This window comes from Sebastes fasciatus, chromosome 14 (genome assembly GCF_043250625.1).
Source record: "Sebastes fasciatus isolate fSebFas1 chromosome 14, fSebFas1.pri, whole genome shotgun sequence".
Lineage (NCBI taxonomy): Eukaryota > Metazoa > Chordata > Actinopteri > Perciformes > Sebastidae > Sebastes > Sebastes fasciatus.
Genome location: NC_133808.1, coordinates 13209850 through 13331270, shown reverse-complemented (window position 1 = coordinate 13331270; position 121421 = coordinate 13209850). Strand labels below are relative to the sequence as shown.

Here is a 121421-nt window from a genome sequence, read left to right as displayed (position 1 = left end):
ATTATGCCTGAAAAATTAATTATTCTTGCATTATTCTTGCCTGTCACATGTGTTTACAAGGTGGGCAAACTAATGACCTCCATCCCAACTCAAGTTTGCCAATATAGGGAAAAACGTGCAGCTTACCAACATACATGTATGTTTTTATTTTTATTTTTTTAATTTATTTGCACATATATAAAACTGCACAAAATCCAGTCAATGAAAAAAAAAAAAAAAGAAATGTGTCAGTAGAGGTCAAGAGGCATTAATTAAATGTGATGATAATTTCCTTTTAAAATGTTCTAAGGATAACGAGCTCTCGATAATTAAAGTATTTCTGGTGTTCCATATTTGTACACCACGATATCTGAGGGAGCACTGGCCATGTTTTGTTTTGTAAAAAGGCAGGTGAAGATGATTAACCTGTGTAGTATTAAGTGAATGAATTTGAGAATTAGATTTAAAGAAGTTGCTAAACGATGATGGTAGAGAAGAAGGCAAGAACATATATTTATATATAAACACACATATCTGATGAATATTTATGTCATAAACTGAAAGAATGTTCAGTTTCCTGAACAGTGGAGCAGAGGCCTCCTTAGAGTTTGACAAAGTTGCCAATCTTACAAATCGTTTTTGCAACAAATAAAGTTTATGAAGATTGGAGGGGGATATGTATTTGCCCAAACAATATTACCATAAATCAGATCAGAAGAGACCTACTCAAGAAGTTGAAGGTTTCAGTGGAAGAAGTGCTATTTGGTGTAATGAATTTATGCCGAATTTGAAAGTGATGTATACAGATACAGAAACTGTTTTAATTAATTTATTATTCATTATATATATTCATCTATAAGCAGGGACACTCTTAACTGATACAATTTCCTATGGAGTTTGGAGTGAAGCCAATACATTAAATTCAAACCCAGTACCACTCCGAAATCCCACCCAAAAAAAAGAAAATGCAGATATCACAGTCATAAAAGAAATGGTACACATATCAGTACTCTAATGCCAAGTTTTCACAGACAAATCTTGATTTTCTAATGTGGGACAGTCATGTCTGAAATGTGGGACACCGAAAATCTGTTAAAAGACACACTGTTAAAAGGCCTGAAATCACCTTAAAGGGCCCATATTATAAAAAAGGGAGATTTTCATGTTGTCTTTTTATTATAAAGCAGGCTTAAAGGGACTATTTGTAAGATTCAGAAATGCTTGTTAACAGCGACACCTGTGGCCGTTAAGTCAACGAAAGTCAGCGTCTGGCTCGCGCTTGTGCTCGCTCTACATAGACATGAACGAGCATCGCTCAAAACAGTGAGGCGACACACGTCAGCTAAAACCACAATATCACTCTATATTTCACCTGCTTGGCAGTAATGTTAGCTGACATGATGAAGGTCTCTCCATGAATCAATGCTGATCCTAGTGTTGGCTTTTCCTGCTTCAGCCTCCCGACCGCGGCCAGAGGGAGACACCGGCACCCGGTCACAGACGATAACGTTTCTCGCTGCGGAGCCTCGTCACTTCACAAGACACGGAAAACCTCTGTTGGTCTGGAGGAGCTGCAGCAGTTATTTCTGCACAAACGTCCACTGTACATTCACTAGATTTTCTCAGAGCTAAACTAACTCTTCTGCAGTGTGTAGTGTGCGCGCATGCACGTGAGGTGGAGCGAGCTGAATGAAGGCAGGCATGCAGCGGAACATAGGAGCAGAGGAGCAGAGTACAGCAGAGACTCCGGCCCTGGAGACCAAAGCTACGGTCTCTCCCGCGTCCTCTTACCGCGGCCAACACTGTTTTGCAAGACGGGCTTCAATAGATATAATTTTGCGGTTTTGGTGCTTCTGTGTAGTTTGTGTTGGAGTTTGAACAGCATAGCCACACGCGAGCGTGCATATGCGAGCGCGCATGGGACACCGACCCGGGTGATTTATACGTGTAAGAAGTTACAAACAGTCCCTTTAAGTCCTATATAAATACTGTGAAAGTATTGAAACGCTCAATCCACAGGGAAATACACACAGCCCGTATTCAGAAACTCTGCATTTGAAACAAGCTGTCAGGATTTTCTGTCCATTTATGATGTCACAAATATACAATATTTAGACCATTTACACAGATTTAAATGTAAAAATTCTAAATGTGTCCCAGTTTATTCCTGGTTGCAGTGTATGTGAATGATATCAGCTGACAGGAAGTAAACATGGACCCAAGCTGTTGCCTAGCAATGCAATTCTATTGCAATTTCGACGCAATTCCGTTGAAATGCGCTAAAACGGAGCGTTTAAGACAGCATTGCATATTCAGACTAAGTTTTTTTTTTATATTACAGCATGTAAACATGTTCTAGTAGAAACACAAAACACAAGTATGATCCTGAAAATGAGCATAATATGGGACCTTTAATTAATGTAGGAAACACTCAAGGCTAAATGTGCAATCCCATGTTCACTAATTTTACCACTTAGCCTATTATTATTCATGTTAAAAAACCAATAGGCTTATGTGTGAATGTAACATGGAGAATCGAACAACGTCAAACAAACAATAAGTCTATAAATAATAGGAAATAAATAATAATGACTAAAGACTATAATAGTTTTTAAGGATTTAGGCATATTAGAAAGACATTAAATATCAAAAGTTGTATTGGCTTACTTGTGTGAGGAAGACCTACACTCACTGGAGCTTAGGTGTCAAACATTAGGCAGTGTCCCACCTTACAGGAACCCACCCTATCTGTGTGACAGTTGGCCTATGCGAGTGTGAGTGAGTGCCAAAGAAAACACATACTGGTATGTGACCGAGAAACCCCACCCTTGATAACATTGTTCACACAGAAAAATCTATCCAAATAAAAATCCCAACATGACGCAATACTGAATAAAATAGTTTAACCTGTTGTGTGGTCTGTCTGGTCTCTCTAAGACCAAGAAAGTGGATCACATCAGTCCAGTTCTGAGGTCTGTACACTGGCTCCCTGTCTCTCAGAGAATTTATTTCAAAATACTCCTGCTGGTTTACAAAGCACTAAATGGTTTAGGGCCAAAATACATTTCTGATCTTCTGCTATGTTATGAACCATCCAGACCTCTCAGGTCATCTGGATCAGTTCTGCTTAGTGTCCCCAGAGTCAGAACTAAACATGCAGAAGCAGCGTTCAGTTTTTATGCACCAAATATCTAGAACCAGCTCCCAGAAACCTGCAGGAATCAAAACTTAAACCTTTCCTGTTTGCTGCTGCTGCCTTTAATTAAACCAGATATACTGCACTAGAGCTTTTACTCTTGTGTGTTGTACTCTATTTTAGCTTCTATCCTAGCTTGTTTTTATTTTCTAATCTTTAATGTTTTTATAACTTTTTTAATTATGTCTTAATGTTCTTTTGCACTTTGTCACAATGTTCTTAAATGTTTATATAAAGCACTTTGAATGCCCTGTTGCTGAAATGGGCTGTACAAATAAAGCTGCCTTACCTGTAATATTAACACTAGGGGGTTTTTCCCTGCAGTGCTCAAATAGTTAACTAATAAGGTTTCTATTGTCCTGAGTGGGAGGCGGATAACTCAAGATGCATTCACTACTTTCCTTTTATGCATTTATGACTGTACACCGGAAACTCTGCTGAACTTTCACTTGGTTTCACACTGAAGACGGACGTGTGTGCACACTGCTGGCATGTTCACGGGGATTTTAGCCACTGGAATTTTGGAAATGTAATCAAAACAGTAACAGGATACGGAGAAGATTAGAATAATAACAGCCTTCTTCTAAAAGATGATATAGGCTATCAATTGAACGGCATATTTCTCGAGACACCTCGGATCCATTAATCTTGTTCACCCGGAGAGCGCAACATGAGGACCTTCCTGGCACTGTTAATGGTGCTAATTGTCTCTGGTAAGCCTTCATTCATATCATTCACTCAACACAGTACATGCAGTGTAGTTGTATGGGAATGTAATTTTGTAGGACACACGGTTTAAAAGTAATGTAGAGGTTTTTTTTTCATTAATATGTTTATTGAAAAAAAATGGAAATAGTCCATAGTGCAGGATATATGAATTCATGTTCAAGAGACTCTTTGTGAGATAATGGAAGAGAGTTCAGGTCCAATATAATTCAGATAGGTAATGCCAAATATTGTGGAACTGATCTACTTTGGCATGTAAAATATTTGTGAGATATTCCAAAGGGACCATCTCAAATGTCACTTTACGCCAGCCTTGAACAGAGGGTTTCTTATCACTGATCCACTGCAGTAATATATTTTTTCTAGCAGCAAATGTAAGAATATTATATAACCTTTTGTTGGCTGCAGTAATTATATTGAAAAGTAATGTAGAGTTGCATCTGACATCTGTTATTGCTTAGCTGCAGAATAATCACACATCATGAGCCCACATGGAATATACAGGATATGACCTATTACGACATTGTGTTGCAATACTGGGGAATTTGTTACTTTAGCATTATGGACATGTTGCATTTTAGTGTTTCTGCTACACTCCTGTCTGACTGATCATTTGTGTCAATGCTTATGTCTGTGGAGAAGATCAGTGCACATTTAGTTCCTATGGGTTGCCTAATTTCAAGAATGAAGTTATCTATTGTCATGTGCACAACAGTTACAGAGAAGCTGAATCTCAGGCTCCCTCAATAATGCTCATTAAATAGCCTGTATAAGACATGCAATAGTGCAGAAGTTAAAATATAAGGGGTATATAAAATATTATATAAAATTGGTGTACTGTAATTTGAGCATATGGTTTGCTTGACAAAGTCATCCCTCTAATTGAAAACATACATACCACATTAAAGGATTTTCATTAAAGCTTCAGTAGGCAGAACGTTTTTGGCATCATCGGGCAAAAATGTCATAATAATCTTTCAGCATATTGTAATTTTTATTGATCAGCGCTGCCTAGTTTGACCGTTCGTGAGTGATTGACAGCTGCTCAGAGACAGCAGACTCCAGTTCGGCTCTGATTGGTTGTTTTCCTCCGGTCTGTGAAATCTTGCAGATGCCATTAAGAGCACCGGAGGACACAGGGGCACATGTTGTTGTTTTTTCAGATTACCTGTCGCATGCACTACTGTAAGGATATAGTGACCGTTTTATAAAAATAACTTTTTTTTAAATCATATTTCCTCCATTTCTACCCATTACAGCTTTAAGATTTGTTAGATTTATTGAACACTAAGTGTCAACGTTTGTGAACACCTGATTAAATCCCACCAAATAATCGATACTGACAGTTAAAAAGTGTTGTGTGGCTACAAGGGTTCAGAATTAACAACTTCACACTGGTTATTTAACACTTAATTATTTTAGGTAAACAGAAGCAGCTGCTCTGTTAATAAGCCTATAATCAACAGTTTTGATACTAATGCCATATGAATGGAAGTCCCTCAGGCATCAATCCAGCAAACCATCTTCATTCAGTATAAAAAAAAGGGCTTAAAATAACAAAAGGGACTTTTAGAGGTCAGGTCGGGACTTTCCCATAGAGTGAGGTGACAAGTTATTAATGAAACTTCACTTGAGCCATCAATCTACTTTCATTATGTATTGATTTTTGTTTTGAGTCTAACATATTTGGACCATGTTGGAAAAAAAGGGCTCTCGCTTTAACAACATGTTATCCCTTAAATAGTCTTATAGAGCTATAAATCAAATCAAATCCACATGAGATAGGATTTTATTGTACAAATATAAATGTTCCATGAGGTGAAATATATTTACATTTTACATTGTAAAACAATGCTTTGTTTAAGACCTCAATCATCATTCAAGACATTTTATTAATAAATACATTTATATTGCTTATTTTCCGTTATTTTATACTTATACTCCCTATACTTGTAGAGTTGTCTTCAACACGAGGTTTGGGGTTCAGTGAAAAAGCCTATAGAGAATCACGGCACACATTTGTCCATTATTTTAATGACACCATAACATGACATTTCCTCTTCTTTCAAACCAAAGTATTTTTTTTTATTAGTTGGACATCAGCCGGACTGGAGGACTATTTAGTCTAAATTTCACATTGTTTTCATGATGTCAGACATCAACAACTCTCTCCATTTGGTTTCTTTCTCCGTGCACTTGGAGAGAAGTACAAACAAAGTAAGAGTCGATTTATAACTAGGAGTGGCTGTGCAGTCGTGTTTGAGCAACGAAGCACAAAAGGTCAGAGTTACCATTTTGTGACACGTCGGTGTGATCTGCAAATTATTAGCAGAATGGAGTTAATTATATGACTTCATATGATTTGAGTATGTAAACATGAGGCACTTTGGCAGTTATCACAAATACAAAAAGGGGAGACAGATAAACAGCCGAGGTCATGTGGGGTTATTTAAAATCTTCTACACAAACAAGAGACATTCCTTCTGAACACAGTGAAGATATTAATGTGAAAGTAAAAGTACGTTGATTAATAAAAAAACCAAACATGGGTAAAATGCTAACAAACGCATTAGAACATAAAACAAGTAGGAAATGAAAGCAGACAATGGTGCGCGTGTGTGTGGGTGGATGTGTGTGTGGGTGGGAGACTGAATTTACTGCTGAGTTTCACTCAACTCATCTAATTAACATAAACAGGATCAGCCAGTAGTGGAAAAAGTACATATACCACATTGTGAAGATACTCTTTTAATAAAAGTCCTGAATTTAAAGTCTTACTAAGTACAAGTATGGAAATATCAACTGCTAAAAGCCCTTAAAGGTATTGCAGGATTTTACTAAAAAACAATGTATAGACTCAACAAATAGTAAGCGACCATTTCTGCATATTATGCCTTTAAAGTATCAAAAGTATTCATTCTGGCCCTGGGACTGACATGTTATATATGACATTATAAATAATATGCTTGAATACTTGAATACTCGATTCTGATTGGTCAATCACGGCGTTCTACGGTCTGGAATTTCTGTATGACAGACCATTGCTATGGGCGCAGTTCTGATGTCAGACTCTGGCGGACAGTTTTTGTGTCAAATTATTGATTTCTTAAGTAAGTAGCCGTGTATTAAGCGGTATAATGGACAGCTAGCAGGTAATTGTTGTGAAATAAACCCCTTCGCTCCACGTGAGGGTGCAGCATCGCCCTGTCGGAGTTTATTTCACAACAATGACCCGCTAGCTGTACATTATCCCTTACATATTAGATTGTTAATACTGATGCGTCAGTGTAAGCAGTATTTTACTGTTGTAGCTGGTCGAGGTGGAGCCATAGCTTTAACTAATTTATATACAGCTAATCAGTTTTGTCCCAACCTAGGAGTCGGGCCCTTTCGAAGGGCCACAAGATAAATCTGAGGGGTTGTTAGATGATTAATGGGAGAGGAAATAAGTAAAAGCTAAATTCTCATATGTTGAGAATATGTTGAGAATGTTTTTTATTATTTTATCAGATGCTTTTTTATGTAAAATAGCAGACTACTGCTGTTTAATAAAAGTTTTGAAGTAAAAAGTACATTTTCCTCTAAATGGTATAGCATAAGTATAAAGTAGCATAAAATGGAAATACTCAAGTAAAGTACAAGTAGGCTACCTCAAAATTGTACATAGGTAGGCTACAGTACATGAGTAAATATAGTTACCTTCCACTACTGGGATCAGTATATCAGCAGACGTCCTCCAGAGACCACTTTTTTTTGTAGTTCACTAAAAAGGTACATCCGTCTTTAACACATGTTAAGTCATGGTTGTTTCTTCTGATAATAATTAAAAAACTCTAACCATGATGGTGATTAGTATTTAATATAATTTAAGAGACTTACTCCGGTATGAAAGTGGCTCCAACAGGAGCAGAGACAGCTGTAAAACCTTTATGTGAAATAAACTGTCTATTCAAACTGAGAATTTAACTGTAACATTTGTCAAATAAAAAACTTGTTGAATATCTCTAAAGTTTACTTGTTTTCTCAAATTTAGTGAACTTAACTCAGTCGGTTTTATATTATATTACATTATATTTATTCACAACTTATGAACCCACTGTTGAACTCATTATTCAAGTTCAGTTTAGGGCTGTCCTCGATCAACAAAATTCTTAGACAACTAACACTCATACAATTTTGTCGGCTAGTCGATTAGTTGATTTAATCATCAGATCTGTAAAACTGAGTTTGTCCACAAAATTACCACTTTAAATCTTGTGTTTGCCGGAGATGTGCTCATAAATTTCTTGGAAATAAGTCATTCAGCATGAAATGCATAACAAATGACTAATCGACTAAAGAAATCTTAGTCGCCTAAGACCAAAACGACTAATCGACTAAGAGGGGGCATCTAGTTCAGTTAACTCACATTTTAAGGCATACATTTTTAAGTTGGATGTATTACATTGTATGTTAAAAACACATATTTTGAAGAGAGTCTGAGAACTGATCCCAATTTCCCTTTTCTACTGTAGGTGGTGAAGTGACGCGTGAAGGCGTCTTAGGAGAGAGTGTCCTTCTGCCGTGCAACTGCTCAGAGAGAGATTTGGACGAGGAGTTTCAGTGGCAGAAGGAAACACCAAAAAAGGAGCCGGTGTTCAACGGAACCACCTTCGAAGACAAATACAAGGGCAGGGCCAAAATATTTCTGCCTGAGAACAACAATAACTGCTCTATTCTCCTCACCAACATCACGGCGGAGGACCAGGGGGAATACACATGCAGATTTTACAGTGGAAGGGTATACAACAAAGAATATGTAAATCTAAGCTTATCTGGTGAGTATTTTCTTATGCATACCTGGAGTAGTTGATCACTCACTAATTTACCTATGAATTTACAGCAGAAGCAATAAAATCTTGCATCATTTTAACTTGAGTCTTCTCACCAGCACGCTACAATGTCTGTCAGAAAGCCGACAACCTGAGTAAGGTTTTCCAGTGTGATGTAACAGGAGGTCACGGAGAGGCTTGGATTCAGTGGGATTTGGATGGACAGCTTCTTACAAATTCAACAACAACTAGCATAACCCACACGTACAACCTGGATGCTCCTACTGGCCTCTACCATTTCCACAGCACACTCAGCACTAAACTCAACTGGACCTCAAAACCTAGATGTGATGTCAAGGCCAAAGACTTATCAACAATCATTAACTCTGCCTGCATAGGAAGGACTGGTAACTATTTTTATTTATTTCAGAGAGTAGGGGACTTACATATAGTCCTTTACTACTCCAAAAAAAAATAGCATTATGATATTAGCTGTAAACACGGCAACAAGCATAATACAACAGATTGTAAAACACCTTAAAAAGTAAAAGCCTTTTTTAGGATGTGACATCAAATCATTTAGTTACATACAGTGACATATTTTTGTAATTTTTGCAGAAGGTCACGTGGAAGTTCCAGACAGAGACAGATACAGATACAGATACCGGTCCTTAATAATCTTTCCCATTATGTTGGTGATTGGACTTTCCCTGTTCTTGAAGTACCGTTGGAACTTCTCACAGTAAGTGTTGAGTCATAACAGCAGAGATCTTTATTCAAGAGCAGTTTGAACTTGAGCTTGACTGGTTAAACCAGTGTTGCACAACACTTCTTGTAGTTCTTAAATCAAGCCGCGACCACTTTTGCTCTTCTGTGTTGACATTTTGTCACTGTTACTGTCTCTAAGTGGAATGTATCTTTCTATATATTTTCTCTTTGTTAAAGGAGTTTAACGAGGAAACGAGAGGAGGAGACCGACAGCTTCTGCTGAACACACGCCAATGTGACAATGTGAAAGCACGTTCCACAGAACTAGTCATGAATGTGGTATCATGCCCATGCAGAGACTGTTCACAGGCAGGTTACATCCTGTGTTCACGCCACTAAAGGAATGGGGTGTTTCTGAAATGGATGTCCATCATGTGAGCTTCTATGGATGTTTGCAGGGAGGAGTTTTCGTTCTTTCCTTCAAATTCAAGGACTGTAAAGAAGAGATTGCCCTCTACGATGTGAAGATGAAGTGATACATTTAGACAGTTACACAAAAAAAGCACAAAAAATATAGAAATCATCACAACAAAAATAGATTCCTGGATTTGTGCACGGAACAAAACTGAGCCATTTAATGATTTAATGTACCTTGATGGTTAGGTATATACAGTATGCTGTAAGTGTACTTCAAATGTGAGAAAAGAAAGTTATTAATACATGGGCATTTACTGTAGATATTTTAGGTGACTTTGCCTGATATTGCAACACTTTGCAAATATTATTGAAAATATGAATTCTGGATGTGACAATTTTATAAGTTGTTATCATTGACCTTGCATTACCATAAAGTCGATGTTTATATAGCACAATACCAGCACTATGCATTGTAATTTCACATTTAAATACAGTAAAATCTTAATGCCTGTAAAGCAGATATTTATGGAAGGTGTATAAAATGTATATTCCTAAGGGTGACAATCTACTGTGATTTCCTTGTTAAGGTCTTTGTACAAGCCTCTTCTCTTGTTATATAAGGGTGTGATAAAATGTAGCCTGTAGCTCTGTAACTTCCTTTGTGAAATACTGGTTACACTGAATGTTGTTGCTTTACCAGATTTGTTTCACTTTCTATAAAGAAACAGGTTAAGGTCGTATAATGTATGTATGTATGTATAATGTATACAGTATATAGCCAAGGTTTGGAGGGAACCCTGTGACAGTTTTGTGACATTTAGGAGGAATGACACCAAAAAGGTAATGCCTGTGAATGATTCCTACCTGGAACCCAAACAGCAGTGACTTTCTTTTTTCCAGTCTGAAAAGATGTTGTTGAACTCTGGGACTGGGAAACATACTGCTGGCCCAGATGTCCAGTCCACCACTGGTCCCATATTCTGGGTTTGCACACCAAATCTGGAAGCAAACTGGGAGAGAGAGAATTGCAATAATATGTTAATGTGTGGGTTTTTACAAGGTCAAGAAAGGGTTAGAATGAAAAAAGAAGAAAGAAAAACCGTAAACCCACATACCAAATTTGAACCCTTGTGTCTTTTTGTACCATTGTCTTTTCCTTATGTTATTTTGTATCACCATTGTCACTTTCTTTCTGTAAATTGATGTGTGTTTAATAGCAAGATGCTGTAAGCTTAGTTGCCACCCCATATTCTTGGCCAGGGTATCATTGTTAATAAATAAATTTCCAGCATGTGGAGACTGGTTAATGGAGCTTCAGCAGTGAACAAATTCAGACATATTTTTGTCTAGCTTGAGGATATGTGGCAACATTCGGCACTGTGTGATACAGTATGCACATGAGGGAGCGATGACAGGAGCAGTTAATAACAATACATCAAAGAATTTTTTTCATTTTGGTCCTCCACCTTATCTACCTGAAATCAGCTCAGACATTTCCCAGTACATTTCCATGGTTGTAACCTTTTCAAGATAAATTGAATGACCCCCAAATTCAGCAAAGTATTACATTTTGATAGAAAAAAAAAAAACGTGGCTGGCAAACTGTGATCTCGTTTCCCTTTTGAGACATTTCATTTCCCTTTTTTTATGTATCAACAAACTTAAACACATCTTTCAGCAGCCAGATACATGGTGCATTGCTTTGTAAATAAACACCTTTCGTGTTTAAATAAAATAATTATATAAGCAAGCAATAATAATAGAAATAGGAGTATGACACTATATCTACCATACCGGTAATAGTGGTAAAAAAACGATCCAATAAACAATAACTTAAAAAGATAATGAATTCATGGTTGTTCACAGGACTTTCTAAGCAACTTTTCATAATACAGTAATGTACAATTTTGTTTATGGTTAGCTTAGCTTTAAAGGGACTGTTTGTAACTTCTTACACGTATAAATCAATCCGGGTCGGTGTCCCATGCGCACTTGCGTGTGGCTACGTTGTTCAGACTCAGACTCAGACACAAACTACACGGAAGCACCAAAACCACAGAGTTATATCTAGTGAAGCCCGTCTCGCAAAACAGTGTTGGCCGCGGTCGGAGGACGCGGGGGAGACCGTAGCTTTGGTCTCCAGGGCCGTAGTCTCTGCTGTACTCTGCTCCGCTGCCTGCCTGCCTGCCTTCACTCAGCTCGCTCCACCTCACGTGCATGCGTGCACACTACACACTACAGAAGAGTTAGTTTAGCTCTGAGAATATCTAGTGAATGTACAGTGGACGTTTGTGCAGAAATAAAATGCTGCAGCTCCTCCAGACCAACAGAGGTTTCCCGTGTCTTGTGAAATGACGAGGCTCCGCAACGAGTTACGTTATCGTCTCCAACCGGGTGCCGGTGTCTCCCATGTTCCCTCCCCGGCCGCTGGTCGGGAGGCTGAGGCAGGAAAAACCAACACTAGGATCAGCATTGATTCATGGAGAGACCTTCGTCTGGTCAGCTAACATTACTGCCAAGCAGCTGAAATATAGAGTGATATTGTGGCTTTAGCTGACGTGTGTCGCCTCACTGTTTTGACGGCACTCGCTCACATTCAAGTAGCGCGTGCACACGGTCGAGCACGAGCAACAGGACACTGACTTTCGTTGACTTAACGGCCACAGGTGTCGCTGTTACAACCAATTTCTGATTCTTACAAACAGTCCCTTTAAGCTTGCCTGGGCTTGCCTTAGCCTATGTATCCTAGAATTTATAGCCATATTTATATTAGAGGGAGACTTGTTTTGTGTGTGTGTGAAACTTACCTGCAAGAGTATGGGAGATACAATAAAACACAAATGTTATATTAAATTTTAGATGATACAATGTCACAAATGTCCCCTGCAGCAGCTGGCAGCAAGAGCTCCATGTGTAGGATACGTCATTGCGTGGTGACGTAGGACACGTCCTTGCGTGGTAACATAGCGACACACCAGGAAGTGATACAGGCGGCTAACAGGCTAGCTCAGGGCTAGCAGGTGGAAATGAAACTACAGCTGAAAAAGAGCTCTGTGTGTCTTCACAGGCAGGAACAGGATTAACATTTAGTCCACGGTAAGGCAACTCGGACACAGTGGAAAACTATCTGCGTTAGTTTCAGTGAAGTGGTTAAATAAGTCAGTTAGCTTGATGCTAATGTGACGTTATGACGTTGTAATGTAGCTTAAAGGAGCTGGATAAAACTCATCTTACATTACACCAGATCGTCCTCTGAGGTGTTTGTTAATACTTGCTTTGTGCTGATGAGCGAGCTTGACTATCCCACATTAGTTTAACGCATAGTAAATGCAAGTTAAAGGAACAATTCACTGTAAAACACCTATGGGCCTATGTCATAACAAGAGGAGAGCTGACAGGTGCATCACTATGACAACACCAAGGTTATTACAGGTGTGCTGCTACAGGTGCAGATGTTGGTCAACTTAAAACAAAGAAAGAAAATGTGTATGGTTCACTAAAAATACTTGAGATAAGCTAGAAACAGTTTACAATAATCTGCATTAATGAGTTGGTGAATACCAGAGTACCATATGACAGCTGTAGTCAGTGCTGGAGGGTGTTTATATATGATAAGAGACCAAATATTGTCTGGAAAGTGTCATGCTATGATGAAATATATAGCTCGTATGTCGCCATCATCATCTGAATTTTGGATTTATACAGTATGAGTAAAGTACATTTTGATGTGATTAATTCTGAAATGATTAGTCGATTAACTGATTAGTTGATGGACAGAAAGTTCATCGTCAACTATTTTGGTAATTGATTAACCATTTAAGTCATTTATGAAACAAAAAGTCCCACAAAAATAGCTTTGGTTCCAGCTTTGCAAATGTGAGAATTTTCTCACGTTGTGATCTAAATATATTTGAGTTTTAGACTGTTGGTTGTACAAAAGCAGGAAACTGAAGATGAGGCTCTGAGAAAACCAAATGAGCATTTTTCACTAATTTCTGAAATTTTATATACCAAACGATTAGGTGAATTTAATTTTTTTTAAATCAACCCAACAGGCTGAAACCCAAAGATATAGAATTTATAATGACATTAAACAAAGGAAAAAGCAAATTCTCACATAAGGATGTGTACTTTTTTTGTAAATAAATGACTCAAAGAATGAATGGATTGTCAAACTGTTGGTGATTAATTTAATTGCTTCAACACTAAATGTATGGTATTTTTTACTTGATAAATTCAGTGAGGTGCACAGCCACACAAGACATCTACAATGGGCCAACGAAGAAGAGCAGCAGCTGTGAATAAGCCTTCATCTCAGAGAGTCTCTGGAGCTCCTGCAGAGGTTGCCGGGGTCCCCAGCAGGAAGCACAACATCTGCATGGTGTCCGACTTCTTCTATCCAAATATGGGAGGAGTAGAAAGTCACATTTACCAGCTATCCCAGTGTTTGATTGAAAAGGGACACAAGGTGGTAATTGTCACGCATGCCTATGGCCGGAGGAAGGGCGTCAGACATCTGACCAACGGACTGAAGGTCTACTACCTCCCCCTGCAGGTGATGTACAATCAATCCACAGCCACCACCTGCTTCCACAGTCTCCCACTGATGCGCTGTGTGTTTGTAAGGGAACGCATCACCGTGGTGCATGCACACAGCTCGTTCTCCGCCATGGGCCATGATGCTCTGTTCCACGCCAAGACCATGGGCCTTAACACGGTATACAACTTATTATGAGCCAGGTCTCAAAATCATTATGCTGCACATAATCTGCTGACATAAACCAAAGCGTATTATCATTTACAGGTGTTCACTGACCACTCACTGTTCGGCTTTGCTGATGTGAGCTCCGTGCTGACCAACAAGCTTCTGACCGTGACGCTGTGTGACACCAACCACACTGTGTGCGTGTCGTACACCAGTAAGGAGAACACAGTGCTCCGTGCAACACTCAACCCAGAGATAGTGTCTGTTATTCCCAACGCCGTCGACCCTACGGACTTCACCCCCGACCCCTCCCAGCGCCAAGGCGACAGGATCACTATTGTTGTGGTCAGCCGTCTTGTCTACCGCAAAGGTACAGATGTTGGACATTTTAGCTTATTTGTTATATTTCTATTCTATTTATCAAACATATTTCTGCTGGTCAATTAGGGCTGCCATTGTAGGCAGCAGAATGTCATGGTGAATAGGACACTGCCTTTTTTTGTGCAAGCCCTCATGTTGGCACGAGTCATTCACACTTAAATACTGTATCTCCTCCAGTTCCAGAGATGGTGTTACAGTGGTTATGTCAGCCAATATAAATATCAGATTTTTAAACACTCAAATATCAATATCAGTATCAATTACAAATATTCAGCATTGGTCAGGCTTTAATAAGGATTGATTAAGTATTGCATCATCTTCATTGCCAAAGCAAGAGTTCACAATCTCTTCCTCTGCTAAGGAATCGATCTTCTTGGTGGAATAATCCCAGAGCTCTGCCTCAAACATCCAGATCTGCACTTCCTCATCGGCGGTGAGGGACCGAAGAGACTTGTGCTGGAGGAAGTGAGAGAGAAATACCAACTACATGACAGGTACTGTCATATTTGCTGAGGATATTTATGACAGGGAGGTACCACTTAAACCTCTTTCAGGACATGCTCTCTGTAATAACATAAAATGACACCACGTTACCTGCATCATTATGTTGAATGTCAAGTATTAATGTTGCAGCAGCCACATTTCATGAACTGAAAGTTCTGTTTTGCATTTATTGCAAATTCATACAATGTCTGGAAATGATTGTTGTTGAGCAGTGATGTGTGTGAAATACAGTGACTAGTGACCCATGCCAGCAGTCTGGAATAGATAGTCAAATATATAGTTTGTGTGTAAAGGTGGTATTACATGTGCCTTACTTCTTTGAATTCACTTCAGGGTCCGTCTGCTGGGGGCTTTGGAGCATAAAGATGTTCGTGGAGTTCTGGTGCAGGGTCACATCTTCCTCAACACGTCTCTGACTGAAGCGTTCTGCATGGCCATTGTAGAAGGAGCCAGCTGTGGACTGCAGGTGTGTTGGCATCCATGCAGTAGTTCAAGGACAGGAAATCGTAGGAAAGACACACTTTCTGCTGGAGAGGAGTAAATTGATCATTAAAATCACGTATAGGGGTTGGATTGGCCATACATGGTCAAGCTAAGGTTTCCTATATCTAAGAAATAAATGTGGGAGCTACATTTCCTGTGTTTACAATTACTTTCTACAACTAATTTTAACACAGGAGATTCATGTTGCAACACAAAGCATGGCGAATCACTGATTTCTACAGTTTATCAACTGTATAAAACATGTTTAAGTAATACAAATGAACTATACTGCTAATGGCTAGAAACATTTCCTCAACTCAAACCAACCAGCTTTACAAAAACAGCTCATTTTACTGAACAGAATTGGCTTGACGTAGCTGAAGATGTTGAAGTGTTATGTCGCAAATTTCCTGTGGGTGTGTGCTCGTAGGTGGTTGCTCAACTCCATCTCATAGTACTGCTTAAAAAAACTCATACGTTTTACACTCAAGGGGAAAAAAATGGGGCGGTCGTTTATGGTCAGTTTGTTGCGCAAACGGAGCCATTGATGGAAAAAAGAAATTGTTAAGAATAATAGTTGCAAGTGGTAGACAACAACTGACCACCCAGACGCTGACGTGTGACAAGGGAAGTTGGGTTTGGTGGTTTCTCAGGAGGAAGAGAAAACAGTGTTATCAGGAACTATGGAAAGAATGACAATAACAGAGTAATGTGACGTAGTGCTAGGAGGACCCTTACACTTCCTGTCATGTCCAAATAAAGCTGCGAGGAACATTCATTTAAATGTCACCTATGTCTGAATTAAAAAGCCATCAATGTTCCGTATAATTCCATGTCTGAAATTGGCCTTTGAGTATAATGTACCATATTTAGCATTTGAAGCAACATAGAGGCTGATGGCTTAAGGAGTCACTGACAACAAGACAACCTTTTGTGTACTCTGGGTGTGGTCAGTGCAACATCACTGTTGGGTGTGATGCAGGGTGTGGTGAGAGGTGAGACAGACTTGAACCGTTTAGCCATAAGAGGTCAATTAAGTTGTGCTTTTCACCTGTTAATTTACTGTTTTGTCAGGGTGTGAAGCATTTGATTTTTTTATATGGTAGAAAAAGCACTTAAAAGCACGTACAACATCTGTTCTGGCACTGATGCCAGAACAGATGTTGTACTCTCACGTTGAATGTGATTTATACTTGTGTGTGTCTGTATACAATGTGTACATCCAGTTTTTGTTTTATTTCTCAGGTGGTTAGCACTCGTGTGGGGGGTATTCCTGAGGTGTTGCCTGAAGAGCTGATTACCATGTGTGAGCCTACTGTGCGGGGGTTGTGTGCCGGTCTGGAGACGGTCATCGCCCGGCAGCGTTCAGGGACTGTCGCCTCCCCCGCCTCTATCCATGCGCGTGTGCAAAGCCTCTACACCTGGAGAAACGTTGCAGAGAGGACTGAAAAGGTAGTTTCACTAACACCAAAACTGCCGTTTCATTCAACCGTGTTCTGTTAGTACAATTACAGGTACTTAAGACTTTCTTGTGTCCGTTTTCATTCATTTACAGACCAAGGTGAGCTACAGCTGAAACTTTAGTTTGGACTTTTGGATGTAAACTCAAATGTTTGGTTATTTACAGGGTATACTGTAAGTAACTGGTTTACAGTCATCTTACATGTCATGTACTTTATGAAAAAACTGATTTCTGTAGTCTGGGTATGCCATGTTTACTACAGCACGATCGATACTGGATTTATGAGGCTGGTACTGTTTGTATCTCTGAGTTTAAAATTGAAATGGAATATCATTTTACTTAAAGGTGCTTTCTTGTATTGAACATACAAAAAAGAAAAAATAGTAATTTGATTTGACTATAACTGAAGCTGACACTAAATAGTCTATAGAAGTCTAAATAAATCAGTTTCCTCAGAAGAACAGTTGACTATTTGACATCTGAAAACTGTTCTCACTACAGAACACCAGGCCTCACACACACACACAGACAAAAGACATCAGACAGCAGCATCTTGTATCACTAATACAGTTACAATAAGAAAGCCATGCTTTCAAAATAGAGGTGGGGATGGGGAGCAATCTGATTACTGACCTGATAAATGTACACACTCATACAGTAACCAGGTTACTGCTGTGCATGTAAACATGATTTCCTGTGTAATCTGTTTCTGCTGTGCATCTACTGATAGTTTACACAGCTGAAGGCTTCACACTGAATGGCAGATGGTGACACTGATCGCTGTGTTTTCCCTCCCAGGTGTACGACCGCGTGGCCGGAGAGGAGGTGCTTCCCCTGGACAGGCGGTTACGGAGGCTGAGGGCTCACTGCGGCCCTGTGGCCGGCTCCATCTTTGCATTCGTAGCAGTTTTAGACTTCCTCTTCCTGCTGCTCCTGCAGTGGTGGGCGCCAGATCGGGTCATGGACGTCGCCGTGGACGCCACCGGCCCTCACGGTGTGTGGAGGCAGGAACCGAGCAGTAAAGTCGGAGCTCATTCTAAAAGTGCAGGGAAGCGAGTGGCAGAACCAGAAATGTCAACATCGTGATCACTCCATACTTCTGCCTCACTTCTAGCTGCCTACATGGTGTCATATGTTCCTCTTTGTGGTGCGGACTGACATTTGAAACATGGCCACTGAATGCTGAATGTGCTCATGGTAACCCCGAACATTGTTTACATTTACTTATCGAAAAGGGACCTTGTGTGAAAGCATTTTATCTAGCATTTTTATATTTAATGATCAAAATGGAAACCTGTGGCACTCCTTGGAGCTTTAATAACTTTTTTGTTATACAGTACTCCGTATCGATTGCACTGAACAGAGGGCGTAAAGGGCTGGTTAACTGTACTCTTACTAAACAAAACGGCAGTAACCTATTTTCAGTTAAATGCATACTTAATTTAGAACAATGGTTTTGTCTGTAAAATTCACTTTGTGCAAAGCTGTATGTATAGCAGTGCAAATCACTTTATTTGTCTGATTTTTATGTCATGAATGCCACTCCTTTGATTTATCATTTGAGATGTTACATATTTATATGACACCTGGGAGTTTTTTTCAGATGATCGTGTGACTCCCAGACAATCCTCTCTGGAAAATAAAGCGTGCTTTCTAATGTTTCATCTGTTTTCACATATCTTTTTATATATTTAGATTGTCTACAGCCTTATAGCAGTTTCATCTTTCTAGTGACCATTATATATGAGACAGTACGCCTAGAAAACACATTAGACGACTACTTTCTTAGAATCAGTTCTACAAAAGAGACGGCTCTGTGGAATGAAGAGTGCCAGACGAAACACAGATTAGCTGTGAAACAGGAGGTGGAAGAGATGGGGTGGCATGGCTTTTCAAGGCCAACAATGGGGATTTGCATAGCGTCGTGATTGGAGGATGAGCATTATATCATGCCTGCAAAAAAAAGTATGACTCTGTCATGTATTAAATGTGCAAAGAATTAGTAGATGTGTGTCTACATGTTGAACATATTTTTTACAGATATAAAGAGCTATGTTTTTGCTTTTTTCTGGAAACTTCTGAGAATACATTTATTGCAAGTAATTATAACATTTAGATCCTGTAGTGGCAGAATATTTTAGGGGCTGAAAATATATTATAACAGTAGATACATAACACTCCTCTTGTATCGCCGAAACATCTACACAGAAACTTGTCCGCCCTCTGCTTGTAGCTGTTCGTATGCACGTTTCTTAGTGCTTTATTCAAGGGGTTTCATCGTTACAGGCCCTTCTAAAGAATCATTGTTGTGCACATACTGTAGACTACATCCATGGACTGGGACTAGGGTGGGCGGGAGGTGGTAATGTGGGGGAGGTGGCCAAGGACCCAGATAAGAGAGGGAGGAAGGCCGACTTCAGGTTTGTGTATCCGCCTGGAAGAGCTTGAGTCCTGGACAGTCGTGGAGGAATCTTCTGTTGTTTCATTTTCATCATGACTGCTGTTCAAACTGACGTTTCCCTGTACTCACAACCTTGGCAGAGGCCCTTGTACATGTATGGGGGGTTTGCATGCAACTCACTGATGGCTGGTAAGTTTTTTATTTGTCTTTTTGGCCATTTCAGCTCATTTTGGTTGTGTTATGAGGGAAATTAATTGGATTACTTTTGTTATTTCTTGAGAAAATGTACAAACTTTGAAGTGAAAGTGTGGTTTAGCTTTGCACATCTTTGCCTTAAGCAAGTGTCCTCATAGTTTTTTGATTCTTAAAAGTTACAATTTTGTTGTCAGGTTTACAGATTGGTTGAGAGATGAAAACTTTGCATGTAAATATTATTTACTCGGCTCTGCAGTAGCCAACAAAACCTTGGGTTGTTGGTGTTTGGGGTTGGGGTGACCCTGAAAAGCCAGAGAAACATGTATTCAAATGAGGTCATCTTAACATTACAATAGACAGAGAGCAGGACCAGTTGGCAATGAGCATATCTGTGTGTTTTCTGAATGTGGAAACCGTCCTGATCTTTCTCTTTGTGTCTCAGACTTCTGGTCCGATAGATCTCCTCTCCATGAAGCCGCCTGCCACGGCAGACAGCTGATCCTGAGAAGCCTCATCGCTCAGGTAAAATTGAGTGTCTTTTGATGTGTGCACACAATGCACAGCACATACATGGTTGTGTCTGACAGTATTATCCTCTCTGATCCCCTGCAGGGCCACTACGTAGACACACTCACCATGGACAGAGTCTCTCCTCTCCATGAAGCTTGCCTTGGTGGCCATTATGCTTGTGCCAAGTTCCTGCTGGACAATGGTGCAAATGTAAGAACACTTTGTTTTCAGTTTAAAGACATGCTTCTTTTTGGGATGTTTTTATGTTTATTTTAGGAATGACAAAATGGACAGATTTGGGTATCACACACCTTGAGGTATTTGTCCAAGGAAATAAAAGTCAGTGGGAAATCATAAATGTAGAAACACTTAATGGTACTTAATCCATCCATTTTGACAGAATTTGTGAAGAAAACAGTATTACACAATGTTTTTAAAGGGGAACTCCACTCATTTTACTCATCTCTGTTGCCTGTTTACAGGTTTTGGGGAGTACTACTGCATATGTAAAATAAGTAGTATAAAGTATTTTGTGGCTCCAGAGAGAGCTGCTACATCGGATTAATTGACCTCAGTGATGTCACTTGAGTCAGCGTTAGTTGAAGACTTTTGGCTGTAGTATCATTATCTTTCTTTTTATATCTCCCCATAGGTGGAGGGAGTAACAATAGATGGTGCCACACCTCTCTTCAACTCCTGCACCAGCGGGAGTGCTGCTTGTGTCAGGCTCATGTTGCAGCATGGTGCCTCCATCCACACCCCCTACCTGCTGGCATCAGCCATCCACGAGGCTGCTAAGAAAGGTGTGTGTGTTTGTGTGTGTGATGTATATAAGTGTAAAGACGTGATCTTTGAGTGCACAGATTCTGATGCTGTCTCTCCATCAGGTCACGCAGAGTGTCTGGAGCTGCTGCTGTCATATGGAGCTCATATTGACATGGAGCTGAAGGTGGTGGGGACGCCGCTGTACTCAGCCTGCAAGGCCCGGGCTGAAGGATGTGTCGGGGTGCTGCTATACTTAGGTAATGTATAAGATAACTCTGCAGTGTCACAAAAAGTCAGGTACAATCACAGAGAGCTGTTTATTCCATCCCATCTACAGTATGTTGACTTTTTTTGGTTTCACTTCAGATTTCTAACAATAATACAAATAACCATATTTATAGAGCACTTTTCAAGATACTCGAAGACGTTTTACACAAGTTAAATAAAAAAATCCTAGAGGACTAAAAACACACCAAAGGTAGCACAGGACATTAGAGAGTTTCTTACTGACTTTGTACCCAAACTGCAACAAGAACCCCTTTTCACTGTAAAGAAAATATGCTTTCCCTGTGCTGTATATGTTATGTTCAACTTATTCTAATTCTTGCTGCATATTCATTATTAAACAAGATCAAATCAATATACTGAGGTTTCATACCGTGTACAACAGACTTATCCATGTGTCCCTAGTAGATCATTCACACTCTGTGCCAACGTACACTATGTTAAGGGAGAGTATATAAGTAGTATAATCCAAAGTAGGATGACTGACAATTTTGTGTTTTCTAAACTATACAGCCTATAGAATTCATGAATTAAAGCTGCAACAATTAGTCAATTGAAAGAAAATCCAGCGTTGACTATTCTGACAATCGATTAATCCTTTTGTCATTTTAAAAAGCAAAAATATACAAAATAAGACATCAGTGAGGACACATAGATGGTTTTGATGTTTACGGTCTAAATCGCATAATTTGGCTCTACTGATTTATTTACTTCAGTCTGGTGTTTAACTGTTTCCATTTGTGTGCTCATGTAGGAGCAGATGTTAAAATCGGGTGTGGGCAGGACAGTCCTTTACATGCTGCAGTTCGAGGTGGAGGAGCCAACATTGTGGATCTTCTGCTGGACTTTGGGGCCGATGGGTGTTGTAGGAACGCAGAGGGAAAGACTCCTCTGGAGCTGTCATCGCCAAACAGCGCAGTGAGAGTCGCACTGCAGGAAAAAGGTAGGCCTATTTTGTGGACATCCATGCATGTTATATAAACCCAGTTTATTTATTTCAAGGTATAAAAACTCGACCCTTTATCTCTGCCCAGGTCCATGCGCTCTGTCTGAGCTCTGTCGGTTCTGTATTCGTCTAAGTCTGGGACGGAGTCGTCTCCACAGAGTCTCCGGCCTCCCCCTCCCTCACAGTATCAAGGACTACCTCCTCTACCAATGAGACGTCTCTACTCTGCTACTGGGCTTGCGTGCCACATAAAGTTGTCCTTCACATTTGTGCCTTGTCCCTGACTAACAAGACAAAGTGAAAAAAGACATCCACATTCAGAGAATGGGATTTAGGAAGTCATCTGTATTTTGTAACAGGGTTGCTTTTGATATTATAATAATTGTAATTACTCATGGTATATTCTTTGGATACAATTGTTGGAAGTTCAAAGATATTCATATTGCTGCTACTTTAATGTATCAGGTTTTATATTTTTATACTTTTTATTTTTATAACTTTGTATGAAGCCTTTTTTGTGGCTCCAGAGGGAGCTGCGCGGAATCTGATACATTGCCTCAAGTGATGTCACTTGAGTCAGTGTCCGTTGAAGACTACAAGTTTGCACATGAAAAAAAAAAAGATTGGGGGTGTGAAGTTTTGCGCGCTCCTCGTCTCTGCTTGAGGTGGTCGAGTTGCATTGAGGGTAATGTAGGCGACAGGTTTCGACAAAGAGGAAGCATGTGTGGAACAAAAAAGACGATATCTCTGGTTCTGCTGCATCGATTTTGATCCTTTTTTTGTGAGCAAAACTAAATCGTGGGAGTACTTTATATTATGGAGGATCTCACAAATAGGTATAAGGGGTAAATCTCTGTATCCACTTAGAGTAGATACTGTATTTTGTTAAGAAGTATGTTAAAAAGATGATTGTAATATTGTTTTGTATTCTTATTATCTTTGAGATTATCGCCTGGTCGCTACTTCACGTTAGTTTTCTGGTTTCTGTGTGTGCAGTTGTTGTTAGCCTTAAATATTTGTATTGGGGTTTTTGAACAGTAGAGTAATATGCAGTCATGTATGTTATAATGTGCAATAAAAACTACTGACCTGAATATCCTCTCTGCCGTGATTCTTTCACCAGTATAATATCCATATCTGCCAACCCAAACTAGATCAATTGTTTCCAAAGGCCCGAGCCTTTATTATACTATAAGACACACAAGTAATCAATGGACTATAAGGAAACAACTGGCATATAGTTGAGAACATTTAGTGAATAAAGTGTGATGTTTTAAATTGGTTTAAATTTGATGGACTTACAAAATAGGTATAAAACCAACCAGACTTGTGTAGCACTGTCAAATCTGATACACAGGATACAATTAGGGATTACAGGATAAGGCAAAGTTAAGTACATGTGACATTTTGAAAACAGCAGTAAGAGAAAAGGATCTGATGAACTGAGGGAGTTTCGTAGCCGGTGTTGCTGAAGGGGAATTAATTTCCCGTATTCAAATGCCACCCTGAAAGGTCACCTCTGCAGAGACCTGAAAAATCGTGTTTGAGCTGATTTGACTTGACGTGTCATTACCCAAACGGCAAAGAAAGGCCTCGGCCTTCAGCAAAAGTTCTGAACGAGGGATATATGTTGTGATTTTGGGTGTTTATTTGTGTGTTGATGGATTTCCTGCTGCTCATAGATTCAGTGGTCACCACTGCTGTACCTGTGAGAAAGTATTTCATCTAGTACAAAGCGACCTCTGAAGGTGTTTAAACACAGAGGGCATATTAGATTAAACAACTTGGATGTTGACATTTTCTTTGAAGCCATAGTTTACAGTGGGTTTCGGTGCAGGTTACATACAAAGAGAAGATCCAATGCAATAAAATCAATAATTCAAAGAATGTAATATTTAGCTCCAGTCACTTGCTCCTTGGTAAAAGGTCAGATATGCATCAGTCGTTTACTCTGCAGAGAGATGAGCAGCAGAGCCACAGTTCACAATTCAAGTTTTATTCATTGAGTTTTAACAGCTAACAGTTCACAATCACAAACACCCTCTCATAAAAATGACGACCAGAGGGCGTCATACATCTCAAATAAAGTTTGACTGAACATAAATATCAACCTACTCATGGTGAAGACCATAACAACAACACATTTACACATGATTATATATATATATATATATATATATATAATTGTCACATGATGTAACTACACTGTTAAACTTTTATCACCAGTAATTTATCAAGAAACAAGACTCATCAATATCAGCATGTTAGTATTGTCACCTGGTTACTTTAAGTTCATGTACAGTATTACACATCAACATTAAGCTAAATTAAAAAAAAAAAAATAACAAATGGCTGTTGAAATTTCACTATACAGAGTGGGCTACAGCCAACCAACACACCATTAACTAACACATACAATGTAACAAAAACATCTCTACACAATGGCATTTGACAATTCTAGTAACCTAACATTTGACAAACATTTGTGAGTGGCCAATAAATCTTCTCTACTATACAGAGCAGCGGATGTTCAGAATATTTTACAACCATTGATCCCTCAAATGTCAGAGGGACCTTCTGCTTTATCTCCAGCAGTCGTCATCTTTTTTAATGATGGCACTGTGCAGATAGAAACAAGCACAATAAAGCTGATGTCTGGCCTTTCATGCATGGTTTCTTCTATAAATGATTGATCGAATCTATTTTTTTTTTTACACGATCATATTGAGTTTCATTTTCATCAGAGATACAAACAGAGAAAACTTACCGACTATCAAAGACTCACCTCTTATTGCAACGCGTTCTCATCCCAACTCGTCCCATACTGATGCTTTGTCAGACCCCTCTGCGTCACTTTGTCCTTCGCACTAAACACATGCTTAACATTTTGAATTAAACAAAAACCATTGCTTCGCTTTAGGCAACAAAACCACTTAGTTAGGTTTAGGAAAAAACATCATGGATGAGCTTAAAATTACTATGTTTGTGCAGTAAAAATGTGACTTGACGTGAACACAGGACATGAACGAACAGCGGATTGTAACATGAAAGTAAAACACATGGAACACGAACGGTGGACTCCTGGATCAAGCCTTATGTTTGTTGGACCCATCGAAGTATTGGAGGCCGACGGCTGTGACAAAGCGTCGGTATTTGACGCCCTGGGAGTGAGAACGGCTGCATATTTCTGTGGATTCCACTGGATAGTTGACAGCTAAACACTTTACATTATTTCTAGGTGTTTTGTAAAAAAAAAGGTAAATGAGAAGTGAAAATTAAAATGAATAAGAAATGACTTGACAAGGCCAAATGATTGTAACCGTGTTCATTCATCACACTGAAGTCGGCTAAATCAGAGGTAAGAAGACGATCAACATACCTCCAGTCCTGCTGAAGCACAGGTTGTTATGAATCTTATGAAAACACAGATGTTTTCAGACTGTAGTTACATTTGTGCTCCCACTGCTCTGACTGTACAAGCGTCTGGGAGAAGTGCAGCACAGGAGCTGCTTGTTGAAGTGTTTGCTGAAGCTTTTGCTCATCAGGTAGAGGGCGAATGGGTTCACACAGGAGTTGGTGAAGGCCAAAACACGAGCGCACACGCTGGCGATGAAGTGGCCAAGCGAGGTGTCCACCTGGTCGTAGTGGTAGGAGCGGTACAGGTAGATCACATGACTGGGCAGCCAGCAGACGGCAAACAAGCTGACAAACACCAGCACTGTTTTGGCCAGACGCTTTCTGGACTTGATCTGACAGGAGAGTAGCGAGAGAAGAAATCAGACATTCAGCGTTCCCAGAGGATGAACCCTCATGGGTCAAAGGTCATACTTTGACTTTTCCACTAGCGCCACCAGCACTTTAACAATATTGTCTTTAATGAACTATTGGATAGATTACTATAAAGTTTGGTACAGACATTCCCCCTGCAAATAAATCCTTATAACTTTGGTGTTCCTCTTTTCATTTAACTCCATCATCAGGTCAACATTTAAATTTGTCCAGTACTTCGGTTTATGACCAAAAACTTGCTAAATTAATGACATTCCCATCAGCCTCAGATGTGCAAAGTAGAAAGTGGTTTATGAAGAGCACTTTGTAAATAAGATAAATAAATGAATGGCAGTCAGACCTGTTTCTGGAGGTGCAGGTGTCCTTCAGCAGGGATGTCCACAGAGCTCCTGATCAGACTGCGAGCGATGAAGCAGTAGTAAACAGATATGATGAAGAGCGGGATGATGTAGAAGATGAGGAAGGAGGCGGTGGAGTGGATTTTCGGGTGCAGATCCCCGGCGTGGGGGTAGGGCGCACAGGTCACAAAGGTCTCATTGGTGTGGCTGGTGGTGAAGGTGTGCAGGTCGGAGAAGACAGCCTCAGGAATCGCCAGAGTCACAGAGAGCAGCCAGATGGCCCCCGCTCGACAACAGACACTGAGTGTAGCGCTTGACCTGTGGATGTCCAGAGGTCTGACTATCGCTCTGTACCTGAACGGAGAAGAGAAATATGTGGAGAGATTGATCGTATCAGGACGGACTGAACTGATTACCTCATTATAGTTTCTTCATTACACATGTAATCAAAAGCAACTGCAGAATAATGTGGCTGATATTCTAATTTATAACAGAGGGGCCCCTGCAGAAAAGGTTTGGGATAAAGATAACCTTTGATACCTTACCTGACAGAGGAAATTAAATTAGGCTTTGGATGAAAGGAAACAGGAACCACCGTAGATAATATTAGCTCCTGGATAGGATGCGTTACAGATCAAGGACGGAAGTTTATTAATCACAACTGGTATTAAATGGGGTTTTTTGCTCCCAGAAGCTAAGAGCTCCCAACACATTTTACTGTAGACAACAAAAAAGCTGCATCTGGACCCTTCTGTATCTGTATCTTTTAGGCTGCTAGCAGCTATTCTGCATTGAGCACCTTTAAAGTAGTGTATCCATTATTGTACCAATAATTATAATCCAATAATATAACAGTATTCTGAAATGGGCCATTCTGCACAATGAGTATTTTTACTGTTGGTACTATATGTTTATTTTGATGCTAATACTTGTACTTTAACTGCAGGACTTTTATTCCTAACAGAGTATTTCTACACTGGGGTATTGCTACTTTTTTTCAGATACACATTCATAGCAGTATGGAGAATGAGCATCATGTCAGGAAATAAAAAAATACATAAAATACAATTGAATTATGAAGGAGGCCAATATAGAGATGTATTTACGGACTTTTATTATGAGTGTGCTCTGGAGATTCATTTGATTTCCACAGTCATTTCAAATAAAATGTGCAGAAAATGTAAATGAAGAGCCAACTTAATAAATAAACATGAAAAATCCAAATAATTAAAACATTTTAGAGACTTTTTTTGTGGGGAAATGTGCATAAAATGATGGAAGACTTCTCAAATACAGTATGTCTAGTTGATGTAATGCTGCAGCCATGCATGCATAAAAAAACATGAGTTTCCATCCATCATGTGGATGCATTATTGGAACAACACAAGTGTGATACTGATTTGTATTTAATCTAAAGCATAAAAGCATAAGATGCCTACCTATCAGCGGAGAGAGCAGTGAGGGTGAACACGGAGACTCCCACCGAGGTGAGCTGGATGAAGGGGATCAGTTTGCATCCAACGCGGCCAAAGAGCCACTGGTCCACCAGGTACCTGCTGGCGTCCACCGGAGCGCAGGTCAGCAGCAGCAGCGAGTCGCCCACAGCCAGAGAGGACAGGAACAGGTTGGGCACCGTCCTCATGGACTTCACCAGCAGACATGTCCTCACCAACGTCACATTACCCACCAGACCCACGATGATGATGATCCCGTAGACAGCAGCGATGGAGATACCAGGGAGCCAGATGTTGTACTGGTGATGCTGCTCTCCAGCTGTGGAGACATTGAGGACCAGGACCCTGCTGCTGTCCTCCTGCAGAGACATAACAGCCTATACACAGAGAGAGGATGGAGAGTCTGGTGTCTCCTGCATGGTGCGTTTGGTGACTGACTTTATAAACTATATGACCTCCTGCTGCTGGGTGTGTCATTTTACGCGCTACAGGAGAGCTGTGAAGATGAGGGTGAAACATGTCTATATAGGGAATATAGGCAGATCTGTTTCAATTTTATTGATGAGAGGCAAAATGGGTTTAAACGCTCCTCAATGATATTCAGAATTTATAATAATAAAATCTGGTAGTCACCTTGATATGATTTGGAGTTATCACCTCTTCAGTGTGCATTATACAGTAGCAGCTCAGGTGGACAATGTTTTGGATGCAAGTGGAAATTGTTTGAATTTAGTTTGAAGAGACATGCTGAGTTTGAAAGTTATGAAATGACCCATAGCTTGTCCTATCATATTTCAATTATTCAGTGATGTTTGGTGTCCTTTACTGGGATAGGACATACTGTAGCAGTGAAGCCTTGGCTGCTCTTTTCAGTTCAGCTGTATTTCCTTTAGTAACCTCATCATATATATATTAGGGCTGTCAATCAATTAATATATTTAATCATGATTAATCGCATAATTATCCATAGTTAATCGTGATTAATCGCAAATTAAGTACACGTTTTTTTATCTGTTCAAAATGTACTGTAAAGGGAGATTTGTCAAGTATTTAACACGGGGCGAGTGGGCAAATATGCTGCTTTATGCAAATGTATGTATATATTTATTAAATCAATTAACAACACAAAACAATGACAAATATTGTCCAGAAACCCTCACAGGTACTGCATTTAGCATAGAAAATAGGCTTAAATCATAACATGGCAAACTGAAGCCCAACAAGCAACAACAGCTGTCAGTGTGTCAGTGTGCTGACTTGACTATGACTTGCCCCAAACTGCATGTGATTATCATAAAGTGGGCATGTCTGTAAAGGGGAGACTCGTGGGTACCCAGAGAACCCATTTTCATTCACATATCTTGAGGTCAGAGGTCAAGGGACCGCTTTCTATCTTCACTCTACAACTGAGCCTGCTACAACCTAAAAATCGCAAGTTAATAATAATAATAATAATAAATTTTATTTGGTGGTGCCTTTCAGGACACCCATTATCGTGTTAACTTTGACAGCACTAATATATATATATATATTGAAAACCTTTTTCTCTACTTCCTGTACTCAATCACAACAATGAACTGCACTCTGTGTAACAACAGTGTCAATCCACATAGTCCCCTATAACCCCAATGTTGTACCCCATAATGTGTAAGCAACATAGAAGCTACAGGACTACTCTGTTCTGCCCAAAGTAAAAACACAAATGTAGCTTCGTCATGTCAGTATCTCAAACATTAAAAAAGGTACTATGTGGTTTGCCTATCATGTATTTGTCTGTACCCCTCCAGTGTTAGTAAGTGGTATATGGTCTTTTTGGAATAAATCACGGCCAAAGTGCTACAGCATGCATTGAAGTATTACACAGTTTCAGTCACCGCTGACCTTCAGTGGTCACTAAAGAAGTAAGTGAGGTGAAGGTCAAATCATTATGTTTCCATGTTCAAAATGTCTTTAGTCTCCACTAAACCTTTCACCAACACATGGTTAATTAAAGGTCCCCGCATCACACTGGAGACATGGCGGCATTATTTGCTGGTGTATCAGCCACTTGGGCTTTAAATCATTCTCTAATATAAATGCTAATTGAGTTTTCCTGTATCAAAGCAGCAGATAGCGCAGATGAAAATATGCCTCTGTAAGCGTGACTTCAACCATTTTAATTTTCTAGACTCCTCTGTTGCCGAATATGTTTTCAAAGAACAAAATGTCTGCAGAGTTGGTAATACTCAGGAGTATTTTCCCCCCAAAATGTGTATAATTTGAGAGAAAAACGGCCATCAAAGTAAAATGTCTACTTTTATCTGAACTCACAAACAGGAACAGACTCAACAAGCTGATACTTATTCCCCTGCCTGCTACTTCAAGTATTATGTAGATGGACCACGTTGAACCAAATGATGTTTTTCACAGCTCTGAGTGCAACTGCATCCACTTCTGTTCTCCCTTGATGTCAAGACGACCTCCTCACCATCTCTCCCTCTCTCCATTATCATCAGCCTCTTTCCATTTCGAAATAAACACATAGAAAAGTCTTGGCTCAATTTGCATTCATTTTTGGCCTTTTTTTAACGAACAAAAATTGAATTATAGTTCTATATTCATAAGATGACCTTTGCTTCCACGTTCATATGTCCCCATGGCATTCATCCTCTTTTTATCTCTTTCTTTATGAATTAGGAAAAAAATGTGATGCAAAGCTTCTCTCACACAACCTCGACTCAGATAACCACTTTAATTATCTTGAGAAAAAGAAAGCTGTAATGAACACGACTGATGCCTGTTACCTGTGATACAGCTGCACATTTCATGAGTTTGGTGGTTTAAAACACAGCGATGCTGATCATGTTTTATTCTATGAGATTATTGGGAGATTTGATTTTTTTTTGAAAGGTGCTATATAAATAAAGATTATTATTGCAAAATCCTAAAATCTGCCCCAGAGGGAGACTCTTATGATCGGATGTTAATGCCAGGTCTGAACAGAGCCATTGTTTTGTAGCCTAGACTCAGGCCTAGTGGATCGTTACAGAAGTATTGTCAGATAAATGTACTTAAAGTATCAAAGTAAAAGTACTCGTTCTACATAAAAATATCCCCCATACCTGATTATCATTTATGACATTAGATTGTTCGCAGTGATTAATGTATAAGCAGAATTTTACCATTGTAACTGCTCGAGGTGTTTTAACCTCTTTATATACAATCAGGTAGTTTAGTCCAGTAGGTTCCCAACCTATGGGGTCGGCCCCTCCAAACTATCACAAGATAAATCTGAGCGCGCATGAGATGATTAATGGGAGAGAAAATAAGAACAAACTCAGTTACATAATATTGTCTTGTCATTGCTGGGACTAATATTTACCGTTTTTTTTTATTATTATTGGATAATTTGACGTCTTTTGCCCTCGAACTGTTTTTTTTGTTTTTTTTAAATGAAACCCTGTGAGAAGTTTAAAGGGGAAATTTATTTTTTGTGGAATCAGTGGTTTAATCACAATGTGTTGTATTTCAAAAATGTGATACTTTATTTTACAGCTGCATGTCAGATACATGTAGTGGAGTAAAAAAGAGACTGGAGCACAAGTATAAAGTGGCAGAAAAGGGAAATACTCGAGTAAACTATCTCAAATTGACTCAAGTAGCCTACAGTACTTCAGTAAATGCACTTAGAATGCTAATAAGTTATCGGGCTACAATCAGTCAATTCCCCATAGTTAAAGATATTTTAGTGTGTATTTGTTTAACAAATATGAACATTAAATATTATTTCTGACTTTTCCTTCAGCACCATGGACAGCTGCCGGCCGAGCCTGCGGGCTTCTGTCGCCTCATGGTGGTGAAGATGCTGAACTGCAACCAGAGAGAATAAAAATGGAGTTGACCTTTCGATTTCTTGGAGAAGTTAGTTGTTCTTGTAGTGAGACAGGCACCTCAAAATTCATGTACTGTGCTCAGAGACAAAAAAAAATCCCTCCTACTATTTCCCACAGGGCTGTAGTCTGGATTTTATAAATCCACCCCAAGTTGAAATGTGTGACTGGCCACCACATTTAGTTTTTAGCTGCACTAGCTACGTGGCTCTAGGGATGGCAGTTGCAAAACATCTCCACAACTACTACATGGATTGCCATGAAATGTTGTACATACATTCACGGTCCCCAGTGGATGAATCCTAATGACTTTGATGACTTTTCCTCTAGCGCCACCATGAAGTTTTTAACTGAAATGTCTCAACACATACTGGATGGATTGCCATGAAATTTGGTACACACAATCATGGCCCCCTCAGGATGAAATTGGATTAACTTTCCTAAACTTTTCTTCTAGCGCCATCATCTGGTCAAAATGTGAATTTGTCCAATGCTTTGGTTTAAGACCAAATATCTGCAAAACTAATAACATTCCCATCAACCCCAGATATACTTTGTGTTTAGTGCTAATTAGCTAATGTTATCATGCAAACATGCTGAACAAAGATGCTGAACATGGTAAACAATATACCTGCAACACATCAGTATGTTAACATTGTCATTTTGAGCATGGCAGTGTGCTGAGGTTAACATCTAGCCTCACAGGGCTGCAGAAAAAGACACATTTTTTAAATATTGAGTCCAAAATGTTCCTCATGTCTAATTTGTAGAATATAATCCTCTCCTCAGACCCCAAAAGTTGGGTACAATCGACAGATGATGAGGGCGACTACTGAAGATTATTGTCCTATTAATTGTGTCAACCAATATTACTGGACCAAGGTTACACCGTGTGACAGGTGTTTGTATATCTGATGTTTCAAACTGTGTTAGTGGGATCTTTGAATTGTTCAGTGTGTGTGATTTGTTATGACTTTTACGCTGTGTAAAATAACCACAGTATGTTAGACTGCAGGTTTGTGAGACTGTAAAAAATGTTTTTTCCCAGTGTGAGAATTAAATGTTCTTTTCATGCAATCTGTTCAAGATGCTCCTCAGTTCTACAAACTACAGTGGACGGAGGATTGCTTTACATAAATGTGACACTGAGGCCTTAGAAACTAATCTCTAGCATTTGGATATGATCACATCTCTCAGAGTAAAAATTATTGACAATTTTGGACACTGAAAATGCTTTGGGCAACATTTTGGACACCATCATGGCTCAAATTGATGAAAAAATGTCTGTGAATAATAGCAAATCAAAGTAGTTTCCTGATGCTAATTGAGCACGTTGTGGAACATTTCTGAGCTGTTTATGTGTGTGTGTGTGTGCTGCTTCTAGTCTAGTCTAAATGATTATTATTTGACTATGAAAGTGTCTGATTGAAAAACAAATTAAGGGTTTCTGTTTTTGTGTTCAATTTAACATCATCTTTCAGTGAGAGAAATGATTTGTTTGCACAGATTTCTTATTAATAAGAAGCGCACCAGAGTCATGTAGTTACCAAATTCAATAATGAAGAATTAAATTACTTCAGATCAAATTTACCAAATAGAATCAGTAGGCTTAAATTGGACTGTATTTTCCCTCTCTTTTATTTCTTTTTGTCTTCTATTGTATATTATATTGTTCTTATGTGTGTGTGTTTTTTATTATTATTATTTGGCTTTTTCATGCCTTTAATTGATAGACAGTGATAATCATGAAAGGGAGAGAGAGAGGGGACTACACAATGTTTGTGATCAATGAGAAAGAAAAGTTTGATTAAGACTCAATAAAAAGAGAAGAACAATAAATTCCTTACTTAATTATATGATGTGTCTTTCTTCTATTTATATATATAAATATATATGTGTGTGTGTATGTATGTATATATATATATACATATATATATATGTGTATATGTATATGTGTACACATTTTGTTTAAAAATTCTCTTCTTTTTATTATTTTTTCATGATTTATTTGTGGATACTCTCCCTGTGTTGTATTCTCTACAATTTGAATTTGATGTATCCATGATTGAGAATCAGTTAGGTCTTTTGTGGCCAGCTGTGGCTGTCTGTGTGGATGTTGTTGTCAGGTATGATTGATTGATGTGTTGTGTCACTGGGTGAGTGTCGTTCAGAAAAACAAAAATAACTTTCTCTGTATAGTGACTGTTCTATTGATGATTGACAATTTATAAAAAATAACTTTGAAAGAATTGTATGATGTGTCTGATGAGTAAAACAACAGCTCAGAGTCTGAACCATCACCACTACTTGACTGCAGTCTGCAGGGGGGTCTCGGTCTCTTCCAGTGGCGGCCGATAGAGGGCGCTAGGGAGCCGTTCTCCCTGAGTCACACACTACTACTACTACTAATAATAATAATAATAATAAAATTATACAAATTGTCAATATTTGTGTTTTAAATATGGAATGCACCCAGTAATATGTGTAATTTGATTGTAATGTGATTATATTTTGTATTAATAATCTGAATCTGTAAAGTAACTAAAGTTGTCAGATAAATGTAGAGGAGTAAAAAGTCTAATATTTCCCTCTGAGATGTAGTTGAGTAGAAAGTAGAAAGTAGCAGAACATGGAAATACTCAAGTAAAGTAGAAGTACCTCAAAATTGTATTTAAGTACTTAGTTACATTCCACCACTGAGTACATTTTATACTGTTGTGTTTTTCAAAGCATTATTTACTCTTCCTGTTGGAATAAAATAATTGTTAATTATTTAACTGAAAAGTAGTAATGTGTTTTTGATACCTTCATTTTTTTTTGCATTAAATCATACCGGGATGTTTGCTGAAATTGATTGGTTGTGGCACAGCCCTACCTAGTAAATGTCCACTAGTCTCCACTGGAAGGCACTACAAAATGTGAATGTGGAATCAGTAAATCTTGTCTGCAGTCTGCAGGGAGTCTCGGGTCTCTTCTCTCTTGACAGGCGCTTTCTCGCGAGCGCACAGCGCGCTGTGTGGTGCGCCCCCAGCAGTCTCTCTGCGGGACAACACCTGACCTGACTGTGAAAACATCCTGCCTGCCTCTACATCGCAGATGAGCTGCAGCGGTGTCCTCCTCCTCCGGCTGGGTGAGTGACCGACTGCCCGGTGATCCCGGTGGTCCCGGTACGTGATGGATACACGGTTCCCCTCCAGATGGCGGTGGAGTGAGTGAGGATGCGCCTCCCCAGCTCCATCTTTGTGTCGGTGTCTCTGTTCACGGCCGAGACCACTGCAGCTCTCTACCTCAGCTCCACGTACCGCTCAGCCGGAGACCAGATCTGGCAGGGGCTCACGCTCCTCTTCACGCTCGTGCCGTCCGTGCTCGTGCAGCTGACCCTCACCTTCATCCACCGGGACCTGAGCAGAGACAGACCTCTCGTGCTGCTGCTGCACATCCTGCAGCTCGGACCCATAGTCAGGTCAGTGCTGCTGGCTTGTTTATCTCTCACTCAACAAGCACTGGATGCAATCATGGTCCTAATCACTGTGATCACGTGATGAAACGTCTATGGTGTCGTCTCCACTGGGGATTTTTGTCCTTAAAACATGTCTCCGGCCTGTTTTACGCATTTAAACTGCTTATACGGATGGATTGAAGGATGCATTGATGGATGCATTGCGCACATGCTGTTGTTTTCATTTTTCTCGGGGCCTTTTGTCTCTCTGTCTGGCTGCAATCATGCATGCTGCTGCAATGAATATGTATGTGCACACTGTAGTTGGGAAATAAAAGGCTGATCAATATGCTTATCGATATGTTCCATAGAGCCTGTACAGCCACACAGCTGGTGGCCACCACTGTATAGACTGTATTTCAATGAGGTCTCCTCCTCCTTCACAGTTTCGTCATCTTCAGCTGATTTATTCATGACTGCTCCATCTGAAGGGACATTAAATCACACGAAGAAGAACGTTTTTATCTATTCTTTTTGTTATTTACCGCTTATTTGCACCAACAAAACCAAAGCAAATTCCTATGTATACCTCTTACACCTGGCAATAAACACGATTCTGATTCTGAGAAGAAGAAGCTGCCATACTGTTACACACTGATGGATGAACCTTTAAACATGTAAACATTAATAGGCCTGCTCTTTCTCTGTGTGTGTAAGCCGCTGGCCTGACCTGCTGGAACCATCTGTCTCAGCTATAGGAGCCTAATCCAGCATGTAGAGAAACTCCCTGCTGTCAGACATGCAGCATGTCAATGTTGGCAAACAGCAGGAGCAATGACTGAAAACCCCATTCATCTCCTGTAATAAGTGACCTAGAGCTGAAAAGATCAGTAGATTAATCGATTTGTACGTCTTTTTTTTGGTGTTTGTGTGATTTTTGAAGAAAAGATGTCCAAACATTTGATTATTTCAGCTTCTCAAATGTGAGAATTTGCTGCTTTACTTTGTCTTACATTAATCTCTTTGAGTTTGGGGCTGTTAGCTAGACAAAAAGCGATATAACAATTGTTGCAATGGAAATTATCAGTAGATTGACAGCAAATTAATCTGCAAAATTTGGGGCATTTAAGGTTGTATTGACTTTTAAAGAAAAGGTTGGCACATGGCGGAATGTAACTTCACGGTCACAAGAGTAAACTTTATAAAACACAGAGTAGAAAATGGAAAGTACATGAATGAAAATAAGGAGCACATTTTAACTCATCTTCGCTGCAATGGACAATATGACAGAGGGCGAGGCACCAAACTGGTTACATCATTACGTGTACAATTCCTGACGAGACAAAGACAAAATAAAAATGACAGAAGACAGTCACAGTAATCCTACAAAATAATTTATATCCAAAAAATATCTTAATTCAGTGTGCAGACACTTTTTTCCCTCATAAAAAGAAAACCTGTTTCTAAGATATTATTAAAATCTAAACAGCCACTTTTTTATACAGAAGGTCCAAAAATAGTGAATCTACTGAGCATATGACTCGTAGGATGGTGTCACTACCAAAGCATCTTTCAATGGAATTTTTAGTTGCTTTGTAAGAAAAAAGCCCAAATGCTTCCTCGTTCGAGCTTCTCAAATGTGTATATATGCTGCTTGTTTCTACTATTTTCAGACATTTAGTGGATTCTTCTGCAGATTATTCAGTTGAAAGAATTGATAATTCAATTGACAGAAAACGAACCGATAATTTGAAGTCAGTTATTCATTATGCACTACTTCCAGCTCCTAAAATGTAAAGTGTGCGGCCTTTCTGTTTTATGTCATCATAAATTCAATATCTGGATTGTTATTTAGACGGAAAAGCACTTTGGAGACATTTTATGGAATAAATAATTGATTAAATGAGTTTAACAGTTAAATGCACTTCTGGCTAGCCACTATTCGGTAAGGATATAAAGCATGAGGATATAAACTTAGCAACTGATAGAGATGGTTATATATATGATGACCCAGTTACATCCATATTTTATTTTTGTCTTTGCTCGACCAGTTGCACAGACATCTCTGGCAGCTTGTTGACTCCCCAGCGGTGGCCTCTGTGGATCTGACCCTGGCCTGTTTCCCCTTGAGTGCGTTCAGATGATTACTAGACTTCTACATCTTTCCTTAGTCAAGAGCAGATCTAAGAATAGCACCCGGTCACCGTCGGTTCCTTATCTCTGACAACACAACTAGGGAGGGAAATGTCTCTCCTGCCGACAGCGCCAGCTGCACTTCCCTTCCTCTTATCATCTGCCCAAAACAACACTTCTAATATCATAAACAGACTGCTTATCATTTAGTGTCATACCAGCAGTGACACGGCTGGTTAAAAACACTCTACTTGTTTCATTTTCTACATTCCAGCTTCTGATCTAATTAGAAACCTTAATCTAATTCCTCACGAGTGTATGCTGGGCTTGTGTGATCAGTTCTTCTTTCACTACTCTAAACAGAACAAGTTGAGTTTAATCTGTCTGTTAAGAGATAAAGTACATTGCTGGCCTTTGGCTAAATAATCTGAACTCAAGGTCCACGTACTTTAGCCTTTTTTCTGCAGCCTTAATACCATTTAAAGTCCCCCCTCCTCACTCCTTCACTTGGAAGTAACAATACAGAATGATGTTTGTTTGTGCAGAGTTTGACACCAGAAGCCTTTTTCTCACTTTAATCTGCTGAAAGAGGAAAGTTTCTCAGTCCTCACCTTAAAATCGGAGTTTAAGACGACGTGTACAAGCTGATTTTGTGGCATTTAAACTAATTTGGGAACCAATATGTAGTCCAATATGCATCTTACACAAGTGTGATGTGGCAACTTGAACCTCCAGGTCACAAACACTGAGAGTGGACCTTTCAGTGAAGTTTGAGACATCAAGCAGTTAAACCTTTTAATTGAGCAATATTTGCATATTCATAGATTTCTTAGACTACTTTACAACATGCTGAACTCAGCAGAGACAGAGTGTGGGACTGATCTTTATTTCTTCAGCCTTCAATGACATTTTGGTAATTTGTTTAAAATCTGAAAAGCTGCTGACAGACTCAACTTTTACACTTTCATTTATTTATATATTTTTAATCAAGTCAGTGATGTGTTCACTGTGCGTGCCACTCCAGCTGATAAACAGTCTGTCCCTTGGCGCCCCTGTGGCTTAAATCCTCCTGCCTTGCTGCGTTATTGGCTCTGTGCATCAGCGCTGCCTTGACCTTACCTCGATCCACGCTCATCTACTGGCAGAACACTGACTGTGACTGACATCTCTTTAGACATTCACAATACCAGAGAGCTACATGCAGGCGTACATGTACCAATAGATATTGATGCTGAATATTACATGTTAAAAAAAATCATCCTAACTGAGCTAGTGCTGAAACAATCAATTAAGCATCATAATGTTTTTTTTATTAAAGCCCTGTTAGTGTTTAAAGTAAGTACTTTGAAAGGCACTAAGAGCTGAAAGACTAAATTAATCAGTTTTGTTAACCATTAATAGTGTGAATCATTTATCGAGTGCCAGTTTTTCTCAGGTTACAGCTCCTCGAATGTGAGTATTTGCTGCTTTTATTTTATTACATCATTGTAAACTTAATATATTTTGGTTTTGGACTGGTGTTCTGACAAAACAAGCAATTTGAAGATGTCACCTTCTGCTCTAGGAAATTGTGATGGATATTTTATAGACTAAAACATGAATCAATCATTTATTAATAGATTAGTCAATAATTAAAATACGCCTTAGTTGCAGCCCTAAATAGCTTCAGTTTTCTGTAAAAATCCTGCAAAAGTGCCCTCTTGGATGCCCCTTAGATAAAACATGATAAAGTACCTTCTAGTGTGGCCTTATAACTGAGGAGACGCGATGCAGATTAGCTCAAAGCACAACTAGGAATGCGTCGAAAGGAGCCAGTTGAGGTGGTTCGGGCATCTAGCACGGATGCCTCCTGGGCGCCTCCCTTGGGAGGTGTTCCAGGCACGACCAGCTGGGAGGAAATCACGGGGAAGACCCAGGACTAGGTGGAGAGATTATATCTCTACTCTGGCCTGGGAACGCCTCGGGATCCCCCAGTCAGAGCTGGTTAATGTGGCCCGGGAAAGGGAAGTTTGGGGTCCCCTGCTGGAGCTGTTGCCCCCGCGACCCGATCCCGGATAAGCGGTTGAAGATGGATGGATGGACAACTAGGAATGCACCGATACTGACTCGAATAGCTGGATCGGTTATCGGTGACAATGGAACCGATCTATTCAATTCAGTTCTATGTTTATATACTATATACATTATACACTGTAATTTGAATTCCTGTTTAAGTTTTAACCAATTTGTTGCTGCATTAAAAAGGTTTACACTTGAAATGTTATTCCTGTTAATTTTGAAGATTTTTTATCAAGTTTCTGGTGTACAATTTATTTTTTTAATAATAAATAACAATACAGTAAATGTATATCTATATATTTATTTGTTACATTTTGTTTTACAAAGTCAAGAGAGCAACATTTAAGTCAAGCCTGATGTTGTCTTACATACAGAAGACAGGCCATACATAAGAATGATCCCAGTCACTTCCACACAGTGACGCATACAGCTTATTAATTAAACACTGGTATCGGCCGGTACCTAAAGCCCGGGTATCGGTATCGGGACTGAAAAAGTTGGATCGTGCATCCCTAAGCACAACTGAGCCTGATAACTCTTGTAAAGTCTTGTTTCTTTCAGTTTTGTCTGTTTTTGTATGTTGTGGGTTGTTGTTTTAATTTTCTTTTTGAGTTATATGTTTTTATTAATCTAATTGGGAGCCTAATAAATTAAATCAAAGTGGAAAAAGAATAATCTGCAAGTAAATCAATAATGAAAAGTTATCTGCAGCCGTTCACTGAGTCTGCTGCTGCTGTTGTTCCTGCAGGTGTCTGGAGGCGTTCTGTATCTATGGCAGTGTGGGCCGTGTGGAGGAGCCGTATGTCAGCATCACCAGGAAGAAGCAGATGCCTCGCGGGGGTCAGTCTGAGGAGGTGGAGCGGCAGGTGGGGCAGGCGGAGGGGAAGCTGTTCACGCACCGAGCAGCCTTCGCCCGCACCTCTGTCATTCAGGCCTTCCTGGGATCGGCCCCCCAGCTCACCCTGCAGCTCTACATCTGCGTCCTGCAGCAGGGGGTCTCCATCGGAAGAGGTGAGGAGGAGGAGGTGGCACACACACTCTGATTGTTATGGTCACGTGTACCTTCAATCCCCCGTTGCCAGTTCACAGCTCCACCATGATGTGGGCTGATCAGTCAAGTGCCATATTGGAAATAAGAGGATGGTGTTTTCATGAGTCAAAGTGGTGTTATGTAACCGCCTCTCTGATATATCGAGGATGGAAAATGGTGATTCTCGCTGCCAGTCGGTGCAGATCTGGCCGTCCAACTCTTTGTGGGAGCCAGTATTTCGATTCCTGAGAGAGATTTAGTGAAGGTTCACACAAAAGTCAAACTAGGACATCTGGTCCTCGAATTAGGACAAAATAAAAGATGTTATAAATACATAAATCTTGTTTCCTCTGCTCCCGGAGGTCTGACACCTCTATTTCACGCTTACCGATTTAACAGCCTGAATGTGGTGAGCTTCAGGGCCTTTTAAAGGAGAAATTCACAATTGCTCATTTGTACATTTCAACAGGTTTTGCTTGCTCTAACCATTCTTCCCGTTCATATTGGCAATTACTGTTGCAGAAATTGGGTCATTGTGTCAAAACTCTAAACACAAGCCAAATAAGAAACAACACTTTGAGATAAACATGTCACTTCTATGTCAAAATGAAACTCTGCAATCAAAACCAAACAATCCTTTTTCAAAAAGCCATTTTTGCCACCAAATGATTCACACATGCACCATTTGAACTTCTCTTTCAAAGCAGCAACAACACACTGATGTATTCATAAGAGGTGAGCTTACCTGAGGTCTATTTGTAGTGCTAAGGATCAGACTAATTGGTGTTCAATTAGTGTATAAGTGTTTCGTGTCTAGGTGGGTGTTGCCAATTTCAGGAATGTTTTGCATTTTGAACAGAAGTGTTTCCCCAATCATTTGAGATTTCATTCTTGAATGTGTGTGTCTAATGTAAGAAACAGTGTGTAGTGTCTTGCAGAAATGCAAACAAAGTGCAAAGCAAAAATGTCTTTGTGCATTTGGTGCCTTTGTTTAAGGCATTCACTTTTAGTCTGTAAGCTTTCACAAAACTGTAAAAACTAATCCCTTTGTGATGTACTAAAAAGACAGATTGATTTAATTAACTCAGACTGAAGTCCCATATTAACTTCAGATAATCTTGGGAATGTATTAATATTAGATTCACTCGCACTGGAAGTATGTCTGGAAGAAATATTCAAATGGCCAATATGAACAGGAGAAAAAAGCTTAAAGCCATATAATTATTTTATTTCTTTGCTTACAGCGAGCAAAACCTGTTTGAATGTTCATATGAGCACCTGAATGTTGTTTTAACCCTCTGGAGTTTTATCTAATCATCAGTGAATACACGGAGCATATTTACAGTTTTCATTAATCATGTGACATGCTGAGAAAACCAGTTGAAAGTGCTTTTACACAGTATGTCATTATATAAGTAGACCATAACATAGACTGTAATATAGTTTTATTTCTGTATATAAATAGTAAAACAATATATTTCTACAATGTTGAACTATTTTATAATCATATTTTGAAAGATTATCACGCAAGGTTTGTACATTTTTAGGCACCAGTGTCATTTCCATGTATTTTGGTTTTCCTGACAGCTTTATACTTTGTTAGACTGACAAACTGAGAAGTCAGACTTCTAGCTGAACATGCATGATACTGGCAGTTTAAAAGTTGCTAAACAAAGACAAAAAAAATGAAAGTATTTTTTTGAAATATGAACCAAAATCAACCTTGATGGTGTCTCTCTTCTTCAATGTCAGGCACACTGATGGTGATCTCCCTCCTGTCCATTGTGTACGGAGCGCTGCGCTGCAACATCCTGGCCATTAAGATAAAATATGACGACTATGAAGTGGACGTCCGCCCCATGGCTTATCTGTGCATTTTCCTGTGGAGGAGCTTTGAGATCGCCACTCGCGTGGTGGTTCTGGTTCTGTTCAGCTCCGTGCTGCAGCTCTGGGTCCTTCCCGTGGTTCTGCTCAACTTCATGGTTTTCTTCCTCTACCCGTGGATCCTGTTCTGGCAGAGCCACTCTCCGTTCCCTGAGAATATAGAAAAAACTCTGACCAGGGTGGGAACCACCATCGTGCTTTGCCTGCTCACCTTCCTCTACGCCGGCATCAACATGTTCTGCTGGTCGGCCGTGCAGGTGAAACTCAACGACCCGGATCTCATCAATAAGTCCCAGAACTGGTATCGCATGGCCGTGTACTACATGCTGCGTTTCGTGGAGAATGCCTCGCTGCTTCTGCTGTGGTACATCTATAAAACGGACTTCTACCAGTTCATCTGTGCCCCGCTGCTGGTGCTGCAGCTGCTGGTCGCCTACGCCATCGCCATCTTCTTCATGCTGGTCTTCTACCAGTTCTGTCATCCGTGTCGGAGGCTCTTCTCCTCCAGCATGACCCAGGGCCTCTGGAACTGCTCCTCTCTCCTGTGTCTCATGTGCAACTCCACTTCGCCGCAGAACAGGCCGACGGGAAAGTCACCCAGCCCCTCCGCACGCGAAGAGCCGGCTAATGACGGAGCTCACGACACAGCCAGCGACTCGACAGACGACATGCCTAATGAAACAACGTACGACATGCTCGACGATACAATCTATGACACCGCGAATGAAATTGGCAATAATATATGTGGTGAAATCAACGGTGACATTAACCACAGCTCATCCTGCAATGCTTAAAAGCATCACAAGTGTTTGACGTGCCATCCAGAGGAGCGACTGAGTCATCACACCCTCTGTAACCTTTCAAGTGCCACATGAATCCCTCCGCGAGTTGAGTTTTTCATATATCCATCTCAACTCTGTTTTTCTACCACTGTCTATTACTCAAACAAGAAGCAAATGTGTCCTTAACTGGAGATGCACTCTCACTGCAGACCTACATAGTGTTCACTGCAGTGTGCAGAAGCAGAGGCGGTGCTCACCTCATCTCATCAGCCAACATCCACACCTGTCATCCTGCAGCCTTTAATTCAAATAAAAACACGGACTACACCGTCTTTAGTTTTGGAGATTGTGTCCACATATATGCTGCATTACTGATCACAAGGAGCCATGCATTTGAATTGATTGTATTTAGTATCTCTGTTTGGCATGGAGGTGTGCATGTGTGGAGCCTAAGATGAACTCCTGCAGAAGGGTGGAGGTCTGTTTTGTACAGGAATTTTTTCTGAAACTCCCCTCTAGTCTTACGGCTGCCAGCAAACAGCTTTTTTATTCCTTGATAAGAGCTTTATCATGAATACGCGCTGCTTCTGTGATGTGTTTGTGCTTGACGACGAGGTGTTAAATCTCCACACATTGTTTAAAGAGCCTGTTCGATCACCAAACACGTTAACTGTAAAGCACGGACGTCTCCAAGTTTAATGTTTCTGCACGTTTACAAAAAAGGATTTAAGTGGCTTTGGTTCAACTGTTGAGCAGCAACAGCTGCAGTGATGTGAAATGCTTTGTTTGGATGTATTTGCATTTTTTCTAATTCATGCTCGTTACGTCTGTCAGCTGCGTGTCTCATTAGTTAGAATATTTACACCGAGTGCACACTAACAATCGATTATATCTAACTGAAAAAAATGTTTGGAATTGTAACAAGTATTTTTGCTTATTTTCAACCTTTAATGTATAATTGTGTGAGAGAGAGAGAATGTTGTTTGTTTTTGCACCTACTCCTTTTTGCAATGTATCTGAAGAGGGATGACAACCTCGGGTATCAAATGAATGCTCCTAATGTTTGTACAAATAAGAAAGATAAGCCCAAAAAAATATGAAAAATCTATTGTACACATCGAACGTTCTCACGCAGAGCAAGATAAAAGGCTTTTAAAAGATAAAATCCTACTTAAAAAATCTAAATAAATTTATATTTATATGTGAAAATTGTCAGTAGTTTTATTTTTTAGCTGAGCAGCAGTTACTACATACACAGTGCTGTGCTGACCTCTAGTGGACGAACACACAAACTGCACAATAGTAACATTTATCTCCTTTGTGTCAGTCCAACACATTCTGGTTTGTAGATCAACACTCAGTCAGATGCAAAAAAACTGGATTATTAATACATTTAATGACTGCACTGTAGATATTCCAATAATTTAAATTTATTAAACATCGTTAATGAACTCAGTTTTACAGAAGAAATCAAGGATTTCTAAGCAGAAAGTCTAGAAAAAGTGCATTAGTCTTTCTGACCATGAAGGAAATACATATTCTCATATCTGCACAGTTACAGATACAGAACAGTCATTCAAATATTAATGCAGACTAGTAGGGACACTTCATACAAATGGTCAGGCAGCTACTACAGACTTTTCTTAAATACCAAACATTTCACGACAGCAACTGTTTTTATTTGGGAATGTACTGAAGGTGATGAATGAAGACAAGACTAAGAGTCTACAGCCATGCTAGCAGCGCTATGAGGCTGTACTCGGCAAAGCAGTGCTAACTGTATTAAATGGGCATATGATGTCGCTTCATATTGATCGCAGGCCCCTGAATTGAATCAAATCAAAAAATGTTATCGTGGCAGACTTTGTGATAATCAGCAAATATCATATCATTGTCCAAAGAATCAATATAATATCGTATCGTGATGCAACTTGTGATTTACACCCCTATACAATAACTAAAAGCAATATTTCAGTCAGATCCAACCGACGCACAGAGAGACACTGCCATCCGCAGAGCCTTGCTGCTGCTGCTAGTACGGCTAAAATCTAATCAAGTTTTACAGTATGCACAGATTACAACATTTGGGACAACATACGGAGAGAAAATATTTAGTTTTCAATCTCTCAACATTTGTCGACCAAAGAACATGTGATGTTTGAGATGTAGTTTCTTAACAAAGCACTGCTTCAGGGTTGAATCTTGACCTTGGTCCATACAAAGCAACATTTTTCTCACACGAACGCAGGCTGTCGACTCACAAATCACAACTCTCTTCCTGACATTTCGTTGTTTAAGCCAGTGGGGAGAAATAAGTTACTTGTACATACAGAGGGTATCATCAGAGGATCTTCATGGCTTCTTGGTCACGGTGCCATTTCCAACTTCAGACATTGACGGTGTCAGGACAGAGAGAGAGCAGCTCACAGCGCCACCGCAACAGCAAACACACTGACCACACAGTACATCGTGCGATTCTCCCACCTGACTGTGCAGCTTCCTGAAAGACACGAACAAGCAGGAGAAATTACACAGTAGTAGTTTGTACTTGGCTGACCCGAATGCTTTGAAGCTTCGACAGTTGTCATGGAAATCAACCTCCAAATCAGTATTCGAATGCTTTGTTTTTTGTATACAAGTTTGTAATAAAAATGTACAAATCCCAAAATAGTCCATGAAATAAGGAATAATCTCACAACATTATTCATTATTCATCTTCAACATTAATTATTATTAGTTATTCTCAGACGAATATGGCTGTGTGTTGTATGTAGAGGTACGTGTGTGTACAGTATTGCGGCGGTGGCACTGTCCCGGGCACTGAAACAGGGAGATGGAGACAGACAGAAGAACTGTGCTGCGCTGCGCTGCGCCGAAGCTTCGAAGCCCAAAAAATGGTATTCAGGACAGCCCAACATTTTACAATTGGAAAAAAATAACTTGTCAGGGGTGTCCTGGTGGACAAACTATGTAATGTAAACACTGTTTCTAAATTACCTCAAACATACAGTATCTTATATTATATGCTGTGAATGCTGATGCTAATATATCTGTAATAAGCGAAAATTGGTCTGGACAATTTATCGATCTCTATTAAAGGCAGGGTCGGTGATCTTGATAAACTAGCAAGAGTGCACTAGATTTTTAAAAATGATCCAACCAAAAAACCCAGGCCAGTGTTGCCAACTCTTTTCCAATGAAAGCAGCTCGCAGCACTAGCTCCAAAAGTCCCTACATCTAGAGACAAAGTTGCAAAGTCTGTCCCTTCAGGCCTCCCTCCAAAGTCACTTCCCACAATTATCATTATGAACGTAAATAAACATTAATAAAACGTAAAACGAACACGGCTATTGTTATTGTTAGTTCTCACAGCTGTCAAACTAGCAGCTTGTGGAAGACTCCAATTACAGTCCTGCGACAGCCACAGACACTTGATTTTTTTCACTTGATTGCTGTCGGGACAATTCTACTTTTAAATGTTTAAAATAAGGGTTATGTATCAAATCTCAGCACCTTTTTGGTTCCAACAGAAATGTATCAAGTATAAATGTTTGGTCAGATTCATAATCTTGTTCACTTGATTTTGCAATCAGATGGTTCCTGATTTACATAATAACTATGCAAAAGATGATTGTAGATTTCATACTTGAGAATTTGGCTTCTATATATTTAAAATAATATAATATATGAAAAAAGTCCATAGGTAAAGTAAGGCGTTGTAAGGCGTAAAGTAAGGCGTTGTAAAAAGTATTGTTTTGGTATGCATACTGAAACTCAGGTATCATATTGTCACTGGTATTGAACAAATTTGAAAATGATACCAGCTCTAATTATAAGTCATCTCTCACCATCAGTGGCAGTGTCCCAGTAGCAGGAGTTGGCTGTGTGGAGACCAGCGCCGCTCTTCTGCATGATCGCACAGTTTACTGCAAAACATCAGAGAGCAGTTTTACTCAGTCACATGTTTAATGAGTCACATTTAAGCTCCACATGTCAACATCACGTCCTGAGGTCTCATGTTATTGTACATGACAGGCAGTTGGCTCACCTATGTATTTGAACGGCCGTCCTTGTTTCACCAGGTGAGTCAGAGAGTGCTCCACTATACTGGCCGTCCACTGGTTCACTTTACTCTGGTTGTAATCTGTTCCGCCAATAACACCTTCGATACACTGACACAAAACCACGCACAGAGAGAGAGAGAGTCATGTACACTGTCATCACATTAAATAGTGGATTTACAATAAATATTTATTAATGTTTCCAGAAATTAAAAGGTACCTCTTTAACTGAGATATTGACCTCATCGGCATTGAAGACAACCTGCAGTCAAATTTTAAAAAGAAGGGAAAATGTGGTTAGTTAGGTTTGTTTTATTTCCTATTTTAGCATGAAGAAACCATCATATAGTGTGAATCTTTCTATATAACAGTCAATATGTGCATGACACAGCAGGTGTCATTTTACAAGTTATAAAAAGTGTAATGATTTCACATCGTTTACATCCATGTCAACAGCAAGGCATTTATTCTCCTACTAACCTTTTACCAACGGATACACAAGTAAACATGTCTAACAATGCTTTGCTTTAAACATTTATATGCACACTAATACATTTATTGAGGCAAAACTCTTGTAGACATAAAATGTTGTACATTCATTTGTACAATGTTGTACAAACGAATGTAGTGTGGCCTGAGCGAAATGCAAAGTGGTGTGCAAAATGCAAAACCCCAACTCTGTAGAATACCTTACATCCTTCCAGCAGGTGTAAAATAACTAGATATATTTAGTAAGTACAGATGTGTTTTAGGCTAAATTAAACAAAGTGTGTCACAATAAAGTATTTAGCACAAACCATACAGAAATAAAGATTTATTTCATTATCAAATCAAATCTTTTTTAAGAAGAAATGTATTGACAATTTCACTAAAATTAATGAATAATAAAACTGTATCTAATATTTCTCAATTGTCTAAGTTTTCCAATTGATAAACAACATAATACAACACAAGGCAACATATTACAGTAAATCAATGAAGAGCAGGTAACAAAACAAAAATGAAATGACATTTTTTGACATACTATACTATGACTTTTTAAAGGTCCCATATTATAAAAATGTGAGATTTACATGTGTTTTTTATTATAAAGCAGGCTTAAGTCCTATATAAATACGGTGAAAGTATTGAAACACTCAATCCACAGGGAAATACACACAGCCCGTATTCAGAAACTCTGCATTTGAAACAAGTTGTCAGGATTTCTGCCCATTCGTGATGTCACAAATATATAATATTTAGAACCTTGACACAATTTTAAACGTAAGCATTCTAAATGTGTCCCAGTTTATTTCCTGGTTGCAGTGTATGTGAATGTCATCAGCTGACAGGAAGTAAACATGGACCCAAGCTGTTGCCTAGCAATGCAATTCTGTTGCAATTCCGTTGAAACGCACTAAAACGGAGCGTTTCAGACAGAGTAAATACAGGTATATTCAGGCAGACAGTATGAGGAAAATAAAGTTTTTTTTAACATTACAGCATGTAAACATGTTCTAGTAGAAACATAAAATACAAGTATGAACCTGAAAATGAGCATGATATGGGACCTTTAAATGCCATTTTTAGACATACTATACCATGACTTTTTTCGTGACATTTATTTGACAAAAAAAAAGCATATATAATATAAAATAAGGAAGGGGAAAGACAACAGACAAAATGTAATTAAAATACACCATAAATGAAGTAGCACATTTTCATTAAAAAAGAGAAGTAGGAATATTTCCATTCGGTGATGTTTCTTTCTTTATATATAATAACAGCTATGGACTATTTATCTCTATAATTGTCTCTGTAACTTTCAGTTTGTGTCGTTAACACTCTGTTTACATGTTAGATGCAGCTGAATGTGATGACAGAGACCGCACCCCGATGATAACTACCACTGCTTCGCTAGCTTTAGGCTAGTTAGCTGACATGCTAGATAACTGACTGAGCTACCGTTAGCAGACCAAGTCGTCTTTGTTGTGTCGTGTTAGGCGTTAAATTAAATGTTATTCCAGACAGCTTTACCTCATCTCCAGAGTTATATTCCTCCATGGTTGCTGTCTCTCATACAGAGATAGATCAGAGGTAAAGCAGAGGTAAGTGTTGTCTTTGTTATCACCGGCTCAGCTCACTGATTGTTGCTGTTTACTTCCTGTTGGTCAGAGTCAAAGAGTCACTGAGAGACAAGACAAGTCAAGATAGTTCTGCTCCTCCTGAAGCTGGTTTTATTATGTCGCCTCCCTGTGGTGGAAGTCACACACTGCAACACCAGACCACCATCCACCTTAGAGGGCGTCTCATTCATATGAAAAATACTGTAAATATTTACTATTCTATACTATACTATACTATACTATACTATACTATACTATACTATACTATACTATACTATACTATATCTATACTATACTATACTATACTATACTATACTATACTATACTATACTATACTATGCTATGCTATATCTATACTATATCTATACTATATTATACTATACTATACTATACTATACTATACTATACTATACTATGCTATGCTATACTATAGTATACTATACTATATCTATACAATACTATATCTATACTATATTATACTATACTATGCTATGCTATATCTATACTATATCTATACTATATTATACTATACTATATCTATACTATACTATACTATACTATACTATACTATACTATACTATGCTATGCTATGCTATACTATAGTATACTATACTATATCTATACAATACTATATCTATACTATACTATGCTATGCTATATCTATATCTATACTATACTATACTATACTATATCTATACTATATCTATACTATATTATACTATACTATATCTATACTATACTATACTATACTATACTATACTATACTATACTATACTATGCTATGCTATACTATAGTATACTATACTATATCTATACTATATTATACTATACTATATCTATACTATACTATACTATACTATACTATACTATACTATGCTATGCTATACTATAGTATACTATACTATATCTATACAATACTATATCTATACTATACTATACTATGCTATACAATACTATACTATACTATACTATACTATACTATGCTATGCTATACTATGCTATACTATGCTACACAATACTATATCTATACTATACTATGCTATACTATGCTACACAATACTATATCTATACTATGCTATACTATACTATGCTATACAATACTATATCTATACTATACTATACTATACTATGCTATGCTATGCTATACAATACTATACTATACAATACTATATCTATACTATACTATACAATACTATATCTATACTATACTATACTATGCTATACTATGCTACACAATACTATATCTATACTATGCTATACTATACTATGCTATACAATACTATATCTATACTATACTATACTATACTATACTATACTATACTATACTATACTATACTATACTATACTATGCTATACAAAACTATACTATACTATACTATATCTATATATCTATATCTCTCTATATATATAGATATAGATATATCATTTATTCCTTTAGTGCCACTTTTGTGTAGTGTTATTGTCTATTGTATTGTTTATATTGTATCTAATTGCAAAATAATGTATAATAACAATATATAATAACAATAATTATAATAATAATTATAATAATAATTATTGAATCCTTGAATATAATATATGAAATTATTGTTTTGCACGTAAATGTGAACTTTCCATGTGTCACAATATGTTTCATGTGTGCTTTTGTGTAAAAGGTTGAGCTCCTGTTATGATAATAATGCAATGTGGCACACAACTACATGTGTATGTAGTTAATTTTTCATTTTATTGGTTATTTATCTAACATGGGCAAAGTGGATTTAATCACTGCTGTAAATGCACCAGAGTTAACTAAAAGACTGTTTTTGAACTGTAGTCGTAACACCGTAACACAGATTATGCAATTAAAACACATATTGAAATAAGACATGCAGAGCGATAAAGAGGAGAATATGATGTTAGTAAAGATGTTATGTAGGATATCATTATACTACATTGCTAAACTTGACCTGCAACACAGAGAGATGCATATAAAAACAACAATGGCTGTGGTACAATAAGCGAGAGAGAGGTCACAATGAAAGTTAAGGTTAGTAAACAAAAGCACAGATAAACGGGTTATTTTTTATGCTCCTAAACTAAGGTCCTAAGGTCCTCTTATTTTGATATTGTGTTTCCCCCCATCTCACCATCTCTTTTCACAGCCCTGTTTGTGCCCAACCCATTTATTTCATACAATATTAAACAAACTGTCACTGCAGCAGAGCTCCGGCCATAACCACAGAAATACAGACTCTCAGAGGATCTCAGCGGGGAAATCCATAATACATAATGTACCACCAGTGACAATAAGGAGTTTCCCTCAACCTAATTTAGAGCACACAGACAGACAGCACAACACACTGCAGTATATAGAAAATAATGACCCAGCAGTACAACTGGGTCATTATTATAAGTGAATTTCATAGAAAACAACAACAGGAGTCTGAGTTTGTGCAGAAACAAATGTCGCATTGTCAGAAGTAAGCCTATTTGTGATACACACACACACACACACACACACACAACCACACACACACGCACACACACGCACGCACGCACACACGCACACAACCACACGCGCGCGCGCACACACACACACACACACACACACACACGCACGCACGCACGCACGCACGCACACAACCACGCGCGCACACACACACACACACACACACACACACACACGCACACCACGCCCCCTCCTGTAGGGAACACCCTGGCTGTGGCTGTGGATCTCTCTGCGTTCAGACGGTGCCGAGGCGCACCGACAACACTCACGTCTACGGTCTGTACCGTCTGATCCCGGGACTGACTCTCTCCACAGCCTGCCGGTCGGTCGGTGCTCCACTACCGGTTCACCGCCGCAGCCAGCAGGTAAGACTCCGCCGCTCTGCAGGTCAACCGGCAGCAACACCGGGACACCAAGCACCGCCGCGTTTCCTCTGACATATGGCACAGTCAGCCGCTGTTTGAGTGTCTCTCTTCAGTTATTTGTGTTATTGTAATTTTTTCCTCTTTTTTGGGAGGGTGGTGCTGGTCTGTCCACATCAGACCCCCACCAGACCCCCAATCAGACCACGACCTGAGAGGGAGGATTAGTCTCACATCAGCCGGAGCAGACAGACCCACTTCACCGGTTAAAGTTGAGCGCGTTTGTGCAGGTGCAATGCAGCAAAAAAGCTCCTTTTCTTGCTTCCTCCCAGCTGGTTTCGACGGTAGATTAACCTGCAGTCAAATCAATTGGATTTAATAATGTGCTGAGAATATGTTGCATTAATTAACTTGCAATTAATCCATTATGTCATGATGTGGAAGGCAGCAGGTAGACAAGGAGGGTATAGATCAATTGATCACCTGATGTGACTTTACCTTTTCAAGGCATTTTTGAAGCTTGATGTTCAATCAATTTAAAGGTCCTATACGTGTTAATTAACGATGACCATGTCTGTGGTAGTTTCATGTGGAGACACTGGGATATCCCAGGGCTTCTCAAGGGAAGACTGGTGTCACTGATGAGATGCTAAATGTCTGCAGGGCTGGTTTGGATATCATGGCTCAGTGTCTTGGAGGTGCAACCAGGTGTGGAGGTACACTCTGATGATGTAGCAACTTGCTGACCTAATTACAATTCAGCTCAGATTAGTTGGTGTTATAGGCTTTTGTGTTTGATGCTGCCACTCACAGCAGAGAAGATGTGAGATCCAGTTTAAGATGAAAGAAACGAAAGCTTCTTTTGAAAGGTGGTGAGATGTTGTCAGCAGCAGGATTTAAAGCCTCTATTCAGGAACCAGAAGTCATCATACTGTAGGTTTGATGTTGGTATACATGATGCATGCAGGTCAGGATGTATGAATGACATTATGGCTGTAGGGCTGACTAGTTTCATTGTTCAGTCAATTTAAGGCTGCAGCTAATGATTATAACTCATAATCCACAACTAATAATGAGATACCGGATCGGGTATCGGGCCGATACTGACTCAAACAGCTGGATCGGGTATCGGGCCGATACTGACTCAAACAGCTGGATCGGGTATCGTGATAATGGGGCCGATCTATTACATTTAATTCTACAGTATGTTTATATACTGTATACATTGCACATTGGAATTTTAATTCCTGTTTAAGTTTTGACCAATTTGTTGCTGCATTAAACAGATTTACACTTGAATTGTAATTCCTGATAATTTTGAAGATTGTTTTTACCAAGTTGCTGGTGTACGATTTATTATTTAATAATAAATAACAATTCAGTAAATATATATATAATATAAATTAATATATGTATTTATTTGTTACATTGTGTATTACAAAGTTAGTAAAGTGATGTTTAAGTCAAGCCTACACATAAAAGAATGATCCCAGTCACTTCCACACAGTGAGGCATACATACAGCTTATTAATTAAACACTGGTATCGGATCGGTGCTCGGTATCGGCCGATACTTCAAAGCCCAGGTATCGATATCAGTATCGGGACTGAAAAAGTCGTATTGGTGCATCCCTTGTCCGAACCAATCGTCCAAAACTGATATATATTCTCTTTACTATCAAATAAAACAAACAAAAGCAGTGAATCCCTGCATTAAGAAGCTAAAGATTATTATAGGAACAAGAGAAACAACTTAAAGATGACAGTTTGATTCATCAATTAATCCTCGCAGCTGTAAATCAATTCATTGATCATCAAATTTGCACGTTTTATCTGACCACCAGAATAAATTTCAAATATATTTTTATTTACGCTGATATAAATGAAAGAAAAGCAGTAAATCCTCACTTTTGAGTCTGAAATAATTAGACAATTAGATGAAACGATCAATACCACTCTCACATCTGTCCAGCAATAATCTTCTCCTTTTAACTCTGGAGAGCCACTAAGCTGATTTCCCAAAATGTTATTATCTATTGCTTTAAATGATTAGTCTGTTATCAAAATTACTACTTGTTTCAACACTAAATTACATGCAGTAATTGGTTAAATTCTGATTTAACTGAAATACTGAAGATTGACTTCAGTTTAAAAATAATGGACTAATCATGGTTTAGTCTTGTTTACTGTAGTTATTTGGCAGCAAGTGTTACATTCTAATTTGCCAGTTTAAGCCGCCAATGTACTGTAGTCTGAAAAGGCCAATTCAACTCATGAAAGTGGCTATTAGACCTGTCAGACTGGCCACCAAACTGGCCAAAGTGGCTACTTACTTAGCCACAGACAATATGTAGCCAGTGTTTTCTATCAGCCATCAGATCAGTGTGTTTAAGACTGGAAACAGCTGTAAATTAAAACAAAGCATGTTGTACTAACAAGTTAAAATAACAGCCACGAGTTCATACATTATCATTAGGTTCATTATGAAGCCCTGTAAGTGGATGCAATATTAAAATAAGCAGCCTAAGTAAAAGCTTTCTCAAAAAGAAAAATATGTTAACATCCCTGAGTAGGCAATTTTACATTGCTGTTGTTTTCATGAACAACAAGCCTTTGCTGCGTAAAAAAACTCCCTGCCATATAATTTGTCATAGTGACGCTTCCTTAAATTGGTTCATTTGGCTCCTGTAAGCAGTAGATTCACTATCTGCTGAGGCTGTTTTATCATTGTCACAGGGAGAATAGCTCACTAATGATAACCAAGGTTTTATACAGCTCACACACACAAGGCTGCTGCAGGGGGAATAAATGGGTGAATAAAGGAGGAGAAGCCAGAGAAAGAAGGGATTCCCTGATTTCTCTCCATGCAGGCAGCCAAAGCTCATCCAGCGGAGCAGAAAGAAGCCCTGGGGAGTGCAGTCACACTGCATTAGAGGTCTGCGTCTCCAAGATCTGCCAAGACACAGTAGAAGTGTGTGTGTGTGTGTGCGTGCGTGCAGGCACATACATTCACACATGTATGAGTTATTATCTCAGGCGTTTCTGTGACAGGCTGCAGCTCATGGTGCCAGACTGATGTACTCTGACCTACAAAACCAAAGAGCTGCGACTATACGTTTGGTCAAAACTGAGTTAAGACCAGAATCCATTATAGTATGATTATTATACAACAGAAATGTATTTCCATGAAAGCAGCATGTACAATTACAAAAAAAAATTACTTTGTCACAGAGAGACAGCAAACTAGACAGATAAATCAAGAGCGCTATATTAGCTATATAAGTGGAAAAACACAGAAAACTCCCAGACCAGACAACGCTGTGGTAGCGACCTGTCAATCACAAGGTAGCCCCGCCCTAAAGCATCCCCTGCTTTATGGTCTATTTGACTCTAAATGGGACAATAATTTACTAAATGAACATCATGCTGTATTGAAGAAGACTTGAAACTAGAGATTGAGACTATAAACTCATGTTTACAATGTTTACTGAGGTAATAAATCAAGTGAGAAGTAGGCTCATTTTCTCATAGACTTATATACAATCAGACTTCTTTTTGCAACCAGAGGAGTCGCCCCCTGCTGGCTATTAGAAAGAATGCAATTTTAAGGCACTTCAGCATTGGCTTCACTTTTCAGATCCCCGGAGTTGCCCACTGGTCCCAAAGAGCGCTGCGCCCAAAAAATTATTTCAACTTTGACCTCGGGTCCCACCGACATTTCAAACGTGAGCCACATTGAATAATAGTTTATTAAACCTACTACTTACAGCTTTCTGACTCAATAGGGCAGTTCTGTTGGCACCTCCTCTGTTTCTCACATAAATCCTGTACACTCTTGTATTCTCACAAACAATAAACAGGACAAGTGTAATTGAGATGCACTGAAAGCCTGCCTTTAAACCGCGAGCCACATTGAATACTAGCTTATTAAACCTACTATAATCTGCATGATTATATCCAGATTAACTCTGCTGATGACCTGTGCTGCTGCAACAAAGCTCGTCTGTGCTGCTGCATTCAATAACTGATCTCTGTTGTGCCGTGTTTTGCGGGGTTTCCCTCCCTCCCACTCTCTGATGCATCCCTTTATCCATGGCTCTCTAGTGCATACCCCGTTTGGTATGCAGCCTGTAGCCCCACGCCTCAGAGATGCATCGCGTCCCCTTTCAATCATGGCCGCAGCGGGGCAATCAGTGGAAGCCCGTCCACACACACCAACACTGCAGGTGTGGGAGGGCAGAAAAAACACTTAAAAAAAGCACAAATGTAATTTGGAGGCAGTGCTGAGAGGAATGACTCAGATGGGTAATAGATTTCTGGTCAGAGAGTGATGCCTCTGTGTCGCCCTCTCTAAACCTCTAATGTATATGGATACATGCCATCCACTGTGGGCGCTCCGTGGTGTTGAACTGAACCTCTGAGGGTGATGCTGGGACACTGCAACCTGCATATCAAACTAATGTGTGGATGCACACATGCTCCAAATGAACCCTTTCATTTAAAATGACATCATTATTTTATTATTTCCCAGCACCAGCATGTTGACCAGGGTGTGCTGTGTGGAAAAGTCAACACAGGAGAGCGTACATCAAACACTGACATTAATTAGATTCATTGTTAGCAAGTCGTGCACATCAGGGTGTTTAATCAATAAATATATTTGAAGAGATTAATAAGGACAGCTGTAATGACATGACTGGGAGTCACAGCCTCAGTGTTATGTAATTATAAACATTAAAAACAACAAACTTGGATTGTGATATTTTTCAGGTTTTAGTGGAAAAAATGACAAAATGATGACATTTAAAGGAATATTATTAAAATGTCTTTCTTATTTTAAAGATTTAACTTGCAGTTTAAATACATTACAATCAATTGGACTTGAGCTTGAAAGGTCATTCTTGACATCGGTTAATAAACAAAATCCTTTTAACTCAAGGTCCATTTACTAGCTTTATGGAGAGCTTTTAACACTACACGTATCCTCATACAACGGTTCATACGATATCTTATGAAAAGTTATAATCATTTTTTGTGCATTTTCCTACAAATATCCAGAAACACAAGACGCACGTGTCAATTTCCTCTCCAGTTATTTCAAAATAAACTTCCACCTTCACAGGAAACAACTTGGTTACGTGGCGTTTGTCGCTCTTTATACTTCCTGGTTCACAATTACGTGAATTACATACAGTACGTATTGATTTTGTGGGATATATACGAAATCCAGTGCATTACTTTTTGTAGATATAGCTATGAACAGTGTATGAGAACAACCTGAACCATGACATGCAGGTGAAACTGTGACATGCACTAAAAAGCTAACGTAATTGGACCTTGAGTTTATATTATTTTCCTCAAACAATTTGATATGTATACACGTGATTTGCATTAATAAAACATTAGAACAGTGAATAAGAAATGATAAACAAGACTACAGTCTGCAGCCATGCTAGCGGCTCTGTCAGTAACTTCGACGCAGCGATGCTTTGAGCTGAATACTAACATCAGCATGCTAACAAACACAACGCTGATGTTAAGCAGGTATAATGTTTACCATGTTCATAATCATAGTTTAGCGTGTTAACGTGGGATGATGTTACTGTACTTTTTATTTATTAATGAGAATTATTAACCATGATCTCTCTATATGAGGAATACTGTGATGATACAATTGTAAAGAGGGACAATAAACTACAGTCGGTTAAAAGATAATCCAAGGTAAGGTGCACAAAGGTGGGGCCTCTAAACCTGAACTCCATGTCTATCTTCTTTCAAGGCATTAGACAACGTTTTGTTCTCCATCAGGTCAAACCGAGCGTTCTTATCGATGTAAAGTCACATACTTTATGATGTCACTACAGGTGGAGACTCGCAGGTGTAGGATTGTAATGTAGTTCTCTGATTCATACACATTTTAATCCCATAATCTTGACCTGTCGACCTCGCCCATATTTGTTGTAAAGGGCAAAGTCCACATAGAAATGTCCGTATTCACTGTGTTGGTTCTTAGCACAGAGACACAGTGTCTGCATACTGTAGGAGTTCATTCAGCTGAGCGCCTTTAATTGGCTGTTTTATTTCCTCTAGTAGAGCTGCATTGTGTACCTGATTGTAAGAGCCATCTGGACTGTCACTTAGAGACGTCCTGTGTTGAAGGTTTGCATCTGTTTGTTGTTATGTGACTGTACTCATCACATTCAGTGCTGCTGTTGAAGGTTTTCCCCAAATTGCTTTGCTTATACAGACAGGAGTATCACTTTCTAATAAGAACCTGTTTTATAAAGAGTGTATAACCTGTAACTAATGGTTAATAAGTCATACTAATGATCAGTTATAAGCCATTAATAAGAACAACTCTTGGTTTGGCAGGTTGCTGGTGTTTATCCACCTCCAGGATCACACTTCCTGCAGAACATCTGGACCAAATAACAAATCCTCCAAACCACAGGAGAAAAATATGTCGTTAGTCTGAGCCCTCCGTATCAACACATGTAATTGTTTTTCTGTCTATCAGAAGGACAATATCTGTTCTGGGGTTTGCTGAAACGATTGTTGTTGTCATTTTTCTTGGGAGGACAGTCTCTAATGACATATTGACATTTATAATTCTGGATGTCTTAAACATTTTTTTGCTGATTTTTGTTCAGATTAAACAAACATAACGTGTTGTAATTAGTGAGCTTTAGAGGTGCTGGTAGGTGGATACCTTTGGGAAGAGCCAAGCTAGCTGTTTTCCCCTGTTTTAGTCTTTATACTAAGATAACTGTCTGGAGGTGGTAACCTTATGTGTATTCATTACCAAATAGGTTTTCATTTTCATGTGCCTTGGTGTTGTGGTGCATAACAATCAGAAGTAGGAGAAAATACAAGCACCGCAAAAAATAGTCTAAATATAAAAAATAAATGTACAACTAGAAGGGCACTCGGAGAGCGCAGACCTCCGCCAAGGCCATGTCCTATCTCGCAATGTTAACGAAAGTGAAAAATAATTTGTGTATTCACCACGTGATTTGGATCCACTCCAAAATTGAATGCTACAGCCTTCCACCAAGTTTCATGACAATCGGACTAGTTTTTCTGTAATCCTACTGACAAACAGACGAACCAAACCCAAAACATAACCTCCTTGGCGAAGGTTATAAACATATGTACAGTGTATATTCTACAGTATGTGATCTTCTCATCTAACTCCAACAAAGTGAATTATCATAGTTCCCAAATATCAAAATACTCTTTTAATGAATGACTTACTATCATTTAAAACTTGCAGACATGATGAGTATTTATATATAGATTACCAAACAGCACCACCTGGAAAACCTTATTAATGGCTTATAAATTATAACTAATCTATACAATCTCTATTAACCATTAATAAAGCCATTACATCCTTATAACATCTTAATAAATGGTGCCTTATTATCAGAAAGTGATATCAAGGAAGCAGCTAATTGCGAAGTGCAAGTTACTGAAGCATTTCTGAAGGCTCTACATATACGTGAGGATTCAGTAATTGTCAGGATGCCCTTTCTGTTGAAATATTGTGTGCTCCAAATATTAGTTTGTGCATGCTTATTTTACTGTTGCAGTTGTTTTGGCTCATAGACAGGATTGGGTCGCTGAGAGCTCGCATGTAGAACTGAATTTGTTTTATTATTTCATAAGTTCTGTGTTTGAATGAAAGTCACCACTTGAAATTCACTCACCAACACGATCCTCAGCACATAAACTCTTCTGGCTTCTGATTAACGTGGAAAGAAGTTGACAAGTGGATCTTGATAACTGTTAATACATCCTTTTTAGAAATCCAGGAGTGCTCTAAAACAGCAGCTTGTCTTTGCTGCAGGATCTTTATTCATCGATCCGTCCCGGAGGCTCAGCCAGCCCAGACACTTATCTGTCCTCCAAACACTGAATTCTCCTCTGTGTTGAGGCCATGCTAATGTACCCACATACAGTGTAATAAAACTGAAATGACACGAGGCTAATCTTAAAAGAAAATCATAATCCATTAGCGTCCACTCAGTTTTGAATTACACATGCAGTTCAGTTGTTACACTTTGATTAATGGTAACACTGTTCTGCACACACACACACACACACACACACTTTCAGAGGATTCCCTTCTGTCCATTAGCCGTTACGGTAGTGCATCGAAAAGACAAAGTGCAGTAAAATATGGCAGGCGAGCAGCAGTTAAACAGGAATGAGTGCTATGAAATATTCAGCCATGTTGGTGGAAGGAGAGGGAGCTGTTTATAACCCGAACGTCTCTCTCTTTCTCTCTGTGAAGAAGCAGCAGAGGCCACGACTGAAACTGGGTTAATGAGATCTAGCCTCAATCTAAAAACCTCTAGTCTCTTGTTCTTTAAGTGCTCGTACACGGAAATCTTTAACATGCTGAATAACAAAAGGGTTTTGCTGTGGAAAGTTCTCCTGAAAGATGCACGTCATAAAAAGATAATCCTTTTTTAATCGGAGTTTTCCATCCATCCATCCATTTTTTCTTCTGCTTCTCCGGGGCCGGCCCGCGGGGGCAGCAGGCTAAGCAGGGAATTCAAGACGTCCCTCTCCCCATCAACGTTCTCCAGCTCTTCCTGGTGGACCCCGAGGCATTCCCAGGCCAGACGAGATATATAGTCTCTCCAGCGTGTTCTGGATATACTCCAGGGCCTCTTACCAGTTGGACGTGCCCGGAAAACCTCCAAAGGGAGGTGTCCAGGAGGCATCCTGATCAGATGCCCGAACTGCCTCAGCTTGCCCCTTTCGACGTGAAGGAGCAGCGGCTCCACTCTGAGCTCCCTCTGGATGTCTGAGCTCCTCACCCTATCTCTAAGGCTGAGCCCAGCCACCCTACAAAGGAAACTCATTTTGGGCGTATTCGCGATCTCGAGCTTTCGGTCACTACCCAAAGAGAGCTCGAGAGCTCAGCTCCCTTTTCACCACATTGGTCCGGTAATCTAAGTTTTATCTATTGATAATCTCTGACAGAGTTTCTTAAAGATCTGTTTCCCTACATCTTTCATTCAGATTTCAAATACTCTGCACTGAATATGTGTGTGTTTATCCAACAACCAGACGGCCTCCACTTGAACCGTCTCACAGTTTCTATCGTGAGCCCAAACGGTGCCAGATCTGTGGTGTAGAAGGCAGACTGTGGCTTGAAATCTGGACCATTTCACTGCTGTTTCTGGCAGAAGAAAATTAGCCTGCAGACATGGTAAGAGTCGATTATACTGATGATTGAGGAAGAAAGAAGCTTTTGTTTGGTGCCTCTGTCACCTGTCACACAGAAAGCTCTTGTCCTTCCTGTAAATAATCACATTACAAGTATACAGGCTGCAGGGGCAGATGGGTCATCCCTATGTTCCCAGGCCCCTATAGACTGACATTGTAAGATTTTGGTAAAGGTTATCTTCGCAGTCCAAACTGCAAAAGAACGAACAAATGCAGCTTGAATGGTAAAAATCTGCTGGTGTAGGTTTCAAGAGTATAAAGTCAGTAGACTATAAAGGTGGGTGGGTGTTTTCAACATATTGACCCAGTTAACATTTGCAAAAAATCTTTTCTGAGAACATAAAACCATTTGAAAGGTCTCCTTAATGTGTCATATTAAAAGGATATTGAGCTCCCACATAGCTGTTGATCGCTTTGTGTGGTTGGAAATACGACCATGAAATGAAACTGAAATCTTGAAAATACTTCAGTTTGATGACTAAATACCTTACATTATACCACAGAAGGTGTATCGCCAAGAAGTGAAAGTCAATTGTTCGTTCCATTGAAGCATCAGCACCCAGCAGCAAAGCTACACTTCCGCAATTTTGGACTGAAAGCGACTACCAGACGCCAGTAGCCTAAACGTCCACCTAAAAAGGGCCGTACAAAAGTAAACAAAATGATTTCTCTTCTATTGTCATATTCTACCAAAATGGCCTGTGTTGGTTAAATAAAATATGATAAATATAATAAGCGTTTTCAGTCCAAAATGGCGGCAGAGGCTGTTGTCAAAAAAACACCGGAGTTTCGTCTCATTGCTTCTATACTCTTTGATTATACCTGATAAACATCAGCATGTTAACATTGTCATTGTTAGCATTTTAGCATGCTGACGTTAGCATTCAGCTCAAGACACCAGAGCTAAACCAGAGCTGCTATCATGTCTGATTCTCATGCCAGGCAGTAACTGCACAGATTAAACCCAGAATTTAAGCCGCATCAGTTGTTGTTTGACATTTATTTGAGGGTTGCTCATTAGTCTTGATATTTCCTGCATTATATGAAATATTAAAGCCTGCCAAATCTGGAAATTATGTTTTACATCAAGGCTGTTTGTCTGTCACGCTCCGCTGGCTGAGTCCTTTTTTATCTTTGGTGATGCAATTTTAACGTAACGGGTTCTTTTTTTAACATGAGTATGTTTTATAAAACAGCAATAAATAATAAAGCATTTATAAAAATATCAGCTTCATGCACCAGTGAGCACAGTACTGCTGCTGTTTTATCTATGAGGAGGAGAAAAGTTCCTGTTTTGTATTTCTCACACGTTGGTTGATTTTAAAGGTTGCTGTGACTCCCAGACAAAGTTAACTTGCACTGAAGTCATCACTGAACAGCTCATTTAACTTTCTTGCTCTGTCTCCCCTTAAAGTCCAGATCTGTCTTCCTGGTAGTCTTTTGTTTCTCCAGTCACACCCAACAACGCAACACGACCAAACCAAATCATCCATTTTCCGCCTCTGGTTCTGTGCTCTCTCTCTCTCTGCTGGTCTTTGTGGAGGAGTGACAGCCTTTTCCTGAGCCCACGCTGCCCTTTCCTCTTAATTAGTGGGTGAAATGACACAAACAACCCATCAACGCGAGGGCATGAAGCAGAATTCAAATAAGACTGATGCAGGAGAGTTCAGTGAAGGTGAAAGGAACAGAAAGTGGAAGGAGGAGTGCTGGGAGAATAACAGAGGACAGCTGACAGAAAAGCTCCAGATAAGGTTTTTAGAGGCACTAACTCTGTTGGTTTGTTTTTTTCCTATTTTCTGCTTCATTGAGCCCTGCAGGGAACTGTGGAGACCTACAGGCTGGATAGGTCATTACTGGTGACAGCTCCTGTGAGAGTTGTAATGTTACGGTGGCTGTGACATGTGTGCTCCATGACTGCAAGGATGTAATTTTAAATGTTAGTCGTGGTTGGGCAGGAATTGCTTGAAACAATGGTGTTGGTAACACAAACTGAAAACAACGAAATAAAAACAACTCTGAAAGGAAATATTTAAATAAGTAGTATATTGTATATACTATAGGTGGTTGAGGTAGAACTAGTTTTAATAATTTTGTATAGTGGCGCATGATTTAATTGATAACAATGCATCATAATTCATAAGCTTGTCATGTTTTGTATGTAAAATAATTTGTAAAATAACTAGTAGCTGAAGCTGTAAGATGTTTTTAGTAAGAATTAAAATATTTCCTTCCAAAATGAAGTGAACTATAAGTATAAAGTGGCATGAAATGAAAATACTAAAGTAATACCTCAAAACTGTACTCAAATAAATGTACTTAGTTACTTTCCACCACTGCTGAAAGGCAACATTACATCAACGTGTCTTTCTATCAGGCGGCTACCTCCGGGTCTGAGAAGTGAATCCAACGCTGAAGTGCCTTAAACTTGCATTCTTTCTAATAGCCAGCAGGGGGCGACTCCTCTGGTTGCAATTAGAAATCTGATTGTATAGAAGTCTATGAGAAAATGAGCCTACTTCTCACTTGATTTATTACCTCAGTAAACATTATAAACATGAGTTTATGGACTCAATCGCTAGTTTCAAGTCTTCTTCAATACAGCATGATGTTCATTTAGTAAATTATAGTCCCATTTAGAGTCAAATAGACCATAAAGCAGGGGATGCTTTAGGGCGTGGCTACCTTGTGATTGACAGGTCGCTTCCACGGCGTTGTCCGGTCTGGGAGTTGTCCGTGTTTTCGTCTTACAACTTTAACCCTTTCACAGTGTGTTTTCAGAAAGTTAATTATGATTTTTGGTGGCCTAGAAATGTCTTATTCAACGTTCGGTTGTACTTAGTTCCACCCTCTCGTGTCACTTCAAAAGCCAACATGGCGACGACCAAAAACCAAGATAGTGACGACCAAAATGCTGAACTCGAGGCTTCAAAACGGCGGTCCACAAACCTTATATACAGTCTATGGTTGGGAATTTCGAGCGGTGCGCCACGCCAAGGGTAGCACTTCTGCATGGTTCAAAAGTTCAGACAAAGTTGGGTTGTACTTAGCTTCACCCTCTCGTGTCACTTCTGTTTCCAAAAATCCGACATAGTGACAGCCAAAAACCCCCAAAATGCCAACTTGAGGCTTCAAACTGGCCGTCCACAAACCAATGGTTGATGTCACGGTGACTGTGTCCACTTCAGTCTGTGGTTTCCAGATTTCCAAACATTTCTGCTGCTTCAAACAAAGTGCTCATTGGACCTCCTCCACCCACACATTTCCGAAGTCAAAATTGGGTGGGGCTGCAGGTATCAGTATGCTTGAAATGAAGTAGCTTGTATACAACGTACGTCGGAAACCAAAAGAGTTTCTTTTTGTTCCGAACGGCCACACCTCACCCGGGCATCATAGAGAGGGTGGAGACGAGATAATCGTTCAAACGGGGATAATAGCGCACACTTTCTGACTTCTATCTTCAAAGAGATTCATAGTGTTGCTTTCGGCTGTACACACTAAAACTGATGAAAGTAGATGTGTGAAGAACGAAGAAAGGGAGAGAAGTTCAAACCCTACTTTCTCCACACAGCTGGCCAATCACTGGTGGGAAGTTGGCGTGAATGTTCAATTGTCGCACAAAAGTTGTCTAATGCAGCTCCCCCAATTCCAACTTTGGAAAGGTGTGTGGTGTTTCAGACGCTATTCGACCATCCGACAAGCACTTCAGTTGAAGCGTACTGACACTTTGCATCTCCAAACTTTCCGAAATCGACAATCCAACAATAACTTCTAAAAACAAGTGCAACACGATGAATACCTTTCAGGAGAGACAGACAGAAAGTGTGTGATGTTATCCCCATTTGAGCGATTATTGTGCCTTTCTGACAGCCTTCGAGTGAGGCTGTTCGGAGCAACTATGAACACTTTTGCTTTCAGACACTAGGTAGATTCAAGCGTACACCGGCCTTCACAAAATCGACCTTCTCTCCTGTGCTAACACTCATCTCCAGTCCAAGCATGAAAATTTTGTAGACAGCCAGTTTAGAGATTAAATCACAGGATTGGCTGCTGTTCTGGTGGATCTTCCCTTCAGCTGCAGTTTGACATCCCCACCCTCCCCGTAGACTCATAATCAGAGACAAAAGGCCAAATCTGGCGAGGACAGAATGCTAGTCGCTGTTATGCAAAGTGTCAGCCTTGACGGAGGTGAGTTATTCATATCACTGTCGAAAGTTGCTTCATTACCTTCGAGCCAGCCAAGTAATTAAGGTTTCAAATTAGATTCTGATTGACAAACCATGGTGGTCTCTGTGTTTCAGCAGAGTTATTGACACGCAAAGAGACCAGAGGATGAAGAGGAGTGTTTTGCAGACAGGTCTTCGCTTGATTGGCAGTGACACGGACAGTGTGTCTGACAGGTCTTAAGGCTCAGAGAGAGGGTTATTAGTGCACTGCAGTGGTGCGGACATGTTATCTGCCCTGAGGTGTTTCATGTGTGTGTGCGTGTGTGTTTGTGTGTCAGAGAGCGACAAAGCAAGAGGCAGAAAAAGAGACAGACAGAGAGGTCACCACTTCAGTGAAAAGTACACACAGGCAGGGATACTTTCCACTCGAACAAACACGTCATGTATCATTGAACATGCTGCCTCCTCCATCCCAGTGTCTCTTCCCATAAACCCCTCCAGTGTCCTCTCACACGCCAGATCTCATCTCGAGCTCTCTCTGTGTAGACGATGGCCGCCTATTGATTTCACCTCGCTGTGAACACCGTTGCCACATCCGATCTCAGGAAGCGGATTACATGCAGGGAGATACACGGCTGAGATAGCAGGGGTGAATCTTATTTGCTTAATTTCCTTTAAATTGAGATAAGCTGTGTGCGAGCTGGAAACCATTTTGAGCAACAACAACAACAACGTCAATGTGGATCTTTGTCAGAACCTGCACAGCACTCTCTTGAAAAAGGCATGAAGCAGCGCACTTTCTGCTTTCTAAAGAGCACTCTGGTAACACTAACACTGCTAGTAAATCTGATTGGCCTGCCTCTCTGGGTTTTATGTGAAGAAATCTGAAGAGCTTTGTGCTTCATCTCGTCCTCTTACTTAGAAAAGCAATTGAATTTTATGTCTGCTGAGCGTTGCTGTGCTTTGATCATCGCTACATCTGTCATTGTCGTGATATTTCTCGCTTGAATTACTCCTTGAATAAAGGAGTTATAGGCCACTTGACACCCTGCCTGGCTTCATAGTCCAGTTTGTTTCGCTGTCTTGTGTGATTCCTCTTTTCACCGAAGGTAACGGACAAGTAGTGGTTGCTTTTTTCCGAAAGAATTCATGTTTAGATATTGAAAGAAACTACAATAATGGTGGCATTGGCTCATCTTTGTGTTAGTAATCTAGAATAGATGGTTTTATCTTTGCATGAAAAGATAAAGAAAATATTACAAATCAGAACACTAGCAGTAAACAAAGAATTAAATAAAATAAATGAAACATTAAAGCTGCACTAATCAATATTTTTTATAATAACCAAGGATCAAATGTTAAAGTTGTCACTTCTGATGAAAAACCCACAGATAATTATTGCATTTTAGCATCTATCAGCTCATTGTTTTTATTTTACAGCACACAACTTTACTGTTTTGGTTCAGTCTCAGGAGACTAGCTTGTGAAAGTAATGGAGCCTTTAGCAGCTAAAAAGTTAAATATTTCCCTCAGGAGTTGGTGGAGACCAAAAACAGAGCAAAAAGAAAGTGAATATTGGACAACTCCAAACTAATACCAATGTGGTTGCATGTCTGCTGGATGTGTTAACGCAACCGATTTTCGGAGGTTGTAGCTGGCACAGTTTTATATTTCATATGAAACTAGAAAGCCTAAGGAAACCATTGTTACCAAGCATGTCATACTAGCTTGGAGGTTCAATAACGCTCCAAAAAGTGCTACATTTTGGTGCGGAAAAACTGACACAGCGTTTTTAAGGGGGTCCCTTGACCTCTGACCTCAAGATATGTGAATGAAAATGGGTTCTATGGGTACCCACGAGTCTCCCCTTTACATACATGCCCACTTTATGATAATCACATGCAGTTTGGGGCAATATTTTTTAGGCTAAATGCAGTACCTGTGAGGGTTTCTGGACTGTGTTTGTCATTGTTTTGTGTTGTTAATTGATTTCCAATAATACGTACAGTATATACATACATTTACATAAAGCAAGCATATTTTCCCACTCCCATGTTGATAAAAGATTCAATATTTGACAAATCTCCCTTTCAGGTACATTTTGAACGGATAAGAAATGTGCGTTCAATCATGCGATTAAATATTCTTATCAATTGACAGCCCTAGTAACCTAATTAAACAAATCTGTTTGTTAACAAGTCCGGCATATCAACTTAATGACAAATCAATTAATAATATTAAGTGAAACATCCTCATTCATCCTTATTTCTACTTACATACTTTCTCTCTTTGTTCACCACTAACACAATGTTAAGCCTACAGGGAGAGGTTTATATAACTTTCCCAAATTTACTGTATGTCTTGCGTTCACGTCATCAGACAACTCAAATGGCTAAAAATACTGTGCATTGTTAATCTAACACTATATCCATTAATTTGGGGTTTAAAGGATAAGTCTGGTGATATGCTATGTTTTTGTTGTCAATAAAATCCATGAAAAGATGAAAATCAACAATGTGTTAGTTCGCCTTTCGATACTTTCTTGTCTTTGGCTCTCAGCCTGAAGCCCATTAGTCCGTAATGAAGTCTCTAAAAACAGTTCATGAATATGTACTTTGATTTTTGTAAAAGGCTCAGTAAAGTATAATTAATAATTGTAAATTGAGCAGCCGGACACTTTAGTGTTTGTTATCTGCAGATTAATAGACATTCGTGAGTATTTACGGCAGCAAGATATGTATGTATGAGGGATTTTATGTATTTAGTTTTTGGACAACAATGCACCAATGAGAGAAATAAACGACTACTAATAAGCTCAGGCTTTAGCTTCACAGACAATACTCATTAGCAGCATCAATTCATTGTGGGTTTTGTTCTTTTCATGGAAGTTGTTAACAACAAGAAAAATATAGAATATCGCCAGAGTTATCATTTAATTACCTTGAATGACAGATCCAGCATCCAGCACTTCCATATTATTAAGTCGGACACATTGGAGCTTTCAGGAGCTTTCCCAGTTGTAATCACGACTTGAATGTTGATGCGATGAGTAGATTATAGTCAGTGGTAAGCTGGTAATTATGGTAACTCCCACAGAGCATGAAAGCAGCATATTCATGGATGTTGGAAAACAGACCCTACTTTATAGCAGAAACCAAAGCAGAGATACAGTATACATGCTATATTCTCTGGTGTGTGCCATGGCACTGGTGTAAGCGGCTGTGAGATATGTTATTATGGACCTTTGTTGATGAATAATGTTTTTTACACTTAATGTCTGCCATTGTATGTGTGAGTAAGTGTGTGTGGACCATATTAAAGCCTGTGTTGGCTGACTGCAGACGGCAGAAGGAGGTCTCTGGCTGAGCTGAAGTGACCTGCTGTTTACTGGTCACCAGAGACGCTCTCTGCCACTCATCATCACTGTCTACCGCCGTCTCACATTAATGATTCAGGAGGAAAACGTGCAGCATCCTGTGAATTACCACAGGGGGATTTCAGGGTTATACATTAACACATAGGAGGAGAGCCATGGTCCTACTTACCTGAAGAAAACCATCTAGACTGAATAAGGGCGGTTACATGGAACTGGCCATTTGTATCATTTATTCATGATCTGAACACGCTGCTCTTCACACCGTCGCCACCTCTGTCAACACTGTGTGGTAGTGAACATGCTGGAAAACGTAAATTATCTGGAAAAGCATCAGCCCCCCAGGAGATGGAGAATCTGCTGACACGAGGTGAAAGAGCTACTCTATGATTTATTCACTATCTTTAAGGCAAAAAAAAGACCCGTGCTGCACCCTCGCTGAAATAACAAGCTGATTAATTTTCAATTTAAAGAGGCTGTGGGTGACCCACATCTCTGCAAACATACACCACACACCATGTAATGTTCCCTCGACCTCGTTCACCCCACTTTTACTCTCTCACAGGAAGGTTTATTAACCGCACAGAGAGAAAGGCGTGTGATACATATTGAAGTTCAGGAGTGAAGAGGAAGAAATATGAGCTGAGCAGTGTGTTGAAAGAGATGTTAGGGAAAATGAATGTAGGGATCCATCGATCAGCTATACCCGCTTAACCTTTTATTGGGTCTCGGTGGGGTACAGCCTGGACAGGTCACCAGTCAATCACAGGGCTGACACATAGATACAGATTCACATTCACAATTCAGATAGTTTAGAGTCGCCAATCAACCGAACCTGCATGTCTTTGGACGACGGGAGGAAACCAGAGAAAAAACACTCAGGCAAAGGGATGGAAATGCTTCTCTCATTTGCTTCTTAACTTTTTGACTTAGTTCTGATGTGGGCGTATACTCAGACGAATATTGTGTTAAGTGCAACTGAATGCTCACATAACCAAATCACATTCACAAAGACTTCCAGCTAAACCAGAGTTCCGGTTAGCAGCATATTTCTTACATGGAGGACTGATGTTTGTTGATTAAATCACAGGAGCACTGATGGCCAGAGGGGAAAACTTTTTAACATCATGTTGAGACGCCAAAGTGCAGCACTCTAACAATATAATGACATTAAAATGATCACAGGTAACTAACGGGTCTGTGACACTGTGTGAATGAAGCTGCATTTTTAAAGGGTTATATTATATTCTTTGTGTTATAAACAAATCCCATGAAAAGACCAAAACATGTGTCTTTCTGACTTACAACATTGCCTGTACCACATTTCATAAATTGTGTGTACTACATTTTCTACATAGTCTATTAAGCCCATTTGTTTCTACTGAATACTCACAAGTGTAGTCTAATTTTTTTTTTTAAATGCTCAGTAAATTCCTTAAGTAGGTGTATTTTTCAGGAACCGTAACCCAAACAGGAGTAAATAGTGCATTTTGTGGGGGACCACTTTTAGCCACAGACTTTTCAACAGGACGGTGTTTGTGGGATTGACTCATAATAAACTACAGAGCCCATGGTCACCGTAATGAAGGAACATGTCACCCAGTGCAACAGTGTGGCTCATTGATGTGTTTTGGACAATTGTGGAGGTCTATAACAAAGAAACAAGATAAATCCTCCTTTGGCGACACAGACAGTACTTGTTAGTAGGATCAGTTCATAAAAATATTAAATATCACCAGACTTTGTGTTGTAAAGCCTCACTGAGCTGTTGTTTCTGACAGGGCTGCTATTTGCAGAGTGCTTCATCCAAAGCCAAACATAACCTGGGTGTAAAAAGCACAAACCTTAGCCTTTTTTGCAGCGTCAGAACATAATAAAATAAAATGAGTCATCTTACACTGTTTTCCCCATAAACTATTTACATTTGAGGGATTTCCCTCAAGCAGAACAGTCCAGTATTGAACTACACACAGTAGGGGTGTAAGAGAATATAAATACATGAGTATAAACTGTCATGTCCATTTTCAAAGAGGTCCCTTGACCTCTGACCTCAAACTATGTGAATGAAAATGGGTTCTATGAGTACCCACGAGTCTCCCCTTTACAGACATGCCCACTTTATGATAATCACATACAGTTTTTTGCATGCAAGTGTGTTATTTTCGCCGATACTAAAATGGTGTATTTTAATATTTCTGCATACTGGAGTCCCTAAACAGTTTCAGAATTGTATAAAATGGGTATCACTGTAAAGCTGAGACTCTTGTGGATCCAATGAGTCCTATTGTATTCATGTGTAATGATGTTAGTCCCCACAGTAGTCATTTCAAATAGTGACTCAGAGTTTATACATATGGTGGTGTGTTCTTTATACTATGACAGCTTTCCAAAAATGAGATTTGAAAAAAATCACAATATATCACCTTGCTTACAGTATCGCAATAAATTGCAATATATTGAATCGTTACCCCTGTATCATGATTCGTATCGTATCACCAGATTCTTGCCAATACACAGCCCTAACACACAGTCTGAGATGCAAGTATTGGAGGACTGAAGCTGTTCTGAATGCATCACGTGACCTTGGTTCATGACTTCCTCTGTATTTCTGTTCCTCTGTCCGCCCATTGATTGTTCAGTAATGATTGTATTTTATTTATAATGTATTTATCCCATGTTCATTTCTCATCCATATCTACTTTCTGCCAACTGGAGCCCAGCTGCTCCCAGCACACCTGTGGTCTTTAATTGGCAGATTGATTCTGCTGTCTGTAAGCCCGGCCACCTGCAGAAAACACCAGACTGACTGGGGGTAAAATGCCACAGAGTTACACAACACCAAGTAGACCGCAATGTGGCTTTGTGGCCAGATGTCCCCCGGGTGGAGCACAAACTCAGTGACAAGCGATCCATAACATGTTTGAACAACGTGAATTGTAGAAAAGATGAACACGTTCCCTGCGCTGTGTCGAGAGAGCAAAGTGAGTCACCGCGCCTCACTCGGAGCTACGTTATTAGTGCAGAGCTGAGAAGTGAGTGTGTTTCCTCCGCTGCTCAGAAGTCAAAGTTTAACCGTCTCCTGACTTGTGTTTACTCAGGGCAGAGAGAGCGGTAGCGGGAATGTGTGCAGTGTGTACTCAGGGAGGGCCGCGTCAGGACACACACCTACTGCAGCACACAATTCAAACTCTGAGATACTGTTGTGCTCTCACAGCACGACTGTAATATAAAAGAGGCTCAGATAAATATTAGTTTCGCTTTATTGATGTTGCTGACTAAGTATAAGTCATCCCAGTACGTCAGAAGTATCACGAGGCACTGTTGCTTGGCTGCCGGGATTTTCTATGTTGCTTATCGACTGCATTTTTTTGACTTCCTGCTTAATATACACCACTCCTGGTCAGTTTATTAAACCCATCTAAAACTAAAGCAGTCTAATACAACAGTCTTTCAATAAATCCTACTTTCAGGAAAGTTATGATATTCATTTTTGTTGTTTTGGAGAGGTGTTGATTCAACTTTATGGTCAATTGTATTGTGTTATAGCCTTCTGAGCAGTGTTTCTTATATTTTATATTTTGTTCCATCAGATTTCTATGAATGAGGGCACACCAAATATTAGAAGCTCCACAAAATACTTCCTCTCTAAAACAGTTTCAACACAAACTGAACTTTAACCTTCATGAAGGTAGGATTTATTGCAGGACTGTTGGGCAATAATTCAATATGATAATTTAGCATCTTTCAATAGAAACGTATTGTGATAAAATCAGACATTGAGATATTGTGACACACAATTGCTGACTTAAATTTCTCAGAAAACTTAATGTGAATAATTTTGAGGGAATATCATTTGAAGATGCGGTTTTCTTTTTACATCACACTTTACATTATGTTATATTATGTTCATTTAGCACTAAAGTTCCTTATTAAATGAGAAAATACTATACTATTTATTTATTGAATTACCAGAGAAGACGCTATAACGTGATATATATCTTCATCGAGATATGAAATGACCTAAATCGCCCAGCCCTAATGGCCTTCGTTTTAGCTGGTGCACCTAATAAACTGGCAACTGAGTGTATATTTACGTTTGATTTTTATAGAACTGCAAATTCTGTTGTTCTCACTTCAGTCCATGCAATGTAATGAATATGCTCATAATGTTTCAAGGCCAGATCTCAGAATTTTATTTTAGAAGATATATTGCATTGTCTGAATGTTTGCAGAAGTGGATCAGTTGAACCATTTGAACTGTAGCTCTGTCTCACTCAGACACTGAGAGTGTTTGTCTGAGGACAACTGCATGTGTTTGTGTATTTCAATCAGTAAGTCGGAGCACAAACTCAGTAAGTCAGAAAGACTACCCTGGCGTTTCATGTAGTGCCACCATCAGGTCCAAATGTCTCCAATATCTATAAATTAATATAAATATATACCAAACTCATCACATTCTCATCAGCCTCAGCTGTACTTTGTGTTTAGTCTATGGTTTAGTGCTAATTAGTGAATGTTGGCATGCTAGCACACTAAAATAAGATGATGAACATGCTTAACATCAGCATGTTAGCGTTGTCATTGTGAGCATGTTAGCATGCTGACGTTAGCATTCAGCTCAAAGCACCACTGTGCCTAAATACCAGGCGGCAACCTCCGGGTCTGAAAAGTGAAGCCAATGCTGAAGTGTCTTAAAGTTGCATTCTTTCTAATAGCCAGCAGGGGGCGACTCCTCTGGTTGCAAAAAGAAGTCAGTTTGTATAGAAGTCTATGAGAAAATGACCCCACTTGATTTATTACCTCAGTAAACATTGTAAACATGAGTTTATGGTCTCAATCGCTAGTTTCAAGTCTTCTTCAATACAGCATGATGTTCATTTAGTAAATCATGGTCCCATTAAAAGTCAAATAGACCATAAAGCAGGGTAGGATTTTGTCCTTTCACACTGTGTTTTCAGTTCATGAAAGTTCATTTTAACATTTTGGTTGGCTAAAAATGTCTTATTCAGCGTTATACTTAGCTTCACCCTGTCATGTCACTTCTAGTTGTAAAAAAAACAAGATGGTCGACAGCCAAGTACCGAGATGGCGACGGCCAAAGTGACTAATTCAAGGCTTTCAAAACGGCAGTCCACAAACCAATGGGTGACGTTACGGTGACTACGTCCACTTCTTATCTACAGTCTTTGCTAAACACAGCCTCACAGAGCTGCTAGCATGGCTGTAAACTATTGTTCCAAACGAAGTCACAGTCAGAGTTATCTGTACTCAGCAGGTTGAGTCTTTTAAATGCAAAGGTAAATCGTTATTATTTCCTCTATTAAATCCTCATCTCACACCCAAGGTGAAGGAAAATCTCCTCATTGGCTACAATGCAGCTGCAGTTCAGCTTAAAATGTTATAATCGCTGATGTCATGGTGTGCCTTTGGTTGCAAATGAAGCTGAGATGATGTCTGCCGGTTCATTAGTGCTAATTCATGTAAAGTGAAGGGAAGAGGCGAGAGAAGAAAGGAGGAGGATGAAAGCGACGGTAATGAATAAGGACTGAAGGAGGCTGGTGTGGGCTTATGCAGATCCCTCCACTCCATTCAATTTTTATTTCCCAACTTCATTTACACAACTGCACTGGCAGAATTTTGTCCCTCTCCTGGGCGCCTCCTATAATCCCATGTATATTAGTTTCTGATTTTCATGCTCGGTTTTATTGACAGCTTAGAAAGTAATTTTAGTGCAAATCAGCTTATTCATGGTAGTTCACGTAATCAGGCTCCGCAGTTAGATTGAGAATCTAGTCTGTGTGTGTGTGTTCTTGTATAGCATTCAAATTACATCATTTCTCTGAGTAACAGTGGCATCAGAGGAAATCAAGGACACTTAGTAGTTTCACAGCACAGCTAGGAGTGATAGTTTTACTGCTTTGCACTGTTCCCTATGGACCATTTATGATAATACAAGCTGCCATAACTCATGTCATAGAGCCATTAACCATAAGGTTGGTGGTTCGATCCCTGGCTCCTTCTGTCCATATGTCGTAGTAGTAAGATATTGAGCTGCAAACTGCTCAAGATGAGTGTCACACCGGGGAAAACAAGAGTCTACAACAATGCTAGTATATCTGTGAGACTCTACTTAGGCACAGCACTGCTTTGAGTAAAGGTGCTACATTTGATATCCATTGCATTAATATAGCAGCAAACAACTATTTGTAAAGATATAATGTTAATGGAGTAACGTCTACCTGAGCAGAGAATGAAGTCACTCTCCCTCTGTGTTTGTTGTGATCCGAGCTTCTCCTTGCTTTATTGACATAACTGGGTGCTTTTAGTGCATGTTTGTGCATGTGAGCGTGCCCCACTGGCTAGCGCACAGCCGCTGCTCTGCACTACTCTCATACGGGGGTTATAGCTGATAGCGCTGTCCCGACTAACGGCTCCCCCTCAGGTAAAGACTGTTTGCTCTGTCAGCATTTTCGCCATCGTTTGCACTATTTAACGCTGTTAGCATCGTTAGCTGCGAGCTGCCGGCTTGTCGTCACCATGTTGAGAGCCGCTGAGAGGCAATATTTAGCACCTTTAAACGCTAACATTCTTAAAATGACAATGCTAACACGCTGATGTTTATCAGGAATTGTTTTCTGTGTCCATCCCCTTATTTTAGTGTGTTAGCATGCAGTTTTGTGTCATAAAGAAAAGTATTATACAAACTGAAATTTGATCATGATGATGGCGCCAAATGAAAAGTAAAGGTATCAACAAAGTTATTACAATTCATCCTGGGGTTGGGGGTTTTATGGATATTTGTATCAAATTTCATTGCGATCCATCCAAGTTGTTGAGATATTTCAGTCTGGACCAAAGTGGAGGGCCAAAAGACTGACACTTCCATCCCTGGAGCCTCGCCACTGGCACGGCTAAAATGTCAGATGAATGTTATGTTGCTGTGTGCATTCATTGGCATGCAGGTGTGCAGATAATTAGAACAAGTCTTGTCATGAATTTCAGGGAAAGATAGAGCTTTGCTAATAGAAGCTGAGAAATGTGGGTGTTGTGCTCTGAATGTCAGGCTTGGAGCCTAATTGGGAAGTTGTTAAGCGGCTGTGGAGCTGTCAAATGTCTACCAATTACTTGTGCTTCCTCTTGTGATCCTGTAAATCATTGTCTTATTTTAATTAATGCTTTTTTACATTAGGAAAAATACAAGCACGTTAACCAGGACTTTTATTGACAACCCATTTAACTGGGATTGTTATTCATGACTTTCCCTTGTGTCTGTTTGACCTCATCTAGGTTTCCTGAGAGCAGTCACCTCCTGCCAGCTCCCCTCAGAAACAGAACATCAGAGGAAACACTGGAGGGAAGAAGTTCAGACTATGCCAGCGCTGAAACAGCAACAACCTTATCGTTAGCAGAACATTACAGAAAGAGGAGATTTTTGCAGCATCATGTAGTTCTGTCTGACCTCCCTGCAACATCTTTGCTTGGCTGATTTCATCGGCCGAGTGTTGACTAAGGGACCAATGGAGCAGGACGGGGAGGATCTGAACCTCTCCTTTCTGCTGGAACATGAAAGAGACATGATCCTGAAGGTGCTGCAGAAAGACGAGAAATTGAGGAAACGAGAGGAGAAGAGGATACGGTGAGGACTTTGAACTCACGTTCATCTCACTCTGAGTTCTCTTAATGTCCCTTCATATTTTCTTTTTTTTCCCCTTTCCTACAGGAAGCTGAAGAATGAGCTCCTGGAGATCAAACGAAAAGGTACCCGTCGACCCCAGGAGCTGGGGGAGCGACAGTGCGCTCGCTGCCTGAAGAGTTTGGGTCTCATCTTCGACCGCGGAGATCTCTGCGAGGAGTGTCGACTGCGCGTCTGCAGCGACTGCCGTGTTACATCTCCCAAGGCACGCCAGTGGAGGTGTAACGTTTGTGCCAAGATTTCGTAAGTACGACGCCTTCAGGAACCAAAACAGCTCACTGTTTACAGGAGGAATGGATGCCAGATGGTTTGGATCAGATGGTTAATGACACCACATCTGTCTCCATTTGTCTGTGAGGGCCTCAGGTGTTTCAGTACTGTCATCCTCTATAGGGCTTAACAGAATACCCAACCACCCCCCAAAAAAACACTAAAGAGCTTCTTCCGTGGCGCCCACTGTGGGGACCACTCGTTTATTCTAGACAAAGAGGAATTGTGAGGTATTTACAGCTCTGCTACAATGAACTGACTAAATCATTACTGGTAAACGTCAGGGTTTGGTGTCTGTTCTTGAGAATCGATTAACAGTCACTCTGCACATTCAACATTCACACAGTAAAAAAGAAATCAATCCCAGAAATAGTAGAGATACCAAGTTCTCCAGCGCCGCCAGTCTGAATAATCACACTGTGACCACAAGATGTTTTTGAGTAAAGTGCAAGGAGTAAAACTTTTCTCAAATCTTGCTTGTGTGCAAATGTTTTTGCTCTCTCCACCTACACACGTAACCCACAGCTAAAGTTTGCATGCAGAAAATCATCAACTGAAACTCGAGCAGACGAAGCAGAAGGAGAGAAAGTGGTTACAACAGTCACTCTTCATCCAGGGTAACAAAAAAGGCCTGAGGAAAACTTTGTTTACAAAGGTCTTGAATATTTTTGTAGCCTGCAGCAGACAGTATAATGTATTTATGAAGAAATATCCCCAGTACAATAGTTTACACCTCTGAGCATACTGTAGGTTATGTAAAATTAATATGCGGACCTTAAAGAAATTCTTTTTTTTACATCGGTTAATCCATCCATCCATTTTCTGTTGTTTATCCAGATCGAGGTGGTGTTTAATAATTAATTAAAGATGCTAAATTCAATATCCAGAGCATTATTATAGCAGCAAACAACTATTTGCTATGTAAAGATATAGAGGAGTAAAATCTACCTGAGCAGAGAATGAAGTCGCTCTTCCTCTGTGTGTGTTGTAATCAGAGCTTCTCCTTGCTTACATCACCAGGCCGTGTGAGCGTGCCCCACTGGCTAACTCACGGCCGCCGCTCTGCACTGATACGGTGGCTACAACTGATAACGCCTTACTAACCGACAGCAGCGTTGCGGAAGCGTAGCACATCCGGTTCCCCCCCAGGTTAACACCGTTAGCTCTGTCAGCACTTTCGCCCTTGTTTTCACTGTTAGCACGTTAGCTGCGCTCCGCCGGCTCGCTGTTGCCATGATGAGAGCCGTTGAGAGGCAATAGAAATGCTCCCAATCCCGTATTTAGCATCTTTAATGATATTATTAGGAATTATTGTTATATACAGCTGATGCTGACAACAATGTGACATCAATACCTTCATGCAGTCGGTAAACAATTATATCATCCCTACTGGTTTGTTGATTTTTTTCGTACTTTGGCCGGTATGGCCGTCATTCAATATGATATTGACATAACACTGATGAGTAATAGGTGGACGGTGTGTTTGCAGGGAGCTGAAGGTGGTGACAGGAGAGTGGTTCCTGGAGGAGCGGTCCAAGCGCTTTGAGCAGGGAGTGCCGAGCGGCGACGTGATCAAACAGACAATCATGAGTAGTCCGATCAGTGAGTTTCACCGCTAATGTTCCGTTACCCAAACCATATAGATTAGGTAGAGTAATGTAGGCTATATGCTGATTTTATCAATGTGCTCTTGATCTTGTTTTGGATCACCAGTCACAGAGAAAAAGTCGACAGAAAACCTGTCAGCCCCTTTGGAGTCAGAGAAAGCCGACACCCCGAGATCCAAGAGAAGTGCAATACTCAACATCGGTGCCAGGAGGAAAGCGTAAGTTGTGGAAATAGAATACAAAACAGCTCAATTTATGGTCATGCAAACACATACGCTTTCTGAATATTAGAGGGTTTACTCTATGAATTACACAACATGAAAACACGAGATATGCTGTGAACAGTGTGGACAGGATGAAATCAACTCAAACCACATTTGAAAGAAGTCTGCAGTGTGTTGAGGACTCGCCTCAGTACGAAGACATTAGAAAAGATCAGGGAGATGCTCATTTGATTTTACAGAGACCCTGAATGCATTTTAAAATACATTTGGCAAAGCAACACGGCAGTAATTGGATTGTGCTAGCTAGAATCGCTCCTCATCTTGGCTGCACTAATGGTTCCTGAAGGCATCACAGTAATTCAGGCAAAGAAGCCATATAAACAAGTAACTTCAAAATAACAAGACGCTGTGATAATTTTACCAGAGTGGTGGCTGCTGACGACTTTCTGACTAATCAATTAAATAACCCATTATTAGGAAAATAATAAACATCACTGCAGGAATGTTTAATATTTAGAATTGTGTTCCTGCATCCTGTATACAATTTTAGAATAAGGAAGCACTGATGGGAAATGATGGGATTCATATGCCAGAATTTTGACAATCAATTACGTATATAGAGAAAAAGTTTTAAAACATTCTTGCAATGTATTGAAATACATCAGCCACACTATAGTTGCTCTGTGAAGCTGCACTTAGGCACATCTGTGCTTTGAGCTAAATGTTAATGTCACATGCTACATAACATGCTCACAACGACAATGTTGACATGTTGACAACCTACTTAGTGGAAATAATTAATCATAATAATGTACCATCCCTAACTACATTTCCTCTGCAGGATGCAAACTGTAGAGTTGTGACCAAGATGTTCTTGATAAAGCAGAGAGACACAGTGTAATAACTCTGCAATAATGGACATGAATATCTCCAGTAGATAATAGACTCCCTGTGTGTGTGTGTGTGTGTGTGTGTGTGCAGAAGGATGAAGATGGATAAAAAAGGCAGCCGACTAACCTTGAAGCCGGAGAATGGAGTCGACAACGTCAGTGACAGATCTCCATCTTCAGATGGCGATGCTCAAAGCGTACGGAGTGTTCGCTCTGCTCCGAGTCCGCGTTCAAACAGGTGTCCATCCACACTACCTGCATACAAACACTTACCATTTCAAATTATATTTTTTATTATCAAAATACAGCTACACAAATATCTACTGAGAAAGGAAAATGCAAAAATAACACTTCCTCAACATCATATCATCATTTAAATTTAACCATCAGTTCACATTAACACAGTTTTTGCTTTCAGCTCTAAAAAAGTTTTTTTAGATAGATAATCTCTCAGCACTGGTGCAGCCTTGTGTCAGTATCTACATCTAGTTTAAAACTGGGTTATATCTGTTTGAAAAGTGAACACTTGCAGGCATCAAGGCCAAACATTTTGAAAAAGAAATAAACGTCAAAGAAAAATCAAGTGATACGTCAGTGACAAAGCGCCTCAGGCAGGTTGCTTCCCAGAAGTGTTAAGACTTCCATTGATGTTATTTCATGATGACAGATGAAGGCAACATCAAGGGTGTTGAATACCTGCTGATGACTGGTTTCTCTCTGGTTTTCAGGGGCGGTGCGGTGGCCTTGGAGTCCTCAGGGATGCCCACGGTACCCAACAACCTGCGTTCCCAAACTACAACTCCGGACAGATCCTCCACTCCCAGCGACAATCGGAGGGTCAGGGTCAGCAACTGATACACACAAACACACATACAGCAAAACACTGGGGACAACTGTGCAGATTACATTTTAACAGCTTAGTTGTGTTGGATTTTTTTTTTTTTCACGCAGCCTGACGGAGCGGAGAGCGTCGCCAGTGTACACTCCAGTGACAGTGCGGCTGAGAAAAAAGCCCCCGGCCATCACAGGACAGATTCGGGCACCCCGACCATTTCTGTGTCCAGGGCCTCGGTTTCATCAGGTATTTTTTTTGCTTCACATTTGAGCGACGTGACTCCTGCTGTTGTCTCACAGCGTCACAGCTCACGCACAAACATTTCAATATCTGAATCACAGTTTCGGGATGTGTTAGAGGCATCAGTATCATATCAAAGGTGATGTTAGACAGCTTAACCAGAGCTGTGCAAAAATACTCTCCAACTTAGACCTCGTAGAGGACGACATTCTCCTTCTGTGTAGAGCAGATGTCATGTCTTCACAAATAAGACTATTAACTTACAACCCCGTCGCTGTCTGCTGCTCCTCTTTATGTGTTGAACTCTCTTTTTTATTAAGTGTAATCTCCTCCACTTTGTCTCTCGCAGTGTCAGACCCTTTATCTCCACTAGTAGCAGCTGCTAAGAGAAGTGTGTCAGGATTTTTTTAAATATAGCGATTAGTGTCGTTAGCTGCTGAGTGAGGATCCCCACTCACACCCACATATGTGTCAGACCATATGTTCAGTATTATACTGTATACTAACCATTTTGTTTTGTCGCATTGTATTTCCAGTTTTAGGATGTATTTTTATTTTTATCCCAGTACTTTTCCTATAATTTTATTCATAGACTTGTGCCTGACTATATGGTTGATGTGCTCCAGTTTGTCCCTGGAGGAGTCCTCAGATCTTCATGCTCTGATTCTCGCTGTTTCAAAATCTCAGACAAAGACTTATGGTAAAGCTGCCTCCTGCAGATTTGCCAGCTTATTTACACTTTTAATCAAATTTCTAAATCTAACTCCACTTCCCTTGTTTTTTTGCCCGTATATGTATTTTAGAAAACTTCAGTATTTTGTGAAATACACCCCTCAAAGTATGAAGCTAGAGCCGCGCGGTGATTATTTGCTTAGTATAAAGACTGTTATGCAAAAGTATGCCTTCCAGCTCTAAACCGTTGCAAATAACACCATTATGTGTAAACATTTGTTTAATCCGCACACAAAGAATCTTTTTAAAACCAAAAACACAAGCATAAGTGTAAGGACATGACATAATCGAAATGACATAAGCCGCAGTCATCAGCATGTCCGGCTAACTAAGAGTCCCTTAAAACAGCCTCCTTAATTCATCTCTGAATACCATAGACTGTACATAAAGATGGACGACGTGACAGCTCCCCAAAAGTGAAGCTAAAACATCTCAATCGCCCCCTGGTGGCTGGCTGCAGTATAGGTCATAAATCCTGCCATGTTAGCGGATGGGTGGTGGGCCAAACTAAAAAGTAAAAGTACACGTCAAATACATTTTTCCCAAAGATGATTTTTGTCATTTTAGGTAGTTCATGTATGTTCTGATGTATGTTCAAGTGTTCAAGTTTGGTTTTAATTAGTTATTTGATGCTCTAAAAAGGGGGTGAGACGTCATGATTGACAGCTGCGAGAAACTCTTGCTGACGAGCTCCAGCCGTGATCGGCTCGCGATTGGTTCGGGCGGGTGACCTCGATACCGCGGCTCCAGTGCCCGATCACTACTGCGCAGACTCTGGCTCCAAATTACGTCAAAATCTCAAGATGTCAGATCCCATATACTTTGGCTTCACTTCACTGTACAGTGGGAGGATATGGAAACGCGTCGTCCATCTTTGTATACAGTCGATGCTGAAAACATACCAAACCCTTTACTCTTAGATTAAGGTGTTAAGCATGGTAGCCAGATATCCCCTTAATTTGTCCATTATTTTGAAAAGTTAGTCCTCATCCTTAAAGTTTTTTCTCTTATAAAATGTTAAAAGTGACAATATGCTGTTATATACTGTACATAGATCAACTAGCATGATATCATGAATCTACTCATCAAATTCATATTTTAGAAGTCTGCTAAAAATATTAAAAAGTCAGCCGTAGACAACGTTTTCAGCCAACTCATGGAGCTAACGTTAGCTTCATTATCTAACTACAGCTGCTAAAATCTGCCAGAGGACCCTTGTCATTTCAGATGAGGCGCCTGCTTTTTTCTACTGCTGTCTAAAATCAGGGATCCAATGTTTAAAAAATTATAATGAATTTTGAGAGGTAATCTGCAGCCGATAACAAACGTACAGTATGTGCTGTATGACAACAGAAAGCTCGACAGTAGCTTCCTGAGTCTAGCCCCTTTCACTTAACGAAAAGACACAAGAGATGGTTTCTATCTCTTCATCTTAACTCTCGGCAAGAAAGCTAAGCCTCCGGATATTATAACTGTTGAGCTATTATCAGCTCTTTCTTTCTAATTGCTCTTAGTTTACTCCCAATGTAAAGCAGCTCTAAATTTAGTTTTTCATTATAATTATTACATGGAGAGTAAATTTGCACACATTCATGACGTTCACACAACGTGGTGATAATCATTAGTTCTCTCTCTCTTTCACTGTCTGCTTGCCTTCCAGCCCCTCACTCCCTTCAAACAGCATCTTTGAAACTACTTTTCTTTTTTTTGTCTTTCTCACTCCTCCTCTGCATCCCTCCCTGCACCAGATCACAGTCGCTCAGACATGGACCTGTCAGCTCCTGGTTCTGAACCCAGCGACGACGCCTTCAGTCTCAGGAGCCGTTCGGTCCCCGGGCTCAACGAAGCAGTAAGCAGCATCCACCCGTCCCTTCTTCCTCCTTCTGCTGCATCCCTGCACACTGATCACATATTTCACAGCAAAAGCACACAGCCTGTTTTTTGTCCCCTTTTAAATACATACATCTGCTATACTGTGTGTCCGTATTGAGCTCAGGATCTGAGCTGATGAACTGATGCGTCAGATGTGGGGCTGAATGTTAATTTCACTTCAGAGCTCACTTCAAAGAGCATGACAAGCATCTAAACGGCTGCAGGCTGCAAACAGGTGGAGGATCCGATGGTCGGTATAGGGCTGCTTTGTCTCTGTGTTTACTGACTGGTCATTTGCATTTTTTACACATCTATTCATGCTCACAACTTTACTGTAAGCCCAATGGCATTGTGATTTTTCCCGTGAAAAACAAGTAAACAAATTACCACACTCCTGTCCTGACTTGTCTGGTTGAATTTATGGAAGCTGGCTGCATCCGCCCACACAGAGCTGCTGTGTGGAAAACTGTGCAAACGTACAAAGACACTTTGGCCAGCTTCCCAGATGCCGTCTCTTTTTTTTTTTATTAAATCTGAATGCTGTCATCCGCAGGAGTTTTCTGATGAGGATGCAGAGGAAGACATCGACGCCCTGATGTCGCTTCACAGCAAGACTGCCAGCCGGCGCCTCAGCAACGCACAGTCAACGGTAACGCCCATGTTAAACCTACAGTAGTACAAACACAAAAATGTTAATAAACAGATTCTGGGAAATCCTGTATGTTCACATACACTACAAACATGTACATCCTACTCTCACCTGACGTGTGAGTCAGACGTTTATGTTCTGTTGTTGACTGTAAACATAGTCTGTGCTTTGGGGGCAGCTTGCGTCGCGAACACCTCCCTCTGCTGCTGCACGCTTAGGAAGCCTGCTGCATTTACATAAACTAACTTGACTCGTAGTATCATAATGTGAAGATGTTGTGTGTGTGAGAATATCATGTTGCAGAAACATAGTTTACGGTAGGTTAACGTAATGTATCTAGTTTTTTTTAAGGCAGATGCTATTAGCACCCGACCCGGGCACACATTAGATACTGTATGTGTATATGTACTGTATGTATATTTTTCCTAAACCTAACCATGTTGTTTTGTTGCCTAAACCTAACCAAACAGCAACTGAAAAAATAATAACTTAAAAAACAGAAAAATAATAATTCAACAAAGTGAAAAATAGGCTTCAGGACACAAAACCCTGTTTTCTGCAGCGTTAAGTCCTGAGTTTGACCCATTCATCTGCTACAACCTACGCTTTGAATGTACTTTATCGCTGTTTATATTACTACTACTAATAGCAGGTGTAAATAGCCGAATAGCTGTTGTGGTTATTCTCACCCGGGTGCAAATAGACACTTTTTTAATCACATTATATGGTAGATTAACCTACATATTATCTCACGTAGCCCCTAGTGGTATCTAGCTATGCAGATAGTTTTATGTGCCCAAGTTTTTAGACATGTGTATCAGTGCTGTTATGTATTATCACACATCTTAAATTATTACCCTTTTTTACTTGACTTGGTTTCCCATTTTTACACTTGAAGCCGTGAGCACAGCTGGCTTGGTCACTCGGTCTATAAAGTACTTAGTCTGGCAGAAAATCCAGTTATTCAAATGACCTAAATAATTGGTTTATTTCCCGACTCGTGCCGTGTTCATTGTTCAGTGTTTGTGTTTGTGTGTAATTTGAGAACTGCATAAGACAACAGGCGTCCTGCCTGTCTGACATTTATCATGTCATCTCATTGATGACAGATAACAGCCGTCACTGAGCTGCTGTTTTCAGTATGAATGGAAGTGGAAGGAGGTGATGAGGGACATTATGCAGATAACTGAGTCTGCCATTGAATCGAGCTATAATAAACTCAGCCCGTTGTTACATGATTCACCTCGTGGAGGGCTTTGGAAAGACAATGAAAGCACAACTGAAGTAGTATTAGTGGTATTAGTGCCATTTGTATTTCTATCACCGGTTAGATTGTGCTTTTCTAGCTTTAGAGAAACCTTATTTATATTCTATCAATTGAGCAACACAAAACAGTTGCCAGTTTATTAGGTACACCTAGCTAAAACTAAAGCAGTCTGATTCAACAGTCTGTAGTCAGTCCTGCCTTCATGAAGGTTATAACAGTTTTTGTTGAAACTGTTGGTGTCGATTCAACTGCATGGTCATTATGGAGGATGTAGTTTGTGGTGTGTGTCATTATACTGAGAGGTGTTTCTGTTATTTTGCTTATTCTCACTGATATAAATGGAGTGGACAAAATAATAGAAACACCTGTTAGTATAACAGCTGAGACTGATGGGAACGGTATTAGCTTTGTATGTTTTATGGTAATAAAACAAGTAGTGGACAAATTAAAGCCATCCAATTATTGTCAAAGCACTCAAGTGGAGCTAGATAAATTTTCAATTCCCTTACAAAATATAATGGCAATCCATCCAATAGTGGTTGAGATATTTAAGTCTAAAATCGAATGTATATATACTGTATATGTGTGTGTGTGTCCTTGTACATAGTGAGGACATTTTGGCCGGTCCTCACTTCTTCAAAGGCTTGTTTGAGGGTTCAGACTTGGTTTTATGGTTCAGGTTAGAATTAGGGTTGGGCTTAGGCATTTAGTTGTGATTGTTAAGGTTCAACGTATCCTCATACAGCGGTTCATATCATATCTTACGAAAAGTTATTCCTCATTTTTCATGTGTTTTCCAGTAAATGTCCAGCAAACTTCCGTCTTCAGTGGAAAAAACTTGGTTAGGTTAAGGCAACAAAACTACATAGTTAGGTTTAGGAAAAGATTGTGGTTTGGGTTAAAATAACTCAGGAAGTTACGTGACAAATAGATCGACATTGACTTCATGGTGTACGAACACCGGTATCCTGGGCAAAAGTACGATGTTTTGTGACCCACCCATCCACCCTGACCTCCTCCCTATGCAGAACTAAATACTCTATACTTCCTGGTTCACAATTTCATGGATTACATACAAATTGATTTTGTGGGATATATACAAACTACTTTTCGTAGGTATAGCTGCGAGATGTGTATGAGAACAGCCTTTAAGGTTAAGGTAAGGGGCTAGGGAATGCATTATGTCCATGTGGGTCCTCACAAAGATAGAAGTACAGGGATGTGAGTGTGTGAGTGTGTCCAGTGGTTGTAATCTCTGTGGTTTCATCTGATAATCACCATGGTAACCGTGTGTAATGTGTTTTCTGGCTGTGCTCCTGTAGACGGGGTTTCTGCAGCTCCTCCTCGGGGGCCGGGGGGTCTGTGCTCGGGGTCTGCCTCTATCACTAACACATCAAAGAGCTCAGATCTGTCTCCTTCTCCTCTTTTTCCTTCTTTCCTTCCTTCCTTCCTTTCCCCGTTTATCTCTCTATGTCATGAATGAATCTGCTGCTAGGCTTCCACTCCTTGCTCAGAGAGAAGGTGGGGGTACCTCAATATCCCCGACTCGGATGCTGAGACTGTAAGTCTCCCCTTTCCACGTTTGTGCATGCATTTTATATTCACCACTACATTATAGAACAGCAAAAATGCAGCAGAAAAGCACCAAATATTACATACGACATTCATTAATGTATACTGAGTTTTCCTGATATATTCAGTTTGTGCTCATACTTGGTTTTTAAATGTGCTGGTAGCTACATCTATTTCCATTAAGTCTGAGCTCCTCGCATTAAACTTCTAGTCATTAATCACGCTGGCCCCCAGCAGGATATAAATGGGGTAGACTTTCCAGTAGATGAAGCACAGTGTGGCTCAATTCTGGCTTTGTTTCCTCAGCGCTCTCCAGACAGCAATACTATTATCAGTGGATTATACCAGTTAAATCCTGTTCTGAGCTACAATAGTCATGTGTACCAGACAAAATTACCTGCAGTGGTTGTAGTCATTCGGAGTCTTTTGTTCGTGAAATAGGTTTTGCAGGTACACAATATGAGGAGTCTTCAAGCTCTCTAAGGCAATCTATAAAAGTCACTGTGCGACAGTCAATGTAAAGTTAACTTTCTGGATGTTACTGGTCATAATAACACCACGTGATTGACAGCTTTGCTCTTTTTACAAACATAAGCAATTTGAAGACTTCATCTTGAGCTGTAGAAAACTGTGACATGTATTTTCCTCTATTTTCTGACATTTCAAAGACCAATCGATTAATAGGTTATTCAAGAAAATGATTGGCAGGTTGATCAATAAGGAATGATGTAGAGATGTGTTCCGATACCATTTTTTCCTTCCCATTACCGATTCCGATACCTGAACTTGCGGTATCGGCCGATACCGAGTACCGATCCGATACCATCGTGATAAATATAATATCTTCATCACTTTTTGGGCTATCTTTGTGGAATTTATCTCGTCATTGGAAAGCGGTTTGTAGCGTTTGCTGCTGCGGTCTCGTCCTTTTTCCCCCCCTTTGCCTCCTCCTAGTCGCCGTGCTCTTTCGCGTGATGCATCTTCAAATGCTTTATAAGATTGCTGGTGTTGAAATTGGCAACACTACTGCCACCCCTCGAAAAGGAAGCCTTACATACTGTACATATCGCTGTTTTACTTGTTGATTTTCCACTGTGAAATATTGGCAATTAGCTCACATTTTCCTCGCTCTGACTACCGATACACTCTCCACAACGTACTGTTGTTGTTTGCTATTGTCACGTGACAAACTACTTGCAATCAGTTCTTCTTCGTTGCTCTAAAACAGTAGTTGCCAGTGGCAGCCATGATACATTCAGGGTGACAACACAGTAAAGACTACTGTTTTGGAGTGGCGAAGAAGAATTGATTTCCAGTTAAAAAAGTTTTTTTCTGGGTTAATAAATTATGGTATTGGATTGGTGCATAGACTGTCGTACTCGCGATTCGCGATACCCAATACCGAATTTTGGGCAGTATCGGATGCATTTCCGATACTGGTATCGGTATCGGAACAAGTCTAGAATGATGGTTAGTTGCAGTCCTACTTGCAGGTTTTATTTTGCAATCCAACCAAAACATCAACAATAGTAATGAGATGTAAATACAGCCTATTGTGGTAGAGGGGTCGACCAAAAGAAGTGACTTTCTTAGAGAAAGAGAAAGAAACATGTTATAATGAGAGAACCTATAATAGCATAAATCCCACATGGAAATCAGTGTCACTAACCTTCCACCTCATCCTTTTATAAAAGAAATAATGTAGTCTGCTCTATTACTCATCCTTTCATAAGCAGTCACCTTTCCAATCTCTGGCTCATTCCTGAAAAGGATTAATTTACCGCTCTTCCCGTCTTTATTATGAATATTCTAGACCCAGATAATACATGATTTTTGGACATAATACAAATCTGTGACGTGCATAATATAACTGGGAATATTCATCTAGAATTGATGGATTTCCGTCAAAAGTGCAGGTTTTTAATGCATGTTTAAAATGTTTTATTTAAGGCAAGCTTCACTTAGAGCAGTGCTCTCTCTATACTAGAGTACCCTCATCTCCCCTATGTGTCCAGCAGGCACCTGAATCTTTTGAAGTCTAAAATACAACCTTGTAGGGTAGCAGCTGTAGCAATGTAATATTTTAAATGGCATGAGCCTTACCCTCAACATTACCATATTGCCACAGATTCACATTCATAAAGGGCTGTTTCATTTCTACCGCATTTCATCAGCGTTCTGTAATACTGTAGATGTTGTTGTTTTCTTTATCTTCCCCCATCTCTCTTTTATGCTTTATACCTCATGTGTCGTGTTTTCGTTCCTCACCTCTTCAACTCTCCTTGACCTTCTGCCCCCCTCTCATATCTCCACGTCTCTTATCTCCGGTCTTTGCCTAACAGAGTAGCATAAACAGCATGATGAGCATGTACAGTGAGACCGGTGACTATGGCAACGCCCGGGTGAGCGGCGAGATCCTGCTGAACATCAGCTACAGCTACAAAACCGGTGCTCTCAACGTCCTGGTGAAGGAGTGTCACAACCTGGCGACAGGAGATGAGAGGAGGCAACGCACGGACACGTAAGAGTGCAAAAACACACACACATACACACGAATAATAATGTGAGTTTATCTGCACTGTTATTATCATTAGCCCGACTGAGTTGCTGTGTCTTTTTCATGGCAGTTATGTGAAGACGTACCTGCTGCCAGATACGTCACGACAGAGCAAGAGGAAGACGAGCATCAAGGCCAACACCATCAACCCTGTTTTCAATGAGAATCTGAGGGTCAGTGGCTGAAAAACTCAATAAACAGTTATTCTCTGAACTCAAGTTACAAGAATTCAAAACTTTGAAATCATTAAGCTAATTTCCTGTGTTGTGCAGTACGTGATCAGCCACTCTCAGCTGGAGACTCGAACCCTGCAGGTGTCCGTGTGGCACCACGACCGGTTTGGACACAACAGCTTCCTGGGAGAGGTGGAGCTGACCTTTGACTCCTGGGAGTTTGATTCCCAAATAGAAGACTGGTACGCTCTGCTGCCAAAGGTAGGAAACAGAATCAGCATGTTGTCACACACGGTGTCTTCTTCTCCTACTTCGTTATACAAACACGCACAAAGACACGTGTTTGAGTGTTTTGTGAATGATGTTTGTGTAGGCGGAGAGCAATATAGACTCCACCATGCAGTATAAAGGAGAACTGACTGTCGTGTTGAAGTACATACCTGCAGAGAAGAACCTCACGCTGCCGCTGGACCAAGTACAAGGTACATTCATAATATACTACATCATATATCATGTTCTAAGTTTTTTTTTTTAAATAGGTGAAACAAACTGCTTGAATAATAGCCTTAACAGATGGACACTTTATATTTATTTCCCCTAAAACTCATTATGACATATAGTTGGTATATTTGGAAACTTTCGGATCTCTACCAGAATTTTAAATAAAGTTTTGTAGGTTTTTCTGCAATCTTTGCCTGCACAGCATGAGTTTGTAATAATGAGTGACCCAGCAGTGGAAGGCTGCTTGTTAATGTTAGAATTTCTTAGAATTTGATTCCCCGTCTCTAATTAGAGCATCATGCAGCTGCTAGACTGCGGTCGAGATGTAAAAAATAGACTATATTGTCAGAATCCTTGACTCCGTCCCCTGCTGCTATCAAATCCAAAATACTACTACTTGTGTTTAAGATCCTGCATGCTCTACCACATCATAGATCAACTTATTCTCTGTAGCATAACAGCATTTTGAGTGGTTGTGAGATGATAAAAAGGATTGAAAAGCAGAAAGAAAACATTTATGCTGCACTAAAAGGTTTTTCAGATGTACCTCTGATCCGTGCTTTTTTTCTGCACTACTTTCAAATAAAGCACCCGTTGTAAAAGCCATTTAAGTTGTAACAAACGGCTTAGTAAATTGTTATTAAATTATTACTTTATAGATGTATTTATAGTTATTAGCCATTATTGACAACAGATTTTGGCATGCCAGGTTGTGTTGTTTGACTGATTAAATTATTTTAGACAAACCCACAAGCATTGATTAATGGATTTATAACTCCATTATTACCAAATAGAAATGCTCAACACCAGCCAGTGGGATTTTTTGCAACCTCGAGATCCAAAACATCTTCTTCCTTATGGCTTATAACTTACCTATAAAGCATTAGTACATTATTGATTATTATTCATTTTCAAGTTTTCTTAAAACATATTTTTATTGTCTTTCATACAGTTATGGTTGGTTTTGTTTTTGACTCTGTTTTTGTCTTTGATTATGTGTCTATGTGTCTAAGTTATTTATTCATTTGTGGTTTGTTGACACCTGAACATAAGTTGTGTAAAACACACATGCTAATATGTCCTGAGTGTGTGTGCTTGGTCTGTTTACATACAAGGTGCATGTGTATGTCGGTGGTGCATATGTTTCCCTCATTATGTAAAGCACTTTACCACAAACTACTACTACACTTATGTTGTCTCTCCAGTGTTACGTAATAAACCTGAAATTAAATTTGTTTGTTCTCTCCGTCTGTCTGTTTGCTTCCTTCCTCCCTCAGTGAAGAAAAGCTTCCTGAAGACCAAGAAGACGAGCAACTTCACTCTGCCTAAAGGGGGCATGGTTGAGCTGCTGGTCAAAGGAGCCAAAAATCTAACTGCTGTCAAGTCTGGAGGCACTTCAGATCCTTTTGTGAAAGGGTGAGACGCTCCCTTCAGTGGCGGGTTGGAAGCTTTTGAACGGGGGCCAGACAGGGGAGCAGTGTTAAAGAACGGGGGCACATTTATAAAATTAGTAAAAACGAGTCACTTTTAAAGCCATGGTTCTTTAACCAATATTAAACTACATTATGAGGTTATTTGTTGTAAAAAAAATCAGTGCCAAATTTCAATATTCTGATATGAAACAATATCAATAAATAGCTTCTATTTGCTCCAAATAGCCTACAGTACAGCCATGGACAGATTATGAGACAATAGGCCTCCTACATCAGAGCAAGACACCCAGACTGAGGCTACATCCACACTAATACGTCCTCGTTGAAAGACATTTTGTAGTTGTTTTGTGTCTCTTTGTGATTGTTTTGTGTCTCTTTGTGATTGTTTTTTGTCTCTTTGTGGTTGTTTTGCATCTTTGTGGTTGTTTTGCGCCTCTCTGATTGTATTGCATCTCTCTGTGGTTGTTTTGTGTCTCTGTTGATGTTTTGCATCTCTTTGTAGTTGTTTTTTGTCTCTGTGATTTGTTTCTCTTTGTGATTGTTTTGCATCTCTTTGATTTTTTTTGTCTCTTTGTGGTTGTTTTGTGTCTCTGTGATTATTTTGTTTCTCTTTGTGGTTGTTTTGCGTCTCTTTGTAGTTGTTTTGTGTCTCTGTGATTATTTTGTTTCTCTTTGTGATTGTTTTGTGTCTCTGTAGTTGTTTTGCATCTCTTTGTAGTTATTTGCTTCTTTTTATGGTCATTTTTTTATGATTTATATCTCTTTGTAGTCACTTGATTGACATTCCAACAAGAAAATGTTAACAATCAATTTGTACTGAGTCTAACCTATCACCTTCTGACTCTGGTAGGGGGACAGTCAGAATCTGGCTCCCTTGTAACATAAGATGTGATTTTGGAAAAATCCAACCTGAGTATTGTAAAGTAAAGTTGTATTCTTTCCCCCAGATACCTCCTCCCTGACACCAACAAGTCAACCAAGCACAAGACGGTGGTGGAGCGACGCACTGTGAACCCGCAGTGGAACCACACCTTCACCTATTGCGGCCTGCAGCCAGGAGACCTCAACAACGTCTGCCTGGAGCTCACCGTGTGGGACAAAGAAGCCCTGGCCAGCAATGTCTTCCTGGGAGGGGTCAGGCTCGGAGCGGGCACAGGTGTGTGAAAGATTGACTGCACAAGACATTATAAGGTCTGGCACAGAATTTCAAATAAGGTGGTTAAAACCCCTGATGCGTTGCACAGTTCTCCATGGGCTTGAGAGCTTTAATGAAACTTTGAGGAGGCTGATGCTTTTTATCTGCAGGATTAATCTGTGCTGTGATGTTTACTCCATAACAAATTAGCTTTTATTCAAGTTCAATGAAAAATGGCTTGAATATATCCTAAATGAAAGACAGGTATGCATATCAAACAAAAGTCCTGAATTATTAAGTGACGTCTCACTTATCTGCAAGCCAGGAATCTTTAGTTGCATGCTTGAGAGCTGGTATTCTTCCTCTGGCTATTGAGGTTGGCAGATTGAAAAATAATCATGGGAGAACAGATTGTGTGAGCTGTGTGATTTGGGAGAAGTGGAAAGTGTGGCCCATTTTCTTTTGTATTGTACACACTACGATGATTTCTTTTTCCATGACATGGCTCGATAAAACCCTGAAATATTCTGGATGATCAAAAGATTGAATGGTTGTTAAATTTGTATGCGCATTCTGGATGAAAGTTAACTACAGATATCACTTCATCTAATATCCAACATCCAAGTGTTGAGAGAGCTTTAATTTCCTCAGGGCTCTCCAACAAGGTAAAACTAATATTTATGTTCCCTCTTTTCCTCTCAAGGCAAAAGCTACGGGAACGAGGTAGACTGGATGGATTCATACGGGGAGGAACAGCGGCTGTGGCAGCGCATGATAGAAAACCCTGAAGTCCCTCACGAGTGTACTCTGATGCTGCGATCCAGCATGCGCAGGTGCAACACATGAGCCGGGATGGAAGCACAGACAAGAGAGGATAAAAAAGAATAAAAGGGAGGGAGGAAGGGGTGATGTGACGGCGGGAGGAGAGAGCTGGAGAAGTGGAACGGTCAAGAAAAAAACAAAAGGGTTCAGGACTCAAACGCTCATAAGGGAACAGAGATCGTCCCTCTCCCTACTTCTTTCCTCCTGAGATGCCCCGTTCAGCCAGTCATGCCTTACACACTCATCCTCCGAAGCATCTAGTCCTGACCATGCACTGCTGTTTACTGCTGTATATGAAAAAACATGTGTCGTATGTAACTTGCTGTACCTAGCCGGATAAGCACACGGTGTGACTCCTGATGTGTCCGTCCTCGTCTCTGTGATTCATGAACCAGTGTCATATCTGCATGTAGTTACAGCTGACGGAGACCATTCGTAAGGCATTAGACGAGGCACTGATCAACAACGTAGAGACTTAGACATTCCCTTTATAAGCAACCGAGCTGCATCCCGGTCTGAAGCACATGACGATGCTGAGATTCATCTCCTTATAAACAGTTGTATACAGAGGTGGAAAGTGACTAGTTCTTGTACTATTGTCTTATTCGAGTAGTAGACTTTATTATAACTGAGGAAACAAAGTGGCCACCTTTTATTTATTAGCTTTCGTTTTTACCGCTTTATGAGGGAGAACATGATCATAGCAAATGGAATATCCTCCTGCAGGCTGTTATATTATACTTGAGGTGAAAGCATAAATACTGATTTTAGAATATACTCAAAAAAACTAGGACTGCAACTAACTTTATCAGTAACTTTATCACTCAGTCATTTATAAAAATGCCATAATATTTTTGAAAAATGGTCGTCAAAATTGCTAGAGCGACGCAAAAGTTTGTGTTGTCCGACAGACACTCAAGTTACTTAATTTGCAATGAAATAAAACAGCAAAAGACAACAAATCCTCACAATTCAGAAGCTGCAACCATCAAATGTTGAGCATTTTTAGCCACACTAGTGACTTCATTGATGGCAATGTCAGTCTGTGGTTTGGTCGGTCCACCACTTTGCTCCAGACTGAAATATCTCTCCAACAATTTGAGGGATTGTAATGAAATTTTGTAAAGACATTTATGGTTCCCAATCCCGGTCAATGAGTGCTAATGAGTTTTGATGAACATGACTTTTTAAATTTGTGGTTTTGAGTGAAATATCCCAACAACTTTCTGATCGATTTGGAACAAACATTCACATCCCCCCAGAGTGAATTGTAATAACTCTGGTGATTCGCTGATCATGAGGTCAAAATGTTTATTTATTCAGTTCTTTGGTTTATGACCAAAAACCTGCAAAGATAAAGAATAAAGACTCTTATAGTCTTGTGGCTTGATAAATGACAGCCAGGTAATTGAAAGCATAATAATTGTCTGCAGATTATTTTCTGTTGATCAATTAATTGACTCTCAGCCCTTCAAAAAAAGTACAAGGTCTTAAAGAATTGACTTGCAGTAACGAGAGTACTTATAGTTACTTTCCACCTCTGGTTGTCAGAAAAAAATAATCTAGACAAGATTACACAATTTAGATTAGCTTTGATGTAAATTAACATAACACTGTATCAGTGTGATAATAGCAACTGCATGGCATTAGAGAAATCAGAGGTAGAAGAACAAAAGAAGATAATGTAAAGCACTGATAAATACATCATTGAACACTCAGAAGAGAAAGTGTGGTTTCAAGTGCAGGAACCCTGAGACAGAGGCTGTGTGTAATAGAGTGAGTCAGCACTGAGGCGAGCCACCTTCATCTCAGGGGGAGCCTAATAATGAGTCACCTTGTCCCTGTCGCCCGGGGCTCTGCCATCCACCCTTCTGTGATGAATCACAAAATTCACAAAAAACATTCTCAAGTTGAACCCTGTGCAACCATTTCTCATGTGGAATGCCAATTTTGTCGCGCTTGTCCTCCGCTCTAAACTCCAGGAGCACAACAGTTTCACACTGCACAATTATAGTAATAATACATGATGTTTACTGTACAACATACTTTAGATGAGAGGCTCGTGCAATACCTGATTACTGAAGAAACTCTTGATGTACAGCATGTACTATCTCTGTTGTGTCTGGTTTCCAAGCATCACTGTATTTTGTCCCATGTGTTACAGGAATATTTTGAAATAAACGCATCTTTCCATAGACTGTTTGCCCTTTTTGTTCGAAAATATATCCAATATGAAACTATTTATATGACTGATTAAAGGTACAGTATGTAGGATTTGGCAGCATCTAGTGGTGTGGTTGCAGATTGCAACCAACTGAGTACCCCTCCGCTGACTTCTCCCTTTCCAAGACTGCAGTAACGTGATCCGTTGAGTGAAAAACCATGGTTGCACAGATTTGCACTCGGCGGCCCACATTACCAGTTTCGCAAGCGTGTCAGAGAACTACGGTGGCCTTAAGGTAACGTAAAAACGCGAAAGTCTCTCACTAGAGCCGGTGTTTGGTTTGTCCGTTCTGTGTTAAGGTGGTGCAACATGACAGACTCCTTGAAGACGACCCGTTCCCTATGTAGATATGAAGGGCTCATTCTAAGCTAACGAAAGCACAGCTATTCTTATTTTCAGGTGATTATACACTAAAGAAGAAATAGTTATTAATATTATATTCCATGTCTGCTTTTAAATCCCCCAAAATGCTACACACTGTTCCTTTAATGCTTAATCTTTCAAATACAGAAAGTGGACCTTGAGTTAGAATTGTTTTTGTCAAGCTACTATTTCCAAGGTGAATAAATACACCAATCAACCCTTAATAAAAGCTGCCTTATTAGTAGTGCCATTACTTCTTGTCTGATAACAGCCGGGTACACTGACTTAGGAGATAGCTTAGCGAAGATGTGAGACAGTTTTGGAGTTGTTGGATGGGTTTTTTCCTGGAGGCGGTTTCCCTCTACTTTTTGTTTTTGTGCTAAGCTAGGCTAAAAACATCCTGGACCAATCTCGTTACTCAACTCACAGAAAATAAAACTAACATATCAACATTTTCTTTGAACTCTAACAGCGAGCATTTCCCAACATGTTGGGAGTATTCCCTTAAGAAGAATGACGGTCATTAATATTAGCTCTGATAATATAGCAGATAAACGCTTATAGTATCCAAGGGTATGTGTGTTTTTGCACTCTTACGTGTCCGTGCGTTGCCTCCTCTCATCTCCTTTCACCAGGTTGTGACACTCCTTCACCAGGATGTTGAGAGCACCAGTTTGGTAGCTGTAGCTGATGTTCAGCAGGATCTCGCCGCTAACTCGGGCGTTGTCATAGTCACCAGTCTCACTGTACATGCTCATCATGCTGTTTATACTACTCTGTTAGGCAAAGACCGGAGATAAGAGACGTGGAGATGTGAGAGGGGGCAGAAGGTCAAGGACAGTTGAAGACGTGGGGATCGAAAACACGACACATTATAGAACGCTGATGATAATATGATAGTGATAAATGTTGCACACTGTTCCTTTAAGTGTAGTCTTTGTATACAGCTAGAAAAACAGAATGAATTGGTAATTACTTGATAAAGATAAAGATTTTTAGTCCATCCTTTTTTTCCAACTCCTTTATCAATTTCTCTCTTGACGATCACGCATGTCTCTTGCACTCACACGGACACACTGAAGGTCACATCCTCGATGATAGACATATTTAATCAGTATCTTGTAAATTCAGACGTAGATGTACAGCGTACTAAATAGCAGAGCAGCACCACTGTCCTGTACATAAAACACACACAGTATTCCAGAGAGTGTACATCATTACTAGAAAGATGTGAGATATAAATATTAGACAGGTGAAGAGTTTCCCAGTTCATACAGTAAAAAGACTTTTTTTTGTACAAAATAGTAAAACATATTTCTGCTTTGAAAATAATAATAATAATAAAACATACAGATAGACAAGACACAGGAATCAATATGATTGTAATGTACTGTATGACCCGCTCCATTTCTTTCAATAATGCTTCAGATCAGCACACACACACACACACACAGATGCACTCACCCCTTCTGGAAACAGGACTGAATGAGTTCAGGTAGGAGTGTGTGACATGTTAGAAAACAGAAGATGTGTCTGCTGTGACTGAGGAGGAGAAGGATCAAAGATGGCTGAGAGTCCGTGGACGTGTTTTATGATTGACAGTTCTGGCCCGCTTCCTGCTGTAGCACCGTCTCGTCCTTGCGGAGGGGGAAGGTGTCGATGGTGGTGAATAACTCAGCCGCTGTGATCGGGAACGGGTAGCGTTGCTTGTCCATGCCCTGCTTGTCTACCAGCACCATTTGGAAAGACCTTTGAGGAATCCGGAGCAGTATCCTAGGAAACGCACATCAGCTCAGTGAGCAGCAGTGGTGTAGTAACCAAGTACATTTACTCAATACTGTACTTAAATACAAATTATAAGTTCTTTACTTGAGTATCTCCATTTTATGCAGCTTTATACTTCTACTCCACTACATCTCAGAGGTAAATATGGTACTTTTTACTCCACTACATTTGTCTGACAGCTTTAGTTACTTTGCAGATTACTATTTCTTTATCCCCTTCCTGTCCAGTGAAAACCACGTATCTCCACATGTGCTGATTTTGAATGTTTGTGATAAACTGAAGGATGAAGTGTTCCTTCTTAAGCTAAATAAACTATTTGAATTGCTGGAAAATGTGTCATCGCAAAGCTGAAAACAGGGCTGTTTTTCTGAGCTCATGAAAAGTCGACTTTTTAGAGATACGTGGTTCTCACAGGACGGCGACGATACAAACATATGATGATCTTATAGGATATGATGCATTGCTGTAGATTAAACTACCCAACAGTATATAAAGTAGCTCCACCTTAAACATCTACAGCAGTAAAATGCAACATACACATTAATGCTGCAGTAATATTAATCCAGGAACATAATATATAATAGTAAAACACTGACAGGGAACATTTTACTAAACAATAATAATAATATTAATAATAATAATAATAATTATCTTTATCTATATAGAACCTTTCAAAACACCGTTATGTAAGTGCTGATTACTAAACACAAACAAACCCAAAGAGTAAAACAACTAAAATGTCATAAAACAGAAATAAAATCACAGAAAAGCAGTTCTAAAAAAGTGAGTTTTCAAAATTGATTTAAAAGATGTGAAAAGGTTTCATCTCCTCAGGCAGGTCAATCCATAGTCTAAGTGCCCTGACTGCCTTTGTGTATGAATCTGGACCTTGGAACCACAAGGAATGACGCATCAGAAGATCTCAGAATGTGGGAAGGGCAATAATAGATCTGATAAATGCTGATGCCAGAGAGAAAAGAATGACAGTAATCTAATCTACTAGTTATGAAGGCGTGGATAATGGTTTCCAAATTTTTGGGAGAAAGAAATGGTCTAATCCTTGAAATGTTTCTCAGATGATGAAAGCAGCATTGAACCGATGATTGAACATGTTTGTCCAAGCTGAGTTTCTGATCACAAATGGCACCAAGATTTCTGCAATGCTGAGTTATTGAATGGGACAGAGAACCAAGACTGTTTGATATTTTAGAGGTTGAGGTACAATGAGTACTTTTATTTTTCATACTTTAAGTAAATGTTCCTAATAAATATTTACATACTTTTACTGAAGAAAGTGTGGTATTAGTACATTTACTTAAGGAAAGAATGTGAGTACTTCCTCCACCAGCGGTAGCGAGCCAAAGACACGTTATAAAAGTGTGTGTGTGAGAGAGTACCTGAGCTGCAGGGACAGTGCTGGAGTGAGCAGCCTGTGTCGGATTCGGCCAATCTGTGCTGGGTAAGTCCCAACCAGCTCAATTACTGTGACGTGCCTCAGGTCCAGTCCACACTGAGCGTGCTGGAAGAAAGATACAGAGAGAAACTGATCTATAGGTTTTGCTGCTTACAGCTTTGTTATTGATTTCTATGCAGGCAAAAGAAAACTGAGCAGAGTTTATTCCACGGAGGATATAAAACTCTGTCGAACTAAAGTGCGCATAGATAACCCCAGGGCTCCAACTAACGATAATTTTCATGATTAATTAAAGTCCTCCTCCACTCAAAAATGAGTTTTACTCATTGTTTGACCTTCACTGTGCAGAATGATGTATGTGCAGAGTTTGAACCTAGAATGCTGTTTTCACATTCATCTGCTGAAGAGGGGAAGTTTCTCTGAACTCACTTTAAGTTTGAGTTTAAGATGTGGCCATACAGTATGTGTATGCTTTGGAAGTCAATCATGGTTCAATATGCAGCTTACACAAGTGTGATGTGGAAACATGAAACCTCTAGAGCACCATGAGAATGGACTTCTCAGTGAAGCAGGAGACATCTTGTGTCAATATTGAAGTCTAAAACAACAGTCAAAACCCCAAAGATATTCAATTACAATGGAAGCAAATCCTCACTTCTTGATCGACTAATCGAAACTTTTAACACGGTCTCGTCTTTCAGCTGATAACCCGTCACTCTGAAAGGTCAGGCGTTTAAAGACTTAACGGTTTCTGACGGGCCGTGGAAACATCCAGTCCCAGAATAAACCTTATCAAAGCTGGTGTCAGTATCATTTATCCATCGCCTTGACATTTCCTGGACCCCCCCTCCCCTCCTATTTATTTGTCTCACTGCTTTTGTCCCACTCACGCAGCAAAGCGAGAAAGAAAACCAAGCACACTCTGCGGTCCTGTCTGTGAGCAGCAATGGAGACACGAATCGCTGCAGCACTGACTTCCATCGCCTCTTCCTTCCGTCTCAGTCACCCCGCACACAACTCATGTTCTCCCTGTGAGTCGTGCCTCACCTGTAAGTTAGTCATCTGGAAGCGGTAATTATGATTGGCAGCCGTTGGGGCCGAGATAATGAGGAGCCGTCGTTTCTCATAGAACTGGTCCAGCAGTGCAGCAGCCGAACGCACTCCCACGTTGATGTTCATGGCTGTGATGACATTGAATGTACAATTAAGTGATATGACAAGATATGACACACAGTACAAGAGTACGAGGTTTAATACAACACAGCGAGATGCTGCGTGATTTGATTCTTTCGGGATGTTGAGCAGATGTCGTGCTCCATCGAATGTATACCACACAGTGAACTGAAGCTGCAACATTGAGTATAAATCACTGATGGTTTGTTGCAACACAGTCTCTCACATCCGCTACTTTCTCTCATGCAATAGCGGGGCATCCAGTAGGGATTTTTCTAATCGATGGATGGCACAGTGGGCCCATTTTCTCCTCCGCTGAGCCTCTCACATGGAACCAGTTTAGCACAGGTAACTTTACACCAGACTGTTGTGATTATTGCCACTAGACTAATTAGAAATAAATGAGAGTCAGAGCTCAGAGAATGAGACATGGAAACTGTTGCCAGAATTGACTGACATCAAGTAGCCCAATCAACATAAAGGTAGCCAAATGTTTTATTTTCTATGTCAAACTGGGTATTTTTTGTTTACTCAAAGCCTCCCCAATATGTTCTATGGCTGAGTCCTAAGACGATCCAATAATGAAAAGATCTCCTCCGAGTCTTTAACATTACATCCAAAAGTAAAAGTCTTCACTTACATGAACAGATGTACACATCTCAAGGCTTTTATCACAGAGCTGATAATAATTTGCAAAGGAAAAAGTAGCCCAATCTGGCAACACATCATTGAGAAAAATATATAAGAATGTCCATGTCATTACTGATGCAACTACTTTGAAAAGGAAAATGATTAATAGCTATGTTTTAAGCTCAAACAGAATAGTAAAAATAAAACTGGAATGAACTGGAGTGAACTATTTGCATGTTTTTTTTTGGTCGTGTCCAAAGTTTTTCTTCTTATGAATAATGTACTGATATACTTCCAAATTAATCCCGAGGCTGCAGTACTGGGAGTAATCCCTGCATTTATTGTAGGCATTAATACTTATTATTAAATATTCTTTTGGTTACAGCAAGGATGCAGCTTCCACAAGGGACTGGGGTAAGCAGCAAGTGTATGTTAATAATTAATTAATTAATTACTTATAGACTGAAACTACAAACAAAAACATTTGGGAAAAAAGAATGGCACCCAGTCATTAGAAATAAGGTCCATAAAACAAAGTGAGACAGAAAAATTCTGTTGTTTGTGTAAGTATGTGTGTGTTTCATGCAGTACATACCAACACAGGTGGTGTCTGTGCCAGACCAGGTGAGTCCGTACTGACACACTCTGGCAGCGCTGCCCTGAAGCTCGTAGCCACCGGTGCATTTGAACTCACAAGTGGCCCCGTAGTTGTCACTGTCACCGTCACACTTCATATAACCGTTGTCTGGGGGAAACTGTGAGCTGCAGCGGCGCACTGCACAGAAAGACAAGCACATTAGACTCAACACGTCAGGAGACATGACAGGCAGCGAGGTGTCATTAAAGTAAATAAAAGACAGAGACAGAGGAAGACTGGCCTTCTATGTGTGTACATGTCTACATATCCAAAGAAATTGAGGGATTTTGGTTGGAAGAATTTAATTTGTTTCCTGAAAAAAAACAACTACGTAATTTGATACTAATTGTAGGGAAAGTATAGGAGTTTCCATGAGAGAAAAGCTCCATTTAAATACATGTAAATTGTAAATGCTTAATTTATTCTCTATATATGTTGAATTGCTATTGCCTGTAGACAATTATCACATTTTTCTATGCTCAGTTGCTCTGTGCACTGACAGAAAGACACGTAGGTTACACAAGCAATTAATCTGATATATTTAGAAGCGTAACAGCCTCTATTTTTCCCATTATTGGTACCAAATTACATAGGACATTCTGGGAGACTTCTTGGAAATAACCCATAAAATAAAGTGTTTCTGAAAATGCAGCTCCACACAGATTATTAAAAAGCTTTTATTGGCTCACCTCTCACTCTGACAGTGAAGCGACAGGATCCTTTGTTCCCTGCACGGTCAAACACAGTGTAAGACATCTTATGGAGTCCCTCTGGGAAGTCTGATTTTGAAGGTTTCCCTTTCAGGATAACACTGAAAAAGACAGGCTCTGTTTTAATCTTTCATTGTGATCTCCTTTTTCAGAGTGGGATCAGGACTAACAGGACTAAAACAGACTGAGTGCACTGAAGCAAAATGGGGAGAAAAAGCTTAAAAGGGTGACGGAGATGAGACTGACTCTGTGAGGATGCCATCTGCAGTGTCTACACCCTCTGGTGTGTCCCAGGTCAACCTCGCTGTCAGTTTTCCTGGTTCTGCCCACTTATCCTTCAGATTAGGACACTTGATTTTTGGAGAATCCATATCTACAAAGAGAAAGGGAGAACAAAGGACCACATTTAGATGTATATATTACTACACAGGCCACAAATGAAGAATTGGAAAAGGGGACTGTATTGGCCAGAGCGGGAAGTGTAGCTAATTGACTGTTACTGCTTTCCGCTCTTGAACAGCAGTTTACAATTATTAGTGATTTTGAAACAATCTATCCTTGATTTCAGACAGGTTGACAAATGAATCTTCTCACTTCTAGCCCAATCATCTTATGTTAGCTAGCCATTTCTTCCGAATATGAACATGAATGCAACAGACATGATGTAATGCTAAAAGACTGAGGCTAATGCTAACATGTCCCAGACAGAAAGTCAACATCCTCACCAGTTGGTGATCCACGTAGAAGCGCAAAGAAACAGCAAAATCTGTGTAATGCAGTGTAGAGAAAATGAGCCTACTTCTCACTTGATTTATCACCTCAGTAAACATTGTAAACATGAGTTTATGGTCTCAATCGCTAGTTTCAAGTCTTCTTTAATTCAGCTTGATGTTCATTGTAAATTATGGTCCCATTTAGAGTAAATTAGACCTTAAAGTAGGGTATGCTTTAGGGCGTGGCTACCTTGTGATTGACAGGTTGCTACCACGGCGTTATCCAATGCGGATGTTGTCAGTGTTTTCGTCTTACAACTTTTAGATGTCATGCATCTCTCTTACTATGGACCCATGCATGTGCTTCAACATGCAAAGAAATCCAAAGCTTGACAGGCCTGCCGTTCCTTGAGCTATTATTAGACAGATTGAGCCTTTTACAAATATGTAATATTAACAAGAAAAGGACCACCCCGTCTTAGCAGCGTCCTCCACACTGCATTCCCGTCGCCCCATTTTACAACAAAAACACCTGGACTTTTCATTCTCAGATAGCATTAAATGTCAAATGATCGGAGACACCGTGAGACAGCTTAATGTGAAAGGTTTAATTAGAAGTGATCTGGCCAAAGACTCTGTGTCAAGAGTCAAAACGAGTAAAGAAAATCATTAGGAGACCCAATGTCACTTCACAAACAGCATTGGTAAGGTTGTGATAGCTGTGGTGCAGTGAGATCTGAATGAGTCTGTACACAACAACCAACCTTGTGACTGTCCACTGTTTCCAAGGTCGCAAGACCATTCAGTCATTTCCACAATCACCTACAGTAAGTGCAGGCCTTATAGACCAGCTGTCCATGAAACAGAGTCATTTCCAGGCCAAGGCATGAAAGACATTCATCATTTTCTTCTGGTGAGACAAACCACAATATGTGTTTGTTTGTTTGTTTGTGTGTCTGTGAACAAGTACACGTCTAGAGGCTTGTTTCTTTCCAAACATCAATCATATGACCTTGTATTATGAGGAATACTGCAGCTCACACTATGCAGGAAGACTGCAGCTCACACTATGCCTTAAGCAAGTAATTACCTGTTACATGTGTTTTTACAGCCCAGTAGTCTGCAGGCTCCAGTCCTCTGTGGGAGTTGAAATTAAAGTAACAACACACACAGTCTTACCAACACAGGTGGGTACTCCGGCGCTCCACGCCTTGGTGTGCTGGCAGGTTGCCGTCTTCTGGCCCTTCATACTGAATCCAGGCGAGCAGAAGAACTCACAGCGAGAGTTGAAGTAGGAGCCGTCCGAACACTTGTATCCGCCGTTAGCGGGCATGTCCGGCTTGGGACAGCGGATCTCTGTCAGAGAAAGAGCTCAGTGTTGACGGAAGACTTGCTTTGAGTTAAGGGATGATTTGCTCAGTTTAGTTAGGTTCAGGTAAATGCTATAAATTTAGGCTGAATCATCTATTTAATGATACAGTCTTTTATCAAACCTCATGTATCAACCACTCTGTCTTCTTTGATTCAATGTTTTTAAATAAATAGTTATTGTGTAAAAGAACTAACTAGGAGAACCCCTTAACCTGCATTGTGATTGTGATTGTAGATCAGAAATGGTAATAGCAGTAGTAATGGCCGTAGTAGTTGTAGTAATCTTCATTCAGTATCATTAATTACAATAGAGAGACTAAAGGTATGCTTTAAAAAAAGTGCTTGTCAGATGGTCAAAGAGCATCTGAAAGTATGCACCGTTATCCCCCTTATTTAAACAATTAGGGCCCTCTATAACGGTTCCTCACCCCCAGTGTGGCCACTCAGAGCAGCTATAAACACTTTTGCTTTCTGACATCATACGAATTTGCTTTTTTTGTATATAACAAGACCATACAGTAGCATTGTGGCAGTAATTTTCCATGGAGTGATTTAGTGTTCCATGGTGTAAATACTGTTTTCAAAGAGGCTTTCACACCCTGCTGAGAACAGACATCAGATAGAAGAAATTGATCCATGTTATCGTCATACAAATTTGTTGTATGAACATGAGCCAGTTTTTAAAATCAACTACAGGCAGTTTTAATCCATGAAAAATGTAAGATTTGGAACAAAAAAGACAAAAAGTTAGCAAGTGGACCTGCTATTTTTAGGGCCAAGAATGAACTTGCTCAAAAATGTAAGAATTAAGGTCAGGAATCCCCGTAAGGCAAACCTAGTATGTAACATGCATGAGTGCATATATGCATGTGTGTGTGTTCAGATCACATAGACGTCACTTTTTACCTCGGCAGGCGTAGTTAGAGGACCAGTGTTTGCTGGCCATGCACACCACCTCTGAGTTCTGGGACTCGTATCCCTGCTTGCAGCGGATTTTACAGCGAGTCCCCATCACGTTCTTGTAGTGTTCTCCTCTGGGTGTACGACAGCTCACGTCACCATGTTTCAGCTTAATGGGCGCGCACCAGGGTGTCCCTAAAGATGGGGGGGAAGACAGCTGCATTGACCTTTCCTTCACTGCATTGAAGCAATTATATGTGTTTTATGGTACGGCCTTGGAGTGGGACAGTATCAGTATTCAATAATAAGCACTTACCAGGAGGCTATAAAAGCTTAGAAAGACTTCCTTTATGGGTGTGAAAATTTGAAAACCCTCCCATCCTCTGAGTTCAGACAGATACGGAGGATTTCTTGTTACCTTATCTGTGACTTCCCATAATCCAACAGTGTCTCATGAGGCACATAAGATAGTCTCACTTGAGGAAAAGACATACAGTATAATGAAGTGTAAAGATAACTTACATTTAAGAGTGTGTGCATGTGCGTGTGCGTGTGATAGAGTGAGACAATTTCCACACAGATAATTGTGTTGAGAGTGCAGCTCTTTATTTATTTTATTGATACTTAGTTATCACACTACTAATATCATCTGTTTGTCTGGATTCAGTCTGTCCAAAACAAAATGACATTGATTAGACTGACCATGAAGACAAACCGGTCCTTTAAGACCTATGAGACAATTGCATTTGCGTTCAACTTTCCTCCTCCCGTGGCTGACACCTCTGCCCATCTCTACAACACTTGTGTAAAAATTCCTTATTTAATGCCAAGCTTGAGAGGCCACTATTCCAACACAGGGAAATGAAAATGTGCAGTTTATTTTGTTCTGGCTCAGGACAAACACTCTGTGGACCAACGCGCACACACACACATGCACACACTTGGAGAGAAAACACAGCAGTTTAGGCTAATTTCCAGTTGGAATATAAATGAGTATTCATTACACAGCAAGCCTCCCTCGCTGCCTCTCTCTCTGTATGTGTGTGTGTGTGTTGGCAAAGTCTCCACAACCACTGAGAGAGAGAAAATAATACTACATTTGAGCTTCTACACAAGGGGAGAGTTTGGTTTGGCCTGGACGATAATGTTCCGTGTCTAACTGACCCCCGAATTTAAAGCTGGAAGCTACTTTGACGTAACGGAGTCAGTTCACAAAACTGGCTGATGTTGAATTATGCCTCTTTAAAGACACAGTGAAATGAAAAAAAAAAAAATCTACTAATCCTGCGAACCTGTGTTAATTGTTATTTTATTATACTTCAAATATATTTTTAAAAAAGTAGGCTATATAAAAAACCTCTCTTTTATCTCCCCGTAAAACATTAAAATATTATTGATGACACATCTTAAACTAAATGATTAATATACATGAGTATAAATTAATCCAACATACATTAATTAAATCAAATGTGATTTGGGGCAACTCGCTACATACCGTTGCTATGCCAAATACAATCTGAAGCAGTTTATCTAAATCCCTCTCGCAGCTAAACCCCACCGATATGGTCTGTATTCTGAAATATCTCACATTACATAATGACACTCTAACTGCCGTTTCACTGTGACTTATGAAGTTAGTTAACTCTGTTCTGCATATAACAATTCAGGAAACCATATTTACTTTGAACTCAACATAAGCAGTCCCTGAATTGAAATGTGAGTGATATTTCAGAATGCATGTCCTGCCAATGTCAAACTGAGCATGTAGTCACCTTTATATCTACGAGAATACCAGTCCTCATCGTCTCCATAGGCGTACTGTCCTGACCCTGGGGAAGAAAGAAAAGAAGAAAAAGCAACTAATACGACGAAAAGAAAGCTGCATCCAAGATGTTAAGCAATGTTTGAAAGCATCGTCCTGGGCTGACCTCTTTGTCTTCTGCAAAACAGCACCAGGACCAGGCTTAAAAGTATTGCTTAACTTTTCATCTGAACCAGACTCTAGGGGGGATCTGGATCTTTTGGACAGACCACATGCACAAGGAACAAATCACAAAAGATCCTTTTTTTCCAGCTGGTTTGGGAAAATGAATCTCAAAGATTCATTCTGCTCAATCCAGTGTTTTTGTTCTGCTGCGACTATTGCGTTTGGTAGAAATGGAAGTGTAATTATTTTGAAACTTTTTGTTCAAAAACAGCTCCCATAGATCATACTTACCATTTTAAGTCAGCTTTAAACAGAGGACAGATCACTCGGACAGAGAAAAATACATTTTTCAACCGTAAAGCAGCAGCATCCAAGAAGAACTGAAATATTTCTCAGTGGTGGCTGCAGAGCTGGTGGAGGACACTGTTGAGTGATAAGTCTACTGGTAAAAGACAACTGGGAGGGGAACTGTGATGAGCAAGGAGGTCTATTTTAAGAAAGAGGGCGAAGGGATGGGGTCAGGAAGCAGTAAAATCAGAGAGGAAAGAGGAAATGAGTGAGGAAGGGGTTAAAATAGGAGGGAGGAGTGTTCAACCTTGGCCCCGGGATGTTATGAACCCCGGTGTGAATGTGTCCTCTGTTCAGGATCCACAAGGGAGGAGTGTTCAACCCTCCTTCAGCTTCATATATCAGCCGCATGTTGGTCATTGATCCTCATACTGCGAGCACGTCTCACGTACCGTTCCCTCCATTCCTCATCATGGCTTTTCTGTCACTTTAATAAAAGCTGTCTGGACCAAAAGGCCGCAAGACATCTAATACACACACACACACACACGCACACAACAAGCTCTTAGGTTTTAGCAGTCACATCACACAGCATGATTGTACAGAGCAAACCCACATACTGAGTGAGTCAGATTTAGCTGTCTAATGGGAAAACTTCAGTGTCTGCTTCTTAGGAAGGGAGGCAGAAAAAGGTATGGGAAACTAATTACAGGTGTGTGTGTGTGTGTGTGTGTGTGTGTGTGTGTGTGTGTGTGTGTTTCCCCTTCAAAGTGAACATTAGTTAGAGCTAAATGCGTCAGAAAAATGATTATTTCTGTAACAACTTGCAGCCACTCCAAGCAAGCAAGATACAAGAATTTACACGATGGCAAATGGGAGCTACTTGTTTGCGATTGGCTGGCAGGTGTTACCACAAACAATGGTTTCCTTATTCTCACTTCTTCAGACGCAAATCACCTCATGGAACCGATTTATAATCCTTAAGATTTTCATGAAACTGTACTATTATTGTTTGTTTTTTTCTGCAATAGCCATGTATTCAAGTTTTCTTTGTGAGTCTGTGTTTTACTTTTCTATTCTTGTGCCACCTGTCAGCTATAATATATTTTCACTGGAAGACAAACATAGCAACCACATAACTGTCACATTCATATTTAGTTTGTAACCGGTCTGTAATAACAATTTAACTTAACCAGACTGTGTAACCTGACAGACTCGTATCCACATCCACAATAAACACTAAACACGTAAAAGAACAAAAATCTATAATGACTAAGACAGAGATACAGCGACCCACATTACAGGATGACAACTAATTATAGACGCCTTTATGTAGGTAGAGAACAATGATTTATCCAGTATATTATCCATATTGTCCATAACTGGAAGTCTGTCCTGTTATTTCATTTCAGTTCACTCCAATCCAGTACTTAAATGCAGATGGTAAAAAAAGATCCATCATGATGAATGATAATCCTACAAGCCCAGGAGTAATTAATCAATATATCTCTAACTGGGAAAGAAAATGGCTCTAAACTTCATTATAAATATCCATAATAAAACGTTTGACACACTAGCCTCCAGTGGATATCAAATACTCAAAAAGAAATACAATTGTGCTGCAAGTGTAGTTGCCTTTGATTTAGCACTTCTACTCTACAGATATACCATTACCTGGATGACTGAGCCAATTCAACCAGTGGCTGCAGAACACCACACACGCTAACTTTCAATGATTTCTATACATTTATAATGATTTCTTTGATAAACATGTATTAAATGGGGTTTTCCTAACTATTGTCTGTAGAAATATTCAGTTGTTTTAACTAGTGAACGAGAAATATGTAAACAATAACATGCAAGACAGAACTTAGTCCTCGTTTATTGTTAGTCGTCCTGAATTGTTTTCATTTGGACTTCCTCCCTCTCCAAAGTAACCAGGAGGACGAGGGGACATTCAGGGACACTCAGAGCAGTGTGAACTCTGTTAAACCTCCCAGTATGAAGCATGAAAATGTGCTTGATTGAACAAAACTCAAGCTTTTTGTTTCCTGTGAAGTCATCTCTGTGAAAAAGTCCATGATAGCCTGCAGGGGCGAGATAAAGAGACACTAACATGCATGTTGTTGTAGGCAGCACTATCCACTTTTCCTTGATACATCCCTAATGTCTTCATCCGCATATCTAAATGATTGCTGCTGTTACCTTTCTTGCCAATAGGTGGCGCAGGTTGGACTGGAAATGCAGGCCTGAAACTGCACTGCGGCTCTGCATTTGGATTGAAATGGCTGGGCCTGGTTCGTTCTTGTTGATAAAAGCAGTCCAGATTCAAACATATCCAAGAAAAGGAAATGTGATCTGAGACTCAGTATGACGAGGTGGGATCAGCCGCCAGTATCATATTCCTGTTCATCTACTTCAAATGAGTTCTTAGTGAGAAAGATGTCAAATGTTAATAGTGCAGGAAGCGTTAGTAGCTCGTTTTCCCGACAAACCTCTGGGAGTGAAGGAGCTTTAAATTACAGAGCTCCATATTCCAATTAGCTCTTCTCTGCGGCTCTGTAATACAAGCTGTCATTATATGGAAGCTCATCCCCGGTAAGTGTTGAAGTATAGCTACAGGCTAACAGAGCAGAAGAGAGCAGAAAATAAAATGGGATGTAATTCCTTTATCGCTCAATTCAACATGCCACGATTACAAAGTTACATAATTCACTAATGATTTCTGTAACATTTAAACTGTATACCAACACGTCTGCTGCTGGTTTCTTAATCACATCAGCAGGTTCTGAGACTGAGGAACAAACTTCTGTTTTTATCTCCATTAACACTTTACGCTGAGGTACAACGGTTGCTAAGTTGTTACAGTGATGGACCCATAGCGTTCCTATTGCGCTCCCATATAATTTATTTTTAATATTAACAATATTTATTTCGAAATGTGATTTGCATAACATTTTTAAAGCTGTCTGTGGTTTGTGTCCTTCATTATTGATGTATTTCCAGTAAAGGATCCGTAACTACTTGTGTGGGATGAAGCGCTACATTACCTGAGAGACACAAAGTGGTTAGCACAGAGTTAATTGGGAATGATTCATTTGGATAGTGTTCAGTATTCACGTTCAGAATTAGAAACTCATCATGGCACGCTGCTTTATTAATACAGCATTTATGTCTGCTCCTAAAGCTGCTGCAATAATCAATATTTTTGTATGGATGAAGTAACTGTGTGTAATGTGAAGGGGACGTTCTATAGTGACGAACCTATAGTGAATTATCGCCTGACTCAGCTCTACGGAGCATTTTAGCATCTTTAGCTCTATGCCCACACACTCCCCTCTCATCAGCGTTATTTCCAAAAGAAGACAGCTCCATTCAGCTAAAAAAAATCTCTGATAAACTCACTGTACGCAACCTGCTTAGCACCAAAAAAAGCAGCCAGACACAGTTAGCGTCTAGCCGGTGAACATAGTGGAGCATTTACCAGCTAAAGAGACGGATATTTCCCTCAGTTGGTGGAGGCTAAAAACAGAGCTAAGAGACATTTAACTTTGTACTTACATTGTAGCCTACATACATACCAACGCGACTTCAAATGAATACTAATGTTGCTTCACGTCTGATGGATATGTTCGCCATATCAACTTTGTAAGGTGTATGTCAGTGCTACTAAAGTGGAGCTTTCTGGCTCAGAGTGAGAAAAAACTAATTTTGAGAGAAACAGCCTTTAAAGATATGGATTGTAAAATAGAGAGAGCGGTGGCGACGGGAGCGAGTAACAACTACGGCCCGAGCAGGAGAAGTTAACAGTGCCGCCTGCTGGACATTTTTAATAGGCAGAGCTGCAGCCAGTAGCATTCAATTAAAACAAATTGGTCAGTTCAACAGAGTGTGCTATAGTCTCCTCTTGTGTGTATTTGCATGCACTTCTACAACCTCGTAGCTATTCATTAATGAACAGTTAGTTCCTGGTTTGTTCCTTAGGTTTTCCTTTGTGACTATTCAGGATTTACCTTGTTAAGTGTTGCTCCTCTTTCTGGCAGAAACACAACTGAACACTAATAAGAATGACTGTTCTCCAGTGATGGTGCATGCTGGCAATTCCCCAAGTTACTCCCCGAGTGTGGAGGATGTACCTTCCCCAGACTCACATCAGCACATGAATCATCATGGAAAATGTGATCGGGCTTTTACGAATTTGCTGAAGAGGGGTTTAACTGTAAGAACATGCACATGCAGAACACATACCAAGCTTAAAGATTTCCATTGTTAAAAAAAGAGCCCAAAAGGTGCAAAAGCAGTCATTCTGGTGCACTGCCACCCAGTCTGAGGCACACATACTCAACAGCTCAAAGGGGCTAATTGACCACCAGAACAAACACAAACACACCCCTGTAAAATAAACTCCTCATAAACACACACACACACAAGTACAGACCAGAGTCCTCACTTTCAGCTCGACAGGCACTTTTTAGACTGTCAGTGTAAATCTGCTCTGCAGCTTGTGTTCATGTTTCAGCCTGTATGATCATACGCTGTCTCAAACCATCTACAGGCACATCGCCACTGTGACCACACACACACACACACACACACACACACACACACACACACACACACACACACACACACACACACACACACAATACTCCATCCAGACTTGAGCTTTGAAGTCATTGCAGCTCCTCAATGCAGGCTACAGGCCCTTCTCTGTCTGACTCCATCTATCTGGAGAGTCTGTATGGTCTGAACTGTTATTTTTCAACTAATCTATTAATCATCCTGTCTATAAAAGGTGAGAAAATGTAGAAAATGTCCATCACATTTCCCCAGTTTTAGGTTAACGTCGTCAAATGTCCTGTTTTAGTAGATATATGTCATATATGACCATCTAGCCTCATTCAATGCCAAACACACACCCATTATCCACATCACACACACACATTCTTCAACCTGCTTTTATCCCCTTGTGTTGTTTTAGTTTTGTTTTGTTTTTGTACTTTATTTGTCTTTCTCTGTATAATATATGGTCTGTTTTATATATGTCCCTGCACATGTCTTCACTTGTTTTGTAATCACTTTATAACACAATAAATAAAAAAGAAAGAAAAAGAAAAATGTCCTGTTTTATCCAACCAACAGTCCAAAACCCAAAGATACTCAATTTACAATGATAGAAAACAAAGCAAAAAGGGGAAATTCGCACATTAGATTTTTGCTAAAAAAAAAAAAGAAAAAAAAAATTACTCGATTAATCGATTATCAGAAGTAATTGATAATTAATTTTCTGGCATTCAATTAGACTAATCTTTGCAGCTCTACTTCAGTGTGTGAGAGCAGGAGAGAGGGATAGAGAGAGTCATCAGTGAAATACTGTAAAGACTTCCAAGATGTGAAAGTCTTTTGCAGTAGTTTAATTGAAAGAGTTGATGAATTGTGAAGCTTTAAAAGATAGGGCAAAAAAAAAAATCAAACTTTACACTGCACTTCCTCTACAGTGGCAGTGCTTTCATTAGTCCTACAGACTGAGCTCTGTGTGTGCAGAGAAACGTCCCCCAAATGCACACTGCACTCCCCCCGCTGTCCACCCCCTCCACGTAAACACCACCGCGGTTCACCAGAAACCAGTGAGGACAAGAAGCCTCAAATGCATGCAAAAGAAGTGACACAACACAAATCTACCAATACAACGAGTTTCATCTATAATACAAGCTCAAATCAGTGACATCCCATTCTTTCTTTTTTTCAATCTATAATTGTAGGATTATTCTTTCACCCCTCTGGTCCCTGCAGGGTTAATAAGGTCCAGGACTGTGAATGGGTGTCTTTGTCAGTTCCCTTACCTTCATACCCGGAGCAGAGGCAGAGCTGGACGAACAGGAGCACCAGCGGCCACATGTCCATATCGAGACGCGGTGGGACTCTTCAACATGTGAAGTAGAGGAGCTCGCAGGAAAACTTCCAGCGCATTCCTGCTCCTCCAAAGGCCCGCCTCTTGCTCCAGATCCAGAAACAAGGGAGGATTCTCCAAATACAGTCTCAGGCCCGGCCACCGGCTCAGATACACGAGGCTGTGCCAACCCCTGTGGGTAAACTGTGACATGGAGACGATTATCACCACAAGAGACTTTTAACTAAAATAAATAAACCCAGTGCTTCTTATAAAAAGCCCTGTTATAGCAGCTAGTGGTGACAAAGTAATGTAATGTAATGCTACATCTCCTTAAGTTACATAAGAACAACATTGAGGTACTTGTTGTACTCAGTGGTGGAAGAACTATTCAGATCCTTTAAAAGTAGAAATACCATCATCTAAAAATAGGGGAGAACAGGGTTGGTTGTCACACTTTTTAATTTCCTCTAAAACTGTATCCTTAAAGCTGCAGTGCATCGAATTGGAGCAAATATGATTTAAAAAAGTTATTTTTTTATAAAACAGACGAGACAGGTAATCTCAAAGAAATCATGTGCCTCTGTGTCCTCCGGTGCTCCTAATGGCATCTGCAAGATTTCACAGACCGGAGGAAAACAACCAATCAGAGCCAAGCTGGGGCCTGTCGTCTCTGAGCAGCTGTCAATCACTCGCAAACTCCGATCAAACGGTCAAACTAGGCAGCGCTGATTAAATATGAATCAATATTCTGTTACTGTAATAACTATTTCTAAACAAATGTTTTCAGAAACATCTTGTAGTGTACTGTTTAGCTGTAAAATGAAAAAGTTTGTGACCCAGCAGCCATGTTGAGATCAGTTGAGGAAATACCAAGCACCGCCCACCAGCCGGATGTAAACTTTCTCATGTTACAGCTAAACAGTACACTACAAGATGTTTCTGAAAACATTTGAGGTGAGAAATAGTCATTACAGTAACACAATATTGATTCATATTTGATCAGCGCTGCCTAGTTTGACCGTTTGATCGGAGTTTGCGAGTGATTGACAGCTGCCTCCGTTGAATGAACAGCCAATAGGAACACTCTCTCTCTGAAATGACCTGTGATTGGCCAAAGTCTCCCATCACGGGCTAGACTTTCTAAAGCCTGACAACAGAGCCATGAGGAGGTGCAGAAGTCTATCTAAATCTCTGAGCACTTAAATTACAATATGCTGAAAGACTATTATGGAAATTTTGCCCAATGATGACAAAAACTTTTTGACAATACTGCCACTTTAATAGACTCCTTTTCAATGTGTAATGGAAGCCTTAAGTGTCAGGTAGGAATGGAGTGACTTTACTCTCTTTGAGCTTATTCTGTTCAAAAGATATGGCTTGTCAAATACGTCTTGTGCATTTGTGACAACATCCCCATTGTGGGGTTTGTAGTCCTTGTTATTTTAATAGGGACATTTTAAAAAATGGAGGCATACTTTAAAAATAATTTCAGTTTCATTGAAATGCAACAATTTAACAAATCTCCTGCATCAAGAGAACATAAACAGGAAAACGCATTCCTAAAAGAGCATTTTCATCCTTATAATACTTAACTCATCCTTATGTCAGTCACTCACTATCAGTCTACATGTTACAACCAACCCCGAGGAGATTGTGACAATCATCCACAGCTGGGATGTTTTGTTAGCGACTAATCTAACCACATGTTGTGACCTCTCTAAGAAAGAAACTATCTTACCTATAGCTCTCCCCTCATACTTTTTAGTGGTATAATTGTTTTATTATAAACCCATGGTGTAAAAGCGCAGAAGAGAAACACAGAAGAGTTGGATGTTTACATTTTGACATGAAAAACACTAAAAGTCCTCTCACCTCAAGGTCAAGTGTCTTACTCCTGAAATGACCCTGTAGTTGACCTCTGACCTCAATTCTGAAAGCAACCGTACTCATTATGCAGTATACATTATGGCTCCTTTCACTATGTTATATTATTATAGAATAATATGTTCTGGTTTTATCACTAATGAATACATGTAAGAGCATTTTAATGTTGTAGTTCGTCAATGTGAAGCCAATCTCAAATACTTTGTATACTATTGGGTAAATTAGTAGTATAGTAACTAGCTACTATAAGTGTCAAATAAATGTAATGAACTGAAAAGTACAATACATCCCTCTGAAATGTAGTGGAGTAGAAGTAGCCTAGAAAGTAGCACAGAATGGAAATACCCAAGTAAAGTACAAGTATGCTTGCACTTTACTTTAGTACCCATACAATACTCAACATACAAAACATGAACTGCTTATAAAATACTATGCAATGTTATAAATTAAACCAGTGGTTCACAACCTGAATGCTGGGACACCATAAAGGAGTCGCAAGATAAATAAATCTAAGGGGTCATGAAATTATTAATGCATAAGAGACTCAGAGACTCTTTTGTTAATCTCTTAATCAGGAAGGAGAAAACTGTTAGGCTCATTGTGAAGCTTTTAAGCCATTTGTATATTGTAGCCTAGATAAAACACATGAAAAGATACAGTCAGGTTACAGTAAAGTGCTGTGTTGGGTATATAGGGATCTCCTTCTCTACTGTTTTACACACACACACAGACCAACCTCAATAAACAGCAGCAATAAAACAGTGGAAAGATTTTCCAGTTTCAAACATTGGTTGAAGTTTACTGCCGAGTTTCACCGTTTGCTAATGATGTGAACATTTTATAGGAATTTAGATCCAAGTTGTTTCCTAGCAACGATGAAATGTTCCATAGTAACCATTTTTTAATTGATCCCATCTTGACATTTGCATGCCAGTATTCTACACCTGATTATTATTCTGTTTCATACACAAACACACACAGCAGGAAGGCCCGGTGAAAGTACGGAGCTGATGAAAGACTGATCGGTGGTTTGGTTGTAGACCCTGTGTAGAGCGTGGGGGGGGGAAGGGGGGGGGGGGGGGGCGAGTCCACACATGAAGGTGTTGAAGTGTTCTTTGTCTTGATGGGAAACAGGAAGGAGAGGCGTGTGGTGAAGTGACTGTGAGAGGATCTCCTGAGCTGTAATTATGCACTGAGGGTTCAGCCGACCGTCACGCCTGAAATGTTTCTCTCAGGTCAGGTGAAGAAAGAGTTAGATCACTCCATATTTGCTCACCTGGCTCTGGAGGATTGGACGGACACTTTGATGTGGTGTTACAGCCAATGATTTGGGATTAGGATTGTTTCTGGGTTTTGTTTTGTTGTGTTTAACTGTTGTTTACACAGACTTACTCTTAACTGGTGTTCTTTTTGAGTATATTTTTCTCAGCATTTAAAAGCACTGATTCCTACCCAAACACACAGTGCACTTGTACAGTATGTAATTACTGCTGGGATGTTGTCAGCATAAAGGTTGTGAATGACACATTAGTGTGAATATACAATCTGAACATTTGACTGCTGCAGTTCATTTTGAGGTCTTAATCATCTAAACCATAGACAAAAAGAGTATGTGGGCAGAAACAAGGCAGCCTCTCAGCAATACAAATGAATACATTTATGAGACCATGAAGAGAGTACAGTGAGGGGGAGTCTTGAGGAGTACTACTGCAAATGTGGAAAAGGGTTGCATAAAACCTTTAGTGGCTCTAGAGGAAGCTGTGTGAAGTCTGATAAATTGCCTCAAGTGATGTCACTTGAGTCTGCCTCAGGTTTGATCTGGAGGTGAGGAGTTAGAAAGAAGGGAGCTGTAGCCCACTCCTCATCTCTGCTTGAGGCTAGCGGCTTTAGGCTACATTAGCCGCAGGGCCGGCTCCAGCCCTTTTGGTGCCCTAGGCAATATTCGGATTTGGTATTGTTTTCTTTTATTTTTCAAGAGGGCGACCAGCGTCCCCCAGAAGGTGGCGCCCTAGTCGACCGTCTATATGGCCTATGCCTTAAGCTGGCCCTGATTAGCCGCTACTAGCATAACACACCTGAATTGCTGCCATCAGGAGCCGTGTCTAAAAGGTAACCTCGCAAAAACTAATTTGTGACACATTTTTAAAAATGAATGTCTTTAGTAGGAATAAATGAGCTTGGGGCTGAGTGCCACAGACAAAGTCAGGAAGTGGTTAAGTATTGAGGGAGAGATTAATGAATTGTTGGTTTCGGTCTTTTAATGATTTGTTGACAATAAGAGAACTATACCGACAGCTGTCTGACTCACAGTGAGCAGGTCTAACTGTACTGCACGGCCCTCGTGGTGCTGAGTCCTTTCAGTTCAACACTATTTTATAGTTAAACATGAACCTCATTGCAGGTCGAGGTACTGAGGCAGAACATCGTTCCAGAACTGCTTAGAGTCGGCTTCTGTCTTCTCTCTTGCAGCGATCTTCTTCGTCCTCGGTGCTGGTTTAGGTGTTTCTTTCTGTTGTTTGTCTTTTGTGTCAGGAGGCAACTTCTGTACGTTTTTTGTTGTTGATTTTACCTCCTCCTCCTCCTCCTCCTCCTCTTCTTCTTCCTCCTCCACTTTTGTATTTCCCTCTTTTTCTTTCTCACCTTCCTCCCTTTTAGCATGTTTCTTACCATGTTTGATGTTTACAGCCTTTCCTTTTTCCTCACTCTCCTCCTCTTCTCCCTCCTCTTCCTCTTCTTCACTAGCTTCTTCCTCACTCTCCTCATCTTCATCTTCCTCAGAATCACCACCTTTCTTTCCTCCAGGTTGTTCCTGTTTTGTTTCTTCTCTCTGTTTATTGAGTCTTGTCTCTGTTTTTGGTTTAATCTTTGTTTCATTCTCCTCTTCCTCCTCTTCCTCATCCCCTTCCTCCTCACCTTCACTCTCTTGCTCCTCTGCAACCTCTTCCTCACCCTCGCCCTCTTCCTCCTCTGTAACCTCCTCCTTACTCTCTTCTTCCTCACCCTCTTCTTCCTCCTCCTCCTCCTGCTCCTCTGTAACCCCCTCCTTACTCTCTTCTTCCTCACCCTCTTCTTCTTCCTCCTCCTCTGTTAGGTCCTCCTTACTCTCTTCTTCCTCCTCCTCTTCTTCTTCCTCCTCCTCCTGCTCCTCTGTAACCCCCTCCTTACTCTCTTCTTCCTCACCCTCTTCTTCTTCCTCCACCTCTGTAAGGTCCTCCTTACTCTCTTCTTCCTCCTCTGTAAGGTCCTCCTTACTCTCTTCTTCCTCCTCCTCTGTAACCTCATCCTTACTCTCTTCTTCCTCCTCTGTAACCTCCTCCTTACTCTCTTCTTCCTCATCCTCTTCTTCTTCCTCCTCCTCCACTGTAAGGTCCTCCTTACTCTCTTCTTCCTCCTCTGTAACCTCCTCCTTACTCCCTTCTTCCTCCTCACCATCTTCTTCCTCCTCTGTAACCTCCTTACTCTCTTCTTCCTCCTCCTCTGTAACCTCCTCCTTACTCTCTTCTTCCTCCTCCTCTGTATCCTCCTCCTTACTCTCTTCTTCCTCCTCCTCTGTAACCTCCTCCTTACTCTCTTCTTCTTCCTCCTCCTCTGTAACCTCCCCCTTACTCTCTTCTTCCTCCTCACCATCTTCTTCCTCCTCTGTAACCTCCTTACTCTCTTCTTCCTCCTCATTTCCCTCTTCTTCCTCCTCCTCGCCCTCTTCTTCTTCCTCCTCCTTTCCTTCCTCTTCCTCCTCTGCAGTCTCTTCCTCAGCTTCCCCTTCATCTAAAGATACCTCTTCCTCACCCTCTTCCTCCTCCTCATTTTCTTTATCACGCTTTTCATCTTGCTCTTCTCTGTCTTCATCAGGATCACCGTCTTCCTCTTCCTCCTCGTCATTTACACTCGCTTCATCCCGTTTCTCATCTTCCTCCCCTTCACTCTTACCCGTTTCTTCATCTTCTTCTGAGTCTGTCTCCTCCTCCTCACTTTCGATGGAATCTTTTTGGTCCTCAGTTTCACCCTCTTCCTCACCAACCTCATTTTCTTCTTCTTCTTCGTTTTCTTCCTCAGAATCAGACTCTGCAGTGTCACCTCCGTCTCTGTCCTCCTCCTCTGAATCTTTGCTCTTGCTGCTCCCCGACTCTTCACCACTTTCATCTTCTTCATCCTCACTCACCTCACTTTCTTCCTCTTCTTTTTTATTCTCTTCTTCAGTGGATTCTTCACTTCCCTCCTCCCCTGCTGCCTCACTGCTTTCTTCTCCCTTCTCTTCAGCCTCTATAACATCACTCTTCTCACTTCCTTCATCCTCTTCCTCACTGCTGGAGCCTGTTTCCTCCTCCTCATCTTCCTCTGCAGTTTCATTCTCTTGCTCTTCCTCACCAGAAACACTCAGCTTTTCCTCCTCTAAGACATCATCACTACTCTCACTTCCCTCCTCCTCTCCTTCATCTTCCACATCGCTTCCACTCTCTTCATCTCCTTCATCTTCCACATCGCTTCCGCTTTCTTCATCTTCCTTCTTTTCCTCATCTTCAGTATGTTTTTCTTCTCCCTCATGATGGTTGTAGGTTTTCGCATCTTCTCCGAGTTCTTGCTGGAAAGTTTCCACATCTGTGCCCCTGTTCTTACCCTCTGTTTGTGAAAAGTCTTCATCCCCGTCACTCTTCACCACCCCCTGTTGTGACTGAGGGGAACCATGACTTTCTTCTTCTTGAACTACATTTTTCTTGACCTGAACATCTTTCTTCGTGCTTTCTTCTGGTGGATTTGACGCTTCTGTTGAAGAAAAATGTGTCGAGGAAAAAGAAGGCTGCAAAACTGCACTCTGTTTTGTGAATTGCATCACTCGCCTGGGTGTTTTGGGTGGTGTAGAGGTAACTGTATCAGACTGAGAAGCCCCTATGCTTGTCACTGCCTCACTAAGGACCCCCATAGCTGCACCTGCTATCCCCACAGCAGGAAGGAGTAAGGCTGCGGTACTGAGGATCTCCCCCCACCTTGGCTTTTCTTCAGTCAGGCTCTGAGTGTCCTCCATGCTTGTTCCAGAAACGAGCAGATCCTTATCAACAGGTTCGGGGCCTTGCAGGGATTTGGCACCGCTGACGGAAACCACCTCTGTTCTGTGAGTGCTTTGTGAGGAAATGGGGTTACACAGCACTTCAATAGGTGTATCCTGTTGTGATAACAGCGGGCTGGAAGATTCTGTCTGCTTACTTCTTGGCTTGGCCCTCGTATTATCTTCAGAGTCAGCTTGTCCTTTAACTCTTATTTCATTTCCTTCTTCTCCCCCTGGTTTTGTTTTTGCCTTCAGTTTAGATTCTTTTGCCTTCTTTTTATCTTCACCGCCGTCATCTCCAGGTATCTTCTGCTTATCTGCAGTTCTACCTCCCATTTTTTGAGCTGTGTTTAATTCATTTTCCACAACTCTTCCTTTGCTTTTAACGGGAGTGTTTCCTGCAAATTTACTTTGACTTTTGACTGGTGTGGATTTGACCTCCTGCGGTGTCCCTTTAATTTTCACTGGTGTCGATTTAACACTTTGGGATTTCTTAGTATCAACCTGAGCAGGTGTGGTTCCTTTTCTCACTAGTGGTGATTTTACATCCAGTGCTTTATTTTGACCTTTTCCCAGTACAGATTCAACCTTGTGCAAATCTTTTGTTGGAGTTGATTTGACTCGCTGCGTCTCCCGTTGCATCTGCACTTCATCAGGTTTGACATCAGTGGTCTCACTCTGGATTTCTGAATCTCTTTCTACGGATGACGAACTTACACTTTGGACAGATATGCTGCTTGTTTCATTTCCTGTAGTGACCTTAATAACAGGAGATGTCTTGTCCAAAGCTGATGATTTATGTTCCTCCTTTTTTGGTGTCTCTATCAAGTTTTTCTTAAAAGGGCTGGCTTTCGTATCCTCTTTGTTTATATTCATTTCTTTAATATTTCTATGTCTCCTGTCATTTCTCTTCAATTCAGTCAGTCTCTGCTGCGCTTCAGTCAGTGTCTTC

At 40.1% G+C, this 121421-nt stretch overlaps 9 protein-coding genes across 60 annotated transcripts in view; 5 read left to right on the top strand and 4 right to left on the bottom strand.

The window, feature by feature from the left end:
- Nucleotides 1-3602: 3602 nt before the first annotated feature.
- Nucleotides 3603-11128, top strand: LOC141782519 (uncharacterized). The gene is made up of 5 exons (XM_074659026.1): nucleotides 3603-3888; nucleotides 8416-8718; nucleotides 8832-9119; nucleotides 9331-9454; nucleotides 9658-11128. Exons 1-5 carry the CDS (start codon nucleotides 3846-3848, stop codon nucleotides 9701-9703), a joined length of 804 nt encoding a protein of 267 aa, XP_074515127.1. The 5' UTR covers nucleotides 3603-3845; the 3' UTR covers nucleotides 9704-11128.
- Nucleotides 11129-12793: 1665 nt separating this feature from the next.
- On the top strand, nucleotides 12794-19033 carry piga (phosphatidylinositol glycan anchor biosynthesis, class A). Its single transcript, XM_074659025.1, has 7 exons — nucleotides 12794-12933; nucleotides 14078-14554; nucleotides 14642-14912; nucleotides 15285-15417; nucleotides 15761-15893; nucleotides 17156-17362; nucleotides 18171-19033. The coding sequence occupies exons 2-7, from the start codon at nucleotides 14108-14110 to the stop codon at nucleotides 18456-18458; spliced, it is 1479 nt and encodes a 492-aa protein (XP_074515126.1). The 5' UTR covers nucleotides 12794-12933; nucleotides 14078-14107; the 3' UTR covers nucleotides 18459-19033.
- A 745-nt stretch (nucleotides 19034-19778) lies between these two features.
- asb11 (ankyrin repeat and SOCS box containing 11) lies at nucleotides 19779-23557 on the top strand. Its single transcript, XM_074658127.1, has 7 exons — nucleotides 19779-19962; nucleotides 20411-20490; nucleotides 20581-20688; nucleotides 21131-21281; nucleotides 21366-21500; nucleotides 22283-22471; nucleotides 22563-23557. The coding sequence occupies exons 1-7, from the start codon at nucleotides 19866-19868 to the stop codon at nucleotides 22685-22687; spliced, it is 885 nt and encodes a 294-aa protein (XP_074514228.1). The 5' UTR covers nucleotides 19779-19865; the 3' UTR covers nucleotides 22688-23557.
- Nucleotides 23558-25581: 2024 nt separating this feature from the next.
- Nucleotides 25582-28624, bottom strand: LOC141782114 (gastrin-releasing peptide receptor-like). The gene is made up of 3 exons (XM_074658155.1): nucleotides 28041-28624; nucleotides 26604-26955; nucleotides 25582-26223 (listed from the first exon to the last, which is right to left on the bottom strand). The coding sequence occupies exons 1-3, from the start codon at nucleotides 28424-28426 to the stop codon at nucleotides 25909-25911; spliced, it is 1053 nt and encodes a 350-aa protein (XP_074514256.1). The 5' UTR covers nucleotides 28427-28624; the 3' UTR covers nucleotides 25582-25908.
- A 6241-nt stretch (nucleotides 28625-34865) lies between these two features.
- xk (X-linked Kx blood group (McLeod syndrome)) lies at nucleotides 34866-44459 on the top strand. Its single transcript, XM_074659023.1, has 3 exons — nucleotides 34866-35387; nucleotides 40303-40565; nucleotides 42337-44459. Exons 1-3 carry the CDS (start codon nucleotides 35143-35145, stop codon nucleotides 43260-43262), a joined length of 1434 nt encoding a protein of 477 aa, XP_074515124.1. The 5' UTR covers nucleotides 34866-35142; the 3' UTR covers nucleotides 43263-44459.
- A 205-nt stretch (nucleotides 44460-44664) lies between these two features.
- Nucleotides 44665-49484, bottom strand: LOC141782517 (dynein light chain Tctex-type 3-like). The gene is made up of 5 exons (XM_074659024.1): nucleotides 49328-49484; nucleotides 47532-47573; nucleotides 47299-47422; nucleotides 47099-47176; nucleotides 44665-45750 (listed from the first exon to the last, which is right to left on the bottom strand). The coding sequence occupies exons 1-5, from the start codon at nucleotides 49352-49354 to the stop codon at nucleotides 45674-45676; spliced, it is 348 nt and encodes a 115-aa protein (XP_074515125.1). The 5' UTR covers nucleotides 49355-49484; the 3' UTR covers nucleotides 44665-45673.
- A 2660-nt stretch (nucleotides 49485-52144) lies between these two features.
- sytl5 (synaptotagmin-like 5) lies at nucleotides 52145-95711 on the top strand. Of its 3 annotated transcripts, none has more exons than XM_074659020.1 (17): nucleotides 52145-52272; nucleotides 76332-76680; nucleotides 76765-76980; nucleotides 78497-78609; nucleotides 78721-78832; nucleotides 79820-79966; nucleotides 80457-80571; nucleotides 80680-80809; nucleotides 83284-83384; nucleotides 83961-84056; nucleotides 89238-89416; nucleotides 89523-89625; nucleotides 89725-89886; nucleotides 89999-90107; nucleotides 91404-91542; nucleotides 92507-92715; nucleotides 93398-95711. In XM_074659020.1, the coding sequence occupies exons 2-17, from the start codon at nucleotides 76562-76564 to the stop codon at nucleotides 93538-93540; spliced, it is 2193 nt and encodes a 730-aa protein (XP_074515121.1). In that variant the 5' UTR covers nucleotides 52145-52272; nucleotides 76332-76561; the 3' UTR covers nucleotides 93541-95711. The 3 variants fall into 3 exon arrangements, with proteins under 3 accessions (XP_074515121.1, XP_074515120.1, XP_074515119.1); XM_074659019.1 differs by lacking the exon at nucleotides 52145-52272 and adding an exon at nucleotides 86819-86884 and having other exon boundaries at nucleotides 76426-76680; nucleotides 80457-80565; XM_074659018.1 differs by lacking the exon at nucleotides 52145-52272 and adding an exon at nucleotides 86819-86884 and having other exon boundaries at nucleotides 76426-76680.
- Nucleotides 95712-97196: 1485 nt separating this feature from the next.
- On the bottom strand, nucleotides 97197-113646 carry srpx (sushi-repeat containing protein X-linked). Its single transcript, XM_074659022.1, has 10 exons — nucleotides 113495-113646; nucleotides 107209-107265; nucleotides 105443-105631; nucleotides 104345-104521; nucleotides 102699-102825; nucleotides 102432-102553; nucleotides 101701-101880; nucleotides 100350-100483; nucleotides 99286-99407; nucleotides 97197-97876 (listed from the first exon to the last, which is right to left on the bottom strand). Exons 1-10 carry the CDS (start codon nucleotides 113553-113555, stop codon nucleotides 97693-97695), a joined length of 1353 nt encoding a protein of 450 aa, XP_074515123.1. The 5' UTR covers nucleotides 113556-113646; the 3' UTR covers nucleotides 97197-97692.
- A 4022-nt stretch (nucleotides 113647-117668) lies between these two features.
- The window catches only part of rpgra (retinitis pigmentosa GTPase regulator a), a 12757-nt gene continuing 9004 nt past the window's right edge, over nucleotides 117669-121421 (bottom strand). For 2 of the 50 annotated variants that reach the window (XM_074658963.1, XM_074658995.1), the window contains 3 exons: nucleotides 119114-121421; nucleotides 118880-119005; nucleotides 117669-118831 (listed from right to left, as the gene is read on the bottom strand). The exon at nucleotides 119114-121421 is cut by the window's right edge and continues 314 nt beyond it. In XM_074658963.1, coding sequence (XP_074515064.1) covers nucleotides 117821-118831; nucleotides 118880-119005; nucleotides 119114-121421 — 3445 coding nt within the window. In that variant the 3' untranslated portion in view covers nucleotides 117669-117820. Of the gene's footprint in view, nucleotides 118832-118857; nucleotides 119006-119113 lie in introns of all 50 variants that reach the window. The other 48 variants (XM_074659008.1, XM_074658991.1, XM_074658985.1 and 45 more) reach the window with 48 other exon arrangements.

Excerpts from the sequence above, each read along its gene's own strand:
- LOC141782519 (XM_074659026.1), top strand. The coding sequence starts at position 3,846 with ATGAGGACCTTCCTGGCACTGTTAATGGTGCTAATTGTCTCTG. Across the intron at positions 3,889-8,415 it reads AATGGTGCTAATTGTCTCTG|GTGGTGAAGTGACGCGTGAA; the intron begins GTAAGCCTTCAT and ends TTTCTACTGTAG. Across the intron at positions 9,120-9,330 it reads TGCCTGCATAGGAAGGACTG|AAGGTCACGTGGAAGTTCCA; the intron begins GTAACTATTTTT and ends TAATTTTTGCAG.
- piga (XM_074659025.1), top strand. The coding sequence starts at position 14,108 with ATGGGCCAACGAAGAAGAGCAGCAGCTGTGAATAAGCCTTCATCTCAG. Across the intron at positions 14,555-14,641 it reads AGACCATGGGCCTTAACACG|GTGTTCACTGACCACTCACT; the intron begins GTATACAACTTA and ends TATCATTTACAG. Across the intron at positions 14,913-15,284 it reads CCGTCTTGTCTACCGCAAAG|GAATCGATCTTCTTGGTGGA; the intron begins GTACAGATGTTG and ends TCCTCTGCTAAG.
- asb11 (XM_074658127.1), top strand. The coding sequence starts at position 19,866 with ATGACTGCTGTTCAAACTGACGTTTCCCTGTACTCACAACCTTGGCAG. Across the intron at positions 21,282-21,365 it reads CCACGAGGCTGCTAAGAAAG|GTCACGCAGAGTGTCTGGAG; the intron begins GTGTGTGTGTTT and ends TCTCTCCATCAG. Across the intron at positions 22,472-22,562 it reads AGTCGCACTGCAGGAAAAAG|GTCCATGCGCTCTGTCTGAG; the intron begins GTAGGCCTATTT and ends ATCTCTGCCCAG.
- LOC141782114 (XM_074658155.1), bottom strand. The coding sequence starts at position 28,426 with ATGTCTCTGCAGGAGGACAGCAGCAGGGTCCTGGTCCTCAATGTCTCC. Across the intron at positions 26,956-28,040 it reads ACTGCTCTCTCCGCTGATAG|GTACAGAGCGATAGTCAGAC; the intron begins GTAGGCATCTTA and ends TTCTCCGTTCAG. Across the intron at positions 26,224-26,603 it reads ACCTGCACCTCCAGAAACAG|ATCAAGTCCAGAAAGCGTCT; the intron begins GTCTGACTGCCA and ends CTCTCCTGTCAG.
- xk (XM_074659023.1), top strand. The coding sequence starts at position 35,143 with ATGCGCCTCCCCAGCTCCATCTTTGTGTCGGTGTCTCTGTTCACGGCC. Across the intron at positions 35,388-40,302 it reads CAGCTCGGACCCATAGTCAG|GTGTCTGGAGGCGTTCTGTA; the intron begins GTCAGTGCTGCT and ends TTGTTCCTGCAG. Across the intron at positions 40,566-42,336 it reads GGGGGTCTCCATCGGAAGAG|GCACACTGATGGTGATCTCC; the intron begins GTGAGGAGGAGG and ends CTTCAATGTCAG.
- LOC141782517 (XM_074659024.1), bottom strand. The coding sequence starts at position 49,354 with ATGGAGGAATATAACTCTGGAGATGAG. Across the intron at positions 47,574-49,327 it reads AATATAACTCTGGAGATGAG|GTTGTCTTCAATGCCGATGA; the intron begins GTAAAGCTGTCT and ends ATTTGACTGCAG. Across the intron at positions 47,423-47,531 it reads TCAATATCTCAGTTAAAGAG|TGTATCGAAGGTGTTATTGG; the intron begins GTACCTTTTAAT and ends GTTTTGTGTCAG.
- sytl5 (XM_074659018.1), top strand. The coding sequence starts at position 76,562 with ATGGAGCAGGACGGGGAGGATCTGAACCTCTCCTTTCTGCTGGAACAT. Across the intron at positions 89,417-89,522 it reads AGGAGGCAACGCACGGACAC|TTATGTGAAGACGTACCTGC; the intron begins GTAAGAGTGCAA and ends TTTTCATGGCAG. Across the intron at positions 90,108-91,403 it reads GCCGCTGGACCAAGTACAAG|TGAAGAAAAGCTTCCTGAAG; the intron begins GTACATTCATAA and ends TTCCTCCCTCAG.
- srpx (XM_074659022.1), bottom strand. The coding sequence starts at position 113,555 with ATGGACATGTGGCCGCTGGTGCTCCTGTTCGTCCAGCTCTGCCTCTGC. Across the intron at positions 102,826-104,344 it reads CGGAGTACCCACCTGTGTTG|ATATGGATTCTCCAAAAATC; the intron begins GTAAGACTGTGT and ends TTCTCTTTGTAG. Across the intron at positions 101,881-102,431 it reads CTTCACTGTCAGAGTGAGAG|TGCGCCGCTGCAGCTCACAG; the intron begins GTGAGCCAATAA and ends CTTTCTGTGCAG.